Source organism: Coenobita brevimanus, chromosome 92 (assembly GCF_032717465.1).
Source record: "Coenobita brevimanus isolate Jiangsu-jjx chromosome 92, ASM3271746v2, whole genome shotgun sequence".
NCBI lineage: Eukaryota > Metazoa > Arthropoda > Malacostraca > Decapoda > Coenobitidae > Coenobita > Coenobita brevimanus.
In genome coordinates, this window is record NC_137045.1 from 8,992,791 (window position 1) to 9,114,686 (window position 121,896).

At 40.8% G+C, this 121,896-nt stretch overlaps 2 protein-coding genes across 4 annotated transcripts in view; one reads left to right on the top strand and one right to left on the bottom strand.

Annotated features, from left to right (window-relative positions):
- LOC145412254 (ATP-sensitive inward rectifier potassium channel 12-like) overlaps window positions 1-35,960 on the top strand; it is a 233,856-nt gene extending 197,896 nt beyond the window's left edge. Inside the window, exons 4-11 of the mRNA XM_080282203.1 lie at window positions 21,949-22,093; window positions 24,297-24,433; window positions 25,252-25,414; window positions 26,466-26,865; window positions 27,273-27,539; window positions 28,749-28,777; window positions 31,650-31,668; window positions 35,794-35,960. Of these exons, the coding sequence (XP_080138329.1) occupies window positions 21,949-22,093; window positions 24,297-24,433; window positions 25,252-25,414; window positions 26,466-26,865; window positions 27,273-27,539; window positions 28,749-28,777; window positions 31,650-31,668; window positions 35,794-35,960 (1,327 nt within the window). The remainder of the gene's footprint in view (window positions 1-21,948; window positions 22,094-24,296; window positions 24,434-25,251; window positions 25,415-26,465; window positions 26,866-27,272; window positions 27,540-28,748; window positions 28,778-31,649; window positions 31,669-35,793) is intronic.
- Window positions 35,961-60,552: 24,592 nt separating this feature from the next.
- On the bottom strand, window positions 60,553-119,213 carry LOC145412251 (death-associated protein kinase dapk-1-like). Of its 3 annotated transcripts, XM_080282194.1 has the most exons (22): window positions 118,679-119,213; window positions 115,147-115,260; window positions 114,509-114,706; window positions 113,913-114,011; window positions 112,922-113,020; window positions 111,284-111,481; window positions 110,624-110,778; window positions 107,252-107,372; window positions 105,969-106,185; window positions 105,004-105,324; window positions 102,067-102,188; window positions 98,748-98,885; window positions 85,687-85,773; window positions 78,546-78,704; window positions 74,081-74,228; window positions 72,398-72,492; window positions 71,145-71,321; window positions 69,919-70,131; window positions 66,641-66,850; window positions 65,975-66,087; window positions 63,352-63,479; window positions 60,553-60,793 (listed from the first exon to the last, which is right to left on the bottom strand). In XM_080282194.1, the coding sequence occupies exons 1-22, from the start codon at window positions 119,093-119,095 to the stop codon at window positions 60,624-60,626; spliced, it is 3,699 nt and encodes a 1,232-aa protein (XP_080138320.1). In that variant the 5' UTR covers window positions 119,096-119,213; the 3' UTR covers window positions 60,553-60,623. The 3 variants fall into 3 exon arrangements, with proteins under 3 accessions (XP_080138320.1, XP_080138322.1, XP_080138321.1); XM_080282196.1 differs by lacking the exon at window positions 112,922-113,020; XM_080282195.1 differs by lacking the exon at window positions 85,687-85,773.
- Between the last annotated feature and the right edge of the window lie 2,683 nt (window positions 119,214-121,896).

Genomic DNA, 121,896 nt, shown 5'->3' on the forward strand with positions numbered 1-121,896 from the left:
TCTCCCTTCAAGACCTCCGTTCCCTTTCCATGCTTCCCCTCCTTCCTTCTCCTTCCCTCCCTTCCAGCACACACACCCCTCCTAATTCCTCATAATTCTTTTCTTCTCTCTCTGTCTCCACTTCCCTCTCTCCCCCCTCCCCCTCCCTTCCTCCCTTCTACCAACCCTCATTCTCCCTCCCAGCACGCCCGCCCCCTCCCAATGCCTTCTTTCTCTCCCTGTCTTCCTCTTCCATCCCCCCCCTCTCTCCCACTCCCTCTCCTCCTTCCTTCTCTTCTTTCCTCCCCCTCCCCTTCCATCTCTCCCTCTCTCCCACTCCCTCTCCTCCTTCCTTCTCTTCTTTCCTCCCCCTCCCCCTCCCCTTCCATCTCTCCCTCTCTCCCACTCCCTCTCCTCCTTCCTTCTCTTCTTGCCTCCCCCTCCCCTTCCGTCCCTCCCTCTATCCCTCTCCCTCCTTCCTTCCCTCCTTGTCTCCCCCTCTCTTCCATCTCTCCCTCCCTCCCTCCCTTCCAGTACCCCCCCACCCAATTCCTCCCTGGTTCCTTCCCTCGTGCGTGGCTGCCTTCCCTCCCTCGCTCGTGTGAGTCATTGTCCCTCCCCTTCCTCCCCTGCACCACGCTGTTAGTAACCTAGCAGTAAGGCGTTGGTCGTGCTGGTATCGGAGTGGTAGTCGTCGTGGTCGTGATGGTGGGAAGAGAGCTGACCGGTAGTGGTGGTCGTGTGATGAGAAAGAGACGTGACTGAAGGATGAGAGTGACCAGGTGTGGTGAGAGTGGTGGTGTGGTGATGGTGAATGTGGTGAATTTGTGGTTATTGTGGTAGTACTAATAGCAGGTAACGTGGTGGTGGTGCTGGTGATGAGAAAAAGTGACTGCTGGTGATGGTGGTGAAGTGCTGAGAGAGGTGAATAGTTGTGGTGAATGGAGTGTCTTGGTGATATGATGTGTTAGTGGCAATGTGATGATCGTAGCAGTTGCAGTAATAGTGAGTGTGGTGATACTGACATGTGGTTGGTGATAGTTGTGGTGAACGTCGAGAAAGAGGTGACAATAGCTGTGGTGAGGGTGGCAGTGTGGTGATGGTTTATGTGGTGAATCTGTGGTTGTAATGGAAGCGGTGGAGGTGAAGAAAGTGACTGGTGGTGGTGACAGCAATGACGAGGTGTAGTGAGAGTGGCGGTGAGGTGTTGGTAGATGTGGTGAATTTGTAACTGTAGTTGTGGTAGTATGAGTAGGTAGTGTGGTGGTGGTTGTGGCTGCATGGGACTGACAGGTGAGTGTGGCGGTGGTGATGATAGTGGTGAGAAAGGTAACTCGTGGAGGTGTTTAGTTGTGGTGAAAGAAGTGAATCGGTGACAATGTATTGATGACAGAGTGGAATAGTGATGATCGTAGTAGTTATTGCGGCAGTAAATGTAGTGACAGTGAGAGGGGACTGTGGTGGTGACCGAGGCGAGACACGTAATTAGTTGTGGTGATAGTGGCAATGTGGTGAAATCGTGGTTGTAGTGATGGTGAGTGCATTATAAAAAGCGACTGTGGTGACTGTAGATACGGTGAATTCGCAGCTGTAGTGGTGGTAAAAGCAGTGAGAAGGGTGACTGTGGTGTTGCTAATGGCAAAAATGGCGAATTTAGTAGAAGTGGTGACAGTGGTGGTTGTAGTTGTGGTGAAGGAAAATACTGTGAAAGTGGTGATGATAAAAGTGGTGAATGTATCAAAAGTGGTGATAGTGGCGGTTGCAGTAATGGTGAAAGCGGTAAGGGTGACAGTGACAGTAGTGATGGTGAAAGCTGTGAATATATCCAAAGCAGTGAATGTAATAAGAAGTGGTGATAGTGTAATTAACAGACAGTGTCGTAGTATTAATTGGTAGTATTAAATCGTAGTCGCATGAAATTCAGCCTTAGTCATGAAGTAGGAATGAGTCTCTTTCGTTACTGTACCCTATTTAATTGACCTGTGCAGCTGAGATGTATGGGGCGAGTTGGGTGCGTTTGATTCGCCGCTGCTGATTGGCCGCCGACGATGTAAATCTACAGTTTTTCTTTTTTTAACATATATATTTATGTTTTTTAACTGCCTGCAGTATAAGCTGCCAGTTTAAATATGGAATAATTTCCGAGGATAAAGAAGTCAAAAGTAGCTTTAAAAGTGTACTGTTATCATAGAATATTACAGATGATTACAGAGTTTTATAAAACGATGAGAGAAGTTTCAAGTAAATTATCCACCCACGGTGTACACCCACGTCCGCAAGTTGCACTGCATCCACCCACGGTGTACACCTACGTCCGCATGTTGCACTATAATATCCACCTACGGTGCACACCTGCGTCTGCATCTTGCACTACAATACGTGCCTGCATTTACTTCAATGACACCATCGACGGCCAATCAACAGCCGCGAATCAAGCACACCCTACTTGCCCCATACATCTCAGGTGCACAGGTCAAGCAAATAGACTATAGTCAAATCAACCCACCAATATGGCGACGCCTGACGATCAACTGGGCTGAAAGGAGCTAGGGATATCTATCAGGTCAGAGCAAACCGGCTACATTCCTGGCGACAGTATTAACACTGAAATTTTAAGCCTATTGGTATAACAAAGCGTTTACTCTGATCTTACAAAAATCCCTCACTCCTTTCAGCGCAGATGATGTTCAAGTGTAGTCAGACTGGGGGGTTAATCTGACTAGTAACCAACATGACTCATTCCTACCTCATAACTAAGGCTCAGAATTTTATACAACTACGATTCAGTATCAAAGCTGTAAGAGTGGCAGAGTTCCGTCAGATGATAACAAACTTACTACAGTGCAAGGGAGCCGAAAGTAGTGTATGAATCTGAAAGTGGCAGTCGCGTTGATGCCAGAAAGATTGGCAATACCATCGACAGAAATGAAGATAACCGGTACGTAGTAGTGAATTAAATGTGGTGATAGCAGCAGCTGTTGGTGGTGACGGAAGCATTAAGATAACTATTATCGATAACGGTGAGGGGGCATTATCAGTAAATTGATCGATAGTAATGTCAATACAAAAAGGGTTGGGTCGATAATGTTGGTCTAATAGAAGTTGTGATAGAGTAGTGATAGCAGTATTATAAAAGTTTCGTAGCACCTCTTCCTTAGCGATTTATTTCACTTACTACACCTTTACGTTCTCTTCTATGATGTTTGTGTCTTTTTAATACTGACACAGTAAGCATCAATAGTAAGTAAGGAGATACTGAGGAGTAATATGCAGAATAAATTGCTAAGGAAAAGGTGTTACGAAATATCTAAAGCCACTAATAGGGCAACAGGGAGAAGTGAAGCTGGCAAGAAGAACCTGTGATAAGCTACAGTCTTTTCACATCAACTTGCTCCAAAATTTCCACCTCTCCATCTTGAATGCTGGGTTGTAACAGCAGATTAACACCAGGGTATGCTGCTAGTAACGAAGAAGTGCAATGGCTTAATCTTCCCTCATCCTGCCCTTAATCTACGTGAAATAAGCTGTAAAAGGACAAAAATCTGGGCCAAGTTAAGATGAAGAAACTATAGTAGTGGTAGTGGTGGGTGCCTGTGCGTTTGCGTGTGGATAAACCCTGAAATGATTGGTGAGGGATGATTTATAGTCTGACCAGCGATAGTCGTAGTTTTGGGGGTGGTAGATGTGGCAGTGGTAGTTGTGGTGGCGGACGTGGTTGTGGATGTGGAGGTGGTTGTGGAAGTGGAGGTGGTTGTGGAAGTGGAGGTGGTTGTGGAAGTGAAGGTGGCTGTGGAAGTGAAGGTGGTTGTGGATGTGAAGGTGGCTGTGGAAGTGAAGGTGGCTGTAGAAGTGGAGGTGGTTGTGGAAGTGGAGGTGGCTGTGGAAGTGGAGGTGGAGGTGGTTGTGGAAGTGAAGGTGGCTGTGGAAGTGGAGGTGGTTGTGGAAGTGAAGGTGGCTGTGGAAGTGAAGGTGGCTGTGGAAGTGGAGGTGGTTGTGGAAGTGAAGGTGGCTGTGGAAGTGGAGGTGGTTGTGGAAGTGAAGGTGGCTGTGGAAGTGAAGGTGGCTGTGGAAGTGGAGGTGGTTGTGGAAGTGGAGGTGGCTGTGGAAGTGGAGGTGGTTGTGGAAGAGGAGGTGGAAGTGGAGGTGGTTGTGGAAGTTGAGTTGGTCGTGAAAGTGGAAGTGGTGGTAGTGGTAGCTGTGGTGGTGGCAACCGTGGCAGTGGAAGTGGCTGTGGTTGTGGTAAAGGAGGCGGTTGTGGTAGTGGCAGCTGTGGTAGTAAGCCCTAAAATGATTGACCAGGGATGACTTACGCGCCGATCACCGCCACTCACTGGGTTAGAGGATTGGGAGGGAGGGACGGAGGGGAAGAGGCGGAGGAAAGGATGTGAGTTTGGGAGGGAGGGAGGGAAGAAGTGAAAGAAGGAGGCGAGTGAGGGAGGGTGGGAGGCGAGTGAGGGAGGGTGGGAGGGAGTAGAGGAAGAAGTGAAGGAGTGAGTGATGGAGTGAAAGACTGAAAGAAAGAGGAGGGATGGGAGTTAGGGAATGAAGGAGTAAGAATGTGAGTTAGGGCACGATTATCTGAGGGAGTGAAGGAAGGAAGGAAGGAGCGAACGAAAGAAGGAACGAACGAACGAACGAACGAACGAACGAAAGAAAGAAAGAAGGAAGTACAGTAGAGTGTGAGTGAGTAAGAGACAAACACTGCTTACCTCTTTGACTTTTATTGAATCAGAGTGAGAAAGGATGGAGTGGTTTGTGTGACGTGCCAGAACTGACAATGCGAGGTGGCAGTGATGTAATGTAAGGTGGCAAGACGTGGTTTGAGGAGTAAGTAATGTGTGGGGTGCTGAATGTGACAGTGTGAGATGACGGCAACAACGTGAAATCTCAATGGCAGTATAAAGAGCCAGTAACAGAGTGTGGAAATAAAGGAATATGTCAGTGGTAGTGTGAGGAGAAAATGGAGGATGCCAGTGACAGTGTGATGTACTAGTGGCAGTGTGTGTGTGTGAATTGCCAGTGATTTAGTGCCAATATCTTAGTACGAGAGAGGTGCTAGTATCCTCAGCATGATTTAGTGTGTAAAATTAAAATACTAGTCATGCATGGTAACGGTGAGAAAGCGAAGTCCCGAGGAAAAAATGAGAAAAAGTGTAAGATCCTAAGTATACCCGATAGACTGGAGTGTTAGGCAGGTGACCCCGTGTGGGCAAAGTGTTCACTGTGATAAGATAATGCAGCAGCGAGGCCAGACCCATAAAGAGGGATAAATATGGAAGCTAAATATATATAACTCTGGTGATTAGTTCGTCTGGTGCCAGTCACGCAATCGGGTTTTCTTGGTAATACGGAACTGGTGTTAAGAGAGATCCTTAGTCTGGTTTAGTTTAGATCTATGCTTGGTAGTTAGGTCGTTAGGTTACCCCGAGTTATGATACGAAACTTACCGACACGAAAATTACGTCTTAGACCTTTTCCTTTTAGTTTTGTCAATGTCATCATGTACATTATCATCAGCCAAACCTTTTTTTTTTTCTGCTAAGGATGGGGAGGCGTAGGGTCCAGAAAGCAAGATTAAAGATTTAGTAGACTGAGAACTAGCCAAAGTATGCCCACGTAAATTGGCCACACTCTCACGCCATATGATTATGTCAATGTACTTTTTAAGAGTAGAAGGAAACATCAAAATAACAGCAATGACAGCTATCTACAAGAACAGCAAATTTCACTGGCACAGACCATTGAAGGACGTGCATGATACCGCGACATGTTTCTGAATACTAAATAATCACTTCATGAATGAAGCAATTTCTCCTTTCACCGAAATCTTCCAAAATTCATAAATCTGATAAAGCTAACTTGCTCAGAACAGGAGCAGGGAAGTTAGATATGCAGTAGTGAAAGTATGACAGGAAAGGCACTAATAGTGTGTGTGTGTGTGTGTGTGTGTGTGTGTAATTCACCGGGTCGGTCAGGATCACTTGATGGTCGTGATCGACAGCTTTTACCCTCCCGGAAGGGAGCTGAGAGCTCATATAGTCCGATCTAAGGGCAAGGCTGTGACCTTCACACACCCACACACCCGTCCCCTTGCTCAAGGGGGACAGTAACCACCCACTTCGTCAGTGAAACTTTTCGCAACCTGAGCGAGGCGCGAACTCCCGTCCACCAGTTGGCAAGCGAGAGCGTTACCACTGCACCAGCGAGCGGTGTGTGTGTGTGTGTGTGTGTGTGTGTGTGTGAGAGAGAGAGAGGGGGGGGGAGGGAACAGACTGAACTTGGACATAATATTACTTATCGTGAAACGAAAGAAGAGGAAATGAGCAAAAGGGGTAGCATTCCCGTACCTCAATTGTTTTTACGGGTTTGGGTGAGGGGAGAGAGAGAGGCAACTACAAAAATCTCTGCCTGTTGAATCTAAGCAGGGAAGACGTGCGGTGGAATGGAAAGTACGTGATTGGGAGGTGTGAATGGGGCTGCAATGCCTGGAAGAAACGAACGCAGACCAAGACAGAGGTGTATAGATTTGGTGGCTAAGTATAAGATTAGGTGGATACGTATAAGATTTGGTGAATGAGTATGAGTATGATTTGGTGGATGAATATGATGTGGTGGATAAGTATGAGTAAGTTTTAGTGGATAAGTATAAGATATGGTGGATGAGTAAGATATGCTGATAAGTATGAGTAAGATGGTGGTTACGAGTAATATGGTGGATAGGTATAAGCAGCACTGTGGATGAGTAAGATATGGTAAAAAATATTAGTAAGATTTTGTGGTTAAGTATGACTAAGATTTGGTGGTTATGTATGAGTAAGATGTGATAAGTGTGAGTAATTTGTCGTTTTGAAAGATAGTAACTTGTTGTGGGATGAAGAGGTTCCCTAGCACCTCTTCCCTACCGACTTATTTCTGTACATGGCTTTTAATATTTTCTTCTGTGCTGTTTATCCTGTACATGCTGGTATTAAAAAGATGTAAACTGCATTTTAAAAAATGGTAATAGGCAAATTAAATCGCCAATGAAACGGTGCTAGGGGGTCTCCTTACCCGATGAGAATACGGGCTTGCGGGTATCCTTCTGATATGACTGCAGGTTGTTGGTCAAGGCCATGCAAACTCAGGCAAAAAACAAAGGAACAGAGGAACGAGGGAAAAAAAAGTGTTCTGGTAGTTGCACACACACACACACACACACACACACACACACACACACACAAACCAAACTAATCAGGCGTGGTCAGCAGTGCTAAAGTAGAGGAAACTATTCTAAATTATTTTCTACACCAGGAGCTACAAGCAATACAGCCACATCATCGTGAACGCAATATTCTTGCTGCTTCGGACAGAGTGGGTGGGGGGACGGCGGTGTCTGTGATAGCGAGGTAATGCAGTGCGGGGTTGGCAAGTCCTGCAGGGTGCCATAACCAACATTCCTTACATAGTTGCTCAGTGCTAAGGCGAAATTTCCTACATGAGGCCAGTTATATTAATTTTCACACACAGAACTAAATTATGTTTAGCATGGAAACCTCTCGCATTAAATTTTCATTAATATTTTGTGCTATTTGGTCATATGTGAATATTTTATTAACAACATAACGCACGAGGGTAATCAAATGGTATAGCTATGGTATACACTGTACATAAGTGACTCCTTGCGTATGAATATCTATACAGCTTATAGACTGTCGGCAAATTTTGCTCCACCATTGTACTTCACTGTAATGAACATGGATAGATAGATAGATAGATAGATAGATATTCTTCACTAGTAACCGTAGCCTTTTTAACAACAGAAGGGAACATTAAGGTTAGAGCACTTACAGCTATCTACAAGAGCAGGAAATTTCACGGGAACAGAGTACCAGGCTTGGAGTAATTACACATGCTTTCAGTCAGTTACAATTACAATTAGAATTACTTGCCCATTATTACATTAGTTACAAATACAATTACAGGGAAGGAAAAATATGACAAATACAATTACAATTACAATTACTCAGTTTTAATACTTCCAAATTACAATTGCAATTACAATTACAACCTAGTTTGTGTTCAATTATATTTCAATTACTTATACACAGGTAAACAAAAATAACAAATTGAAGATTACTCAAAACATTTATACACTTTTTCTTTTTTATATATATAATAGTACTGTCTCGTGTAACATGTTTACTTCAGAGCAAATCCACCCTTCTCTCTCTCTCTCTCTCTCTCTCTGCTAAGTATATCATACTATATACGTTTATCAAAGTATTTGCGTGATGTAATTATAATTGTTCTTCTCCTAAATGCTCAATTACAATTACAAATACAATTACTATATTACTTAAAAACACAATTACAATTACAATTATAATTACACATCATTAGAAATAATGAATTACAATTACAATTACAATTATTTTAAAAATGTGTAATTAATTATATTTCAATTAAATTACAATTACAATTACTCCAAGCCTGGAACAGACCACTGAAAGGCGCCACACTTATAAGTTAGGCATATGCCCACTATTCTACTACCCCTGTCTTCCCACATCTCCCAAAACAGTGCTGTATCTCTCTGAGAGCTATGTGACTGGCCAACACTGTGACCTCAAGTAAAGTTAGCTACCACCCTTTGATTTCACTTGTAACTCATTTATTGGGCAAATTGGTTGATACAAGACTAAGATTATCCTTACCAGTGAAACATTTTTAACTAAAAGAATATAACAAAAATACGGTATACAATATATCCATAATATGAAATGAAATGACACGAAGATGAAGTATTTGTTATCACTCTTCAATCTGAATTAAATTTTTGGAAAACTTAACCTTGTCCTGTGACTTTGATCATAAATCTATTTCATCCAAATTCCCACAAGATCATTCTCGTATTGTCATTAAGCTTCGTGCGTCATTATGGTTACTTCTGCAAGAAATTTCCACTGCTATCTTTTGGGGGGATTGCTCAAGGGGGACGGCGGACCTAGCGTGGAGAGGGGAGAAAGATATGCAAATTAGTTACAGCTGCGGTCAGTAATATGGCTTCACTTTTAAGACGAACAAGTATGAAACTCGTACGCATTGCCCTGAAAAATCTGCTGGGTTCCGAAGAGCGCATCACTACATTTCGAAAGTTACTCTTCACTCTCCCATTATTTATCGAACTGAAGTGGATCGATATTACAGTAGTGTCCTCAATAGTACCTTAACGAGCGGTATACTGTATATTATGATGCCACCTTCGATACTTAATACGCTTTCACTGTCTAATATCCAGCTACAACAAAGCATCAAGGTCACTTACACACACACACACAGAATCGGGTCCCCATTTAGATCTCATTGCCTCAAACTCGCTAACCTACATGTGTCTCTCACTCTTTGATCTGAACAGGAACACTTAATTCTTCTAAGCACTTTTCACTCGTCTGTATCTACTTTACGATACGAATGCTAGTCTTTACACGTCGTAGCTAATAAGTTATTCACCCTCCCTATCTCTTAAGACCAACAGTAGAACAATTAATGGCCAGGCGCTTTAAAGTGTTTTTTCACCAGGATCTCTTCTGTCACAGGCACATACACAGAACTCAAAGCCCCCCTCCACATGCACAACTCAAGGACCACACACACACACACACACACACACACACACACACACACACACACCTGTTGCCAATTCACACACACACACACACACACACACACACACACACACACACACACACACACACACACAGGGCCACCCAACTACTATAACCACCTAACACACACACACACACACACACACACACACACACACACACACACACACACACACACACAGGCCCACCCAACTAATGTCACCATTGAAAACACACACACACACACACACACACACAGGCCCACCCAACTAATGTCACCATTGAAAACATACACACACACACACACACACACACACACACACACACACACACACACACAGGGCCACCCAACTAATGTCACCATTGAAAACATACACACACACACACACACACATACACATACACATCGTCTGCCAAACAGTCATCATCAGCACTGGCAATCACTAAGTCACTAATATTATACCTGTCACAGTCCTCCCTCCACACACTGTTCCTCCCCACCATCGCCTCCCCACCCAGTTCTCTACCCCATCTATCCCCGACCTCCCCTCCATCACCCCTCCCCATCCTCCCATCTGTAAACTGCTTCCCCACTCTCTCATCCACATCCACCCATCCACACTTTATCTTCTTCCCCATCCTTCGCCACCAACTACTCATTCCCCCCCTCTTCCCCACCCACCCTCCCCACCTTCTGTTTTGTTCTTTTCTCCTCCCCTTCCCTTCCCTTCCCTTCCCTCCCTTCCCCACTTACTGCTCTTCCTCTTCCCTCCTCATACATTGCTCTCTTCCCCTCCCCTTCCCTACCTACCCAATGTTCTCCTCTCTTCCCTTCCTCTTCCCATGCTCTCTCTCTCTCTCTCTCTCTCTCTCTCTCTCTCTCTCTCTCTCACACACACACACACACACACACACACACACACACAACTAGTTTTTATCGTGGCAGGAACAGGTGGGGTAGGTATAGGTGAGTGGGGGTAGTAGGGACCGTACGACAAGTAGAGGGAGCAGGGGGCGGCTGTGATTCAGGTGGGGTGAGGGGGAGTAGGTGAGGAGGTGGGGGTATGGGAAGAGGGAGGAGACAGACAGTGGGATGAAGGGTAGGGAAGTGAGGGATTATGAAGACATGAGTGAGGGGAGGAGATGGAAGGGGTGAGGACAGATGGTGGCTGAGATGGAGCGAGGGGACAGGCAGGTGGTGAAAATCAGGTGGAGGGTACAGGTGGATATTACATCATGAATAATTAACATCTTGGCCAGGGAATGCACATTACTAAAACGGACTCTGTGTGTGTGTGTGTGTGTGTGTGTGTGTGTGTGTGTGTGTGTGTGTGTGTGTGTGTGTGTGTGTGTGTGTGTGTGTGTTTAAGGTGGAATTATGATCGTATGTGAGCTCGTGCATGTGCGACAGTTCGTGTAGGCATGTGAGAGCGTCTGTACGATGGAGTAAGTGTGAGGGAACATGTATGTAGTGCAATGGTGTTGGCTAAGCATGAGAGTGCGTGTAGATGGAATAATATACGTGTAAGAAAGTGTGTAGGATGGAACGATAAGCGCGAGGATGTGATAAATGTGTTTTAATCGGACTATAGGTAGACGAAGTGACGGAAAGTGCAGCAGCTGAACTTTAATGGCTGAACTGTGAACTGTGACAATGAACTGGTGACGCGCGTGACGTGGTGCGTGTCCCGTTTTGCCCAGAGTGGAGGTACCAACTACGCCCCGCCGCCGCAGCCGCTATGCAACGTGCGGACAGCGAGGCAGGCAGCGGCGGGAGCGTTGATACGGTGGTGCAGCTGCGGCGTGGCGGTACATGGCGTTGTGTCCCACCCCACGCCCATGTCCACACCAGAACCGCACAACGCAGACGGAGGAGCAGCAGCACCTCCGCCAGTGGTCTCCTGACACCCTCTACCAGGCGATCCATCGCCTCCCCACCTGCATCATGGAGGTTCTCAGTCCCCTTGGCAGCTTCGAACCTCCCCGGGGGGCGCAAACCCCTCCCATGGGCCGTCAAGGCCGGCCAAGGGGGAGATGAGGGGTCAGGGAATGAGGACTGGGAGGTGGGATGCCTCAGGAGGGTGGCACTGGCCGTGAAGGAGACCTGCATTAAGTAAGTCACACACACACACACACACACACACACACACACACACACACACACACACACCAATCATCATACATAAAGGAATAGGTGAAGGGGAATTTATTTCTTCTTTGTGTTGTTGTTTACATACTGGTATGAAGGAAGGGAAAAGCAGGCAGGCAGGCAGGGAGATGAAAATTAAGAAACAATACCAGTAAGAACCCTAAACTGGGGAGTTGACGGGAAAGGGAAGGAAAGGACAGTGCAAAAGAGGAGGCGGCAGGAAGGGCGTGTGAAGGGACGAGGGGGCGGCAGGATAGGACACAGCAACAGAGTGTAAAATTCTTAAAAGGAACACGGGGAGGCATTTGGTGTGTGTGTGTGTGTGTGTGTGTGTGTGTGTGTGTGTGTGTGTGTGTGTGTGTGTGTGTGTGTGTGTGTGTTTTAATTTATGAATGTGACTCAGAGAGAGAGAGAGACAGACAGACAGACACACACACACACACACACACACACACACACACACACACACAAACACACACACACACACACACACACACACACACACACACACACACACACACACTACCAACACTTGCTCAGATGGACCAGTTCACAACAGCACTGGCCAACGACGACAAAAACGACATAGGCAAAAAAAAAAAAAAAGAAAAAGAAAAAAAGAAAAACAGGCAAATGTAACGAGGGAAATATCGAATCAGGAACACGATCATCTTCATCCTCCAAAGCCTATTTTTTTTAATATTCTGTACACATAGGGTAGGTAGGATCCAAAAAGAGGAGAAAGAACAACACAAAAGTAGGAGAAGTATTAGAACTGTACGCAGAAAATACGGTCCCCACTTCCATCAGCGCACTACCGAAAAATATCATCATCACCGGCATCATACCTTTATACCAGACAAAAAAGTACGAGAACTAGCAGAACACACACACACACACACACACACACACACACACACACACACACACACACACACACACAGTACATTACTCATTACTGAAGAAAATCACCCTCATCAACAGCAGCATCCTAACCTTAGTCTAACTTCGACAAATGTGCAAGACAAGACTGAGAAAAAGGAAGAAGAAAAAACACAAAAGCAGAGGTAGCCAACTAGCAGAGTGCGCAGTGACTCTAAGATACACCTCAAGTAACTCATTAGTCTAAAATACACTATTATAGCGCGCTCTTTCTTTTTTTTTTTTTGCCTGACGATGATCCCTAATCTCGTTCAGCTCATATGATGGTTAAATGTGATCAGACTAGACGGTCGATTTGAGTTGTAATCAGGGATACTAATTTCTACTTCATGCTAAGGCTCATGATATTCATATAACAAAGACATAGTCCTCAAGTCGTAATACTTGTCTAGCTCCGTCATATGAAAAAGTCTAAACTACGAGTATATCATCATAAACGAATTAGGTCTACCACTATCATAAATGGGTAGATAAGATTCATAAACAATAAAGGGAATCATAATATTCGCCCTCTGAGATATACTGTAAAAAGTACAATGCCCAACGAAATTTTTCAAAATAGATCAAACCCCTATTCCCCCATAAATTTAGGAGCAAATTCTCAAGGAAATATAATAGTGTCATAGCTGCACGTGCGTCTTCAGGCCATCATCTTTTGCGCCACCTCAGGCCATATGATTCAAGAGGCTCCACATCAAAGTTCAGTGAGGCTGGGGGAGTGTGGAGGAACTCTGGAGAAACAGAGGGGAAGAGGAACTTCAGGCTGGCGTTGAGGATGGCTTACGAAATACTATGGCATAAGAGTAAACTTGGTATAAAAGCTAACTTTAGAAGCCGAGGGTCTGTTTTTCATTTTAATCTTCCTACATCCAGACGATTTTATTCTTCCGAATCCATTAGTATTAACATTCATCTATACACTGTCTCAAATTAAACGAGCTACTGTTAGCGTCCTGCAGATGGCGCCAACCCCCGAAGGATGTTTATCGAGTGAAGGGAGGGCAAATTCTGCCTGCAAGACATGTAAGGCCTTTGCTTCAGAAGTGGAGGGTTTGACGATAAAACCCTCCATATTTGGGCTCAAAGAATCTCTTGTCAGTGAAAATAATGAGAAATATAGGGACCTCACTCTAGGCACGGCATAGATACTAACTTTCGCCGAAACAAGATTTTTTTATACCATTAAATTAGTAATGACCTCCTTGGGCAGTAGCTCCAGTGGGCGTGTAAGGAAGATGAGGGTGAGTATGAGGTGGCAACTGGAGGGTGTGAGTCGAGGCGAGGCTGGCTGTGGCTGATGTGAATATTGCAGCGGGGTTAAAGGTGTTCTTATGTTGGCCTCACTCACACTGGCCGCGGCTCAGGTGGCGCCAGGCTGCTCGCTCATTTACCTCCACTGAAGAGGTTGTCATAAGTGCACCCGTCCACTCTTTGCATCGGTGACATATTTGACTGGCTTGTACTTGCTACCTCCGGATGACTGAATTCAGCCTAAAGGAGAATTATTTCTGTATCCAATCTCCCAAAGTTCGAACACTGTCTCCACAGTTGAAGGGAAACGGTCTGCCGTTAGTAAGATAAAAGCGTCATCGAACTGAAGTGGTTAATGCTGCTCCCAAAACCATCTTGCCCAGAAATCAGTCTTGCCCCGACACGTTCACACCTCCGTCTACATTCCTCCACCAGACGCCGGTTTGTTGGGGAGGAGGAGGTCAGTCCATTGTCTGCTTCTGAGGACTGCGTGTACCAGTATGTAATGTCATTACTGTGGTGGCGAGCGAAGGAGGGGGCGCTGCTATACCGCGTGGAATGGAACTATTTGGTCAGTCCGATGTGTGTGGGGACCGAAAAACTCAACGAACAATGCGACACTGAACATTAAAACAGAAGAAGCGCTTGGATGCATGTGTATAATTTTCCAGGAGTACCGTAGCTAATAAGTGTCCGTCTCATTTCGTCCCCTACATTGGTGAGACCCTCCAAATTTTCGTCCAAACATATGGCTATTAATAAAAAGGCCCCAACAAGTCGCACGTGGAATGAAGCTTAGTGTAAGATCAATAATAACCTGCAAGACCTGGTGCTGTGCTGCCAAGTGGCGTGAGAATAAGACCTGGAGGCGAAATAATGTGAGGTGAGTAGCGGTGAGAGGTGTGTCTTTTGTTACTTTGTGGTTTTGGGCAGTAAAGTGTGTTGAGAGAAACCGTATCAGAGCAGCATGAGTCTTGAGTCTACTGTACCCCTAAAAGAAAGGAAGGAAGTAGAGGAGAGGAAGGTGAGAGAGGAAGGAAGGATGGAAAAAAGAAAGAAAGAAATGATGGAAGGAAGGAAAGAACAAAGAAAGAAAAAGAAAAAAAATGAAAGTAGACGAAAATGAGCTAGAAGAAAGGAAAGGAGAGTAAGATTGTAAAGAGAAGAAATGATGGAAAGGAAGAAAGGAAATGAGGAAGGAAAGATGGAAGAAACGAGGAAGTAAGGAGAGGAGAGGAAAGGAAAGGAAAGGAAAAGAATGAGAGGGCAGGAAGGAAGGAAGAAGAGGAAAGGAAAGGAGAAAGAAAAAGAAGGAAGGAAGGAAGGAAGGAAAGGGAAGGGAAGGAACGGTACAGAAAGGGATGGAAGTAAGGAATGGAAAAGAATGAGACAGGGGGGGAAAGAAGGAAGGATGGAAGAAGTAGGGAGAGGAAACAGAAGGTAAAGAATGTGAGATGGAATGAAGGAAGGAAGGAGAGGAAACCAAGGAGACAGAAAGAGAAGGAAGCAAGGAAGGTGAAAAGGAAAGGATACAGAAAGGGAAGGAAAGAACTAGAGAGGAAGGGAGAGAAAGAGGGAAGGAAGAAAGAAAGGGAGAAGTAGGGAAAGGAAAAGGAAGGAAAAGAATGAGAGGGAAGGAAGAAAAGGAAAGGAAAGGAGACAGAAAGAGAAGGAAGGAAGGAGATGAAAGGAATGGATACAGAGAGGGAAGGAAGTAAGGAAAGGAAAAAAATGAACAGGGAAGGAGGGAAGCAAGGGAGGAGGGAAGAAAGGGGAGACAAAGAGTGAAAAGAGGAAGGCAGGAAGGAAGAAGGAAATCAAGAAGCCTGTTGCCACCACAGTGATCAGGGTCCACATTTACAAACCTTCTTAAGCTTAACCTGGCACATAAGACTGTGATCATCCCTTTGTCTTCACTCACACGGCTACCACACACCTCGAAAGTAAACCGGAGACAATATGAGTGAAATATATACAAAAACAAAACTATATCTGCTACTAGGAACCTGATAAGTCTTGATATCTTACTGACTGGCTAAGAATGATGATAAATAAGGCTTCTGGGTCCAGGGTCTGTGCTAAGTGACACTGATGGACTTGGGGGAGGGGGAAGGGGGATGGGAGAAGAGTGAAAAGGGAGAGGGGGAAAGGGGGAGAGGGGGAAAGTGGTGGGATGAGGTCGGAGTTGAGATCCACACATATATAAATTGTTTCAACCTTCTTCTCCTTATCTTTCCTGCAATAACCACTCTGATGTTACGACGGAGTAATGTAGGTGTGTTTGTGGTGGAACGGAAAGTTGGGGAGGGGGGAATGACTGAAGTGGGGGGGGGGAAGAATGGGAAATAGGAGTGACTGGGGTGGAGAAGTGACTGGTGTAGGGGAGAGGGAAGTGACTGTGGCAGGGGCAGAGGGGGAGTGACTGGGGTAGGTGGAGAGGAGGAAGTAACAGGGGTAGGGGGTTGGGGGAAGTGGCTGGGGTAGGGGAGAGGGTGGAGTGACTGGGGTAAGGGAGAGGGTGGAGTGACTGGGGTAGGGGAGAGGAGGATGTAACGAAGGGAAGGGGAGCGGGGAATGACTGGTGGGGGAATGAGGGGGAGTGACTAGGGGAAGCAGAGAGGGAAAGTGACTGGAGGGGTAGGGAAAAGAGAGAGAGAGAGAGAGAGAGAGAGACTGTGTGTGTGTGTGTGTGTGTGTGGTGACCTGGGGCTGCATCACGTTCAGGTAATCACTAAATTAATACTCCTTGAGCCCATTACACACGAGGTGGGTAGGTCAGGCTGCGTCCACACGATTTTAACCCTTCAGACCAAGGACACAGGCTACTCCCTCACCTTGTACAATGGCCCGTATTCTCGTCAGGTAAGGAGGTTCCCTAACACCTCTCCCTTAGCGATTTATTTCCGGATATGGCTGGATAATATCCTTTTGTACGTTATTTATACAGAGTACGGTGATACTGGAAGGATTCATATAACACAGAAGAGGACAATAAAGAGTAATAAGCAAAATACGAGTAAATCGCTTATGAAAAGGTACTAGGGGGCTTCCTTAACCGACGAGAATACCAGTTCCAGTAATTATTCCCGTTACATCTCGTCTCTTATTATCCTGCACCACATGATGAGAAATTTTGGTTCAGGTCAGGACGCCGTTGACAGTGCTGGCAACTTGCATCCTCTTATATAGTGGTAATTTTAAGACCAAGTAATCAGGTTTCCTTGACTGAAAGAACTAATGAAAAAACAAAAGGGGATGAAATAAGAGGGAGAAGAGCGATTGCCGAGGGCATGCGGCAGTTGTGGAAGCTTGCCACGGGTTAGTAAATAAGGATCACAGATTCTTCTTAAATGTATAACTAACACGGTTCGAGATATTTATAATTGCGAAAATAACTCTGAGGTCTGCCATGCATTTGTCGTGCCTACCCTGGATAAAACACATACATAAAGGTCTACAGATATAGACACAGACAGTTAAATATGTGCTTCCATACATGCATATAACCACACATAAGGGCAAACGAACATAAATATCTACAAGTAACAAACGCGAGGGAAAAAAAAAAAAATCATGCTTTCAGGAGACAACATAAAACACTCCTAACCTCACCATCGTCGCCGCACCAGCACGGACATAAGCCTACACTGCTTTTCAGCTTGGCATTGTTCTCCGGTCTCTCACTCTCTTCCGCGACGCACACACGGGCAAACCGACGCGGAGCAATTCCCGCGATGCCCACGCGACGATACAACACATGCATAGGCTACTGTACAGTACACACCAGCCACACAGACAGCAACACATGCATAACTTACCCCCTCCACACAACAGATCCTCACGGTTGTCTTTTTTTTTTTTTTTTTGCATCAGACACATGACATATCCATGGTAAGCGTTCTCTTTCACATGTAACTCTATATATTTGACTGCTACAAGTATTAATTTAGTGACTGAGTCACAAATTACTGACGATAAATTACGAGAAATTACCGGAACTGACTGGTTGGTGTCTCTGTCGACTGCCTGGCACAATCACAAAGACTTTTCAAAATTTGACGGCTACCAATTTTGGCGTTAGACATACAGTATACCTAAAATTTACGTTTGGTGCAAGGTCGGCTCATTCAATATTGACTGCCGGGGATGTGGCAAAATAGCTAAGGGTAAAATAAGTTAAGAGCTGCTAGAAATTAAGTGGCAAAGAGTCTATGAGAGGTAACCGGCTCTCACTTCACCGTATATCACGCTCCTACGGCTGATCGATCATAACTAGCTACAAACACCAGGCATCATTAACAATAAACGCTCGTAATTGCACAGTCGTCATAAATCCTTAATAATTATGAATATTTAACTGTACACTGAGCTAAATTACTAAGAATAAAATATAATGAGTTAGGAAAGCTACGAGATTGGCTTGTTGATGGTGTTTATTGGCTGGCAAGATCATTACTCTCCACTCCACAGTGTCATTACCTGACAAAAGGCCACTCTCGCAACATGAACCCAGATTCATAGTTGCATGAAATTCAGTGGGTCTGTTTTGAGGTAGGAGTAAGTCCCCCTGGCTTACTAGTTGAAGCGACTCTCCAGTCGAACCACTTATCAACTGAGCTGAAAGGGGTTTCGGATCTTGGTCAGGTTCAAACAAGCGCGCCATGAGCACACCCGACTCCCTGGGTTGACGACTCGTAATTCTAGCGTTAACACACTAAAGGTCCATGTTGAAATTCTCTCACACGTTCAGTCATTAGTGACCGACTGTTGGTGGTGTTTACTAATTCACTACATCGGATAAGTAAGGGTAAATGAAGTTTCGAAGTGGTAGGTGAATCAAACGGTTTCTATACCATGTGTCGGCAAATAAACTGGTTAAAACTAGTGTTGGTGCTTCAGATTCAAAGCTCTTACCGGAATTCGTACCCATCACTTGACCAAAAATCTTCACTATGGGGTGCGGCATATTAAGTGGCACGGGGATTATAAAAGGGAATCATACCTCTGTCCTTAGCTTTGTTCAAACCAATATTTCGGGCGTATGCTTAACCTCTTCAGCCCGATGAAGTATTTTTCATTTTATTCTTTGCTATCTCCAGACCTCCCTTTCCATGGGGGAAGCAGCCTAGGTATATAGATAGATAGATCTCCAGACAGTTTTATTCAGCTCTGGAGAAACTTCGAACTGGAAAGGCTTTTACCCCTTTACTGCATGAGGTATCTCTTAAGCTGGATAAAATCATCTGGAGGAAGCAAGATAAAAAAAAAAAAAAAGATCATCAGCCCGATGGAATTAATCAGCCAAGAAAGAACCTCCGATAATGAAAGGAATCTCTTCATCCCTTCAACCCGAGAACGTCCTTTATATTCTTTTCTTGCTCTCTCCAAACAATTTTATTCACCTTCGGATAGTTTTTTTTTTGTTTTTATTGGAGAGTTAAATACAGCCTTCACCCTTTAAGTTACGGGTGGCTCTCATAAGCTAAATAAAATCGAAAGCGGCAAAAAAGTATAAGAATAATAATATTACTAAAGCGCTATTATCATCTTCATATGTAACAAAATATCCCACTATTCCAGCGGGATGAGTAAAATCCATGATCATTCACACCTCTAGACCCTACCTAACTCCATCCTCAGGTAGGAAAAAGAGGTCTGGATGATGATGAGGGACTATACTCATTCTGTTGGAACAATGGCATATATATATACAGTATATATATATATATATATATATATATATATATATATATATATATATATATATATATATATATATAATTAAAGACAAAACGGTCATCTGTGTTTATGTATGCGTGTGTCTATGTTGGCATGTAAGTAGGCTGTGCATACATGTATAGGATGCATGTATATAAGTACGGTATGTATGCCTGTATGTACTGTATGTATGAGGGCCCTGTCTGAGTGCACCTAGAGCACTATATTTGCACGTCCAGTAGGTTACGTAAGGTATGTACCAGTACCGATAAGCATTTAGGCCCTGTGTAGGTATGTATGTTCCAGTACGTACATGTAAGACCTATATACTATAAGAGCGGACGTCGAGAGTTTGGAGTACACAAGGGGTGAGGGGGGTGCGAGAACACAAGAGGTGAACGTGAGTTAACCCGCCTGCCGCCCCTACTTATCTTTTACCGAGAAAGGGGGGGAACGGGGTTTTGAGAGAGAGAGAGAGAGAGAGAGAGAGAGAGAGAGAGGATGGGAGGGCTAAAAGGTTTTAAGACACAAACAGGACAAATTAGAGACAAAATCACACAGACAAGGAAGAGGAAAGAAACAAAATGCCAGCTGGGATAGGACGCAGAAAAAGAAATGAATAAAAGCAGGAAAAATCTAGGCAGCAAACGAAAAACTGCAGGGAAGAGAGGAATAAAAACGCTGGAAAAGACACAGAAAGCGAGAATAATGAAAAACTGGAGTGAAAAGAAAATAACAATGTTTGAAACGAGGAGAAAACTTGAAGGAGGGAAGCAAAAGGGACGAAGCGGGGTGAGGGAATGGCAAAATGAAGAGATGACAAGAGAAAGAAAAACTGGGGAAAAGAATAGACAAAGGAGGCAAGACTGAAAAGAGGAAAGCATGAAAACAAAAAGGTAAAGAGATGATAATGGAAAACAAGAAACTATTGGTAGAAGGAAGGATTATAAAAGGAAAAAAGGGAAAGGTTTCGGTAAGGATGGATGGGAGAGGACATGAGGTGCGGACGGTGTGATAGGTGGAAATTAAGAAAACTACTGCTAGATAAGTAACACCAACTTCTCTTTTAAACCACACTCTAGGACAGTCAGTTTTACCCGTGCTACCGTCGACATTGTCACATTCAACGTAAAAGGACACTTCTCGTAACGAAGAGATTAACGGAAAGGGTGAGTGTGCAGGTAATGGTATAAGGAAATTACTAAGAAACTTATCCCCCAAACCACCTAATTTCTTCTCCATTACGTTAAGGTAAGTTCGCACTCTATCATCGCATTACTCAACTTCTCCTATGCAGCCAAAAAGGTGAGTTCCCATTTAAAATAATCGCAGGGTTTATTTGAAAGGTAAGGTACTGTACAATGAGATAGGATCTAATCGCATATTTCAACATGTAAACAAGTCTATAGTATTACTGAATTATCTGGCAACAGTTTCACCTTAAAGATAAAACGTCTCTCCTGACCGATTTTCTGATTTTCTTATCCCTTTGCATAACAATGCCTTGTATATTTCATTCATCACCAGTGTACTTAATTCAACTTTGGAATGAGTGAAGGGGTGGGTTAGTTACAACTTTCATGAACTTCTATACATCCCTTCAATTTCCCTACGCTGCGTCAAGTCCCCTGTTTCGCCCTCAGGCTTCAGGAAGGATAAAACACTGCGTCATCGTACAAGAGGGCATTAACTACCTTGCCACAGTTTCACCTTTAAGAAAATAATAGGTCTCTTGAAAATCCTCATTAACCTAGTTCCTCAAGGCTAAAAATATAAAGTTGATCTCGTATTTATCCTCCACCCTCATTACCCCCGACTAGGCTAACTCTTAAAAGACACTTCTAATTACTTGACCCTCTCTCTCTCTCTCTCTCTCTCTCTCTCCTGCCACCGCACCAATTTTCGATCTTTTTTTTTCTTCTCAACCCTATCCTCTCCTACCCATTGTCCCTGAGGCTTGGTTTCTATCCATTTTCCTCTGGACTCCTCCTTTGATATGCAGCATTCTAAATTATAGTCGATGTTCTTGCCTTTAAGGTGAAGAGGGTTTTAAAATATTCTAGATTTGCAGAAAACCCCAAATAAATTATAACCACTTGTGGAATCATACTGTATACAGGAACTTCACCCTGTTTAGCTACTAACACCATTTGTTATTAATTCGGTTTATAAAATTATTAGAAAAAAGCAAGAGTAATTATTTAATCACACCATACCAATTCTGTATACCATATTAATTCCACATATTTTAAAAACCCGTGTTAATAATTCCATATTTTTGTGCAGGTACCGACACACACGCATCAGCAGCAAAAAGATGCGTAAGCGGGTGGTGCAGAAGAACGGAGAGTGTAACGTATCCCCGTCCAACGTTGCCAAGCGCAGGCGTCGCTACCTCCAGGATATCTTCACTACCCTCGTCGATATTCAGGTTAGCAACACTGACATGAATTAATTACGCCCATTGTACACTCACGCCACATTCATACAGGAAAAAAAAAATCTTCGCTAGCCTCGCCAAGGTATAATAAATAACATACTCGTACAACTGCCACATGTCCAGTAATATACGTCACCAAGCATAGCAGGTTTCGTAACAGCTACGTGATATTCTAACCATTTTTGATAATAATCTGACAGGTGACCTCAACCCTGATGACAGGGTACATACACGCCAGATCAGTGCATATATACACACTAAATATCACATGATGCAACGGTACACACTACACACGCCTCCCACTGTAGGACTACCGTACGTGCTCCTCTCACTGCAACTCATATACCACACCTCACGCGATGCAGGCTTTGAAGACGAAGCCAAACGGGAAGTTGGGGGTTTGTTTAAAATTATGGTAAAGTTTAAGGTAGACACAACAAACGTACTAAAACAAATGAAATGTGATAATATTTCCTGAATGATTATAAAAAATGACAGACAGACAGACAGGCAGACAGACACAGACAGTCAGACAAAGTAAAAATGAAAATGAAAGAGGGAAAGTTACGTACAGTGAAAAAGTACAATTCACTATAAACACCGCAAAATTATAAAAATATTGCTTGCTACCTGTATATATATATATATATATATATATATATATATATATATATATATATATATATATATATATACAGTATATATATATTTGGGTGGGGGAGACCTCTTGTAGTGATGATTTAGAATTTAGATGAAGGTTATACCTAACCTCACCAGTTTAGGGAGTCACTCCAAAGCAGCATGAAATATTAGCTGAAGGTAATAAGAATGAAGCGTGAAATACGTCATCGTGGTGAAGGGTTAATATGTGAAGAGGTGACCAGTGATTAATTTCTAAGTGGTAGTTACTCAAAAGAGTATTATGGGCTGAGGACAAGTAAACTACCTGCTATACATCATTATCTTTTAGGCAGTCCTGCTTTAACTGACAGCTAAGTGATAAGACAAAAACAGGACAGATATAGTAACTGCAGCCATCAGTGTCATCAACTTAACCTCAGCAGACAAACTTGGAATTATTAACAGGTCTAATTAAATACTCAGGCAACTACAATAATCACCTCATTCATAGGCTCGAGATGTTCCATTGTACTTTAATATACTTTTTGTTTCGGCGTTGAATTACTTCACAGATACAGAATATAGATAGGCAGATAGATATAGATATAGATGGATAGATAGATAGACAGATAATAGACAGACAGACAGATGAAAGGATAGATAGACAGATAGACTAAATGACTGCTTGATTGATACCAGTATTCATTTTTCATATTTCAATTTTCTTGGTAAGGGGTTGTTCAAAATATGAAATAATATTCAGTCCATAGTTCTTAGCTACGGTACAACATTAAATCATTCTATTATACAAAGTGTCATTTAGCCACAACAATATTCAAGTGCTACCGTTGGCAATGCAGAGCTAATAATTTATAATCCATTAACTTTAGCGTCTTCCCACCGTAAACAAACACTACCCGCACTCACAAACGCTACCGTAAGATGATATGGCAATACAATATACCGAATTATGACAAAATTCGTCCTTGCAATCAGAAAATCATCATCTTCCCGCTCATTGTCTGGCACAGCATTAATTTTCATAACTCAAAACAGTCATATACACGAAGAACATCCGATTTACGGGGAAAGCTTTGAAAACATGCAAATCGCGGCCGACAGGTTTTCTTACATGTGCATTTTAAACTGTCTATGAGCTATATGTTTATCATATACGAACAAAATGTTTATACTTACATCACTGGAAAGATGAACAGTGTCTGTGGCCCAGAATGATAGTCTTGTTTCTCACTTATTCAAACACTATTGGGACACCGCAGTCCGAACACAAATTATCCAACCTGACGCCAAGGGGATACGGGCTTATTTTTAAATGTATGACGAAACTAATTTGAAATTTTTCAGTAAATGAAAATGTACTACTATAATTTTAATACTTAAGTTAGGATTTTTTCAGCAGAAAATTACTTATATTTGTTACTTAGAATACGTTCCAGTTTGCAAGTTAAAGAAAGCTTCAGTATCCTCCCAGAGAACTCTTTTCCCATGCCCTTTACTCTTTCCCATACTACTGTAGACTGTACTTAAAGCTGAGTATATTACTTCTCCACAGTGGCGGTGGACCCTGCTGGTGTTTGCAATGTCCTTCATCTGTTCGTGGATGTTCTTCGCCATAGTGTGGTGGGTGATCGCCTATACCCACGACGATTTTGAGACAGCACATTTACCTAATGAACAAGAAGCTTCAAAGTAAGTGGTTATGACAGAAGCTGGAGACACAAGTCTGACTTTCAAGATTTTCTGCCATGGCAATGGATGTTTCATAAATTCTAAATAGTTTACTATAAATTAAGACGATTCCATGCTATTTCACTTTCTCGCCTGCTATGGACAGTTTTTTTTTTTTTTTTTTTTTTAATTTTCCATACGTTACCACAGAAAGGTTTTGCTAAGCTGAGAATTCTAGTGGCCAGAGGGCAGATAATATTCCTGATTATCCCTTCGACTGCTAGTTCCCTCAGATATTTCGAATGTTTCGGATTTTGGCATGAAGAAAATACCTAAATATCCATGGCTATTAAAGGAATAAAATAGCCAAAATAGCCTACTTGTGCCTAATGATAACTTGGTAAAAAAAAAAAAAAAAAAAAACTTACAATGGCGACGTCATTATTATTTCACTCTAATACTGAAGGCTTCAGTTTCATGACTGCAACCACTTTCAGGACTAGAAGTCACGCTTCTCTCTTTATCCTTAAGAAAATGAAAGAAGAAGAAAAAAGGAAAATACAAAAAGAAAGGGAGTTAATGTCAGCCTAATACTATTATAGCTTAAAAAAAAAAAAAAGTTTCTGATGATATAACAATGTGAAAAAGAAAACTTCAGAAAAATTTTCCATTCTTCCCACATTACTTGTTGCTTGTAAAAAAAAAAAAAAAAAAATCCTGGATATTCCTAAAACTCATGCCAGGGTAGGGACAGCTGCAGTATTCTGTTCCATTAAGATGAATTGAAGCCACGGGAACCTAACAGTGTTCATGATGTCATTTTGAGTATTTGTATTCAGGTGGACGCCGTGTGTGGTGAACATCTACAGCTTCACGTCGTGCTTCCTGTTCAGCGTGGAGACCCAGCACACCATAGGCTACGGGTCCCGCCACACCACCGAGGAGTGCCCCGAGGCCATCTTTGTTATGTGTTTGCAGAGCATCACTGGCGTCATGATTCAGGTACAACATGAGTAGGAGTTGTTGCTGCTTAGTCCAAAACAGTCTGTCTGGCCGAACAGCCCCATTGATCACAAGCAAGCAGCCGCATACCCCAACAAGAATTAGTTGACCACATTACCACATCAGCTGATTAACACGTAGTTTCCTCGGCTGTATTAAAAAAAAAATCCAAGTTTTTCCGTTAATGAGACCACAAAAATCTTAAACAAACCACAAATCTGCAGCAGACCTACTGTATTGCATGCTTGTACATTCATTACCCCTCTTACATCATTTTAAAAAATAAACCAGCATGACGCATCGGTTGAAAATTTTCGTTATTCAAAAACACCAGACACAGATATATAACGAAAACAGTCAAGATCTACGTTTATCTAATGCTTGGTTAAATTACTTACTGTAACCTGGTGGCTGTACTGAACTTTATGCATCCTCCCCCTTCTTCTTCCCAGAAAATTATTTTATAACCTAGGAACTATATTCTCGCAGACCTAGGAGACTCCCTATAACCTCTTTCCTAGCGATACGATATTGTATAATGTTTTGACATTTCATCACACGTTACTGAAATGTTTAATATATAGGTACAATTTAAACAATAATATAAAGGTGAAAATAAACGTGCGTAGTAATAACAAACACGGATGAGGTATTAGGGATCCGCCTAAGCCCACCAGAACACGGCCGTAATTGTGATGCAGCCTGGGAGCGATTATAATATTAAGGGATTAGGGTATTAAGCCTTTGTTACATATATCACATGCCCTCCTCACCACTCACACTGCCACTACCCACACTGCCACCTCTCACGCTGCCACCACTGCCCCTGCCACCATCTACAATGCCAACACTACCCTTGCCATCCTTAACCATTTTTCCACCACTCACTGCTCACCCCCGACCCTTACCACTACCCCTACCATCACCCTACTATCCCCCACTATTATCTCTGTTACCTCTTAGTACCCCTGCCACTCCTTAGTACGGTACCCAGCCATCATCCTGTACCCATGCCATTGCCCCTACCATCACCCTCCCTTGCCCCCACCAGGCCTTCATGGTGGGCATCGTATTCGCCAAGCTGTCCCGCCCTAAGAAGCGCACGCAGACCCTTATGTTCTCGCGCAACGCCTGCCTCTGCCTGCGCGACGGCGAGATGACACTCCTCTTCCGCGTCGGGGACATGCGCAAGTCACACATCATAGAGGCTCACGTGCGGGCGCAGCTCATCAGGAAAAGGGTGACGCGGGAAGGAGAGGTGCTGCCCTTTTTCCAGTACGAGTTGGACGTGGGTTATGACATCGGGGAGGATCGCATCTTCTTCATCTGGCCCATGACCATCGTGCACAAGATCAACGAAAACTCCCCGCTCTACGACCTCTCCGCCCACGACCTGCTCAGGGAGAAGTTCGAGATCGTGGTCATCCTGGAGGGCGTCATCGAGTCCACAGGTGGGTACGAGCCTAGACGTTTTGGCGCGAGTGGTGGCGAAGACGGGATATTCTGTTTACGGGTTTTAAAGGATACATGAGTTCTTTAATAATTACACAGTATATATTCTTTCTAAAAGTTCTTATTTCATTAGTCAAAAACTGTCCTTTCATTAATGGATATATCATTTTGTTATAATCATCATTATATTCATATCTGATCCTATCGTTGTTTCTCAAAAGGTGGCAGTAATTTACTTGTGTACCTCTTATTTCTTTTGGGACATGAATCACTGGAGAAAGAAAGTGGCAAAAATCCCCCCCCCCTCCTTCCTGTCATAAGAGTAATGAGGCTGCATACAACACAGGTGCTGGTCGGTGGGGTTGCCCTATCCTTCCTCACTCACCCATTCCCCAACTTCTCACAGGCATGACGACGCAGGCCAGATCCTCCTACCTGCCCAATGAGATCCTGTGGGGGTACAGGTTCGAGCCCCTGGTGACATTCAATAAGGAGTTAGGAGAGTATGCGGTAGACTACTCCCTATTCAACAACACCTACCAGGTCAACACTCCGCTGTACTCCGCCAGGGAACTAGACAGACTCAACAACAGCCATGAGTCCACGCCAGGTAAGAGCTGGGAGGCGTCTGGGAAGGAGAAGAAGGAAGAGGAAATCAGAAAGAAGAAGGGAGGTTAGAAAGTTGGAGATAGGCTAGACAGGAGGACATGAGAGTTAGAATGAAGGAGAAGAGATGTCAGAAAGAAGAAAAGAATGTAGAAAAGAGAAGAGTGGTGAAAATGGAGGAGCAAAGAAGTTAAAAACAGGCATGGAAAGAAGAAGAGAGGTTAGAAAGGGGTTTAAAAAGAAGAAAGGTTAGAAAGCGACTTAGAAAGAAGATAAATGATAACAAGGATTTAGAAGGAGATAATTATGGTAAAAATCCTTGAAGTTAAAGTTTAGGGCTTCAAGAGAGTTGTATGGGAAAGTTGTAGACTCGTGGAGTGGTTATGGGGGAGGGTGTGGGGTTGTGGAGGGGTTATGGGGGAGGGTGTGGGGTTGTGGAGGGGTTATGGGGGAGGGTGGGGGTTGTGGAGGGGTTATGGGGGAGGGTGGGGGTTGTGGAGGGGTTATGGGGGAGGATGCGGGTTCTGACGGGGCTATGGGGGGAGGGTGGGGGTTGTGGAGGGGTTATGGGGGAGGATAGGGATTATGGGGGGCCTTCTTGCTATGCTATTCTTACCTTCAACTTGTAGAATTAGATATCACAGTAACAGAATTTCTCTGTTACAAGCAGTCTCGAAAGGACCATTAGGTCTGTTGCTGTTTGCTTTCCTTTGTACTGCTTTGTACTCTCTCTCTCTCTCTCTCTCTCTCTCTCTCTGCCTCACCTCCCCGTCCATCCAGCTGTCTCTCTCCCTGCTACCCTGTCATATCCTTCCCTCTTATCTCTCTCTCCCTGTCTCCCTCCTTCCTTCCCTCTCACCTTACTTTCCTGCCTCCTCTCTCTTTAATATATTCCTTCTCTCGTTCCTTTCCTCTTTCTCTCCCTGTCTCTTTCCCTTCTTTTCCTTCTCTCTCTCTCTCTCTCTCTCTCTCTCTCTCGCTTCCCTTACATTTTACCTGTCTCTCCACCACACCTGCTTACCCTACCTCTGTGCCTATATACCTGATCTCTTTCCTGCCTACCTCCCTTCATATCTGCCTAACCAAACTTGCCTAATCTCCCCCATTTCTGCCTACCTATCCTTGCCTAATCTCTTCCATATCTACCTGATACTTGCCTCACTTGTTACCTGTCTGCCTCACCTGTCCTCTTGTCTGCCTCACCTGCCTCCATATCTGCCTACCTGCCTACCTGTGGGTGTGAGATGCTGTGACCCGGGAGGAGGGGGAAATGGAGGGGAGAAGGGGGAGGAGGAAGGGGAGAAAGTATGAGTGACATCTTGCTCTCATCTGTCTCACCCTCACCCTCACCCTCACTCTCACCCTCACCCTCATCCTCACTCTCACCTTTACTCTCACCCTCATCCTCATCCTCATTCCCACCTCACCCTCATCTTCATCCTCATCCTCACCCTCACACGCATCCTCACCCTCACCCTCATCTTCATCCTCATCCTCACCCTCACCTTCATCCTTAGCCTCACCCTCACGTCACCTCACCTCACCCACACCCTCACCTCACTCTTCCCGCTCTTTTCTAACTTCAGAATTCTGGTTTAAATTTCTGACCTAGATCTTTTCTTCACCCCTACAGCTCTCTCTCTCTCTCTCTCTCTCTCTCTCTCTCTCTCTCTCTCTCTCTCTCTCTCTCTCTCTCTCTCTCTCTCTCTCTCTCTCTCTCTCTCTCTCTCTCTCTCCAACAACGACAACAAACAAAAGCTTCATCCCGCCGCCAGGACGGTTCCGAGACGCACCCCTGATAATACGCGGTCTCACATTACGTTTAAAAATAGGGACAAGACATAATGATGATGAAGTTACGGGTCAGAGGAAGAAAAATGTAAAGGTATTGTGAATTTTAATAATAACTTGTTTGACCATCATTAGAATCACGTTTCGCGTCTGGTGAGTGAAAATTTTAATGAGAGTGTATGTTATAATCTGCAAGTTTTTATAAGAATCACGTTTCGCGTTAGGGATGTAAAAAATGTTCATAAAACTCTCCAGAGTTTCATTAGTTAAGATAAGGGAAATTATTTGATCACACCTCATGCAAGTTAGAATTCAGTTTCTAAGCCGTATCTAGTGTATGGGATGAGGGTTATGTTTGTACACAGGGCCAGGATTTTTACCATTGATGAAAGTTATGTGTTACCATCAATATCCTCCTCCTCCTCCTCCTTCTCATCGCCATCATCATCATCATCATCATCATCATCATCTCCATGCATCCAATATAATAAAATTTGTCTGGAGGCAGCAGGAACTAACAAAGTACCATACGTCCTCGAATTCATATGTTTGAAATGTGTAAGTTCTAAGAAAGTTAGATAGCTTAACCCTATCAGCTTACCTGTGGGTGCGTTGCTGATCTCAGGTGTTGTTGTGGGCTCATTAGGGGCAGGCGAAGGAGGGGACGTCCTGCCTGTCTTGTTACCATACCTGTTTAAATAAAAATAATATTTCACTTGGGTGTGCGGTTTAAAAGGTTCATCTGTCAGAATTTGTGGTCCCAACACATCTATATTTACAGCTATAGCTATCCACTCACCAATACCCAACTTCACTGTCTACATCTGTTTTCTTTGCTACAGTACACCATCTCCCTATCAACATCTGTTTTATTCATTGCCACACCTGTCCACCCACCAATACACCACTTTCCTCTCTACACCTATCTTCCCTGTCTACACCTTTCTCCCTCACTACCACATCCTCTTCTACCACATTTCCTCACCCATCAGCTTCCTCACCTCCTCACCACACAACCTCTCCACCAAACACAACCCCAACACAGAGCCTACCTACTTCTCCAACACATCTATCTATTTGTCTAGCCCCATATTTGCTCACAGCACCACCATACCACATCCCTACCAAAATGCCACCCCACTACACCCGTCTTCCCCCTCCCCCCTTCCACCTTCACAACCAGATCATTCCTCACTACAGCATATCCCTGCTTTATCACCTCACCACCACATCGGTTCATTTTTGTACCACATCATCTCCCAACAACATTACCCCTCCATTACCTCTGATCACCTGCCTAGCACCCCACTCCGAATAGATAGATAGATAGATAGATAGATAGGTAGATAGGCAGATACTGACCACAACAATCTCTCCTCGTTCCCACCACATCATTTCCCCACCACACGACCTTCCTTTCCACCTAATCTTTCTATCACTTTAACTGTCCATAACATCTGTTCACCTCACCACCACACCTGCTTATCTCGCAGCACACCTGTCTCACCTGGCCATACAAGTGTGCCTACAGCTTGAAGTGGAGGCCGTGTGGGCGTCACAAGTGTGTTCTGCCGTCCACACAGAACACCACCACCACCACCATCACCCCTCCCGCTCTGATAATGTAACACTTGTCGCAACTCTCACTTCCCCTTCCTCCTTCCATCATCACCTTTACCTCGCCTAAAAGGGTCTGCATCATGACACTGAACCTTATAAACAAGCACTGAAAACTACATAAAAGTAATGAAGTTCTTCAAACTGATCCTACATCAACGGGGCCATGAACTATGACACTCACCTGACCCACAGACCATACCTTTATTCATGAAGTCGCCGTATGACATCCGCATCTGTTACATTGCTTGTTATCTCACGAGGACTACTTTTACTGATTTTCTCTTCGCATTATCTGTAACTTTTTGTATATAATTTGTTTGTTTTTAGATTATGTCAACCTTTTCATTTCTGTGACCTATTATGATTTATTATGGTTCTCCCCAGACGAATTTACTCAGTCTAAGAGACCTCTTGTATTGACGGGGTTGACTTAACTTTTCTCCTTGTAACATCAACCCCTTTTCCTCTCGATGTCAATATTTGTCAAGTCTTTAATAAGTTTTTACATTTGTTTTGTAGCATTATTCAAGTTTCCATTATCATTTATATAATCCCTTAATAATTTCACCTTAATTTTCCACGCTAATTTATATATTTATTTATTTATCATTCCAACTTTCTGTTCTCTCTCCCTTTTTATTTTTTGGTTGCTCTCTTCCTCCCTACTTGGCCCCGTGCTATGTGATGCCCGGCAGACGGTGAGGGCGGGAGGGGGAGTGTGAGTGGGTCGACCTCTGGGGGTGGTGGTGCTCAGGGCAAGGCGGAGGAAGACAGGATAATACCAGGTACCTCGAGTGACCCTTTTTAGTTCACTCTAGTACCTCCCGACGCAACGCCCGTCACCCTGCTGTCTCACCCTTCCCAGCTGCTTCACACTCTTAACCTGTCTTTCCCACCATTCACTACTCTTACCTATCTCGTCCTACCTCACTATTCTCCATCCTAGCCCAGTCATCCTCTCCCTGTCTTACCTCACCCTGCCTCAGTCAACCCTGCCCAATCTCACCCTACTGTGTTCCACCCTACGCTGTTCCTGTTTGCGTTCTCTCTCTCTCTCTCTCTCTCTCTCTCTCTCTCCGCCTGTCTGCTTTAGCCTGCATGCCAGCTTATTCTTCTTTACAACAGCGGAACTTTGATGTGGTGAAAAATGGTATCAGAGGAAGAATATAGGAAAAAAATGTGTGTGTGTGTGTGTGTGTGTGTGTGTGTGTGTGTGTGTGTGTGTGTGTGTGTGTGTGTGTGTGTGTGTGTGAGAGAGAGAGAGAGAGAAGAAGAAGAAGAAGGAAGAAGAGAATTCAAGAGAAAAGTAGAGGAGGAGAAGTCAAGAGAAAAGTGAATGAAGAGGAATTTGAAGAACAGAAAATACGGAAGGAGTTAAAACGGAAGGAAGGAAAAGACAAGAGGAAGAAGGAAGAGGAGTCAACAGAAAAGAGGAAGAGGTCAAGAGGAAGAAAGAGAGAGAATCAAGAGAAAGGAAAATGAGTCAAGAGAAAGGAGGAGGAGGAATCAGAGCAAGGAAGAAAGAGTCAAGTGGGAGGAGGAAAAGGGAATCAAGAGGAAGAAAGCAGATGAGTAAGAGGGAGGAGGAATAAAAGTCAAAAGGAAGGAGGAAGAGGAGTGAAGAGGGAAGGAAGAGGAGTGAAGAAAGAGGAACAGGAATCAAGAAAAAAGATATAGAATCCAAAGAATGAAAGAAGAGGGGGTAGTGAGGATGAAGGACAAGGGGAGGAATCAGTAGGAGGAAAAAGAGTTTGATAAAAAAGGAAGAGGTAGGAGGAAGACGAGGAGTCAAAAGAAAGAAAAAACAGGAAGAAGTGGAATACGGAGAATCAAGAGGAAAGAAGTTGAGCAAAAGATAATTCGTCCCTCTATCCCTCCATCCACGCATCCATCCATCCACCCATCCATCGTCCGATCCTCATTTGCACCATCAGGAGCGTAGGAACCCGATGCTAGGGTATCCAGTCCTGACATTTGAGGCAAGGGTGACCAGCTTCCCTCGCCCTTGAGTAGCATAATGTGCTCAGTAACACCAACCAACCCTTGGATAAAACCCTTGACAGACTTAATCCAGATGGACTGCCTTAACCCACTAAACCATCTGGCGACATTTCGTTACATGGTTACCACCCAACGTAGTGAATAGTTTCCTGGTTTAGTGGAAACCATTTGGCTTGCCAGTCAGCGTAGAGTCGCCCGAAGGCAGCACCACATCGAGTGAGTGGATAATGGGCGCCCAAAATTAGGAAGAAAAATGAGGAGTTAAGAGGAATGGAGGAAAGGAAGAGTCAAGAGGAAGAAAAAAAAGTCAAGGCGAAGGAAGAGGAGTCCAGAGGAAAGTTGATGAGAAAGAGGAAAGATGGGAAGGAAGAAGAGACGTGAGGAGGAAGAAGAAAGAACAGAAGGAGTCAAGAGGAAGGAGGTACAGTAAGATGAGTCAACAGCAGGAAAAGAAAGAAGTTAAAGGAAGAAAGGAAGGAGAGAAAGAAAATTCCAAGGAAGAATGAAGAGGAAGAGGAAGAGTCAAGAGGAAGGAAGAGGGAGAGGTCAAGAGGAGGCAGGAGTAGGAAGAAAAGAGAACATCACAACATGAGTCCCCTAGGCGAAGAGTAGCCGGGAGATAGAGAGAGAGAGAGAGAGGGGGGGGGAGGAGGAGAAGGAGAAAAACAGTATGATGAAGATTGAAGGGAGGTAAAATATTTAAAACCTAGAGAGAGAGAGAGAGAGTGGGTATATGAGTGGAGGTAGTTACACACTTGGTGGTGCTTGTGGCTCACTCCTGAACACTTGCCTTTCCCTCCCCTCCATCCCCTCATCCAGTCCCTCCTTTCCCCTCCCCTCCACTTCCCCTTCCTTCCCTCCCAGTCCCCCTTCTCCCTCCGCCTTACCTCTCCTCACCCACTTGCCTTTCCTCCCTTCCCCCTCTTCTCCCTTGCCATCTCGCCTTTCCTCCCTTCCCCCTCTTCTCCCTTGCCATCTACAGCCTATGAAGTAATGAACAAAGCAAACACAAGACTCCTTCCCCTTCCTGCCCCCCTCAACCCCCGTCTCCTTCCCTGTGCCCTGCCCTCTGTGGGGTGCCCTCCCTTCAGGCCAGCGCTGGGAGGAGAGGAGGGGAGCAGGGTTAGGGGAGGGGAGGTGATGGAGGAGTTAAGTAAGAGGAGCATTGTCAATATTTAGGAACTCAGTAAGTAGGTAAGCTGGTGGGTGGGAAGGTAGATACTGTATGTAGATAAATAGGTAAGAAAGGAAGCAGATAGAGAGGCTGATAAGTAGGAAGGTAAGTCAGTAGGTAAATAAGAAGGCAGGTAGGTAGGTAGGTAAGTAGGTAGGTTGGTTGGTAGGTAGGCAGGTAAGTGAGCAGACCTGTAAATAGATTGGTATATAAGAAAATAGGCAAGAAAGTACAGTAGGTAGGTAAGTAGGTGGGTAGGAAAATGAGTAAGTTGGTATGCATGTAGAAAATAATGAAGGAAAGTGAGACAGAAGAGGAAACGAGGAAGGGAAAGGGAGAGCAGAATGACAATGATGGAGAGAGGGAGGGAAGGAATAAAGTTAGGAAGAAGTGAGGAAGGTGCTTAGGGAGGGAAGACGGAAAGAAGGAAGGAAGGGAGGGAAGGAAGGAGAAAGTATATAAGCAAAAGGAAATAATGGAAGGAGAAAAAGGGAAACATGAGGAAGGAAGAGAGTGAGTAGAAGGGGAAACAAGGAAATGAGGAAAAGAATAAACAGAGAGAGAAGAGAGGGAAAGATGGAAGAAGGGAGATAAGAGAAGAAGAGTGAGAGGAAAAAAGGAAAGACAAGGGAAAATAGGAAGAAAGAAAAAATAGCTAGAAGACAAGAGAGAGAGGGACAGAGGGAAGGAGAAAAGAGAACTCAGGGAAGGCATGAAGGTATAAGAGCTCCTTCACCTTGTCTCTTTCCCGAGTTGCTCCCTCATTCTTTACTCCCTCATCCTCACCCGCGGCATTTACACACACGCACACACACACACACACACACACACACACACACACACACACACACACACACACATGTGCGTGGGTTCAAATCTCAAGAGGTAGTTGGAGGTATCATGTCGTGCCACCAAAGGGAGTACATTATGCTGGTCATCTACATTTAAATGTACCGGTACAAGATTATGGTAGCCTGGCCTTCGACCGCAACACCTCAAAGGGTACAATATGGGATTGGTTGTCCATATAGATAGATAGATAATGTATATATATATATATATATATATATATATATATATATATATATATATATATATATATATATATATATATATATATATATATATATATATATATATATATATATATATATGTATGTATGTATGTATGTATGTATATATACATATGCTAATAAATTCATGGAACTATTAACTGTTTTCGCTGCAACAGAAAAGACATGAAGACTAAATGTGAACTAATTTCAACTCTAGATAAAAGTTACTGATAACACTGGGCTACAGATACAATAATAATAATAATAATAATAATAATAATAATAATAAATCACATGTTAACTTAAATCTGTAATGGAAATGGAGGTGATTTCTATTCTCAGTGGAAGTGCTGGTGATAAAAGATATTTTTTTCTTAACTCAGTCAACTACCAAAATCTTAAGTCATCAAAATCATGATCATTATGACTATCACCATCACCGTCTACCTCTCCCACTCCTCACCTCCAGTTTCTATACCCGATTCATCTACCTTGCCTACTTTCCTCACTCCTCACCTTCAATTTTTACTTGTCTCATCTACCTTCCTTACCTTCCTCACACCTCGCCTTCTATCTGCCTCACCTGTCTGAATCATCTACCCACTCCTCATCCATCCACACTTATCTTAGACTTTCCTTACCTTTCTTCCTGCTTAATTTAACACTGTCCTTCTCCGTAGTTACGCCATTGACGCCGCAGACGCCCATGTCGCCCCTGACGCCCATGACGCCCACCTCGGCCTCTGGGGGTGGGGGGTCGTGCGCCCTGGATCTGCCTCCCTGCAGCCACGACTCCCAGGACGCCCCCGCAACACAGCCCCTCCTCCACCACCACAACCACGTCTAGCAGGTCGATGGTGGTAGTGGTAGTAGTGGTGCTGATAGTGCTAATAGGAGGATGGTAGTTGTGGTGGTAGATGTGCTGCGTAGATGGTTGTAGTGTGTGTAATAGTAGTAGTAGTTATTGTGTTGTTGTTATTGTGGTAGTCAGTGTACTAGTAGCAGTGTTGGTTGCTGTAGTAGTATTGGTGATGGTAGTGCTGGTTGCGGTAGCTGTTGTGGTGCTAGGTGGTGCTAGGGAATGTTTTGTTGTTGTGGTAATGGTGCTAGCATTGGTGACTGAAGACGTTAGTTGTGGTAGATGTGGTAGTAGTGGCAGTGATGTTAGTTGTGGTAGTCATAGTTTGTTGCTGTTGTTGTTGCTCTATCCCGGTCTATCTGACCAAGCAGACCTATCGACAACAAGCATGCAACTACCTCTTTGTGGCAGACGGCGCCTCGCCAGGGTGGCAACATGTTCCTTCCACATGTTGAGGTGCAGGGAAAATGGAGGAAGCATAGTCCTCAGAAGGATGAACTGCGTACAGTTGTGATTATATGAGTAGTAGTCTGAGGCCAGACTTGACTGCCTGATAAATGTGGTTGAGTTCCCTGCCTGGGAGTGTTGTGCAAGGTCAGCTACCTAGCCATGTCCCCCAAGTCACTCCCGGGACGATGGTAACCATCTGTCTACTGCCTTTGGTAACGGGTGGTACACCTTGTCAAAGGGTGATCCAGGACTATGCAGGGCAGGGGCGTCCATCTTCCCTGAGCCAGCCACATGCTCCAGCCACATACCCAGAATTTGTGTGTGTGACAGTCAATGTGATACCGGCAGTGAAAGACGTGGTTATTACGGCAGTGATTGTCTTGGTAGTGGAAGTTGTGGCTGTCAGTGTTGTTCTGGCATCATCATTATTATTATTATTATTATTATTCCTAGTAGTAGTAGTAGTAGTGGTGGTGGTAGCAGTGGTGGTGGTGGTGGTGGTGGTAGTAGTAGTAGTAGTAGTAGTAGTAGTAGTAGTAGCACTAGTAATGGTAGTTGTTGTTGTTGTTGTTGTTGTAAGAGAAGACTGATTTTTGTACTGGCTGTTGTAGCATAGCACTTATTGTAGTGTCACTGGTGTTTACAAAGTACATCTGTATAGGTTTAAAGGTCAGTGCCACCGCAGTTTTCGCCAACATTACAACATTCATTCGTCAATCAGCCCTTTGCTCTTTCGAATGGCAGAAATCATCCATATGTGCATCTTTCTGTTTCATCAGTTTGCCTCATTACTAAAAAGAAATATTCCTAACAATCTGACCTAACCATGTCAATCACGGAACTGTGATCTAAGCTATTAAAAAAAAAAAAAAAAAAAAATCACAACCGAACAAAGCTTGTGAACTGATTTCTTTATATGAAAGTTAATGTCAAAGAGACCGAAATGTGATAAAATAAGTCGAAAAATAAAATTAAAAGGAAAACTTATAAGTGATGTGCTAGATAATGCACTCAGTAGGTCTATATTTTAACCTTAACTGAATGTGGGTTGAAACGAGATAGCGCTAGGGTCGTACCACACTGCTATTTATACTTGCGGTGATAATTTCTGTGCTGATTTTGTAATGGTGGCTGTTACTGTTATGACAGTAGTCAGATTTTATTCTAAGTCAGTTAACATTCCGTCAGTGCACTTTGATATTTCGGATAACTTTGGATAAATGTTATATACACATTACACTACATAATTCATAACCGTCAGAGTAATTGCAGATGTGGTAGCTGTTGCAGTACTCGTAATGTGTCCCTTGTTATAATAATGATAGTTTTTGTATTGCATCATTAGTCCACTGCACAATTCCTTGCTGAGTAGAGGAGTATGTCTACGAGCAATATAATTTTCCTCTTCTCTTAGCTGTAGTAACAGTAAAAAATAAATAATAATAATAATAATAATAAAAAGCTATTGTAGTGCCTGTAGTGGTGTTAGTAGCATATGTTGTAGCATTGATATTGCTGGTGATAATGGTATTAGCTGATGGATCGCTACTGCCTTCAACTTACGCGACCGAAAGCATAAATAAACAGATAAGTGAACGAAAATCCGATCATACCTTTCCTTTAAACTTCTCTCACCTCTTCTAGAAACTCCAGCTGATGTGTGTGTGTGTGTGTGTGTGTGTTACAAGGAAGGATACAGGTAATGGAGTTACAAATAATAGAGAAGTTAGGAGCACTGTGAGAGACTGGGCTAAGAGGGTAGCAGGCTGATGTGGAAGATGAACGAGGCGTTATATGATCCAGGGAGCGAGCTGAGAGAGACCCAAAGGATGGGTAGGTTATAGTGGACGAAAGAAATAAGGTTGTTATGCCGGTGTGTGTGGGGGGGGGGAGGCATATGGTATAGCATCACCGAAAAAATATATATATACAGCTGAAAAATTGCTATATCATCATCATCATCCTATCTACGAGACGACATGAAGTCTGAAACAAAGAAACAGGAAACCAAAAGCAGGAGATGTCGAAATACATTCGTTTCAATGCATCACACAACCATTCACTCATAATCCAGTCCTTCGAAATCTTAATTCCGTCAGTATATATATATATATATATATATATATATATATATATATATATATATATATATATATATGCAGACTGCAACCATGAAATCCTACTATGGTTAGCCTCTTCGAACTCACATTGTTATTTGTTCCTACAGTATCCAGACGACTTCACCTTAGGACAGCATTTTCAAACTTGAGATCCTAAGCTGAATAAAACTGTCTGAAAACAGCGGGAGAGAGAGAGAGAGAGAGAGAGAGAGAGAGAGAGAGAGGTCACTGAGTTTAAGGAGTTAGTGATAATTACTTCTTAGCAATAACACTTTCATCTGACACAAATTTTCGTACCTTTGATGCATATTTCGTGTAGTTCTGTGGCAGAAACGACAATGTTACAGCTGTGTATCCTTCCCATGGCATTTCATGACTCGCATCGTATTCGTGTTTATCTTTTGCTACAGTTCATCACTCAAGATGGAGATGGCAGTTGTATGCAAAGTTAGAGTAAAAAGAGTACAGTGATCCCAACTGACATGACAGGTAACGTTAAACCGATAATGTCCTCTGATTTGTTACTAAGATTCTTTGCACTGGACGGGATAGATATATTTTCATTCATCCTTTACTATTAGAGATCCTACCTTTAAGTAAATCATCTGGTGGTAGTAAGAATAAAGTAGAAATGATGCTGTCAATGTGAAGAGCTTGTTATTAAAACAACGTGAAGGTGTGGGCAAGCTTCCAACTGTTAACATAATTTGAAAATTTATAATACTAAAATTTTAATGATTATACAGTTTAGTGGTAGGTGGTGGCGACCATCATCCACTCACTTGATGTAGTGCTGCCTACTTCTTCCTTAGCCTTTATCATTCTTTTTCTGTGCCTGCCCTCCTGTCTTCCTATTTCTCCCATCTTTTCTGTCACTATATATTGCTTTTCTTTCCGTTACAGGTGGCTTTACATTGAGTGACAAGCCAAATAGTTTCCTGTAAGCCAAGAAACCATTTACAATGCTGGGTGGTAACCATATAACCAAACCATACGTGCTCCCTACGTGTTAAGTGGGTTGGTGGAGGGTTAGTGCCCCTCCCTGTAAAACAAATAACTCAGAGTCAAATGGCCACCCCGTACAGGATTATGGCGTCTGGCAATAGATAGATAGATAGACAACATGTTTACCTTTATCGTTGCTCACTATACTTTGTGGAGGTAGGCTGATCACTGCTAGCAATCGCAGGCATTCCATAAAGGACCGCCAAAATATGAGTCTTTACAGCTTGACCCACTTTCAGATGACACTGAGGGCTGCATGTCAGATATCTGACTATCGGCCGGAGGCACGGAGGCCACGCCAAAGACCATGGTAGCCTACTCTTCCAAGACTCTTGTTACTAAGCCTGGGACGACAACAATGACAGCGAATAAAATAATATACACTGCCAGACAGTTGGGAAATTGAAACAGAAAAAAGAAAATGAACATACAATATATATATATATATATATATATATATATATATATATATATATATATATATATATATATATATATATATATATATACAGTATTAGCAAGTGATAATAATAATTATTATTATAATACAGTAATAATTACTATCTCTCCATAGATGCCTTAATCCAGTAAGGGGTGGCCACAAACAAATCACCTCCATTATTATTAAGAAAAACTATAAAGATTTGATTGTAACTGACCCATATGGAAACCACAGGAGGGAGGGGAAGGAAATGCTGCTGATAGAGAGAGGAAAAGTCAGAGAAAAGGAAAGAATAATGTGAGAGGGATACAGTACAATGGATATACGAGTATCTACCCTATCATTACATTTTTTTTCTTTATCCCCAAACACCAACATTCAGCATAAAGAGGCCTCTAATGGTCTAGGAATAAAAGCATGAAGAAAAGTAAGAGTGGATGTGTTTCAAGAGAATCAGCAGACAGGTGTCCAATGAATGTCAGGTGATAATCTGTAGGCTACTTTAGAAAATGAAGAACATGAGACATTTGAGACAATATGGAAGGCGAGAGAGGAAGTGATACTGGTATAACTTTTGTGCACAAATCCTTAAAATAGTCATGCAAACTTGTCCCCTCCATCAATTATCCTGCCATTCCACCCTCCTATGTTTTAACGATTGTCTGTTGCAATGTCTGATTGGGTAGCGTTTAGTATGAATGTGACTGAGGGAAGAATAGCCAAGAGGGTAAGAGTGTAGTTGTGGGGCGAGGACATACATCTATAAATTTTAAAACGTTCTTTTCATTTCTCCATGCTTTTTATGTAAGGTATGTAAGAGACTATTAAGAGCTTTGGAGGGTAGTGCAAAAAAAGAGGGCGCAATGTGAGTGACCATAAATGTTTGTTGCAGATGGCCCCGGGCACCCGTGGGTGCCCGTGTCCGTGCCTTACTGGGGTGGAGATGACGCTGAGGGTACGAGGGTGCCGTAGTGGGCAGCCTTGCCCAAGTGAGCCAGCGCGTCTCCCTTCGGCTTCCCTTCAACCACCACAACCTGCCCCACCCTCTGAGTCCTTCCTCACTGTGGCAGCTGGATCCTACACAGGGATGACACATCTGCCTCTTCCCAGCCCCCAGCCCTGCCCACCACCCTGCCCACAACCAGCTCCACCACCTCGGTCATCCCCATGTAGCGCTGGCCCTGTCCTGCCCAGCTCACATTTACTGGACCAGGTGGCTAGCAAGACCCCTGCTGCCCGTGTAAGCATCACCTCCCCTCCCGGCACACCTGGGGAAGCATTTACTCTGTCCTCAAGGTCATTGCTGGAGGATGATCACCATGGGGGACATGATGGGCATAAGGATGCCAATATGCGTTCCTGGTTGCGTAAGGGTAGGCAATGGTCACTACCAAAGGTGCCTCGGCGGCCAGGTCGTTTCTCCAGTCGCCGCAACCGCTGCAACACTACCGCCTCAACTGTGTCAGCTCTGCGCCCCTCTCGTCCTGCCCGCCCTGCCTCCAGCCACCCAGACTTTAGGGAGTTCCACTTTTGACCCCCTTTCACTCAAATTCCACCCCACACCCAGCAGCCGCCCTCATGTGTCTTACCCACTCATAGTTGTGATGATCAGCCTCTTCAGTATGGGGCTCCTTGCTGCTCTCAGGGCTACCGGCGAGGCAGTGCTCAGGTGGGGCCTGGTGGGGATTGGAGTGGGACATAAGTAGGTGTCAAGAACACAGCCTGACACTCCAACTCACCAACAAACTGAGAGGCATGGCAGCTGCAGGAAGTAGATGGTGCTAAGCAACAACACTATTTTAAGTTATGACATCCTGTAGATATTACCTGTACAGTATTGCCCACTAGTCTTAAGTGACATTGCTGTGTTTTTGTGATGGTGAAGTGAACCGCCACACCTCGTAGTGAAACACACCAGCCCAAGGGGCAACTGCCCCTCTTCATCCTATCACCATTCATTGTCACCTTTTCAATACCTACCATTTCCTTTCATTATAGCAATAAGAGTGTCACCCATTAATACCACCTACCCATCCCTCATGATTCCTTGCCATTAATTTTTATTAACTCACCCACCTTACATCCACACATCACATCATGCTGTTATTCAAAACATGTCTTTAGTTACTCTACCTGTACTTCTTCATTCTTTCAAAAACTTGTCTGAGTTTATCATACACTACCTCATAGTTCACACCAAGCATATGCATTCATATCATGATTCAACAGTTCAGCTGTGTATATCAGTCGTGTTATTTTGACACTACCATATCCATGTCATGTCCATATTCTGACAACACACTGAACATTCACTCAACCCTCACATCACATTCCATTCAGTGCTCATCCTTGCACTTGTTTTGATCAGTCACTAACTTACCTCATACTAAAGTCACTCTTTAGACTTCATTCACTTGTTTTCACATCTCTTAATCCAAACCTTAGTCAGTCATCATTCACAAATGGTTCTTTCATTTCTGACACATTACGAAGTTGACTCTGCCATATCAATTATTCATCTCTCCTTCATCTATCTGAACCATTCAACCCTCATAGCTTTTCAATTTTTTTTATAACTCAGCACGTAAACCAGACAGTCAATTCCTGAGGACCGGGGATCTTCCTACATTTAACAGATGATACTGCACACCTTCACACATCACCACTTGGGTACTTGTAACATATACTTCATACTGAATACATGCTAGACCTTCTTACAACTATCTCCTTCAGGAATAGTGTGATGGTTTTAGCAAAGTTGTTTTAAACCATGTCAGTGAGTACTGTGGAAGATCAGTTAAATGTTTTAATGACATTGAAATCTGCTAAATTTTTCCCTGTCCCAGTCTGGTATCAGTCTTACATCCTTTTGAATGGCAATCTACTGCAGTACTGTACTCATATTACTAACCCATAACCAATGCCTCTGCTGTTGCTTATCCTCCATTCATTCATTCCTAACACCACACTCATTCAGTCATCTCTTTACCCCTTCACACACTCAGTGGATACTTTTGGTTATTGTACAGGTAATGCTGTCTCCAACCTGCCAGGGTCACATTTAGTACATCAGTTTGATGGCAGGACACCAGCTGCCAGTGTCAGCATCACCTCCCTTCTCATCCCACTTATATTATCTATGTCTGTTTGCTTAGTGGGACATGACAGTCCTAAGGATGCCAGCACATTTTCCTGGCAGTGGAATGGGATGCAAACTTTCTTTATGCAATACCCCTGTACCCTAAATCCTTTCATTCCCTAGACTACTCACTCATCCCCCACCCCTGAGCCTGTTCATCCCTCACTCCTCATAATTTCATCCCTCATTTACTCACCCTCACCAAATAGACACTCTCACCTTCCAGGTTCATCCTTCACCACCTCACCCTTCACCATATCATCCCTCATACTGGCCTCGATAACATTGTGCCTGACAGTCCCAGGGTTGAACCAATGTCCAGCCTTCAGACCAACATGACCCTCCAGCAATACAATCTGTCTGCAAACTCCTACTGAGAATTCCCTGCTTACTGTTGCCTATTGATACTGTGCACATACTTTCCAAAATTCTTGCCTGCTTGAAGCTCCCTTATGTATTATTGTACATAATTTTCCTTGAGTCTCTTTTATTCCTTGAATGTTCTTGAACCTTATGACTCAGTGCACTTATGTTACCTGTCATGGTCTGCTACATTTTTTTCCTTTGAGTCATGTGACCCAAATACATAATCTACATTATCCTTAAGTACAGCTGTTTAAGTGATGTGTGAGCTCTCAGAAGGCATTGGACAGTCTCTGACACAGAATTGAAAAGACTCAGTGTTGGGTCTAACAAATTATTACATCAATACATAAAGTCATCCAGAGTTTGACTTAGCAATAATGGTTCGGTGTCTGACATGATGAATGGAGTGAAATTCTATCTGTTTTGATGCTTGCAGCCTGTATATGAAGATCACTAACTATCCTTCACTCCAAACATGACAGTTCATTGTTAGAGTTGTAAATATTTCAACCATTATGTCATTTGCTTCATGTTATACCTTTGTGATTTCTAGTTCAAATTACCCCAGATATGATATTCAAGTACTGTACCCTAATTTTAATATCTCTATATTAATCAAAATATAATTTACTATAACATGATAAGGTTAACCCAAAACTCCATAAATTTTAAAATATATACATTTCAGTTGCTTTAGGAAGTACCCAATGTACCATACTGAAAAATATAAATAAATTCCAGTTATATTTTCAATAGTGTAGATATAGTATATATATATTAATATTATATTAACTGTACTGTTACACTCATACATTTACAGAAATATTTTATTTTGCCCATATAACTCATAGACTCACAAAATACATACCAGACATATTAGGCACAATCAACCTAAATAAGTACAGTATAGGGCTTAAACAAAAATGAGCAAAATGAAAAGATGCATTCACTACAAACACACCAGACTGGGTCACTACCTAACACACACAAATGGTCATATTCTCATCAGTGTAGGAGACTTTCCAGAACTTTTTCCTTCCTAGTTTATTTCTGCATATGGCACATAATTTTTTTCATGTGTTATCAATGCAAGCTATTTTGGTAATTAAAAGCTTCAAACAGCTTAAAAGAGACTACTGTAATTATCTGTTATATGATGATTTTTTTTTTTTTTTTTTTTTTTTTTACCTTTTTAATGTATGTACTAGAAATGTGCAGTAATTTAAAGAAAAATTGCCCATTGACATTCTGTTGCCATCCATAAAGCCATCTTGCCAGTTTCCTTCAGTTTACAGTATTGTACTGTACTAGGTGGATGGAAATGTTGATATTTTGGAATTCATCCTTCATACATAACGAGGCTGTACTGTACTGAGATGTAATATTGAAAGAAATTGTATGATGAAGGTTTACTGTACTGTGATGCATTATTCAAAGACATGTAATGAGTAATAACTATTCTGGAGTGTAATATTCAGATATATTGACTACCAGTATACTGAAGTGTAATGTTAATTAGACAATGAGGACTTTCTATAATGCGATGTAATATCTAATACCCAAAGACATACAACAAGGACTTACTGCAATGAGGTGTAATATACATGACTAGTAGCAATGGCATACTACACTGAGGTGTAATATTCATAGACATAATTACAGTATATGCTATTGTATGTACTGCATTGTACAGTATGTCACTGATGAAGATTGCTCTAATATTAAAATTATATAAAAACATATGAGAATTTTATGGTGCAATATGTAAAATAAATCACAATGGAAGAGGTGCTGTAAAGTCTCTTATACCACAGCATATCAGCCAAATACACAGAGAGCAGGTGTCACAGACAGCCTGCTTGTGCCGATCCGTCCTATGACCACACTCTCCAAGCAGCGCGAACCTCCCGCCCAGCCACTTGGGGTGTACCGTATAGAAAGGCGCATCTTGTCAATGTTTACACTTTGCTTTTGCCCTTCAAATCTGGGTGACATTCTGTTTCGTTCTTTCATGCTGCTACTGGATGAATTTTATTCAACTAAAGAAAGGCTTCGTGCACTGAATGGAATGATAAACGTTATATAGTATCTAACCCCTCCAGCCTGAAAAGTTTTTCCTAGGCTGCACAAAACTGCCAGGTGATGAAAAGGACATACCCAATCTCAGTGGATTAAACATTTACATTGGTCAGAAAGGCTGAGCTCTTTTCTATTTTATTCGTTTCTGATTCAAATGCTTAAGTGACATAAGCAGCAAACATGTTTGGTATTCCTCATGCTACATATTTCTATGGTACGGTAATATGCAGGTTATTGATCACATGCATATCTGCGATTCATTTTGCTGCGCTGGCCATGTTTATCCTAATAATTTAGGGCATCATTTGCCATACACATGCTTAATCACATGGCAATGTTTGTTGTGCAAATACTAAACACCTAAGATAAACAAAATAATTCACAGAATCCATTAAGAAATTCTGGTGGTTTTATTTCATTCACAGAATTAGAATTTTGTTTTGTCTTCTTAATAGTTGAGAAAAGTGATCATTAACTCAATACTCCATCAAATTTTTTCAAGTACAATTACTTAACTCTGGCTCAGAATTTTTTTTATACTGATTCTTTATGCATCATGACAACAGTAATGTATATTAATGAGAGACATTGTCCTACTGATACATCAATTGCCCGTTTTAAAATGATATGACACTAAAGAGATCAGCAGCACTAGAGACTTTCACCTATACAGTATAACCTGGTATTATTCATGCTTGGGATGACTGATACAGCACTATACTTGTTTTTGACCTCTGCTCGGGCCCAGTCTTGAGGAGGCTTGTGGGTTGCTCAATTCAGCCCCTCGTAATATTCCTGACACAGTGGCAACCTCACTGATTTACTGTTACATGTTATGGCTATTACACTTGTATTTTTATGCTAGATTTTTGTATATAACCTAGCAACTAGTGGTTCTATGAGGGTCATATCAAGGGTTCAGTTTGGATGTGAATGGTTGTTACTTTGTGTAGTTTTATTATATGGTAGGGTTGTAATTTATATGAAATTCAGCTTGTGAGGCAAGCTCACTGTACAATTACTTGTCAGTTTTGCTGAAATTTTATGAGCCTAAAGTGTTACGTATACACTTGTTGAGGCCACATGCAGGGATGATGCAGACGAAGCTAAGATTATCTTAGTGAAAGACTATTTTACAAGCAGTTTTTCCTTCAAATAATGTTAATAAAGTTATTTCTCATATTCCAGCTTCTTTTTATTCCCTGTATGCCCTGGCTAGTGCATCTTACCTAACATCCATAACAATATTCATTTCCTGACATCAGCCCCAAAGTTTAACCAAGATGTTTATAACACAGTACTTTAAAATACTTCTTGTCTCTGTAATGCCATTCATCATTACCACTTTCACCAATCAAAAATTCCTTCCTCCCAGAAGAACTCCTCTACTCCAGCTTTCTATCAGTGTCATGGTATTGTTCTTAAATACTTCCATAAACATTCCTTCTGTACACCACCTAAGGCAACCTCTCACTCTTCATATAGTATATGCATGTCCAAACCACCTCAGTATATTTCTTTCAATCCACATCTATCACATTCATATAAACTAAGTTTATCTACACTTCCATTCACTGTCCACAATTCTAAATATACTACAGCAGACTGCAATTTACCAGAATTCATTTTCACTGGATTCAAGGAGCCTGCTGGACTAAATTCTTATACTGTATATCGGAAAAACTCTGATAAAACCAGAAGCGGTCCAGACTGCCTGACCATTTCAGTTATGTTCACCACAATAAGGTAAATAAAAGACATGTTTATCAATGTACAGTACAGTATTATTATATATATTATGCCATTTGATTAATGTAGTGAATATGTAATACAGTACAGTACTGCAATGGTAGTGAAAAACCGTTGGTGCGATCTAATGTCTGATATATCAGAAAAAGTCCGGGTTAGCAGGGGGAAGTCCAGATGTCGCATTTATCAGACTTTGCTTTATTCAGAATGGCTTGGGCCCCAATTTGTCCTTTATAATAAGGTTTTACTGAACTGTAACTGAGTAACTCACACCTACTACCTCAGTAATGACTTGGTCCTCCAGTGTCATCCATGTGCCACTCACACAGTCAAGGCATCAACACACCGTTGTACATGATACCTAAGTTCCATACTTGCTTTTCTAACCCATTCCACTATTGTAAGCATACTATACCTGTCACTTTCCTTCCCTGTTTGACATTTCTCTCACTTTATTGTTCATTTTACCATACAGTACTTGCTAGATAAATGCTTGATGCATTTCCCAAATACTATACTGTTTTTAAGCTCCATTCCATACCCTACCACAGAAACATTCAGTCATACAAACATTAAATGCTGATGTCTCACTCAAATTCCATCACTTTGCACTTTTATATATTCAATTGAACTTCATTCATTGCAAACATCCCTATACTCTATGATAAGTCTTCAGCTATCAATCCTTTCTTTCAGTAGTACAACATGAGAATAGTTCAATATTACTCTCATTCCTCTATTTTCACATTAGTTTCCTTGACCATTACCCTCATCTTGACCTTCCTTATGTTACATCCAGATGCACAATAAATCACAAATGAAACAGCAAACATGCTCTCAGCCTAACTAGACCTACTACAGTACTAGGTTTACATTTAGCATGTCCATTGTAATGTTTTCAGTGGCAAGCTGCTCATTCTGTGTCTGAAGTATTGGGCACTGTGTTTCTGTCTATTTGCCAACTTGTATATCACAGTTCCATAAATTCTACATACAGTACAACTTCTTATTTCTTGTAAAACATTTCTTTTCTCTTTTTCTCGGGTAAATTTCTAACCCAATCATTTCCTCCCCGCCACTCTTCTATCTCTCAGTATCAACTTCGCCGTATTTTCCTTGATGTCATCCTCATCATATTCCTACGAAAGGTGTGAGGCTGAAGCCAGAAACGAGGAAAGAAAGCAGGGAGAATTAGAGGTAGTAACAGAAAAATCCTGGTCTGTCTGACATAGCAGATACATCAACAACAAGCAAGCAAGCACTCCTGCAGGACTGTCCTATGCGGTGAACTAATGTTCCCTTGTGACAGAGAATGCCTCACCCTGGTGTGGCACATGGAAGACCAGAGGTTTGGTCCCTGGATAGATGCTGCATTTGCATTTCCCCCCAGTTAACATGGGCACCATAGTAGTCTCCACATCACCCTGTTATTTGGCTATATGGTTACCCAGCATTATAATCCTAGGGTTTCCTGGGTTACATGAAACAATTAGGCCTGTCATTTGTGTAGAGCTACCTAAAGGCAGCACTACATAAACTGGGTGTATGATGGGCACCCCCACCTACCACCAGTGGGAGAACAGTTAACAGCATGAACAGTGAAATGGGCCAAACAATTATTCACAAACCATTCAACCCTCTGGAAACCTGGCTCTACCTCACAAGCAAAATAATACCTTGTGACTTTCTTTCGCTATTTCCATTGTTCACTGGCATCATTTTACTTCCTTTACTCTTCTGATGTTCCACACTGCCACCAATGAAACTGAAGAATTTCAGGTAAGCAACTAAGTCAAACCTCCTCAAAGTACTACTGCAAAGCAAAATCCAATTCTCTCTTTCTCATCAACTTCATGGACACTCTCACTCTCACTACTACAAATTCTACTTTCTTTTATTCTCATACCTTCACCCATGCCATATCATTAGCTAAATCAAATATTTCTAGCCAGTCTTAACTATTCACAACAGAAACATGGAGTAAGATGCCTGGTGGTTAAGTTGTACATTATGCATGTTCGAACAACAACCACTCTTTGCTCACATTAGTTTGAATCTCCCACAGATGACTAGAGGTTTTTCTATCATGTAAAATGCTCCATGGGAATAGGTCAGTGTCCTGTCCTTAAATATTATGGACAATGAAATCCTAGCAACAGAGCTGCCTAGTTATAATGGTGCCACCCCATGAAACTGTTCTCACCAGCACTAATCAAAGAGTATAGGTACAGTACAGTATGTGTATTTAATACCTTCGGTATGGTGATGTCTGATTTTATTCGTGCTATTTCTGACTACATTACTCAGCATGAGAGAGACAGGAGTTAGATACAGCCTTCATTGAGCCGTCCATTATGTCGCTTTTCTTTTGCTGAATGTAGGTACAGTATTACTATATTATCCAGAATTATCAATACAGTATAAATATAATTTATATATATATATACAGTATATACTGTACACTCAATCCTCGTAAATCACGTGTTTATAAATCATGGATTCGTAAGTCACGGATAAGTGGCTGTCAGACTGCCAGAATTCTTAAATCGCTGTTAAGTCATGAACATCGCGGACCTAGGCAACGAAGCGGGCCTTTTCTGAGGAGAATCGTAAACCACGGCATTCAAATTGAAAATCGCGACCCAACAACCAATCACCATGTGTCCTTGGTGGCATATGTGCATACTATTGCCACCATGTTGTTGCTGTTCTTGTCCCACCAGTCTGCACAATACAGACCGTCGCCATGGAGTACGAGAGCAAACTGCCTTTTTTGTGTAACTTCCCCCTGCCTCCTACCTGCCATGGCCCCTCCCGACCCCCCAATGAAGCGATCTAAGCAGTATGCCGTCAAGAAGTTGCCGCAGTTGTTGTACAGTCAACGTTTGGAGCTCATTCGTCTTGTTGAGAGGGGAGAGAAGTTTTCAAAGCTGGTGAGTTTGGGAAGAATAAGTGCAGAGAGGTTCTAAGTTCTTCCCAATACCACCCCACTCCATTCACTTAAGCAATTTCATCATAGGATTAAGGTGAGATCCCTTAACATTACTTATTTCTATTAAATACATGCACTGATTATTCCTAAATTTGTATGTTTGTGTTTGATGGTGCCTAGATAGGTGTAGGTAGGGTGCTGTGGGGGGTGGTTGGCCAAAGTCCAGACCCAAATTCATTTTTCACATGAGTTATTATTTATAAACCACGGAATTTGTAAATCGCGGCAGTGGTCCAGACCCAAATTGCCGCGATTTATGAGGATTGAGTGTATATATATATATCTATCTATCTATCTATCTATTGCCAGACGCCTCAATCCCGTTTGGGGTGGCCACAAACAAATCGCCTCCAAGTCGCCCTGTCCCCCGCCATTTCACTCCCCTGCTCCCAACTCACACCCCCCTCTCTCATATACCTCTCCACCCCATCTCTCCATCTCATCCTCGGCCTCCCCCTCCCTCTTTCCCCCTCCACCTCACTCACATACACTCTCTTCGTCAGTCTTTGACCCTCCATCCTCTCCACATGGCCAAACCACCTCAGTGTGTTCCTCATAACACTTCCTATCACATCCACATCAACACCACAACGCTCCTTTATATCTTCATTCGTCAGCCTGTCTCTCCATGTGACTCCACAGGCTCCTCTTAAATAACTCATTTATATATATATATGTATGTGTGTGTGTATATATCATATTAAATCTCTTTCGGAGAGCCTCGAAGGGCCCGATACCTCTCCTGGGCCCCAGCCAAATGGGCAGATTTGCATTGCCACGTGGAATGTGAGAGGTGCGAATGAGGAAAGCAAGAGTCTGGAAGTAGTAAATGTGTTCAAGAGTGTAAGATATGCCGTGATGGCACTGTATGAAACAAAGATGAAAGGGTGTGAAGTGGAGGAGCGGGAAGGTGTAAAATGTGTAAGGTCAAGCATGAATGGATGAGGAAGATGCAAGGAAGGAGTTGCTTTGTTGATGAGTGAAGTGTGGCAAATATGTCAGCTCAAGATGTATGTATGTCAAGTTCAAGACTGACAATGTGAAATAGGCAGTGATTGTAGCGTACGAGCCGTATGATGACAGGTGACAGAGAAAGACGGGTTTTGGAATGAGCTGGATGAAGTAGTAGAAATGCCCAGGAGTTGTAAAGTGTTTGTAATGGGCAACATGAATGAGAGAGTAGGCACTGGTCCTGTGAATGATATAATAGGTAATAATGGAATACCAGGTGAGAATGATAATGGGAAGCAACTGAAGGACATGTGTCAGGAAAGGAGGTTGTGCATTTGTAATTCTTATTTCAAACGCAAAGATGCACATAATTATACATGGTATGGAGGGAATGGAGACTGTGTTGAAAGGAGCCTGACTGATTATGTGTTCGTAGAGAAATCGATGTTGGGAAGTGTCTCTCATACGAGGGTAGTGAGAGGACGATGTGGAGGTTTGTCAGATCATATGATTGTGGTATGCAAGATCAAGCTGAGAGGAGTGAGATGGACCAAGAGAGACAGGAGCAGTTAGGGAGGGAGACTGAAAACTGAGATGCTTAAGATCAAAGAAATGGCAGATAAATACAGGGCAAAAGTAGGGGAGGAGTTAGAATCAGTGAACTGGAGTGAAATGGACCTGGACAGCTTGGGGAATACATATAGGGATTGCTGAATCAGGAATGCTAAAGCGATGAGTGGTGTGGCAACAATAACAACAAAGAAGAAAGGTACAGCATGGTGGGATGAAGTTAAGAGAGCAGTGGAGGAAAAGTGGAAGAGGTGGCTAGAGTGGATACAGGACAGGAGTTCAGTTGAAATAAGAAATGAATTTACTAAGAGCAAGAAGTACGAAAAGAGACTAGTAAAGAGGAAAAAGAAGGAGGTAAATGATGATCTTGGAAGAAAAATGAATGCAAATTACTCTGAAAATAGGAAGTTACTCTGGAAAGGTGTGTGGAAATGTAGAAGTGACAGTGAAAAAAAATGTCAAAGTGTGAAGGATGTTAGTGGTAGATTATTAACCCACGAGGATGAAGCAAGGAACAGAAGGAAAGAACATTTTGAAAATCTGATGAATGGGAATGGAAAGAGCAAAGCAACTGTTAACATGATTGGTTTTGGGGGTGTACAGAGAAGGCATGCAGTGCCAGGAAACATGACACTTGCAGAGGTGGAGAACGCTGTGAAGTGGCTGAAAAATGGGAAAGCAGCTGGGGTTGATGAGGTGTATGCAGAGATGATTAAGTGTTGTGGAGAGAGAGGAATGAAGTGCTTGTTGGATATGTAAGAAGGCATGGGCAAGTGAAACTGTGCCAGAAGAGTGGAAAAAGGCAGTGATTGTACCCCTGTGCAAAAATAAAGGTGAGTGCAGGAATCATCGTAGCATAAGTCTACAGTATTGAGTGTTGTAGGGAAGGTACACTGAAGAATTGTTATAGAGAAAGTACGTGAGATATCAGCAGTCTTAGTGAATGACAAACAGGGTGGCTTTAGGAGTAGCAGAGGATGCATGAATCAAATACTTGCAGTGAGACAGATAATGGAGAAGCCTTGTAAGAAGGATTATAAGGTGTTTGTGGCATTTATGGATTTGGAAAAAGCATACGACAAAGCAGACAGAGAAGGATTGTGGAAGGTTTTGCACATGTATGGTATATATGGTAAGCTGCTAGGTGCCATCAAGAGCTTTTATGATAGTAGTGAGGCATGTGTAAGGGTAAATGGGCACCTAAGTGAATGGTTCACGATTAATGTGGGCGTGCAGCAAGGTTGTGTGTTGTCCCAGTGGTTGTTCAATATATAAATACTGTATATAGTGCTGCTGTCGGGTGTCTGCCCTTTCCTCTCCTCCATCCTTCTTTCCTTCCATTCTCTTCTTTCTTCCTTTCCTTCATTCTTTCCGTGTCCTTCTGCCTACGGGTAACTTTACACTCCCTCTTCTGTCTTTCTTTCCTTCATTCTTTCCTCTTTCTTCTGCCTGTGGGTGACTCTACACTGAATGACAAGCCAAATGGTTTCCTGTACTTCAGGAACCCATTTATTACACTGGGTGGTAACCATATAACCAAATTTTGGTGCCTGGTGGTTCAGTGGGTAAGTGTTGCACTCCAATCGGATTGAGCCGGTGAATGTTTATATCCAAGGAGTGGTCGGGGTTGATTGCTCATGGAATGCCACTCAGGAATTAGTGAGGCTGGTCACTCTCATCTTAAATGTTGGGACCAACTGCCTAGCCCCGGGATCCTAAGCTCCTCATGGGGCAATGTAGGATTGGATGATGGAATGGATGGATGGATATATATATATATATACTATATACAGTACTCACTCCAAACACGTTTGTAATATAAAAGCAGTGATGACAGTGTTCACCAATCCAAATGATGTACTGAGCAAGTAGGTAATATTCTGTATCATTTTGGCCATCCAGGAACCTGTGACTTGTAGGCCTACTGTGTAATTACACTAGTAAAATCATCAAATATAAGTCTGGAAAAAATCAAGCTTAGTAAACTGCACCCTAAAATGACAATGTTCACCCCAACTATGGCTAAAACACATTAATCTAAGTCTAAAAACAGTTTATAAATCAATCCAAACACACAATTTTAGTCTTAAATATCACCAAATTGGTAAAAAAAAAATCAAAGCCCATCGTTAAACCAGGGTTTGGCCATCGTTAGGTGGGGTACGGTGATATTTCTACCCTCATTGTTAGGCCGGGGTATCGCATCTAGGGGTATCGTATATCGAGGTATTATATATACAATATATATATATATATATATATACTGTATATATACATATAATATATATACATATGGGGTGGTGAGAGAAGTAAAAACACGAGTAATAGGGAGAGAGATGGTGTTGGTCATGAATGGAATATCTCAAATTTGTTGAATGATGCAGTGCTACTTGTAAATACTGGACAAGAGCTTGGTAAACTAGCACAGAGTTTTGTAGATGTCTATGAGCATCGTGCCTTGAGAGTAAGTGCAGAAAAGAGTGGTGATGGTTATTGAGAAAGGTGACTCCCAATGTGGTTACAATGAATGGTGAGAGACTGGAATTGGTGAGAGAAGTCAAATAACTGGGTACAGCGATAGAAAAGAGAGGAAAATGTGCAAAAGAGGTGGAAAGCAGAGTGACACAGGGAAGAAAAGTAGCTGGTGCTATGAAGGCCTTGACAAGAAACAGAGGCTTGAGTGTTGCAGCCGCACGAGGCTTACATGATGGAGTGTTAGTGCAAATTTTAACATACAGAACTGACTATGATGTGGCATGAAAATGAAAAGTCAAGAGTAAGAAGAGTGAAGATGGGACTGCTGAGGAATGTATATGGAGTACAGACAGTGGATACAATACAGAATAATATGATTCATGAAAGATGCGGAGTGAGGAGGTCTGTGGCCACCAGAATCAAAGTGTGTACCAAGATGGTATGGTCATGTGGAGAGACTGAATGACAATAGAGTGGTGAAAAAGGTATATCTGAGTGAATCTGAAGGAGGGAGGAGGCAAGGTAAGCCAAGAAGAAGGTGGAGGGATATGGTGGATGAGTATGTGAGGAAGAGAGGTATGGAAGTTGGTGTGGCTAAGGGACTGACAAGAGATTGAGCTGGCTGGATGAATTCTGTGAGGAGAAACACACGACCATGGATTTGACACCCCTTTTTAGCGTGACAGCATCCGGACTGGCTCTGTCAGATAGGTATATGTGAAGCTACAGAACGTGGTGAATTTTTTTTTTGGCCCATCAGACGAACCCAGAATTTCAAGGGCTTGAATGATGAGTGAATAGAAGTGTGGCTCATTAAGCTGAGCAAATGTTGGCTGTCTGGACACTGCTACTCCTCACCCTGCCCTGGGGTGGGAATGGAGTTCTGGATGATGATGATGATGATGACGATATATAAAAGGAATTGAGGGGCAGAGTGAAAAACATCCTCTAAGCTCTAGCATTGTGTTGCTTGAAAGGAGTGTTAATAAAACAGGTTTTACATTGTAACTTTTCTTAGATGTGTATAAAAGCAATAAATATGTGAATATGGCACCCACGCACAAGATTATGAAGACTTTTCATACAGCTACATTGCCAGGGAAGGTGATGAAGCAATGTGATTCTTTGCTGAAGCTGCTGCAGATTACACACATACAAAGTGTACAGCAAATGCAAGCTGACTTGTTTATGGAATATTCCATAAGTGTAATTACACTTCTGCATCTGAGTATAACATTTCAGTTTTTATGTTTCTCTGCAATATGATATGCTAACTACTTTATGGCCCATGTATAAGACTAATACAACACCTACAGCTAAACCAACCATGAGGACTGCATATCACATGAGAATCGAAGCTGAGGAAAGGCATGACAGCACAGCATTGGTTGAAAGTATTATGAGGCCTTGTCCGAGCGTTGCACCACATTGGGCCATTGTACACTAATACTGTACACTCACACAGGCAGTCCTCACTATAAGTATGGGACGAGTTCTAAAATATCACAACTGTCTACAAACATGTGATGCCATAAAGTGGGAGATAAGAGCAAATCAACATCCTAAGTATCAATGGAATGTTCCCTGGCAATTTTTCCTTATTTCACTAAGGATTTAACATTTATACAGGATTTCAAAAAAATAACTACTTATGACAAGGACTACATGTACTTAAAATGTTTACCATTTTTGCAATATGGCATCAAAACTCATTATTTCATTGACAGGACCAGTTCAAACTGCTCAACCAAAACTCATTCTACTGATACTATCATCTTCCAATCTAATTTTTTTTTTTTTAAATAAAGTTTTCATACAATTCATATGAAGTTTTCTTTACCTTTTTTTTTCTCTAACTAAAACCTAGTGTATATATCTAACCTACTAAAACTTTTACCCTATCTGTTTTCTGATTCCTCTATCACTTGAATCAAGCCTCTCATTGTCCATAACTCTCACACATATTGTTAATAAATCCACGAACACTTTCAAACGTTACGGACATATAGGAAAGACCATTCATGTTAACACATATATACGGTTAGCTAAACTGATAGGTAATGTTAATGACTACATAGGATTCTCAAGACTTCATCTGACTGTTCGATAATTTAAGATATGGACCCCAAATCTATATACCTAAACTGGTAAAGACATGGCTTAGTTATACATCATTCAAGGGAAAGCAAAGGCACACCTTTATCCTACACACTACAGGAGATTAGGCATGTCACGACTTCACCATTACAGTAGTGAATGCAGTACCGTATATGCCGAGCTTCTGGGACTGAGACCAGTTATGGGACACCAAAACTAACATCACTGGGAGACGTCAAAATGAACATTGGTGAAATAATCAAGTAACTGTAATAAACTCTATTTCACTAACCATCAACAATGAAAAGTATCAAATTACTGCACTTCAAATACTAAACCTCTTACCAGCAGACTCATCAACTGGACAAATCTGATACACTTAACTGCATACAGGATGATATGTAACAAACCCATGATAATCAGCCTACAACCAGCACTTCCAGCATGAGGACAAGTTACATCACCAGTAAGGCTAACATTCACTTCTTAATAATATTCATGCTTTGACCTTTTCTGTAAGTGCACCTTTATGCAATAGTTTAGCCAATGCAGTTAATTTGCTTTGAGTTTTAATCCTGATTTAAGTTTTTCACTGCTGTTGGTACATCTGGATATTTCATTCAGACTCACATTGCATAATTCTGTTCTGCTAAGAGAAGTTCTAGCAGTCAAAGGAAAAAACATTCATTCATCATCTAATCCTGTGTTGCCCCATGAGGAGCGTAGGAGCCTGGGGCTAGGCAAGTTGGTCCTGACATTTAAGGTGAGAATTACCACCCTCACTCATCCCTGAGTGGCATTAGGTGAGCAATAACCCCTAACCACCCACTGGGAGAAAAAATAAAATAAAAATAAAAATAAACTCATGCAATCCTTTTGCTATTGTTGGTGCACCTAGGCATGTTATTCAGGCTAATGCCAGCTCTGAGAAATCCACCACAGCTAAAGGGTCAAACATTCAATACATGATATTCCATAGATAAAACTTGAATGTGAACACTTAAGTGATATATAATGTCACTGCTTCTACAATATATCTGATTATGGTACTGATACACGGATATCGAGCATACTTGTTTCTTCCTTAATCGTTCAAGGAAATCTAAACTTTGTAAAAACTAGGCTACAGCATACATCAGTGGAAGATTATTGTGCAATATCACTATACTTGACTAGAGCTCCCATTGCTATTCTGAAAAAATTGATTAGTCAACATTACCATAGCGATGAACTACTTCATCAAACACATCAGCTAGGCAAGTAGTATGCTTATTTTCCTTGTATTGAAATCATCAGATTCTAAAAACTGTTAGAAGAAGTTATTTACAAATATGAGACAAAAACAAGATTTACAGGAAGCCAGTTTTACATGGCTGAATGATGTTTGGGCTTTGTTGTAGAGAGCTACTGATTTCTGGTTAGTCAGTTTTTGCATGAGGGGTGGCAATGACAAACTAATGTGGGCCAACCACCAACATACATAAAAATGCTTCTACAAAGGGACTAAACAGCTTTGTGCAAGAGTTCTAAGGCAATTATGATGGGCAAATAAAGTTATGTCAAAGTTTATCACATTGCTCCTCGGAGGCTCAAAGTAGAGTCTCCCCAAAGAGAAGTTGGCACTTGTGCTGCACTACTATACTGATATAGCACCAAGGTAGCATATTATTCAATAATATGAACATAAAATGACCTGATCTACTCATTAAATTGTATAGTGTCCAAAGTACTTAACTGTTTTGGTCCAGCATTGTCTGAATTCATTCAGGTAAATCATAATGATTATAAAAATGTGCTACCACTGCCTATGTCAAAGTAACAAATCATTAAAAGGGTCTAGCTGCCTTATTCTAAGGAATATTTTGTTCCTTACAGGATCAACCTAAGTAATACTCAATTAAATGGAAAGGTAGAGGTGAGTGGCCTCAGTAGCATGGCAAAGTACCAAGAGACTGTGGGGAGACCCTGGCCAGTACAGTATGGACACGTAAGGGTATAGTAACAGGTTCACTGAGCTAACTTCATGTAACAACTGAAGCTTCAGATTGGTATCCCTGTATAACCCATCCCCAAACATATGATGTTGCAAACTACAGACGATTGTGATTCCTAATGCATAACGGTACAACATTACTATAAAGTGCAGTTACACATATCAGAAACTACTATCTGTTAATCTAAAATAAATTATATGGCTTTCTGAAAGCATGTCTAACATTTAACAATAAAGTACTTGCTTTAAGCATAAAACTGATGACTTTATAACATAAAATACATACTTTGACATACTGGAAACACTTTGTGCCACATTAAAGTGCTATAATCACTATGCAGTATGATAACCATCACTGAGAGCAACAAAAAGACCAAACCAACATCTTTACATTTGAGCATTCCCAAGTTGAATGAAACACTGGTGCTGTAATAAGGTCCACTACAAGACTGAACCTTCACCTCAGAGGGAGGGCTAAAGGAAGAATTAGCCTCCGCATGCTAACAAAGTATGAACACGGAAGGTGTGTCTGTTGTGGGAGCACTGCACGTGAAAGATGAAGTATTGTAATGGGTATGTCTGTGTGTGTTGGAGTACAGTATTAAAATGAACCAACAGGATGTAAACATATGCTAGCTTGTGAAAACTTATTATAATGTACCAGCTCCCACTCTAAATGTCTGTCATAGTTTGAGTTTCAAACCTAACTCATGGGGATCCACTGTAAGAAATACAAACCACTAATTATACAGTATTCTGAATTACTTAGTCCTATTAGGCCACAGATTAGCTCTTTTACACTATAGCACTTGATTGCTTGAGAATATAGATATTAATGATGGAATTCAATGGCAAGACTATGAGCCTTCATCTATACTGTATATGTCTACAGGTATATATACAGTATATATATATATATATATATATATATATATATATATATATATATATATATAAAAGGGCACATAGTTTTTTCATATACTTAAAAAGATCAACAACAGAATACTAAGACTTAACTGTAACATAACTTTTCATTACAAAAAAAAAAAAAAAAAAAAAAAAAAAAAAAAAAAAGAGGGGGGGGGGGGGGGCCAAGTTGGAATGTGCTAAGTACCCTGGGAAAACTAAAGAAAACGTATAGAATATAATAGGTCAACCAAAATCAGACGATGGTGATGTATGACCACAACCATCTTGTGCTATACCTACAACTAACATTTAGCACACACATGAGACACATCAGTGTGTCAGAGATGCTCAAGAGAGAGGAGACATATAAGGGTCCTTAAAACTTTCAGAAAACAGAAGGAAAAAAAAAAAAATCCTGGTACAGACTGAAATGAAAAAAAGAAAATATGAATACTGTAATAATTTAACTGAGGGTAAAGATGAAAAAAGGAAAATGTGAATACTGTAAAAATCTAACAAAGAATAAAGATGAAAGAGTAGTGTAGCATGCAGCCAAAGAAAGAATAAAAAATAATGGAGTAAACCAGAAAAATATATTCACAAACATCTTACATGCTAAATCCTGGATACCCCCTTAAATATTACTTAATCCTTCCCCACTTCCTTTAGGTCCTGCAGATGCTTCCTTCCTGGACTTAAGTGGTTCATTTGGAGACGCTAATGGTTGAGGTGGATAAGGTAAGAGGTGGATATGACTGAGATGGAAGTGGATATCACAGTGGATGTGTAAACTATGAATAATAAGTAACAAGGTGGTTATATGGTATGGTGATGGATGAGGAAAAATGGACACAGGAGATGGGATGAGTAGGGAAGTGGATATGGCTAAGATGCAAGGGGGTATTACAATGAATGATTTAAATAAGAATGACAAGTAACAACAACTGATGAGCTGGGAAGGGAGGTGGATGATAGTTGATCTGTTGTTGGATGAGGCCAAATGGGCACAGAGGATTGAATGAGTCAAGAGATGGCTATGAGTGAGGTCAATGAGTTGCAAGTGGGTGTCACAATGGATGATCTAAATAAAAGTAACACACGACAAAGACTAAACAGAGGCGTATGACACGATGTAAAGCTGGGTGAGGAAAACTGGACATAAAGAATTGGATGGGTAGGGAAAAGGCCTAGTCTAACCTAGCTAGTCTTGATAGGCTAGGAGTGGCTGTGGCAGGGTTGGACCTTCTCATCTAGAAAGGTTGGAGGCAGGAAATATGAATAAGGCTAGGGGGCAGGGTCCTAAATTCGCTTGGCTCATCTAGAGAGGTTGGAGGTTGAGGTGGCAGAGGTGGATGAAATGGGCGGGGAAGTGTCAGATGTGGTGTCATCATCGGGGGGAGCCAACTGGTAAAGGGGTGCACCACACATGACAGCTACAGCCGCATCCTCACGCTCCATCCCACGCAGCTCCCTCACAAGTGATCCTGGAGGTAATTAAGGGGTCTCATATATATATATATATATATATATATATATATATATATATATATATATATATATATATATATATATACAGTACATAGAGATATATATAGATAGATATTATTTATTTATTTATTTATTTATATAATGTATAGGCCTGTATTCTCATTACCTTGGAAAGCTTCTTGGCATCTCCTTCTTTGCAATTTACTTTCCATACTACACTTTTTAAGTTTCTTACATACCATTTACATCTTTTCAATAATGGCATAGTTTGCATCAACAGCATACATATAATTCTTTTTGTGCCATATCAAGCAATGGATTGGTCAGAAAGACATAATAGGGAGCCTCCTTAACCAACAAGATTATGACCTACAGTGACTCATTACAATCATTCATTCACCATCTAATCCTGTGTTGCCCCATGAGGAGCGTAGAGCCCGGGGCTAGGCAAGTTGGTCCTGACAATTTAGATCAGGGTGACCAGCCTCACTCATCCCTGAGTGGCAGGGTGACCAGCCTCACTCATCCCTGAGTGGCATTATATGAGCAATAAACCCCAACCATCCCTTGGATATAAACCTGCATGGGCTCAATCTGACTTCAGCACCTAAATTACTCACTAAACCACCAGATGCCATAATTTGGTTGTACAGTATGCTTACCACCCAGCATAGTAAATGGTTTCTTGGTGTACGGGAAACCATTTAGCTTGTTACTCACTGTAGAGTCATCCACAGGCAGAAGGAAGAGGAAAGATTTAAGGAAAGAAAGACAGAAGAAGGAGTAAAGAGTCATCTGGAGGCAGAAGGAAGAGGAAAGAATGAAGTAAAGAAAGACAGAAGAGGAAGGAAAGAAAGAAGAAAGGAAGAGAGAAAAGAGCAGTCACCCAAGAGCAGCACTGCATTGAGTGAGTGGATGATGAATGCCCCCATCTACCACTAGGACTTATTACTTGGAAAGAAAATGCAAAGTGTGAGAACTACCATCAGCATGCACAGCAAAGTGGGCCATTTATTCAGGCCCCTTGAAATTCTGCCTCCAAGAAGTCAACAAGTACAGTACAACCATTAACAATTTCCATTCAATTATATATGTCTTTTTTATCTCAGTCCTAATGTCACCAGATGATTTTATTCAATACAAGGGAGACTTCTTCATTTTTAGGGGTTAGATATTGCCTTCAATAACCTCTTCACTATGAGTAAAGCTTTTCTAAGCAGAATAAAACCGTTTCGTGGCAGGAAGAATAAACTACAGTACGGTATAAGAGATGTCCTCAGACTGAAGGGTTAATGGTATCCTTTTCATCAATATCTGTACTGTATTCTATCTTGCTATCTGTAACTTACCTACTTCACACAACAATTTACTTTTTCCCACAACATGCAGAGATAATTTACAGAGAGAATATACACAGAGAGAGAATGAATCTAGGTATGGTGCTGAAATAATGGAATTATGAACATCAATATTTTTTTTTTTTCTTCCTCTTCTTTTCTATGCAAGGAAGAAGGAACTAAAGGTGAAACCTCGCAATGATGTTCCCTCCAAGAAAAATAAAAAACAAGATAACAGAGAGCCAAGTTCAGGATCTATTTATATGCTGCTAAGAATGTTGGAAGTCGGTGAGGCTAAGGGACTGACCAGTGATCGAACTGGCTGGATGGATATTATGAGAAGTGCATGATCAGGGATTTGGCACCCCTTTTTAACTTGGCAGTGTCCAGACTGACTCTATCAGATACATTTATGTGAAGCTACAGAATATGGTGAATGTTCCTGGTGTATCAGATACAGCCAAGATTCCAGGGGCTTGAATGGTGAGCAAATGAAGGAGTGGCCCATGGATTGGGCAAATTTGGGCTGTCTGGACACTGCTACTCCTCACCCTGCCCTAGGGTGGGAAAGGAGGTCTGGATTATGATGATGATGATCAATAAATTTTAAAAATGCAATGGAATATGGGTGAGAAAACTAAAGCAAATTATGAGTAATGGTTAAGCAGACAAAACTGCCTGCTCTACTCATGGAATTCTGGGTTAGTATTTTCAAACGTATTTACAGTTGATTCTGTACTCTTCTTGCCTTGTCTTTCCTGCTAGGCAAATATATAAACCTAAGACAATCTTCTTCTTGAATCCAACATATGCTTTTGTAGGAGGACCAAAGAAGATGGAAACAAACAGTACAGTTCTTTCCTTGTCCTTCCTGGGAAAAAAAATCACCATTATGACAAGGAACTGATTGTATGTTTGTTCAGAATCTGGCCCAAGATCCAATATGCAGCTATAATTCATCCACCTTAACTTGGTAGAGATTCTGAACCCTTTGCAGCTTATTCCTTAGCTCAAAGGCAGAATGAGACAACAGTACAACTCTACATTCTAATCATGCCATTTCTCTGTGACCAGCATCATATTCTTGTGTTAATCTCTTGCTACAGCTCAGCATTCAAGATGGAGAGATGGCAATTTTAGTCCAAGCTGAAGTGGACAGACCTTAGTAGTGGGTAACATTAAATCTAAACTATACAATGGATGGTTTTCTTAATTACCCAGTGTGGCAGTAGGAGATTGGCCCCAGGAATGGAGAAGTGTGGCAGTTGGTGAGCGAGAGGTTCCAGCTTGGGTGTCAAGGGAAGGCAGCAGCTGCTGTAGGCCCAGCTTCACTGCCAGAACACACCTACAGTATACAAAAACATATATTAATGTTAAACACTATTTCAAACCTCACTAACAAGTATAGGCACCCTCTGTTATATGATATTTCACTCTGATGACCTTCAACTTTTAACACTCCTTTTCCAGTATGTGACTGGCAAGTTCTCAATTAAATGATTGCCATGGTGGAGAAACATCATGACTTACTGCAATAGCCCACCATCAAAACAAGCATCACCTTGAGTCAAAATGTGCCACAATTATCCCAAATATGGTCTGTGCTTTACAGTTCCGAATAAGAATACATAGTCCTTAAGTTTAAAGTGACAAAAATTTAGTGAAGTGTGTGAACAGTAAGGCAACAGCAGTGAACAAATAGCCACTGGATGGCAACTGAGCATGGAACAGCCAACAACAACAAACCACAACATAAACAGTATAAATATTGACTGTATCACCCTAGTTCAAGGTTTTTCCATAACACATTAGTCTGTGCATATAATTTTTAAGCTTTAAAGTGGCAAAATTTAAGTGACATGTGTGAACAGTAATAATACAGAGCCAAGAAGTTTATCACTGGGTGGGAAATAACCCAAAACAATAGACCAAATTGCGATCACTTCAGGGTTGGATTGTGTATGATGACAATATCATGATTTCACCGCATTTTATAGGTGGTAGGTGGTGGCGACCATCATCCACTTACTTAATGTAGTGCTGCCTACTTCTTCCTCACCTTTATAATTCTGTCCCTGTGTCTGGCCTACTCTCTTCCTACTTCTCCCTTACCATCCAGCCTCATTTTACTACACTTCATTCCAATTCAGGTGGCTCTACAATGGGTGGCACGCCTAATGGCTTCCTGTAACCAAGGGAATCATTTACAAAGCTGGGTGGCAGCTATATAACCTAATAATAAGGTGCTGTGAGGCCTGCTAAGGTGTCCCTGCTAACTGGGTGGAGAGGCAAATGCATCATTCATTCAGGAACCAAACCTCCACACTTTTCCCTGTGCCTCACTGGCAAGGTGCTGTCAATGGCACAGGATGACCCTACAGGGGTGGCTGCCTCCTGTGGTTGATGGGTCTGCTCAGTCAGAATGACTGGAGTTGATCAACAACAGCCATGTTTTATACTCAATTTCGTTTTCTGCTGTAGTTTTTAGCAGCAGTACAAGTGTACTGTGGTACTTTATGTAGCTATGAAATTTAGGCAGGTTGAGACTGAACTCAGGCAGGGTTAGGTCAAGTCACATTAAAGTAACCTTGGCTATATCCCAGACATAACTCTACTGAACCTGTAACTGTATTATGCTTCCAGTATATGATAGTTCAACTGGCAATTTTCCCAAATGAATTCTACCCATAAATCAAGTACTGTCTGTAAAAGAAATGTACTGTATTGGTAGTCTGTTTTTTTCTCTGTAATTACTATACATACTTGCTACCTGCAAAACCAAAAGCAAGTCTTTACTACTTGCTTTACTTACATTAATACAAGTGTGCTGTAACTAACTGTTCGAGGATGGCTGGGACACTTGAATTTAATCTGGGTTCTACTGCATTTTAATGATAATCATCACTACTCAAAACAATATCTCTTGTTCTCAGGAATAATATTACTTGTAGCTGCAACAATGGGTTCAACTGAAAACAAATCCCAAGATTTGCAGATTAAAGTAGCCCCTCTCCTGCAGTTCTGCATCCTGCTTTCAGAGTATAAGAGGGGAAATGAGGCACATTTGTACAAGCAAGTAGCACAGCTGGCTAGCCTCTCCAACATCGTTCAACTGAGCCACAAATCATAGCATAAGAAAGCTCTACCTACAATCTCCCTTCCATCCTAAGCTGTAAGATGCATGAGAATGTATGCAACACAAGAGCTGGCCAATGTGGTTAACATATACCATATCACTACACGAGGTGAGGAGGGGTTTCAGTCCCCCATTTACACCTGATTTAGTGTAATCGAGACTGGCAGTGAAAGAAGGAATATATCTAATCTGATGTATATATGCAGATTATACTATACATGCTTACAAGAATGGTTCAGAGACTTGTGGATGTTAGTAAAAGATGATGTTTGAAAGTGAATGTATATAAGAGTAAAGTGATGGCTCTGTAAATTGATAGTTATGAAGCTTGAGGGTAACTTGTGGGGTCCAGATAAATGGTGGAAGAGTTTAAGTATCATGATGCACTGATGATCTACAAAAGATATTGTGTAAAAGGTCATAGCTAGTAAAGTGTCTCATGAAATAACTGTGACTGGGATAGAAAACTGAGTAAAGTGGGTGCATGACAGCTGCATGAGTACGTTAGCACCCACAATATCATACGGTTGTGAGACACTCAGAAGAGGAAATGGGTGAGTTTAGCAAACTGGACAGGACAGTAGTTATTAAGATAATCTGGCTTATATAAGAGGCATGGTACAGGGTGAGGCATGTGTAAGGTATGTAATGTAGGGTAACAGGAAGACAGGAGTAGGATGAGGGATGCAGTAATATGACAGTACCAGTCAGAGCCTCTAGGATGTGGAGGATCCATTAGGGCTGCCAAGCGCTGGACAGTGACAGTGCAAAGGCTGCTAACATGAACATCCCCACCTACCACCACACTTGACACCACCTGCAGGTACAAAAAACAGTGATAAATGGCTACATATAATGACAAAAGAAACTACATGCATTCTTGAGGCTCTTTAGTCCCTTCCTGCACTCACATATTCACTGGAGACTGAAGACAATATATGGATGAGCAACAGTAGCTCTTACTAGATATTTTATATTATAATGGTAGACAATCTCACTTATTCAATTCATCTTAAAAGTCAGATCAAAATTTCACTCAAGACATAACAGAAAAAAACAAAGGCAAATAATGCAGGCTAATTATTATTTTTTTCTCACTACAGATTATTTCCTTAATCCTCCATTCATCATTAATATAACCTTTTCATAAAAGGCTGACTCATGCAAGCATGGAACATTGCTTTAAAATGTGTGTGTAGCTATGTACTGTAGAATGGCAGATCAAAAACACTCTTACAGAGAAGATGATAAAATCAAAATAAATTAATCAATATTAAGCTAGCTTACTGCTTTTCCAGTTATCATGAATTTACAGAAAAAAAAAAAAAAATCAAAAATTCTAAAACTACAGCATACTGTATATAACTTACATCCTGTGAGCCAAAGCAGACTAACTGTGTGAAAGACTCCTCCCTTTCTGTGAGTGGGTTGAGAAGGGCGGCACGCATGCCTTGTGACAGCAGTGCTGAGTAAGTATCTGCAGGGGGCCAGGCATACACAGTTGTGGCGTGGGATGCCAGCTGCTCAGTACTCAGCACATGTTTCTCTAATACCAACCCAGGACACATCTCCACCAGAACCTGTACACCAATATAACATAAACTATCACCAATTACCCCAAAATGGAGGTAACTTTTTGATTTTCAACTCTTAATAATAATAATAATACCCCTTAATGATGGTAATAATAATATTGTACCTGTAATAATAATAGTCGTTTTCATTCGTTTTCCTTTTTTGAAGGCTCCAACATGCTTGCATGTGTTGGTCTTGGTCACCTAATGGCAGCTCTCCATGCTGCTCAATCTCTGGCAGCCTCCCTATTCAGTCCCTTAACTCTGAGGTCACTATGACCTCATCCCAGGTCTTTTTCAGTCTAACTCTCGTTACCCGACCCCCAACATTAACACTTCTCACTTTCTGTACCCAATTATCATCTCCCATCCTCTCCACATCCCCAAACCAACTCAATCTACCTTTCCTCATCACACCAAGAATACACTTCAGTCCCATCCTACCTCTCAACTCTTCCATCATAAACTTAGCCCCCTCCCCCCTCCCCCAGGCCTTGCACTCAAGGATGCACTGCACATCCACCTAATCATTGCCATTTCTGTATGTTTGTGCCTGTGAATATCCTCTTCCTTTACTAACCAGGTCTCAATACCATACAGCATTACACTCCTAACACATGCTGCATACAGAGATCCCTTAGCACAGAGAGTGAGCCCTCTCAATGTCAGGCGAGGCAACAGCTCCCTGAATTTCTTCCAATCACTTCTCACTCTAGCCACAGAGATAGCTCCTACTCTACCTCCAGCACATAATAAGTCTCCCTGATAACAAAACTCTATCACACACTCAAGAGACTCACCAACAAGTGTAATCCGTTTATGCCTGGCAATATCCACATGCTCTCCCACTCCCTGACACACCGCACACATGAAATCAGCATTATCTCACAGTCTACCTCTAATACCACTACATCTCTTATGCTCCCACTTGTCACAAACACTGCATATGATGGAATTACTTCCCTCGCCCTTGTAACAAATCCCACATGGCCACTCTCCCTCTTCTTTGACAGTACCACCCTGCCCTGGGTACCATCACTTTTGTTTTATCTGCATTTACTTTGAAGCGCTTGTGCCCCATACCATCTCTCCACTTCTTAAATCTTTCCTCCACCTCCCTTTCATAATAATGATAATAATAATAATAATAATAATAATAATAATAACTATTATTATTATTATTATTATAATCCATCCATTCATCCATCATCCATCATCCAATCCTATGTTGCCCCAAGAAAAGTATACGAGCCTGGGACTAGGCAAGTTGGTCCTGACATTTAAGATGAGAGTGACCAGCCTTACTTATCCCTGGGTGGCATTATGTGAGCAATAAACTCCAACCACCCCTTGGATATAAACCTACACAGGCTCAATCCAATTAAAGTGACTTAATTACCCACTAAACCACCAGGCACCATAATTTGGTTATATGGTTACCACCTAGCATATTATAATAATATTAAAAATAATAATAATAATAATAGTAATAGTAATAAACATCTAGTAATAAACATCATCATCATCATCATCATCATCTGATCCAGTGTTGCCCCATAAAGTGCATACGAGCCCAGGGCTAGGCAAGTCGGTCCTGACATTTTAGATGAGAGTGACCAGCCTCACTCATCCCTGAATGCCATTATATGAACAGTTAACCCCAACCATCCCTTGGATATAACCTGCACCAGCTCTATCCGATTGGAGCGCCTTAATTGCCCACTAAACCACCAGGCACCATAATTTGGTTACATGGTTACCATCCAGAATAGCAAATGGTTACTTGGTGTACAGGAAATCATTTGGCATGTCACTCAGTGTAGAGTCACCCGTAGGCAGAAGGAAGAGGAATGAATGAAGGAAAGAAAGACAGAAGAGGAAGGATGGAATGATGGAAGGAAGAGGGGAAAGGGTAGGCATCCGAGAGCAGCAATACATCGAATGAGTGGAAAAAAAATAATAACACCATTTACTACACCGGATGGTAACCATATAACCGGACAATGATGTCTGATGGTTTAGTGGGTAATTAAGGTGCTCCAACTGGATGGAGCCCATGTAGGTTTATATCCAAGGGGCAGTTGGGGTTCATTGCTCATGTAATGCCCCTCAAGGATGTGCGAGGCTGGTCACTCTCATCATACACATCAGGACCAACCTTCCTAGCCCTGGGCTCCTACGCTTCTCATGAGGCAACACTGGATTAGATGATGTATGTATGTATGTATAATGATAATAATAATAATGTAATAAAACATCACTAATACTGTCTGAATCCATAATCAGTACAAATTTTGCTAAAACTGAAAAACTTTTAATAAAAATTTACTGTAATTACAAAATTACATCTAAGGTAAAAATATTATATATATATATATATATATATATATCATCACCAACATCATCATCAGCCATCTGAGTATCCATTGCAGGACCAGCCTATCCCAACTGAAGTCGGGACGATACAGCAAATGTATCTCTACCAAGTGGCTTAGGTTGTCTAGTAGAGATTTTATGTAGGGTGAGAAGTGCTTGTAAGTTAATTGCAGTGTTGGAGTGGCTTTGGATGTGTGTGTAGTCTGTGAACCAAATGTAATCAGCCCGCGCAAGCCGACTGGGTGCAAGCATACTTTATAGTAAGCAACACTGGTTCAACCACAGCACCCCTTGTGTCTGCCAATGCAGTACGTGGCCAGGTGAACACTCCCAAAGTTTATTACCCTGGCGGGGCACGAACCAACCCCGGTTCACCTGTGTACGAAACGCACGCTCTACCACTGTACCACAGAGGCTCCATTTAACATATATATATATGTGTGCTCTGCTTCCCATCAGTTATGTACAATATATAAATCATCTATGCACAACTTTATGATGACACTGAACAGTATAGCAAAGCTTAAAAAAATAATGCCTTACATATAAAACAAAGGCACCAATCAATTCTTAAATTGGTAATTAACGAGGCACAAAGTAAAAGCAATCGCAAACACTGTCCAGGATGTAAATAAGAATACCATATAGTGAAACATGCCACTCTAAATGTGCCTGTGTAAGGTATAGATTGAACAGACCTGATCAATCATAGCGAGCAAGTCCTCCATGAAGAAGAAGGCAACATGCCCTGACTCTGGTGGTCCCCGCACCTTCACCTCTACGGCCTCTCCACCTTCCTCTAGGGTAAGTAGTGCTTCCAGTGGCCCTGAGCAAAACTTCGAGCCCCCACACCACTGATACAAGTCAGTGTCACGCTCAGGGTATTCCTGCCATGACCTCCGCAGCTGAACCTACAGTACCCACAAAATTTTATTACAGTACTGTCTTTATTCTATTTTGGTTATTAGCTAACCAATAACCAGAGCACAACAACACAACTGAAGGAAAACATTAACATTCTGACCAAAATAGTAAGGCTATTTCTTTCTTTTGAACACAATCCAGTTCTACATTAGCTGCAGTACTAAACAGAACAAAATACAGTATTCTCGAATTCATGATCTACACTACTGTATAATACACTGCCATCATCATTAATTGTAGAAGACCAAACCTGAGAGAGAATAATTCCGAATCTCTTAGCCTTGAATGGTATTAAATTTTTTGTAAAGCAGTGGCTCTCAACCATTTTAGGGTCACACCTTTTGCAATGGCCCAAACCTCCACAACTCATCTTCTTTTTATTCCATCATATGACTAAAATTTCTTCCTGAAGTAAACATAAGAACTAAGAGTGTGTGCATACTGTTCAATCAGTAACTGAAACATAATGCAATTCCAATACAGCAGTGTACAACACATTTCCTGATATTCTTTACAGTGTGTATGGAAGTTGAGGGGGCTAGGGAACTGAAAGGGAACTGAGTTGGTTGGAGGAATAATGTACTGTATGGCAATAGTCTGGCAGCCTTTTGTTTTTTAACTTGGCCCTCCATGATATCAAGAGTGAAAATGGGAGACTTGTGAGTGGCACTGTGATGAGAAGAGTGCTCTTACTATGAATAAGAATGCATGTACCTGTACTGTTATTTCTTGGCTGGAGGGGGAAAATCTGAAGATCAGTTGTCAAGGGGAGAGCTTGGGCTATTGCTCACACTCCTTCATATACACAGCTGGAGCTGTCATTTACACTTTGTGGGTTAATAAAGCTTTCTAATTAAGATACCTTTCCTAAGTTAAGGAAAACTGCCCGGTTGCAGCAAGTATTTATTAAACTGGATGCTGCACAGATTCAAGGTTCTAAGTCTTGACAAGGCAAAATGAACTATGGATGCTAAATGTTTCAATGCAATATCACACTCACCTGGATTCTGACATAAACAGGGGGTAGGATGTGCTGTGTAGGGGCTGGTGAGCGAAGACGCACACCTCCATACACACCTCGGGTATATCGAGGATCTGATGCATCCCACAGCCCTTCCAGGGTCTCTACACGGTTGAAGCAAGGGAACTCATATTCCATCTCACCTTCATTATCACACTGGGGGAAAAATCCATACAGTCAGCTATCACTTAAAACTTTGCACTGGGATGGCTAGATGTTACACCGAATGAAACAACTTTAAGTGACACATGCTTCTAGTTCATGAGTGAGAAATTAAACTGACAAAAAAACACTCATTTCTGACTTAACGCAACTTCACAACAAAATTATATATATACAGGTATATATATATTTTTAAATGCCGCGTCCCCTTTTTCGATATGGGCTAAGGCGTTGCCCATGGGCAGAGTCCTTTGGTTCTGGAACGTGTAGCACTTTATGACCGAAAGTCCTTCCTGATATCTACCTAGGACATTTGGGTGGACTCGAACCTCCGAAACTTCGGTCAGAGCACTACAACCCACTGAGCCACGGCTGCTAAGGAAAATGCTACTTCATTACCAACTTCATAAAATACCTTTAAATATGGTTTAACGGCAGAATATAATCCTCTACACAATACCTCATCTACATTACATTCGACAGCGATGCAAAGTTGAAAGAGTGACTTACAATCAGTCCTCATTACAGTACAGGTCCTCCCCCACTTACAAATGGATTACGTTCCCTGAAACTACTCGTAATTTGATTTTTTCATAAGTCGAAAATGCATTTAATACACCTAACCAACCAAATATCAAAGCCTAGCCAAGCCTACCAAGCCTTTTAAACATGTTTAGAACACTTACATCAGCCTACAGTTGGACAAAATCATTAATACAAAGCCTATTTTATAATAGAATCTTGAACATATCATGTCATTCCATGTAGTTTATTTATTATTTTACTGAAAGTACAATTTCGTAAGTGTAAAAATTTGTTAGCTGACCATTCATAAGTTGGGGAGGACCTGTAAATGCCAGCGGTGTACTCAAAAATATCACAACTTATTTCCACACATCTGGTACTGGTACTGTAATTTAGGGAGAACTGGCAAGTCAGCTTGCCAGTTGGCGATGGAATTTAATAGGTAATATTTCTGTACGTACTGTAAAAAAATAAATAAATAAATAAAAATAAAATACAATATAAGTGAGGTGGAGGGTTGGGGCTTTAGCAAGTAAGTACACTACCTGTGTGCAGAGGTGCAGTGCCTCTAACACCTGAAGGAGGTCCAAGGCATCACATTCGGGGAAACTCATCTGGAAGTCATCCACCGTGTAGCAACCTGTATGGGTACCAGTTGTTCTTGTTTTATACAGATATTGATAGACAGACTGATAAATAAATATTTATTTATTTGTTTATTTACTTATATTTTCTCTGTAAAAACTTATCAAATTTACTTCTAGATAACATGGTACCTTAGTTTCACCCCTTAGCTTGTATTCTTGTTATCTCCATGCAGCTGAGATAAGCAACTTCAACCCAATGGGTTAACACTGAACTATTTTTAGTACATAATCAGTAAGAGGTCAACTTTGATATCTATGGTCATGCTGGATGGACAACTGTTACAGCTAACAATCAGGTGGATTTAATAACTGGTATTAATATGTTCTGCTCACTGACAACTTATACTGTACTTCAATATAAATTAACAAATAATACTGTAATCTTTCTCACACTTTGTTCTCATTAACCTTTGCCAAACTGTAGACCTCATATAAGGCACAATGAAGGTTTGCAAATGCCAAGCTGCAAGTCTCAAATTAGGCACAATTTACGTTGGTAATGAATTTGGGACAGTGTGTAGGAGGAGGAAGCTGAAAGTTAATGTAAACAAAAGTAAAGTTATGGTGTTTGAGAGGAATGAAGTCACAGAGTGTGCAGTGAGGTTGGATGGTGAGGATATGGAGAATGTGAGTGCATTCAAGTACTTGGGTAGTGTGATGAGTAAGGATGGAACTTTGGGGGATGAAGTAAATGAAAGGGTACAGCAGGGAAGGAAGGTTGTTGGTACACTGAAAGCAGTGATGAGAAATAGGGAGGTGAGTATGGAAGTTAAGAAGTCACTGCATGATGGTATTGTGATCCCTACCCTGACGTATGGAAGCGAGGCGTGGACCTTGCAAGAAGGGAACAAGTCAAGAGTGAGAGCAGTGGAAATGAGTTACTTGAGAGGAGCATGTGGAGTGACGTTGAGGGACAGGTTGACGAATGAAGAAGTGAAGGAACGTTGTGGGGTAGATGTGGATGTGGTTGAAAAGATTAGGAGAAATACACTGAGGTGGTTTGGACATGTGGAGAGGATGGAGAATGAAAGACTGACTAAGAGGGTGTATGTAGGTGAGGTGGAGGGAGGGAGAAGGAGGGGTAGACCGAGGATGAGGTGGAGGGATGGAGTTGAGAGGTATAAGAGGGAGGGGGGGGTGAGTTGGGGGGGGTAGTCAAATGGTGGGTGACAGAGTGACTTGGAGGCGTTTTGTCTGCGGCCACCCTTTGCGGGATTAGGGCGTCGGGCTATAGATAGATAGAATAAAAAAATAAATAAAGACATGAAGAGGAAAGCTATCTTACAAAAAATCAGTCCAGCATCAGTTAATGGCCAAAATACTAGGTGAATACAGACTTCTTCTGCTCATAATTCTTCAGATGATATACAGTAGTAATGAAGTGTAAAAACAAACAAATACAAAATGAACTCTGTCCAGGTTCATTCTGTAACAATATTATCATGCTATAATCATGGACATACAGGTTTATATGTCCATAAAAAATAAGCTACAGTGAGCAATGGTAGCTGATAACCATGCAGTTCATTTTAAGTTGACTTATGTGGCACCCTGCACATGAAGGTGCAGAACATATCATACCTGTGACTCTGGCATGTGCAGCATACTGAGTGGAGAGGAGATGGCCAATCTGGTGGTGGGTCAGCCAGGCTGGGTCAACTACCACCAGGTCTTGTGCCTCTGCCTTCAGGTACACTACTTCACCCATCAACTGAAGCTGCTGTACCACCTGAAAATATGGTACAGTTCAAACCCCTCTCATTCTGTATATCTCTTACGTCAAGCCTTTATACCCTTATATCAGTACTAATGTAACTCTTTCACCAGCTGACTGTCTGTATGTTCTTTACTATCTTCATCACTTCTCTACTGTCCTTTCTCCCTCTTCTCTCATTCCACTTCAAGCTCCCTTCTTCTATCACTTATTTCTCCATTCCAATAATTTATCCAACTGCCTTTCAAAACAAAACATTGGGGTGGGTAAAAACAGTCCAGAATAATAGATTATAACACCCTTAGTGTTATGGAGCTGATGGTAATGACGCAAAATACACCACATGAAACACACACACACACACACAGTCACGTAGCCAGTTACCTAGTACAAGAGGGATACCAAACTCTTGCCTTTTCGAGTTTAAAACACTGGCAAATTACACTTCCATTTGCCAAACTTTTCCACGTTAGGCAAATATTACTAAGTCTGGGAAACGCTCAGAATGTACCCCAGGGAACAATCAATCAATCAATAGAGAGATGCCTAAACCCCGCATAGGGTGGCCAGCATGTCTTTGAGTTAGTTGTTTGATGGGAAGGGGCACTAACCTTCAGTTAACCCATATTGGCTGTTTATGTGGTTATCACAATGCATATTAATCGATTCACTGGGTCTTAAACACTTGCATGACGAAACCTACTCTTATACAGTCATTATTAACAAAGCTCCAAGTTGCACTTCCCTGGCTAATGTTAGTTACCCCATACTGATTCTCCTTCCCTCAGCTGGAGGCACCCATTCCCAATAAAAGGAGGCAAGGAATCCAAGGGTGCCAGTCCAAAGGCTTCACTAAATCTTTCAATTGGTAGGAGCGACGGGCAGTGTGTACAAAGGGCAGAGACATAATCATGGCAAGATGTCGGCTTGTGCTTGCTGGGAATTCGTCCATGGGAACAACTGCAAGCCCTAATCCCTATCGTCAAAGGGTTTGAATGGGTTACTCGCTCCTCTCAGAGGGGGAAAACATGCTAATCCCTTCAGTGTGGCGCATGTGCGGCCCAGAACATAAAAGGGCAAATCATAATGTAAAAAGAATCTGACAGATAAATAAGAAAAAGGTGCACATTATATCTAACCATTATATCAAATCAATTTTAGCTAACTCACTAATTAACCTGGGAATACCTGTATTCCAAGAGAAGCTCAAACAATCACCTGTTAGGGAGATGTGTGATTACCAAGCAGAAATTTATAATAGAAAGACCAAATTAATCCAAAACTGGAAAAAGTCTGAAAAAGTCTGACGTATCACTGGTCAGATTAAGGGAAGAGGGGGGAGGGACACTTATAAATGCTGCATAAGATTGCAGCATGTGAGAGTGACAGAGTTCTGCACAACTCTTCCATTCTCTCCTCTTTCTTCAACCGCCCTATGCCCATGTGATTCTGGCCCTGTCATTAGCCTTCATTCCTTATCTGTGTCTCAGTTACATATGACCATGAAGCAATAATGACCAGTGACACAAGTGTAAGGCACAAGTCTTCAATATTGGTGACAGGAACAAAGTGACTAATACATACATAGATACAGGTGGTGGTGACCATCATTCACTCACTTGATGTTGTACTGCCTACTTTTTCTTTCACCTTTATCATTCTCTGTCTGTCTGCCTACCTTTCTTCTTGTTTTCACATCTTTCCTGTCACTTTTTATTTCTCTTCTTTCCTTTTCAGGTGGCTGTACATTAAGTGACATGCCTAATGGTTTCCTGTAAGCCAGGAAACCATGCACAATGCTGGGTGTAACCACATACAGGTAACCATCCCACACGTGTTTTTACATGTTAACAAGTGGGTTGATGAAGGGTTAGTGCCCCTCCCCATAAAACCACTAACTCAAAGACAAACAGCCACTCCTTACGGGATTATGGCATCTAACTATACTGTACATACAGTATGTGCGTGTGTATATGTATATATATATATATATATATATATATATATATAGTATAAGTCCTGTAATCTGAATAGCAGGGGACCGAGGGTCATTCGGACTATTGTTTTTTTCGGAGTATTGGGAGGGACCTTTGAAAATGTTAGAAATAAGTACATCATCATTAAGTGAACACTTAAAATGATATGGGTTATTGTTTTACTCAACGAAAATGCACAGAAGTATAGATGAATAGTGCAGGCAGGTACATCCAATTCCAAGGGCATATCCAACCTAGATGATCCTTAGATAAAGATAAGAAAAATTTGAAAAAAGCCCAGAAAAATTTAGAAAAATTTTGCTTTGTCAATGTCGGAGTACAGTTGTCCCTCATTTATCTGGACATTCAGTACCCAGACGTGTTCATTAGCCCAATGCTGGACCTTGGCTCTATTAAACCATTATCCAAATTTACTTGCCATTATCCGGACATAAAAGTCCTCAAGAACTTCGGCTGGCCAGCCAACATGTTCAAACATTCAGTCTCGTGGCCACTGGGCTCGAGTAGAGAGTGGGAAGTAGTCCATAACCCACAATCAAAACTAAAATGTCCATCTGCCCCTGTGCTGAATGGTCAAAGCCGAACGCTCGTCCAATTACTACCAACGAACCTCCAGCACCCAAGTAACATGACTGTAACCCGCAAGCGGTGTCAAAATGTCCTTACGCATCCCCAGCGAATGTCCAATGCTACATGGCCACTGGGCTAAGTCTTTTCCAACTGCCACCATCATCGAATACAGACCACAAGCCACAAGTACATGTTCGGTAACAGCAGCTGTCTGCCTCTCTACCGAATGTTGAAAGTTTCCTGGACATCGTGAGTTGTGTTTCCGCATGGCCACTCGGTGTCTAACAGACCGCACGCCACTAGTGAATGTAAGGTAAAAATGCCCAGCTGCCTGTTGACAGAAGGGGGAGAATCCTACCCACAGCCCACATATATACTATATACGATATATATATATATATATATATATATATTTATATACTGTATATACATACAGTACCCTCGCGTCCAGTACGCATTTGTCCAGTACTATTCTCGTCCAATACAGTCGGCAAAAAAATGGAATAATTCATTACTGTAGTATGGATTTGTTGGGCTAGTACGGATCGGCCGCACAAACTGGGCCAAGTCCGAAGAGTTCTTCTCTAGTACTGATGTTCTGTGTCCAGTACTACTGTATTACCCGCCCGGGCACGGGAAGATGACAAACACCGAGGAACATTTCCCTAGTACTGTACTGAGTTCAAACATTTGGGTACAATGATAGAAAAGCGAGGAAAATATGCAAAAGAAGTGGAAAGTAGAGTGACACAAGGAAGAAAAGTAACTGGTGCAATGAAAGCCTCTGATAAGAAACAGTGGCTTGAGTGTTGTAGCTGCACGAAACTTACAAGACTGAGTGTTTGTGCCATGTGGATGTGAGATTATGGTGTGGCTTGAAAATGAAAAGTCAAGAGTAAGAGCATTAGAGATGGGACTGCTGAGGAAAGTATGTATAGTACAAAGGGTAGATAGGATACGAAATAATGATTCATGAAAGATGTGGAGTGAGAAAGCTGGTGGACACCAGAATCGAAGAGAGTGTACTGAGATGGTATGGTCGTGTGGAGAGAATGGATAACAACAGTGGTGAAAAAGGTATATCTGAGCGAATTTGAAGGAGGGAGGAAGTGAGGTAGGCCAAGGAGAAAGTGAAGAGATATGGTGGATGAGCGTGTCAGGAAGAGAGGTTTGGAAGTCGGTAAGGCTAAGGAACTGACAACAGATCGAGCTGGCTGGATGAATGTTGTGAGGAGAAGTGCATGATCAGGGATTTGGAACCCCTTTGTAACATGGCAGTGTCTAGATTGACTCTATCGGAAACATTTACGTGAAGCTACAGAACGTGATGAATGTTTTTGGAGTATCCCATACAGCCAGGATTCTGGGGTCTTGAACGATGAGTGAATGGAACCGTGGCCCATTGGACTGGGCAAATTTGGGCTGTCTGGACATTGCTACTCCTCACCTTGCCCTAGAGTGGGAAATATGGTCTGGATGATGATGATGATGATGATGATGTATACTTTATGTAATTATTAGTTAACAAAAGCATATTTACTATTTTGTGTTTCTCTCATGTACCAAACAATTTTACTTCATTAAAACAACATATTGGCTTGGCATGAAACTGATTTATGGCAGCCTCTCGTGGAACCAATCTCGCATTAAACTGACATTCTACTGTACCTGGCAAAATGCATTTAACTAAAACACAAGTATTTATTAAACAACAAAATTCATGAAGACAATCCCAAATAAAACAAAGTGAATGATGAAGCCATACCTCCCTGAGATGCTCTTCACCAGCCAGTGGGTTGACCTGCTGGTGCATCACATCAACGAACTGTGGCCATGATACCACTGGGAATTCTCCCAGTGATGCCCGCCACTCTGCTAGCGTTGCCACCACAGCACCAAGGAATCCCGTCACTCGTGGTACACCCTGCCACAAGATAAAGTGACCACTTTAGTCATCTCAGAATAATGACAGTACTTGTGCCTGATGCAGTGTGATTTGGGGAACAGATACAAAGCCATGCTGGTTGCACTATAGTTCTTTCACTTTAACTTGGCCTATATTTCCATCCTTTTGTGACTTATTTCACATAACTGAATGACAGAATAAGACAATACTATGTCTCTACACTGTATCCATAGCACTTCTTTGCAACTAACACCCTATTCTAGTACAACTGAGCATTCAAGGTGGAAAGAGGGCAGTTTTAAGCCAAGTTAAAGTCAATAGGAATATACAGTAGTACTGACAATTATCTTTGGACATCGTCGAGAAAATCTGCAAGGTGGAAAAGTGCACTATATTTTACAGGACACTATTTCACTTACAGAAAGCATGTAATGATCACCTGAGGTTCTGCAGAATACATATGCCATAACATTAAGTTATAAAGAAGGGATTAACTATATATACAAGTGATACAGAAGCTGCACATCCATTATTTCCATTTCATTTAAAGCAGTGCACTAGCTGCAAACTGAACTTCAGACAACAGCTATTCATTTTTATTTTTTTCCTAACTGTTAAGAAATACTCAGGATTTTTCCCCTCAGAACTACTGCAACACTCAAGATTTGAGTAACAAAAGTTACATCTATCATCAAGCATAATATTTTGCACAAACATTTGCACACTTGAAATCATACACAAAAAGGATAGTTCACTCAAGAAGAAAAAACGGTACCAAAGCAACAACCAGGCTGTCACAGACTGAGCTGGAGAGTAAAAAAAAAAATTAAATAAATAAAAATACTGACTCTAACTGACAGTTTTCTGTAAATCGGTTTAATCTGATCCTGTCTCACAGACCATCATGAAAGTTAAGTGGAACGGATTCTCAGTTATGGAGATTTTGGCAATGCTGTTCTCCAATGTACTCTAACAGCAGTGCAGGATTCACATTACGAAGAATGTTTCTATTGTGAATATGAATGGGTGGGACTGTCTATCAGACTAAACACCCAAGACAACCAGTCTTTTTTCTAGGGGAACATACATTCTACAATTTAGTCAGAATGGAAAATGACAAAATGGGATTTTTTTTCAGATCATCTAATATAACAAGCTGTATATGGTAATAACTACTGTACTTTTCTTGTCACTGAATAAAGGCAAACAAATAATCGGACTGAGCAAGCAGTCAAGATGATAATTACGTAATCACATGGGATCCAAGAACAAAAACTCAGATAAGTGGCGCAAAAATAAAATATGTCCTACTGTACGGAAGACACAAGGCAATTTCATTATATCTGACATAAACTACTTATAATTCAGGGAGAACAAGACACTATGATGGTACAGGGAATGTAAATATAAAAAGAACAGACAAAAAAGCATACAGAACACTTGGATGCAAATATGCAGTCTTGGGAAATATTACTTAAGCTAAATTTCAGTAACAAGCAACCATTATGGCAGCATACTCTAGTCATTTCATATACAGGTGTATATATAATATATACAGTGTACCAATTACCTAAGAAAATAAACCAGTATAAAACTACAGTATGGGATACAACATAGTTACAATATATTCTTACAGTAGACACAGTAACATCAGAACTAATCCACTACACAGTAAAGGTCGTTGGTATATCTGGTCACATACTGAAAATTCTAGTCCATTCATTCCCTGAAAAATTAATATCCTTCAAGTGTATGATGGACTGAAAAAAAAAAAAAAAAATAGAAATAATAATAATAATAGTAATAATAATAACAAAAGGCTGCAGCGACATGAAGCCAGAGGGTAGCTGATGGAGTGGACAGCGTGCTTGAGGAAGGAAGACAGTTAACATAATCCTGTATGCTTAATTACTCTCAGCTGTGAAAACTAAAATAAACAACACTACCTTACTACAATTATGACACCTACTAACACCAAGCTCACTAACCATGAAGTTTCTAACAGTGAACATTGAAATATTCTGCTTCATTACACTGAGCCCTTCTTTACTTGCTTTGCTTGCTACATTAAAATAACACACTGATTCTGAATGAGTCTAATCATACTGAACCCACTAAACCAAAATATAATTATATATAACCTCAAAATAAGCCTCAGCCTGCTCTTTCAGTATACTGTACTGATAATAAAATACTGTACAATAAACTACACTCCTACATCCACACTTCTACCTATTATGTTTAAGTAATGTTTTGGATTGCTATGCAAAAATTTTATGGCCATGTGGAGGAAATGTGGAGATAAGTGTAACAAAAATTATGTGCGTACTGCATGCATTAACTTCTTACAATACAGTGTACAGTACAGCATAAAATGTGAGCATCAGTACAGTATGTGCTGCTAAAGTAAGAATGCAGTTGTTGAAATCTGAAGGAGATGAAAATACTCATGTATCAACTTGCATTTTTACTATCATTACTTTGGTCAGCTTTATACATGAATTTATCTTGTCAACATTAGCACAACTTAAATTACAGCCAAAAAAAAAAAAAAAAAAAAAAAAAAAAAAAAAGTAAAATCATTATCCGCTGCTGAAATCCAATTGTTTGGTGACCTTGTCACCACATTTATATCTTCAACTCTCCTTACATCCAACACTCTTTATGGATGAAATGTGTGTAAAAGACAGACAGGACAGAGGGGTGGGGGATGGTAGCACGCAAGGCATGAAAAATAAATCAGCTTAGCAAACACTGGCAGCAGCAACAGGAAACAAGAAACAGTGAGACAAACTATGTGCTGTGTGGGGACAAAGCTGGCCACACAGAATGGGTGAGACGGGAGAGTTACAGAAGGGAAAGAGAATTAGAGAGTAGAAGAAAGGACGGAATACACAAAATGAAAAACAATGAAAAACAGAACATAGTGGATGGCTTCAATGAAGATAAAGCTGTAGAAGACAATGAGGAAGAGTATGGGAGGACATAAAGGATGAAAAAAGTATGTATGATGGCACATTTATGCAATTTATATCAATTAACATCTATTAAAAAATAAAAAAAATGTCTATACCTTAAATTAATAGTGGTAGGTGGACAGCCATCATTCACTCATTCAATGTAGTGCTATCATTCAGATGACTCTTTATGTGACAAGCCAAATGGTTTCCTGTACTCCAGAAAGCCTTTCACTGCACTGGGTGGTAACTATACAAGCAATAAACTGAAACCTGGTAGTTTAGTCAGTAAAATAACTCAACGTGGACATGGCCCATCAACGTTAAGAGAGTTCAACGTGTGGTAGAAGTTTATAGCCAACATAATGCCACTGTAGGAATTGTGACTGGTTACCCATGCAGTTAATGTCTGGGCAACAAAGTCTAGCTCTGGACCGATACCCTTCTAACAGAGCACGACGATGTATAGATGCACAGATCTCATATTAATGTACTTTTAAAGCACATTAATACTGATCACCAACCTTGCTTACTATAAAGTTTTGCTGTAAAGACGCAAAACTTCCTACTCTGATATTCAGTTGCAGAGTGACAGAAAGGCTACCACCACAAATCACTAATTCTGTACCACTACCACAACCACCACCACCATCACCATTACCATCAGATGCAAATGGTTTGACTTTTCCACAGAAGGAATGATGGGCCATCATCATTATTACCACCATTACCACCACCACCAAAAGAAAATGACTGGCAACTGATGACCAGACAAGGTGCAAGTCACTGCCCTTCCACAGAAGGTGATCTGCACTGAAAGGTACGATACGCTGCACTGAAAGGTACGATATACGTATACTTGCAAGCTCATTTAAATAATGATGTGTGACTACACTTGTAAACATACTATTTGACACTTGAATTCACCAGTTTGCTTCCAGCTGCTCTAAGTCAGAAGCGTGAAAATTATGTGCTCTGAATGCTGTCTCATTAGTCAGGGCGGGAAATTATATTCTGGGGTACGTAAATGTTCATGTTTGTCTCAGCCCTGGCCTTAGTCTCACTCATGTGCTTACACAACAGTTGCTGTTAATTCAAAGTTTGTATGTCTTTTATGATAATACTTTTCAAGCACACGGCCTGCAAGAGTGGAGATGTACCAGTGGAAGACAGATGTGACTGTGCCTCCACACAAAGGTAAAGGTGACCAAAGTTAGTCCAAATAATAATGTAAATAAGACTGCTGAACATTACACGAAAGGTATATAGAAGAAAAATATCATAAGAGGTGAGGAGGATATCAGTCAGGAGACTGATGACCAGGATAGTTTCAGCAAGTCATAAGGGATATGAGGATCATATATTTGCAGTAAGGCAGATAGTGGAAAGGTAGATTGTGCAAAGAAGTGGACATTAGAGAGACACAGGGAAGAAAGGTGGCTGGTGCTATAGAGGTCTCAGTGTGAAGGTTGCAAGAGGATTGCATAAACAAGTGTTAATGCCAACATTAACACGTGTGTAAGAAAACTGATTTATCATGAGTGTGAAAGGGTTAGTGGAAATGGGGCTAGTAAGGAATCTGTGTGGAATGCACAAAGTCAACAGGATAAGAAACAGTGATCTGTAATAGATGTGGAGTATGAAAACCAATAGCACACAGTGTGTGCTTAGATGGTATGGTCACACGGAGAGAACAAATGTTGAAAGTGATGAAAAGGATGCATATGAGTTTGAAGGTGGGAAGAGGCATGGTTGGTTAACAAGAGGGTAGATGCGTATGGTAAATAACTCTGTGAGGATGTAAAGTGCAGTATAAGCTGATGAGGCAAGGGAATTGACAAAGTACTGAGATGGTTGGCTGAAATAAGTACTGTATTAAACAGCACAAAGAAAAGGTCTGACACCTATTTTCCAACATGAAAGTTGAAAAGGCTAAGGAATGGAGAGAGGAGTGAGTTGGTTGAAGTATGTACTGAGGTGAACATGGACAAAGATTAGTATCACCATTTTACTTTGAAAGTAAATAGGCAGACCCTATCAAAGCAAGTACATATAATGAAAAATGCACAGACAGTTTGGTTGGTGAGGTGGTGACAATATCCAGGGATTTGAATGGTGTGTAAACAACTGGGTGACCCATTTCACTGGCCATGCTGCTGATAGTTTACTACTTTCATCCTTTCTCCTTCCTTGTTTCTGGATCCAACCCTACTCTCACCCTCTGGTAGGAAAACACCTTAGAATGATAATGTTAAATAAAACAAACTATTTCAGATCTCATATCAAGATATTTTTTGAATTACTGGAGAGCTCATGTTCCACATCTGTTGGTGTATAAAGAAACCTTTCATAAATCTTTTACAACTCTAGCACTACATTATTGTTGTTGTTATTGTGGCCCTCAGCAATCATCTGAACACGAATCCAGCGAACAAAAAGTTAAAGATGTCCTTCTCCTGTAGTCCAACATCCTTCCTTCAGGGAAATGTGTATGTAAATATACACAACTAAGCAACTGAACTCCCAGCACTGCAGCAATCACTCATTATAAATGGCATAATATGCTAACAGACAAAAGACCAAATTGTATTAAAATTTCAAAACCATCATGCCAAAACAGAACCATCTAACACCTTTGAAGAACTGTAACACCCACCACTACACTCATTTCCAAAACAGCACCTCAACCCAAGACAGTCTAGAATAACAAGGCCATGGAAGAAGTAAGGAACAGTATGTCAGACTGAAAGAGGAAGAGTTGCCATAATGTAGGCCAGTGGATGGACCAGTGAGTCACCACAGACAGGAATGGCTTGAAAACATAGAAACATTTGACATTATCAATTTGTGAACACAGAACTGTACATTATGGCTACTATGTGGACCATCTCAATAAACTTCAAAGCACAACAGGCTCATGTACAAAAAGTTTTTGTTGAGGCTGATCCAACCAGAAATCACTTGGAAAGAAAAAAAAAAGAAAAAAAAAAGTCAAAGTTAATTTTATGGGCCTCAAACCCACAAATTAGGCAAAACGAAATAAACTGCTTTAAATTACCTGTATGTTATCTTAGCTTTCATGAATGTGTGATCATACAATACAGATACAATGAAAATGTATGGAGGGAGACACGATAGCAAAGAGAATGAAAAAAATCAACTGTCAAAACAAAAAGATTACAGAAAAGCACAGCAATAATCAAGAAAAGAGCAAGTACTGTACATAAGCATGATGACAAATGCCAAAATGGAAAAAAGAGGGGAAAGAAAGCAGAAGAAGCATGATTATGGAGGCCATTAGGGAAAAAGAGGGTCTGGAAGGTGGGTGGGGGGGCAGGTGGGAAAAAAAAGAAGGTCTGCAATGTGGGCGGGTGGGAAAAAAAAGGGTCTGCACAGTGGGTGGGCAGGTAGGTGGGAAAAAGAGTCTGCAAGATTAGTAGGTAGATAGGTAGGAATGTAGCAGCAAAGGAGAAGAGATGGGGATTCACCTTAAACACAAGAAGAAAAAATGGGAAGGGAACAGCAATGGAAATTATGGAAGTACACGGTCTTCAAGGAAGATAGCTACGAGAGATGAGTTACCTTGCAATATGGGGAGAGAAAATTGAAGAGGAACACCTACCAAGGAGATGGGTCTACAAGGTGGACAGGTATGAAGGCGAGATGGAAAGTCACTTTAAGAAAAGGATAAATCAAGTATGGGAAAATGATCAACAATGAAGGAGACTGGAGGAAAGGGAGTCTGCAAGGAGTGTGGATAAGCAGGAGCATGGTAGTGAGAAGAGAAAATAAGAGTTGAACAGTTATGAAGGAAAGGAAGAGAAAGAATAGAAAGAATGAGAAACACAACTATGGAGGAAGGAGAGAGAATGTAAGAGATACAGCTACAGAAAAGGGAGGGGGGGAGAAATTTGGAAAAACAGCTACAGAAAAACAGAAAACTGGAGAGACAAAGCTATGTAAGAGGATGGGGAAAAGAGGGTGTGCAAGGTGGGTGGGTAGATGGGAGAGTGGCAGCAAGGGAGGAGAGATGGAGGAGTCACCTCGCACGCGTCTGGCTGCAGGATTGTATAGCCATCACCGCTTACCGCTGCGCCCACAGCATACGCCACACTGGCCCCGCTCCATCCCTGCGACATACCACACACTCACTCACACCCTGCCACCAGGCTCTCTCCAGGGGGGTGCAGGGAGAGGGGCAAAACAACAAACTCAAGACCCCAAGTGAAATCCGTGCTCAGACTGTTAATGGAGTATGATATTAAATTCAACAGTATTAACAGTGCAGGTTGTTCTCTGAGGATAAATTCAAATTCAATGTCATTCCTTGATTCTGAGCTATATAAATTATTCTGTGAAAAATATCTTTTCAATCAGAGTGTACACTGTTTTAAACATTATCAAAATCACCTGTGTACATTACACAGCCAGTACTACAATTAAAAGAATAAAGGATTTGATAATGCACACTAAAATTCAATACTACATTACCAATTTGCCAACTAAACCAATGTGTTCCCTTAAAGTACAGGGAATATTATCATATATGAAAAACTGTTTGGCAATTTCAAAGAAGCTTAGTGTTTAGCTTTTATCTTTGACAGGTGTGTTTATAAGCACTGTTTCTGAGAATCACTCTTTCCAACCACCTGACACAGCTGATGAATAGACTGGTTTCCTATGATTTAAAGGTTCTAGACTACAGCAGTCTAGCCTTGGGCCTTCTAAGCTCTGAAGGGGGAGTTATATATATATATATATATATATATATAATTTTTTTTTTTTTTCCCCACTTAAAACTGCAAATATGAAAAACAAAAATTTGACATAAGCAACTTTCTTCATTCAATATTCTTACCCTTGTCTCATACTGATAGACAGGGCAACAAAGACATAGCCCCCTTTACAAACTCAAGAGTACAATACTGTACTTTCATCACAGAAGATTTTTACTTAACATTACAGGAAAAAAAACACTAGCTGGAAGTTACTCTTTGCAATTTGTACTGCAAAACTTATTACAACTACTTTAAGTTTGAAAGCATGAAAAGAAAAATATATATTTTATCTTAAAGCACAGTACAGCCAATCTGGCACAGATGGTTTACCATTTCACTGCCAAACATCCTGTAATCTTCCTTCCTCTTCACACTGTGATGTCATAAGTTTTCCAGTCTAAAATTGCTTGTTATAGCATGGCACACCTAGTTTTCATAGCAGAAATCCTATGATTCACCTACATAGGTTACCATAGCTTGTGGGTAGCCTTGTTGATGCAGGGGAAGCTTATATACAGTAAAACCTCGATAAGTTGACCCTGCAGAAGGCGGAATTTCCAGTAATTCGAACTCAGACAGAGCCTTGTCACTCTGTGGGAATTTCCCACAAATTTGTGGGAGAATTGGCCTTTTGTGGGAACTTTTGTGGGACACTTCAGCCATTAAATTAGTGGGAATTTTTTGTGGGAATTTCATCTCTAAGTGGGAACTTTTGTGAATATTTTATCTTTTGTGGCAATTTTGTTGGAAAATAAGCCTGGCAATGTTGTCCCGACACTCGGGGCTGGTAGCCAGCTGAAGGCAGACACACAGTCAGTCTGCATCTGACCGTCGTTGAGTGAGGTCACACCACTCTTGCACTGTCACCTAATTGTATTGTTTCACTTTTTCATTTTAGTTTATTACATTCCAAATGGTACATTTTAGTTTATTATATTCCAAGTGTTACATTTTAATTTAACTGATTGTGAAGTGAAGATAATAAGTGCAGAACTGTACGTATCCTAATTAGGTGATTGTTGTGCTCCTCCACCTCTGTCTCCAACACAAGCTGCCTAACCTATGAAAGTCTTCGCACAGACATCCATCAATCTAAGAAATGAAATGCACTGAATTGTTTTTCTATTGTTCATTTCTACTGCTTTTTACATGCCAATAGCCTGCACTGTTGGTGTGTGTTCAAAGATTCTCATACAGTACAGTACTTCCCCAACTTTATCTGTTTAGCCTACCCTAACCTAGCTTATGCAATGCAACCTCCTGGCCTAGCCTAGCCCATGACATGCACCAAATTGTATTTATTGTTTATTTTTATTGCTTTATAATGCTTCTTTAGTTTAGTATTAATAAACAAGTACAGTAATCCCATGTAATGTGTGACTATTGTGGGGATTAATATTTGTTTTTTTTTGCAATTATTTCTATTTAGTTTAGAAAATCTCGATGTAGCGCTGCTCTCGGGCGACTGTACTTTCCTCTCTTCCTTCCTTCCATCCTCTTCTGTCTTTCTTTCCTTCATTCTTTCCTCTTCCTTATGCCTACATGTGACTACACTCCCTCTTCTGTCTTGTTTTCCTTCATTCTTGTGTCTTCCTTCTGCCTATGGGTGACTCTACACTGAGTGATGAGCCAAATGGTTTCCTGTATACCAGGAAACCATTTCCAATGCTGGGTGGTAACCATATGACCAGAATATGGTGCCTGGTGGTTTAATGGGTAATTCAGGTGCTCCAGTTGGATTTAGCCTGTGCAAATTTATATCCAAGGGATGGTTGGGGTTTATTGTTCACATAATGCCTCTCAGGGATGAGTATGGCTGGTCACTCTCATCTTAAATGTCAGGACCAACTTGCCTAGCCCCAGGCTCCTATGCTCCTCATGGGGCAACACAGGACTAGATGATGATGATGGAAAATCAGGTAAGTCAAACTACCTTAGAGCCCAATATAGTTTGAATTATGAAGGGTTTACTGAAATTGGAAAAAAAAAATTCAGTATTTATCCTTGCTCGAGGATGCCAAAAGGTATATAGAACAGATGAAAAATATGAACAGATGTACACAATGGTGCATGTATTTCGGTGGTAATTTTCTTTACTACTGTACACATATTTTTTTCCCATTTCCAAACTTTACCGAAGTTATGATGATATTCAGTCATTATGATGCCAAAATTATTCATTTAGGAACCAAACTCTTTGCAAAGAAATGTACTGACAATTTGTGGAAGACAAGTTCAGATCTGTCTATCAAAAGACAGACTTTTTTGGGGGGGTGAACATGATTATGCACAGTCAAATGAAAAAGGCATAATGCCACTGCCAAAGGCAGTGGTGTCCTAGAGTGGTAAGTGTCTGGGCATATACTATTTGAGATGACAAATGGACAATTTTTGCTGGGATTCATTAAGTAATTTTTGCTGGTGATGCCTGATTGATGCCACTGGCAGTTTCAGCTTTTGCTATGATTCATGCCACTGGCAGCACAAGGGTAAAGTGCAAATCTTATTCACTTAACTAATTAACCAAATGCAGTTTACAAGTAAACAATATTATTGGAAAGTATTGTCTTCTACAGGGATACATTATATTAGTTGGCAAGTTATAAAGTAATGTGTATTTGTCTGCACATACCAGTACTGTATATTTACCTAAGAAACAGGTGCCAAAGCTGACATCTGAAGGGCATACAGTGTACATACTTGGCACAAATAAAGTAATAACAGTCTATCAGAGTAAAGGACTTCACTTGAGACTTGTTTTATTCTTCCCTTAAGCTGTCTGAGGTTAACACTAGCCTGGTTAACACAAGCCTGGTTTGTACTGCCTCTAAGTTACAGGGGTACCAAGAGGGACAAGCAGTTAGTGTATTAGTAAGTGGGGAGGGAAGAGTCAGGACAGAACTAAACTTACATCACAAAGACTTTGAAAACCAATTTGACAGGGAACTGCCTTTTACAAGCTTTATACAGTGCTTAATGTAGTGTAGTTATTAACAAAACCTAAAAGAAACTGTCTCCTCCTGATGTGAAATACATGTATACAAAAAACACTGTACACTGTAATATACTCTATATACTGCAATAATAGTCTCAAACCACAGCTTTCCAACTACTGGAAAAGAGGCCATGAGCATACTATACAGCAACTTAAAGTTGGTGAATATTCTCATGAAGCATGATTCCAGTGCAACTGGATACCATTAAATAAATGCCCTTATTCTTCATTACTTATTCATCTAAAATTTTTATCAATTTATAGTCTGTTCTCTTCATACTGATAAATTATCAGTAATAGAAATTCTACGACAATAAATTAACATATCTTTAAAATGAAATTTTCATTTCATACCAGCAAGTGGGTGGAGGAAAGCCTACATTAAGTGGAACAACACATTAATACAGCATAAAACACTTGACTACACATTTCTTTATGCATAACTATGAATGTAAACTTTGTTCCATTATCTGAATCAAAGTTGTACAACATTCACCTCCTCTCATATACAAGATAAGGCAGTCCCACTAGTAACTGATGTATAAGTATGTAATTATTAATTCTATTCATTCTTTAAAAACCCTACCATATAGTACCTCCCATTACTTACACATTTCAGACTTATGACTTACTGTCATAACAAATAAATTTGATAAGATCATTACAGTTCTCTCATCTTGTTGTATTGTACCATGTAAAACAATACTACATCGAGAAATTTCAGGACTCACTGCTGCTTCTACTGCTTTTGAAAGATATCTCTCATACAAAATGTAAATCCCACAGAAATGCTGACCAACCACAAAATGGCAACAATCTTCTTTTCCATTGGTTTTAAATTATTATGCTGATTGTCACCAGTCAAACAACTCCAATATTCCTTTTCTAAGTGAAAACACACAATTATTTATATGAATCTTAAGAAAAATACCTACATAATAAAAATTTATGGAGCTACCAGAAGCACTGCTTAACATTATACATCCCTATATGAACAGAGGGCAGAGCATCTTTCATCACACTATATTTTCCTCTAATTCACAACTTACTCTGACTTATTCTGACCTCCCAATATGATGGTATAAACAACCATCCTACCCCATTCAAGGCTATAATTCAGTGTCTTGACATACCTCAGTGAATATCTCGCTAATGTGCCCCTGGATGTCATTATTACAACTAACCAAAAGTGTATTATTTAGTGTGCTAGGTTCAAAAGAAGGCTGTCTGATGGCTACTTGTATACTTTGCTGGATTATAAGGAGGCAAAGGTTAGGGCAATGGGCCAGCTGGAAACCAGAGGAAGGACATGGGGTACAGCTGTAAACTTCCCTTCTATTTGTGGATGATGATATGCTACTTAGGAATGATGGGGAATATCTGTAAAGATTAGTTAGTGGATTAGAGAATTTATGTAAGGGATAAAATCAGGGAGATGGACAAATGCATGAAGGAGATGGTTCAGCAAGATAGAGAAGTGGCAAGTGCATGAAAGCAGTGATCAGGAGTGTGAATGTGAAAATGAAAGACATCTTTGCATGACATGTGTTAGAGTTAACTCTCGTTATAATAATACTCAGGATAATGTTGGGCCAAGTGAAGAGAGAATGTGGTAGAAATTACAGTATTTACATGATAAGTGACGATAGTTACTAGGAGTCATACAGCATATGGACAAGTGAGTGAGAATGCAGAGAAATAAAAGCAGAGGCAGATAAAAGAAGGTTAAGAAAAATGTAATAAAGTACTATAGTCAGATTATAATGGAACACATGGAATATGAAAAAGAATGAGAAAAAACAGCTTCCCAGTCATGTCTCTTAACCCTGAGGTGCCTTCCTAGGACCATAACCCACACTTTCTTTGGTTTGCCTAAAAGGGCTCTCCCTTCCATGTTTATGTCTGTACATTGCTTCACCCACTTCCTCTCACAAATTTTCTCCACACGTTCAAACCACCTCAGTCTATCTGTGTGGTATTACTCTGTAACATCAAATACATAAGCTGACTGAATAAGCTGGACTTTAAATAAGTATTGTATCAAAAGCACTTTAGCCCTGTACTTATGGGAAGTGCACTGATGTAACAATGTATCAAGTGTACTGAACTCAGGCAGTGGCTTGTAACAAAAATGTGATAAAATGACGTAACGATGTCCATGTACGACCATGGCTTGTTACTGACATCAACAAATACCGACAGGCCAACAACTATGAATGATATATAATGTAACTGAAGGCAGAGGAGATAAAAAACTGATGGTAGACAGAAATGTTCAAATACTCTATGTGTATAATACTGAATAAATTATATAGATTAAAAGAAGAAGGATACAACCAACAAATTTCCTGAATTTCCTAAAAGATGACCGAGTCAGGAAACAGAGTGGACACCCAATTACCCCCTCTTGTACTGGCACAACTGACATAATGTGCAAGCAGCCCCCTTAAGAAATTTACAGGGAGATAAACTGGGATTTCCCTCAATGTTCTGCAAGTGATCAAACAGCCAAGCTGCAGACCTGCACACTCAATATAAGCAAGAAAAATTGGGTTATGGGGTTATGACAATGATGATACCATTAAGTGAAGTGGATGGAATGAGGAAGAAGAAGAGGAGGAGGAGGAGGAGGAGGTGGTGGTGGTGGAGGTAAAGTGGTACTGCCACAAGTTATCATTACAGCAACTGCTACCTATTCGATATTTAAATCACCACCACCACCACCAACATTCTAGCTGTATCAACCATTATGAAAATGGGGGGTGGGTATTGTACAGAAACAGAGGAGAGAACTAAGAATAGGGTTCTCAGTAAACCAAACCATACAATGATCACATTATTCAAACCGTTCAAACCTCAGTTCAACTTCCACTGCAAATACTGTCAACACACAGACTACAATCAAACCTCCTTGATCTCTGTTTTTGTTAATGAGGTTTTTCTTGATCGTAATCTTATATTAAAAAAAAAAAATCAGGTAAAAATTCCACTGATCACAGTTAAGCTATGAGAAAACTGAGCAAATTCAAGAAGAGCAGTAAAAATACTGCACTCCTCCATGCAGTACACATGCTAAACAGGAGAAAAATAAATACATTATTATCTCTTCGATGGCTGTAAACAATATTTATCAGTGTATTTAACACCACAAAAAAACAACTACACTGCTTTATTGCTTTTGTTTTTAGCATAATAAAAATGACTTACAGCATTATATCCTCTCAAATAGCTGTTAAGACAGATGAGTGAAAATATACATGAAGATACAGGTTGCCAGAGCAGTAAGTCTCTGGGTATGTACAGTACTGGTTACTATGGTAACGGTGTGCCTTGCAGCAACTGGTTTCCACATACAAACCCAAAAATGTAATAATGCATTAAGCACTTCACAATCACTTATAAACTGCCTCAGTAGATACCAGTGATGGAAATTTTGCCTTGACCTGGGTAGTCATTAAGAATGAACTGAAGCAATGACAGAACTGTTTCAGGGTAAATGAACTATTTGAATGAGAACTAATGAGAATTGTTGAATTAATAAGGAAAAAAATTTAATGTTAGGTTTCGTTTAGTATGAAAATTTCTTGTTCAAAGGCAAAAAATCACTGTCAAAAATGCTGGCTCACAAGCTATGAAAAATATGTGAGACATGGGTCACCTGGTTCACGATCAAGAGCATCAAAAACATACTGATCCAGTTCCTCCAGTCTATTTAGTGGTTAATATTCAGGGATTAGGCAATTAGACAAACAGTGAGTGTAAGCTTGTGAGCACTGAATAAATTACATTTATTCCCATTTATTGTATGATTTGTTTACTACGGGTTTTCAATACTGTTGTTGTCTGGCAGACCAATTAACCATGATCAAGGAGGTTTCATTGTACTTACTTTCTTCCAAATACACTTGAAATATGCCTTTGGCATAAAGCCACTGTACAAACTCCCAGGTTAAGAAAGGGAATGCAACCCACGTTGTATGCACTTCCACACAAACTCATTTATCCACTGAATTTCTGTGTCAGTTTTTTGTGTCCTCAACATCTACACCTTGCTTTCTGACATACTAGCTAATCACAATGAATCATCATCTTGGCCTTCAGCACCTCCTCCCACCTTCAACTTCACTCACAGATGCCCTTTTCACCACCATTTCATGTTCATTCTTACTATATTACCATACCATTTAACTACGATCATTTCTATTATTTGGTCAATTGGCTCCATTACTCTACATCTTTCATCTAAGCAATGCAACCCATATACATTCTTTAACAGTCTGATTTCCACTGCTTTCTTGGCCTCAGTCCAACTCATGTCATACCACATCTATAAATTAATGCAATTTTCCTGCAGACTCTGTACTCAGTCTTGTTTCATATTAAGCCCTTCACAGAGGAAAGCTAACCTACACTTCCTTCAAACTTTTAACCTTTTATTTCTCTTAGAACTGACAAATTAAAAACACAACAGCAAAAAAATTACAGTAATCCCTCGATTATCCAACGTTCCAGAGCCACAGGCATGTCTGGGTAATGGCTCCATCCAGATAACAGACTTTTCCCCTGGTCCCCCGCTTGTACATAAAGTAACTCTGAAAGCCAGTGCAAAAGGCCACGACAGTACATCGTACAACACCTGCTCCTGTTGTTTAACACTACTCTATAAATTTTTTTTTTTTTTTTTTTTTTAATGCGAGGAAGAAGGAACCAAAGGCCATGAGCCCGCAGTAACAGTTCCCTCCAAAAGAAAAACAAAATACAATAGAGAGCCAAATTCAAGATCTGATCATTTTGAGATGCCTGGACACACTGCGTTTGAAAGACTGGAGATCATAGGCAGCAGGAAATACAGACAGAGGGAGACAGTTCCAGAGCTGACCTGTTCCATAAACGAAAGACTGGGAGTAACGGTTAACTCTTGCATTAGAGAGTTGGACAGAAAAGGGATGAGAGTTTGCTGCCAGAAGGGTGCTACGCACCCGTCGTAGAGGTGGAGGAATGCAAGCAGACAGTTCAGAGGAGCAGTGACCATTAAAGTAGCGACAGAAAACAGATGAAGATGCAACAGTGCGGCGAACAGACAGAGGTTGAAGGGAGTCAGTAAGAGGAGGAGAGCTAATGAGACGAAAAGCCTTTGACTCCACCCTATTGAGAAGAGCTGTATGTGGGGAGCCTCCCCACACATGAGAGTTGTACTCCACACAGGGGCGGATAAAACCCCTGTATAGAGTCAACAATTGTCCAGGGGTAAAGAAAGAGCGGAGTCGGCTTAGCACACCCAATCTCTTGGAAGCAGATTTCACAAGAGATGTAATATGATCTTTTCAAGATAAGTCCCGTGTAAATGAAACCCCAAGCATGGTCAAGGATGATGCAGGATTAAGCTGAATATTATTAAACATTAGTGGGTATACCTGTGGAAGATTTTGTTGGGTTGATAGGTGTAAGAACTGAGTCTTAGATGCATTAAAAACAACCATATTATTTTTACCCCAGTCAGAGATACGAGCCAAGTCAGACATTAGGTGTGCCATTGCCTCATCCCTTGTTTGTTGAAGTAACTGTTGAGATGGGCGTTGTGGGAACCGAATGGAAAGGTGAAGGGTGGAGTCATCAGCGTATGAGTGGATAGGGTTAGATGTACAGCTTAGAAGATCATTGATGAATAAAAGGAAGAGAGTTGGTGATAGGACAGAGCCCTGAGGAACACCACCGTTGATAGATCTAGGAGAAGCATGATGGTCGTCTACAACAGTGGCTATAGAATGACCAGAAAGGAAGCTAGCGATGAAGGCACAGATAGAAGGATAGAAACCGTAGGAGGGCAGTTTGGAAATTAAAGATTTATGCTAGACTCGATCAAAAGCCTTTGAGATGTCAAGTACAATGGCAAAGCTTTCGCCAAAGTCCCGAAAGGAGGATGACCAGGAGTCTGAAAGGTAGGTGAGAAGATCGCCAGTGGAGCGTCCCTGACGGAACCCGTACTGACGATCGGAAAGAAGGTTGTGATAAGAAAGATGCCTTAAAATTTTTCTATTGAGAATTGACTCGAAAACTCCAATTGCTTTTTTTGTTAAAGCAATTGGATGATAGTTGGAGGGTTGGGATTGGTCACCCTTCTTTGGGACTGGCTGAATGAGAGCAAACTTCCAGCAAGAAGGAAAGGTACAAGTTGACAGACAAAGGCGAAAGAGTTTGCCTAGGCAGGGTGTAAGCACAGAAGCACAGTTCTTGAGAACAACAGGAGGGACCCCATCAGGCCCATATGCCTTGTTAGTACTGAGGCTAGTGATGGCAGAAAATACATCAACTGAAGAAATTTTAATGTCAGCCATGAGGAAGTCAGAGGGGGGAAGTGATGGAGGAACAGCACCGGAATCATCTAAGGTGGAATTGGAGGAGAAAGTCTGTGCAAAGAGATCTGCTTTATCAGTAAAAGAAATAGCTACAGAACCATCAGAGTAGAAAAGAGGAGGGAAGGATGATGAGGTGAAGTTGTTAGAAAGATTTTTGGCAAGGTGCCAGAAGGAGCGGGAAGAATTCGAGTTGGAGAGTTGAGAGCATTTAGTATAGATGAAATTATTTTTAGCAGAGCGAAGAACAGACTTAGCACGATTCCGGGCAGAAATGTAAAGATGATGTGATTCAGGAGTGTGTTGGCTCCGGTACCTTTTGTAGGCCCTCTCCTTGTTGCGGACAGCATTAGAACAAGCGTGATTAAACCAAGGCTTTCTTGCGTTCGTCAAAGGATATGAGAAAGGAATGTATGCTTCCATGCCCGAGAGAATAACCTTCATAATGCGCAAGGCACACTCAGATGGCTCCCGGCCATGGAAGTAATAATCATTCCAGGGAAAATCAAAGAAGTACTGCCTGAGGGCCTCCCAGTCCACGGCTCCAAAATGCCACAGACGACGTTTCCCTGAAGGGTCCACAGGCCGTACCAGAGTGATAGGACAGGTTAAAGTAATAACGTTGTGATCGGAGGAGCCCAACGGAGAGAAAAGATTAACAGAGTAAGCAGAAGGATTAGTTGTGAGGAAGAGGTCAAGTATGTTGGAGCTCTCTCCAAGGCAGTCAGGGATACAGGTAGGGTGCTGTACAAGCTGCTCTAGGTCATTAAGGATAGAAAAGATGTAGGCTTGTTCACCAAGCCAAGCAGACCTATAAACCATGGCCAAGTAATTACCATGGTCAAGCAGACCTATCAAACACAGACAAGCAATCACCGCTGCATGGCCATACCCTACAGTGACCATAATTTCCACCCAGAGGCAAGCATTTTGTTCAGATAAAATAGAAAAATGTACGAATAATGGTTTTGAACAGCCAACTCACAGTGTCTGGATAATAGATTGCCTGGATAGTGGCCGTCTGGGTAACAGAGGGATTACTGTACATACTAAAAGACAACCAGCGCTATCACTATTCTATTCCTAATACTATTTCCCAATATGGGCACAATCTACAGATGGGAAACAGGAAAGCATAAGAGTAGGAGAGTATGAAATAGAAGATGTTGACAGTGAGGAATGTAAAGTGAAAAGAAAGGAAGGAGGAGATGAATGGTAATGGTACATATGATTTTGTCTGGTAGTATTAATAATGGCATCCTGAGGGTAACTAAATAGCATATAATACATCCTTTGTTATATTCACTAACTATTCTGCAATTATTAAATGGCTACTGTTAGTGAACTAGTGTCAGATGCTGATTTATCATATATGATCACTGATTACAGTCACCTCTAAACAAGAGCTTGGACATTTTAGTATTTATTTTCACTACTATCAGATAATTATATTTGGTTGTGAAAGATCCTGACCTTAAAGTATAAGTGACACAGCTCACCAGTTGGCTACAGTGCATAAGAAAGGAAACATGAAATATTCATGAGGAATTTGATTATCCAATTCTGTTAACAGGAACAACAATGGGAAAAATGATAACAGCTAATCCTGATGTTTTAGTCACTGTTGGTGTTTACTGTCTTTTCACACTTCTTTAGTTGTCAATATACCCACTTTATCACTGTATAGTTAGTACTGTACATATATCACTACATCACCTGAAACACAGATCAGTAGTGGCCTTGGCTCCGAGCTTCTATGAAACTGGACAGCCTATTTAATCTATCAGTAAATATCAGTTGGTATCAGATTCCTTGCAAGAACACTAAAGAAAGCTGTTACAGCATGACAATTTCTGATACCTCTAGCAATATAGTACAGTAAGGTGAAAATAAGAAAAACTTGAAGGGCATCCTTCTCAAGTCTGTAATGTGCAGCTGCATCATAAACACAACTTATACCTATATTTTCCCATTTCAGAATGTCCAGTGATAAATATGGTATCAGCTTCATGATCACATGCAGCACAGGTAAGTTTTAACACAATTATGCACAATCATAACCAGAATGAGTTTAAATTTCAGAGGAGGAAATTGAACCAAATCACAGTTAACATGAGAACAGCAATGAAACATGCAATTCAGGATTTTAATAAATTTAGGGGGTTAATTTGTCAGAAACTGGCAGATGTCATGCTATCATAGAGCATGTACATGAAGAAGAACAGAGAAGTTAAAAACAGGAGATCCAGATGTGTCACTCTGCATCACAGCATTGCTTAACTACAGATGCAAAATGAATAATTATTTACGTTCCTAGGACTGATTTTTTGTAAATAAACAAGCCTGCATGGAGAAACACCCTGAAAAAAATAATATCAGTTTATGGTAAGGCAGTAACATAAATGCAGAATTCATGAACAAATACACTAACACATTTTCCCACAAATTTAATCGCACTAGATTAAACACCCTGAGTAAACCTGTATAAAAAATATATATATATATATCAACTACGGTACCTACAATGTGTTATAATCTTAAGGAAGTTCAATGTCAGTTTTTATATGGTTTGAAGCTAAAATATCAAACAATAACCATACAGGTTACTACCATCTAACATTTACTGAATTAGCTTTGCCTGAACTACATAATGCAGCCCTAGGCCAATCCATTCCTCATTTCAAGAGATTTCCAAGACTGACTGAATGAATGGATAATAACAGTCAATACCTATTTACAGGTCATCCAATAATGTATAAGAGTACCAGTAGATTTAAATCCTGTTACTTAAAATATTCCCATCGTTCACACAGCCTTGTGGTGCAGGAAGCCAGATAAGATGTGGCATGTTTGTCAGTATTTTCCAACAGCTGGTCTACAGCTTCCTGATCCTGCTGTGACCTGTACTGGCACAAGAGGTCAGTAAAGTTGTCATAACTTTTACTAATTAATATTAACGAGAACTGCTAGTAACTTACCTGAGTGACCTTGGCCTTGCAATCAGCAAGATACTGTTTGAGGGCACGAGCAGCAGCTGAACCTGGGGCAGTGGCATCCATCACAAACACTGACTCATGGATGTCAAATACACCACCATACAAGTCCAGCAGCTTCTCCTGTGAAAGCATCCATCATATCGCATCTTGATATCATAGTGTAATGGACTGTTCAAATACAGTATAAGAGTTACAAGTAGACACAGATAATGATGTACTGTATCTTTCTAATAAACAACATTTCTACATATGGGTATAATGCTTTCATTCATCACATCACATTACATTATATCAGGTCTAAGATATACCAGCATTCAGTATGAGAGTACATCACAGTTTAGTAAAGCACCTATGCTAAGTAACACAATGACGAATGCAAACTCAAAAGCCACAGACTGACAGAAGGATACAAGGTCACAATATAAGAATGTTTCTCAGCATGCAATGGAAGGTTTCTGGTAAACATTATATCCTCATGAGAAATATACTGTCTCAACCTCCACACAGAAGAGGATATAACCAGCATGACCAGGTGATCTTAATACAGAACTGGTACCAACTCTGATATCTTAGGTTACAAGTCTTACCAGGGATTGTTACAATATTGAGATTTAATTTGTGTTATAAGTAATTTCAGTGCTCTTCCATAAGCCCACTGACATGCTATAAAAATTCTCTTGTTGTTAGCAATACACTAAATTGTTAATGTGCCCCAGTCTCCAGAAACATAATGAATGGAACAAGCTCGTGGTGGGATCCAACACAAGAACTCCATCTGATAGGACACTATGAAATCAGGGCTGCTGGGCCTCAGGCAATGGACTGATTCATCTATGTCAAGTCAGATAAAGATTAAATTCAGTATATATATATATATATATATATATATATATATATATATATATATATATATACAGTACATACCGGTATATATATACAGTGTATTGATGTTGTGATAAGGAGAGGTAGACTGAGATGGTTTGGACATGTGGAGAGGACAGGGGTGGATAATTGGGTGAGGAAGCTGAGAAGTGTTAATACTGGGGGTGGGGTGATGAGGAGTAGACCGAGAAAGACATGGGACGAGGTAATTAAGTGTGACCTCAGGGTTAAGCGACTGAACAGGGAGGCTCCAATGGATCGTGCAGCGTGGAAAGCTGCCATTAGGTGACCAAGGCTGATGCATGCAACCATGTTGGAGCCTTTAAAAATGAAACAAAACAAAATGAATGAAATGATATATATATCTAAATATATATATATATATATTGTATGTATATATATATATATATATATATATATATATATTGTATGTATATATATATATATATATATATATATATATTGTATGTATAGTATATATATATATATATATATATATATATATATATATATATATATATATATATATGTGTGTGTGTGTGTGTATGTACAGTATATAAATATATATATATATATATATATATATATATATATATATATATATATATGTGTGTGTGTGTGTGTGTTTGTGTGTGTGTGTGTATCTATCTATCTATCTATAGATAAATAGATTGACAGATAGACAGATAGATAGATAGATATTTTTTGAGTTTTACGCCGTGTCCCCATTTTTTGATAAGGGCTAAGGCATTGCCCCTGGTTAGAGGACTTTACTTTTGAAGCGTGTAGCACTTTATGATCGGATGCCCTTCCTGATGTCTACCAATGACCCTTGGGTGGATTCGAACCTCCGACCCTTTGGTCAGAGCGGCTCTAACCCACTGAGCCACGGCTGCTCTCTCTATATATATATATATACTCAAACCCAGATTTAATGGACTAAATGGGGAATCAACTTGTCCCTTACTTGAAAATGTCCACTGTTTTACCACACATAAAGACAATCTTATTATGAAATGAAATTACTGATTCACTTATCTTACTTATTTTTATGATTATGAATATTATTTTAAGGGTACTGTATAAAGAAACATATTAATGTGTATAACCTAGACATTACATATCATTTTTGAATGGTCCTGTCTGTTTGTCAGGTAGAATGTAGAGTCCCTATATCAAAAATCCCTTAAATGGAGGTCCCTTAAATCGTGGTTTGAGTGTATAATAATATACACTGTACACACACACACACACACACACACACACAGAAATGGACCATAAATCTTATTATTTACCATTCAGGCTTACACACACACACACACACACACACACACAGGATATTAAAGTACAAGGACCTAACTGGAATAAGTCTCTGATGGTCTTGTGAATTAAAGCACTCTAACCAGATGTGACCCATCAAGGTGTCTGGGGAAGGTGACCAGTCACTCTCATCCAAAATGTCTGGATGAATAACCTATTCTCCTGATGAAGCAATGAAAGGGTGGACGATTTATGGATAACAAAAAAACTGTTTCTTTCCAATAAAGTCAAACAATTTAAAGAAAGAAATTCAAAACAACAGGATGTTACTTCATATGATTATTAAGGAACATACTCATCCTACACATCAGTGTTCATTATAGCTAATGAATCAGTGCTTTTTAATTTATTTTTTATACCACCAAACAGTTACTTTTAGCTGCTTCCTGTTGAGGGGGATTAAACAAAATCTCCATAACCCCCATCAACAGAAGAGATTTTCCCCAAACTGAACAACTTATCTGGAAGTAACCACCCATCCTCTGTCCAATCCATTACTGTCCTATCAAGAGCATAGAGCAATCCTGGGATACAATACTCAGCTAAGAAATTTAAGTTGAGGGTGACCAGTCACCTACCTCATCTATCTATCTATCTTTAGCCAGAAGCCATAATCCCATAAGAGGTGGCCGTTTGTCTTTTGAGTTAAAAGTTTTACAGGGAGGGAGCACTAACCCTCTGTCAATCCACTTGCTGACATGTAGGGAACACATGTGGGTTGGTTATATGGTTACTACCCAATGCTGAAAATGGTTTCCTGGTTTAGCTAGAGGAAACCATTTGACATGTCACTCAGTGTAAAGCCACCTCAAAAGGAATGAAGTGATAAAAAGTGGCAGAAAAGATGAGGGAAACTGGAAGAGGAGAGCAGACAAAAAAAAAAAAGAATGATAAAGGTGAAGCAAGAAGTAGGCAGCACCACATCAAGTGTGGGGTTGATGGTCACCATCACCTACCACAAGAGTGGTATTACGTGAGCAATCAACTCCAATCACCCCTAAGACCAGAGACCTGTAAGGGCCATATCTGACTGAAGTGGTGGTAATACGCAGAAAATAAAAATGACATTTGGTTAAACGGGTTAAGAATGTGGACGTACCTGAAGTAAATGGACCTGTGGGGCAATATACTCTCCTTGCAGGTTACGGTGGCACTGTGCTGTATCAGCGTGAGTCCCTACCAATGCCACTTTTGCTGCTTTGCTTGGCTTCCCTCGCACATCTGGAGATACAAACACTTAACTACCTTCAGTTCAATGACAAAACTGCCACTTCATTCTTACTGTCTTCAGACAATTTTATTCAACTTAGGACAGACTTTCAGTAGAGAAATAGGGCTATATCTATGCTCTCCAGTTCTAAATTGTTCCAAAGCCAAATAAAACCATCTGGAGATGGCAAGAAAAAACAATCACTGGATTCAAAGGATTAATACTTCGCCTATTTAAAGGATTATGGTAATGCCCCATTCATCCACCATAATTCAGCAAAGGCACAGCCGGCTGTTTTTTTTTTTTTTTTCTCCCCCCCCCCCCAGATGATGCCGTACTGCTCCCCCAACCCACCTACATGAGACATAACCCCTCTAAATCCCTATACACACAACCTGTCTTGTTACTGATTTTCCAGTGGCCACCTTTATATACTCATTATATAATTCTTACACAACCACTCACATTATGTCAATGTTATTTCAATGATTAACAATGCATTTCCTTTAAACATATTCCACCACAGGCCTGTCTCATCCACAATCAATGCTTGTTCAGTTACAGGCACTCTGAATACTATTATTTATTAAAACTGAGGGTGAGATGTGTGGATGGAAATGAGCAAAGCCAAAAGCAGGCAACTAGCTACATACTGGGTAAGTTACATAACAAAAAAGAGACAGGGTAATGCCACCTGCACACATATGAGGTGCTGAGAATGATACAGCCGAACCTACCACCTAAGCAAAAGTGTGATTTTTAAATACAGTAAGCATTTTCAGTAGACTTCGCTCTACAATATGAGAATGAATGGATGTGAGTTCACCTCTGTCTTCCCAAGGTAAACCCAATGGAAAGCTTTGGTGTATTCTGCCAAGATCACAAGCGAGAGTTGGTAACTGGTTTGGACTAACAGAGGCAAACATGCCCATGGTGCTCCTGGCCAATCACATGCTACATCTCTTCCTTGAACCAATCAGCATACAGGAAGGATGACATGAGCCAATGAGAATCAAGCTACAGTCACTTCTGGACAGCACCCAGCTTCCCCCAGTGGGAAGAAGACTTTCCAAGGTGCAAATTTTAAGGATGGCAGGGTCTTCATTTTTGAAGAAAATCATAAACAAGGCTTTGTCATTGCACCTGACTACAATTTGTCTCACACCAATGAACTCAAGCTCCAAAACGGAAGAGCCCAGCTTATACCCCAACCTTAAACTTTGCTGTGGTACCCCTGCTTGTCAAGTACCACCAAGCCATACAGATCTCCAAGGAAAAAGCTGAAGACCTCAAGGTACTCAGGATACTTAGGACAGTACCAGCATGGATTTCTTGATGATGTCATTGACAACCAATCAACTTCACTTGCAGAGGAGGAGGTGGCATCAGATGATGACCAGGTTGACTACTAATTACCTACCATACCCTCCTCAGCACACCAGCATCTTTAGCGGAACAGACACGTCACCTAGAGTGAGTGTTACCTTTGTTTAACATTTATTTAATACTTAGAGTGATTATAAATGTTGTGTTTAGAACAAAAATTTAGTATCTCATTAATTTCATTAATGTTCATTTCAGACCATTATATTACTGAACATCAGTTTGCACCAGAACCAGAAATAAGTTTATTTACCACAACAGACATATTCTGCATTTAATGGGTTTTGAAATGAGAACTCATTCAGCAAAACTGATAAATGTACAGTTGAGATATGATGATTTGCATACGAGCAAACTTTATCCCTCATTTTCTCAAAACTATGTTTCAGTGAGTTTGCCCCTATCATTCTCAACCCCTCATACTTACATATCATCATCATCATCATCATCATCTGAACTCCTTATCCATCCTATGGCAGGGTGAGGAGTAGAAATGTCCAGACAGTCCAAACTTGCCCAATCCAATGGGCCACGTTTCCATTCACTCATCATTTACTCACATAAAGATTTTATTATTTTCCACACAAGGAGATACAGGCACTATGAATATTTTTTTATTTATTACAAGAGTGAGATGCGTGAATGAACATGAACAGAAGTGAAAGCAACCAACTAGCTATGTAATTTATGTAACACAAAGAAATAGGCTGGCATCAATTGTGTGCATATTTACATAAAACATTTTATTATTTTCCACAGAAGGAGCTACAGGCATGCAAACATCACAAAGGCATGCAACATAAACTCCTGCAAAAACTCTGGTATGGCAATAAAGGCCAACATTGGTTGGCTTACTCTGGACTGAGGTGGAGTGAGCATCTGCTTTCATTTTGGCGGCCATCATTGGTGGTACAGGGGTGCCGCTGGGGGTGACGAGTGGTTTGAAAATTTTGGTTTTCATGCATGATGTCAGCTAATGCAATAAAAAATGGATACTGCTTATTTTCAGTCAGATTTTCTGCTTTGTCAGATAATGACGTATGTTGAGTAATGCTATGTCGGATAAATGGGGGATTGCAGTACAGTATTTATTTGGTAAAGCTTTTATTCCAACTTTTTTTCCCACCTACGGATGCAGTGAGGTAGAGTCCAGGAAAGAAGGAAAGAAAAAGCATAAAAAAGGGAGAACTATTAATAGCATTCCTGATGAAATAAGCCACACACTCATTCACACACCAGTCAAGTATCAAGTATCTCTGGTATTGGTTCCTACTCACAGGCTGAACCATCTGCAAATGTGTGTGGGGTATTTTTCTTTCCATTGTGTTCCACTTCCACCATAAAATTATAAATGTTCCTCTTATCATGAAATTAGTCTCTAGAGATCTATAGGTCTCAATACATACCACACAAAAAAATCTATGAGCAAGAGGAAGAACTTACTGAGTGGTTCCATGGGAGGTATACGAGCTTGAAGGAAGGATAGCCAGAATGAACACTGCTGGAGCTGAACATCAAAAGGTCGGTTGAGAGGGAAAACCACCAGATGAACACATGATGTATTGCCAATGAAATGGTCGTAGACAGGAAAGTATGCCTCATGGCCAGAGAACTCCCAGAGAGACAGTTCCCCGACCCCAGAGATGGAGACCTGCTGCACATCCACTCCCTTCGTGTAGTTCTCGCATGGCTCAAACGTCAGCGAGTTCTGCCGTGAACTCATGGGCGACTCCATCTCAAAGTGGCCTTTTAAAGCTGATGAACCTGGAATGTGCAAAGATATAATATAATAAACTGTGCCAAAGGAAGTTCTAACTTTTGGACCCTTTTTGTTACAGTCCTAATGGGTACTTGGTACACTTACACTCCTGTAGAATTTCTCTCAAGATAGTGGTACATATGTAACAATGGATATATATATATATATATATATATATATATATATATATATATATATATATATATATATATATATATATATATATATATATATATATATATATATATATATATATATATATATATATATATATATATATATATATATATATATATATATATATATATATATATATATATATATATATATATATATATATATATATATATATATATATATATATATATATATATATATATATATATATATATATATATATATATATATATATATATATATAGCTTAAGGTACAACAAAGGTATGTGGTATCTCTACAGTTGTTCGATATGCAAGTGTGGATGGCTTTGGAGAGAAGTTTAAACTCAAGTTGCTGAAGCAAGACATAGTAAAGGATTACAGATGCAGCTCAAACAACCTGAGTTAATACACAATATACTATCCTGGCAAACAAAAGTAGATTGCCCTAGAAATAAGATAATAAGATATAAAGTGAGCAACAAATGCTCACTTTTGGCAATGGCAGCAGCAGTGGCAGAGACAGCAGGAGTAGTGGCTGAGGAAACACTCTTGCTGCGGCGAAAGAGTGAAGAGAAGTAGCCGGTCTTGAGTGTCTCCAGCAGTGTGGTCTTGCCAGCCCCAGAGTGGCCTAAGACCTTTACCTTGATGCGTGGCAGTGATGATGCTGTGGGGATCAGCTGCTGGATGTACTCCTCTCGTTGCTGTTCCTGAACAAAGTATGAAAACTGGAACTCAACGCACAGTATTGTACAAACATACATACATACATAAAAATCATGTAATGTTTCCACTTAACAATCCCGAAACTGAGGCTGGCCATGGCACAAATATTGTTTTCTATGGGGGAAGCAGCCTAGGTATATAGATAGATAGATAGATGGGGCTAGAGGCTAATCCAAGGGCTAAAACCAACTAATTAGTTGCTGGAAACTATTGGGAAAATGAAAATGTTAAGACGTGCAATAAGATTTGTAACAGTTTGGACTTTGCCTCTATGTATTTGTGGCTGAAAATTTCCTGGCTAGGAGTGATGAGTGTGAGCTAGATACCAAGCTTGCAGCCATATTTCACTCTGCCCAACAAACCAAGTGCTCACTTTCACATCCCCTCTCCCTTTAAACAAAAACCTTTTCTAATGTTTAGGTACTTGTCAAATCCCTCACTCCTTTATAATGACAACTGTTTACACCAAAACTCATTCATGCACACTCTAATGCACTGCTATCAAACACCAGAAAGAAAGGTTCATATTTCATAAGTTTATCTGCTACAGCACAGCATACACTATATACAAAGGTATTATGCTGTATTTAATCTTAAACACCCTCTACAATAACTGCAGTGACTGTTGAGTACTGTACTAGTGAAATACAATTTTTACTATAATTTTTACAGATTATTTGAAGCTAAAAGTGCCTTCTTTATGGGGGGGGAAAAAAAAAGCATGAATCCTGAAGGTTCTATTTCTCCAATAGAATACTGAAGATTCTCTCCTGAGTAGGTCACAGTACTGGTTATAATAATTATGTCTACTCTTTGGTTACCGTTATGCTGGTACACTGAAGTGTTTTATAGGATAGGAACTGGTAAAAGCAAGTCTCATATTATCCCCTTGAAGGTGTCGGAGCCCAATAACTTTCATATCTCATAACCGTGTACAGTGTTAAGAATATATTCCAATACCTACCCCTACATCTAGAAGGCAGAGAATTGTATTGCACAATAACATCATACAATGACTGAGCATGATAGTGACAGAGGAAGTGTACTAACTGCTCTGAGTTTGTTGAGAAGATCAGCTATATCATCATACCCCTGGGCCATGGCTGACACCTCTGCCAGGATGCCTTCACGGCTCTTTTGCTCGACTGTGCATCCCGCCAAGCAAAGGCACCTGGACAACATCAGAGGGGAAGAAAGTGACATGAGAGACTACATAATACCTGCAAAAAGAAGGTCAAGGGGACACAACTGGGAACCGATTTAGTAAAAGGTGATGATGATACAGGCAAAGGGAAGTATAGTTTTCCAGTGAGAACAAATGCCTCATGCAACCAGCTACCAGACGAAGCTGTGTGAACTAAAACCATCCGTAACCTTCATGTAGCCCATTATATGGCAGTAATAGAAGAAAGAATACTGTGATCCTAATTCAGAAATTGAAATCATGTGAGCAATTGGGTATGAACATTTGACAATGATAAAAGTTATGTGCGAGTTCTCAATATACAGTATACAATAACAACTACTTTGTTGTTAACTCAGAAGGTACAGTTATGACACCTACCACAGAGAAGTGACAGAAAAAATCTGTGACAATACTGATTAGTTAACAGTTAATGAGACAAAAGAGCAAGTTTATGAGGCAAAAGTACATAAAGAACAGATGTACTCTATATGTGCTGACACAAATTGAGAAAAAAAAAAAAAAAGTATGCTGTAGACAAATTCTTACAACAGACTTATGAACAAATGGAAAAACATGCACTATAACATATCTGGAATACAATATACAGAACTGAAATATGGTAGAGACCTGGATGTAAATAGACCTGGCAGATCATATTCTATTGGAAGAAGCTACAGGCTCCTATCTATACACAATCAAACACATGACACCAACTATGTCACATACACTCGACCTCTTCCCGATACATCCCTTCCTACCTCATTGTGGTAAGGACTTCCTGGATGCAACCCTCCATAATGAAGAGATCCAGTCTTGAAGAGGACTATTACACATTTATACTCTACTAAATGTAGGGTAAACAGATAAAAGTAATTCAGATAATACAAAAATGATCAAAGGTAGCATCGGAAATATTATATCAGGTGAAAAGAAAGTGAGAATAGTAGATTGGCAAACTGAAGAGTACTCTAATTTTCAATACTTAAAGCTGGTGATGCCATTTGCTACAGGTTATGGAGCTATCAAAAGCTATATGGCTGATTAAACAAACTGATCTTGGCAGTGTAACAGCAAATATCACAACAGAATTTTATCAAAGATATAACAGTCTAGAAAAGGATTTTGATGATACACTCTGAAGGAGTATATATCCTCATGGATGTAACAATGAGCAATATATCGATAGATAGACAGATAGATAGATATAGATATATATATAATTATACACAGTAGGCCTTCCACATTCGCGGAATCAACTTTCGCGGGCTTCAAAGATTTACGGATTGCCCTTCTGTGAAGCCAAGATGAATTTAATGGGTATGACTGCAAGAAGATAGGACATATAATTATGTAGCAGATGACTTGCCCACACGTGAGCTATTTGTGATATTTTATGCTGTTTTCAGGTCCCAGATATGGTTTATTAGGTATATGCACAATTGCTCCCAGGGGATGATTTGTAGCTGTTGAGGCATTGCCCCTGTGTGCGGCGAAGACTGAATTTAATGAATATGACTGCAAGAAGCTGGGGTACGTATGTGGCTGATGATTTGCCCACACGTGATCAGCTATTTGTGATATTTTATGCTGCTTTCAGGTCCCAGATATCATTTATTAGGCACAGTATGTGCACACTTGCTCACAGGGGGTGATTTGCTGCTGTAGAGGTATTTATGGAGGGGTGCACCAAACATCTGCAGAAATTTCACATTCTTAGGGGTCTGTGTCACCTAACCCCTGTGAATGTGGACAGCCTACTGCATATATATATATATATATATATATATATATATATATCAGCCATTGCTGAGTGGTTTAGAGCGCTCTGACCGATGGGTCGGAGGTTCGAGTCCACCCAAGGGTCATTGGTAGGCATCAGGAAGGGCATCCGGTCATAAAATGCTACACGCTCCGAAAACCTAAGTCCTCTACCTGGGGGCAAAGCCTTAGCCCTTATCGACAAAAGAAGGGACACGGCATAAAACTAATACTGTATATATACAGTATACATATATATTACATTGAAAAAAATGACTCACTGCATAAGCTAAACCAATGTTAATTACAACTGTAGATCATACCCACGCCACAACAACTGAAGAAATGTTTCATATTAGTTGTACATTCTCATGGCACTGTATGAGACAGGTTGATAAAGCCCAATACCACAACTCAGAAAGGGACTACTCTCAAATCCAAGGCATTTAAAACAGTACTTACAGTAATTTGTGTGAGTATTAACCCCTAAAACGCGGATCGTCGCGTTTGCGACACTCGGCCATAAGGGCAGGACAGTGGGTCGTCGCGTTTGCGATTTTAGTAAATTTTGAATAACCGCGGGCAAGCAGGCTCCAGCTGGTATTGTCTATCAGTACCACCACCCTCTAGCTACAAATAGCATACTTTACCTTTGTACTACTGACCTCAGTTGTTGCCAAATATCGCGTTTTCCCCCCATACCCCCCCCACCACGGCCCGGCCAGCCTGGCTGTGATACATGGCAGCGCTCTGAGCGCTCAGAACTGTAAATCTGCGATCTCCTCTCACAAGCAGTTTATGCTACTAGGAAACGCTTGTTTCCCCAGTTGTAACTAGCTTTTGCCTCTGTTTAGTGTCAGTTTACTGCAGGCTTTCAAAGTGAGATTATGGCGAGTTCTAGCTCTTCCCAGTCAGTGCAAGCGGCCGACAGGAACGAGAATAAAGTGGCGGACGTAAGGCAGAATAAAAAGCGCGCCGTGGTGATCTTTTGGGAAGTAATATGATTGAAAATAATGTAGTATACATGTTTTTAGCTGTGAAAATGGAAATGTTTGTTGAGTGACGGGAAGACCGCCGCCACAGTGCATGTCGGCCGTACGCTCCGTTGATTTTAGCCTTATTTTCAGTGCTTATTGTACAAATACGGATTCCTAACTACCTTTACGTTGTAGTATAAAGTTTACTGTGACAGAATGAGGCTGTGGTAGAGGGGAAACCGGGTTGCTGGAGGTGTGAAAGTGAAAATTTGGTTACCCAACTTTGCAAGTCTCCCCAAGTTCTTGGTAGTCCACGAAGGCTCAACACCTGTCTCTGGAGAAAGCTGAATGTAAGTACTATCTGCCATACCAAGTATAATGTTCTAGGATTAATCTCTGATTTTTGGTGAATATTTTCCTACAGGTACTCAGACCGCGATACAACCCCGCCACTCGGGGGGGATCGACTGTAAACACCCGCGTTTTAGGGGTTAAACATACCTAACAACCTCAGTATGGCCATGCTTGGCTGCCAAATGTAGAGGGTAAAGGCCAGCCTTATTGGAGACATCAACACTGCATCCATATGCACAAAGGGTCTGAGCCAAAGCTAATAGACCCTCCCTTGCCACAATGTGGATAGGTGCCTCGCCAACCTGCAAAACACCACAATAATTGTTGTGACTATATTTTCCTTGTTGTGTAAAAATTCTACCAAAACAATGCTGAATCTACATTTGCACCTTGGGATACATATTGAATTCCCTGAAATAATTATGAACAAATTCCTAAGTATGCTGACAAAACAAAGTGGAGGTACATGTATCAGGTGTGGTACTGTATAATAAATGAACTACAGTAGTTTGTTCATATGGACTACATGGACATGAAAAGTTATCATACAGACCAAACCTAATGAGAATATGAGAAAAGGACAACTCAGAACAAGATAGCAGAGAGTGGATAAGTATATGAGGGAGGGAGCTTGAACTGGTGGACGAAGGGAAGCGATGATCCAGCTTAAAATGATGGGAGGAAGTGATGACTGGTGAAAGGAAAGCTTTGAGTCATTGCTGAGTAGGTTGCAATGAGTGAAAAAGACTAGATGTCAATCATGAAACAGGCAGGAAAACAAACAATAATCTGCTGTATAATACCCACATCATCAGTAATGTCAGTGTTGGCACCAGCATGGAGGAGCAGGAGGGCAACTTGAGTGTGGTGGCGGGCTAAGGCACGGTGCAGTGGTGTTGCTCCTCGCCCATCCTGCGCATCCACACATGCACCTGCATTCACCAGCCCACGAACACACTCTACATGGCCTCTGCCACTGGCTACATGCAATGGTGTCTGGTTTTCCTGCAGAGATTAGGGAGGTTTGGCTAGTTTGGTTAAAAAAAAAAAGAGAGAGAAAGAGAGAGAGAGAGAGAGAGAGAGAGAGAGAGAGAGAGAAAAGAATGTAACAAGTATGCAGGAGCCAAAAATTGATGGGGGAGTGATACTATCTTCATACTGATGAAGAATACTTCTGTAGGCTATAAAGCAGTATTATACTATCATGATAAATTATATGAAACACATTTCATAAATTACACAAGCATAACTACAAACGGAAGGTCAAGTGATCGAAGATAAACCACAAAGTTATGACAACTATTAAACACCATGCCCAGCAAATCAGGCTATGTAATCATTCAAGCCTTCAAAATTACAGTTCCATCTCACAAGCAAAACCATTTGTACATAAACTAACATATATTCATTATGAATGCGCTCCACATAACACCTAAGTGACAGAGCCATTCCATCAATAATGTTACATACTTCATAAGCAATTTTGATCCCTTGTCAATTCTTTTGCTTTCTCAATTTCCATACCTCACTTTCTCACACATTTATTTGCCATAACTATCTTTTCGATCTATCTCACCTCTTCCTACCTTCAAACTTACCTATAGAGCCATGGTATCCCTTATTCACCAACCTATCCCAGTGATTACATTATTTAAGCCCACTCCTTAACCCTTTACCAATAGGTTGTCAAGTTCAACATGTTTTGCAAATCCATATGTTACTTAACCTATCCACTTCATAGAACTTACACATATTCCTTAACAGTCCCACTCCACTATTCTCATTCTTGACTTTTCCCATTCATGCCATATCAAAGTCTCAAACCCATAATAATAATGAGGGTTAACACACCTTCATTCAATTCCCTGGCAATTTCTAAAACAGTATTGTAAATCATTTGCTAAAAAAACATATTTGTTCCAAAGCTCAGGAAATTCCATCATACAGTATATGGACGTGTTTTTTTTAAAATGGAAGTGGGTGGTTTTCTGGCACAGGCTACAAATCCTAGAACACTGGCAAGATATCCTTCAATTCACTCTCACCAGATGAGCTGGAATGCTGCAACACTTCCCTGCTTTAATATCACTTATTAAAGATATTACAATACATATATTATGAAATGTATGAAATGTACATATTTTAAGATAAATTACATACTCCTTGCTGAAACATTAGGTTATAATATACAGAACACACATGCTTGCCGAACTGGCATATTCTCATATGCCAAAATGAGGTGGAAAATTTTATTAGGTCTGAGTCTGAATGAATGGGAGAAGTCCAGGAACAAATTAATATTATACATATTAGTAAACATGAGTTGGATTGGCAAAGCAAATTTTAATTTATTAAGGGCCTCTCATACCGAGAGACTTAAACTCCACATACATGATATACTGTACAATTTACAGTTGACTAGACAGATAAAAGATAATAACACACCTTGTCTGTGAGCTCCGTGTTTGCTGAGCCTGAGCAGAGATGGTGTACAATGCGAGGAAAGCCGTGCCACACAGCGATGTGGAGTGCCGTCTCTCCTTGCTGCCATCAGGACACAAGCCCAACATTGTGGCTTTAGCACTACTTGTGCATCACATGAACTAATGCTACAATAAGACCATTATGTGCTACTGTGACTAGCATTTATCTACAAGTGTCATAAGAGCAATGCATGTGTGGTAAACTGTAAGCCAAAATTTTGTACACTGTATGTTGTTGTTATTGTCCCTGGCTTGGATGTGAAGCTGGTGGACCGTAGGTAGCTGGCTACTTCAACTGAGCACTCTCAGTGATCCTTTGTTGAGGTTATGCTGAAGGACTGTCAGTGTTGTGACAGTGATGTGCATGAAATGTGTAAGTGTGCTATGTGTAAGGAGCAGCATTACAGAGATGGCATAATGGATTAGTAGGGAGATGTATTTTGTGTTGTACTGAACCAAAGAAGGGCATCTATATTACAGTAGTACTAGGCCATAATTTAATTGTGAACAGAATGTTGTCTTTGTGTGTGTAAATACTGTACTGTAATGTGCAGCAGAGTTCAAACAAAAAGTCTTTCAAAGGTAAACTATTGAAAAGAAAAGGTCTCTCTGTAATGAGGAATACCAAGTGAAATTTTCCTTAATGTTAAGGCACTGTGTACAGCATCTCAGAATATAACCAAAATATAACAATAACAAAGCTATCCTATAAGTTCAAAACAATAACTGATGCTTATTTAGTACCATAACTTAAACTGACAAAAACAGTAAGAACACTGGTCAATGATGTATTAGTATGGAAACAACACTGCATTCCCCCAAAATAATTCTCTGAGGCAACCACTCTTAGTGAAAGCTGAAACCATCTGTGCAACCAATGAAATTCTACTTTGGGTTCTGCACAACCTAGAAACCCTTACTGAGAAAAGTAATGATGGAAGAAAAATACTCACATCATCCTGAAGGTCAATGTTCATATTGCAGAGGCACAGGTTTTGGACAACCACTGTGTGTCCATAACGGCAGGCTACATGGAGGCATGACTCTCCATTCTGACAATAAGTAATCACATACACATCAATACTCATCATAATACCATACTGAGGTCTGTACAGTAGGGATATATTTTTGTTTATTACTTCCCCTTTCTACTTAGTAACTTTCTTCTGCTGGTTTTTCCTATGGTGAGAAGAACTTATGTTTCTCAGCCCATAAATGATTCTCTTTGATATGAAACATCAGGGTGGGAAGTGACACACATGTCTTAAGTGTGAAGCATATGCATGGGAACAGCAAATAAATTTTTGTTCCTGACTATATCTTCTATTGCAACACAATTTTATTTTTAGAAATGAAACAGATCACACTGCTTTCCTCAGTGTATTACAGTAATGAAAGCTAATTTATTAAAGAACTCCTTAACTTTTCTTGTGATAAGTGAACAGCAGCATCATTATAAAAAAAAAAAAAAACTATTATACAGTACTTGTCATTTTACATCATACCCTGAAGTTTATGTCTTATTGTAAAACAAGATTCACATGATGACCTTGTTTTGCGTGTTGATTTGTGCACCCTGCTCCACCAAGTACGCAATGACATGTGCATGTCCCTGTCGAGCGGCCCAATGAAGTGGAGTGTCACCTTGGCTGTCCGTGGCATCTAGACCACCACCCTTCTTGACCAGGAACTTAAGTGCATCCAACTGACCCAGTCCACAAGACAAATGGATGGCACTCTCCCCATGCTGAAGATGATGCATACAGCTTTGTCAAGTGCTGTACTAGGGTATTATTTTTGTTTCTGATAGTGTAAGAATAAGTGGATTACCTTACCAAAATTTAATCACTTACAAGACAAACAGTCTTTTACAAGTATCCTACATTAAAGGCAACAGACAATAAGGACTATGATATAAATAAGAAACATCTGAAATTTTTTTTATAAACATGAACTGAATCTTGCTAGAAATCCAGCCACAAAATGGTGAACATATAAAAACTGTTGCAAAACAATCAGCTTTACAGCAGTGTAGACAAAAGCAATGAAATCTAAAACAGAATGGAAGTGACAGATAACTTTTACACAGTAAGTTAAGCTGAAGTTTAAACATCAAACTCAGAATGACAGGCTGTGATTTTTAAGGAACTGCAAACTGAAGACCATGAAAACTCAGGCAAACTTTACCTTATTTGTCATGTTGACATCAATGTTGGTAGCAACAGTAAATAGATTTTCAAGGCCTGGGAGATTCCCTTCCTCCACTGCAGCCACCAGTGCTGACAACACAAAGCTGGCATCCTGTGAAACAATGCCACTACTGTTACACAAATGTCTTTTAATAGGTTATACCATATATTTGAATTAGGAAGGAGAGTCATGATATTTATAGATTCAAAGCATGTAAGACTTAGCTATCTCTGTCTCTAGCCAGACACAGTAATCCCATAAGGGGTGGTAATTTGCTTTTGAGTTAGTTGCTTTTACAAATAAATCTATCTATCTATCTATCTATAGCCCGACGCCCTAATCCCGCAAAGGGTGGCCGCAGACAAAACGCCTCCAAGTCACTGTGTCACCCACCATTCGACTACCCTCCCCCCAACTCACCCCCCCCTCCCTCATATACCTCTCAACTCCATCCCTCCACCTCATCCTCGGTCTACCCCTCCCTCTCCCTCCCTCCACCTCACCTACATACACCCTCTTAGTCAGTCTTTCACTCTCCATTCTCTCCACATGTCCAAACCACCTCAGTGTATTTCTCCTAATCTTCTCAACCACATCCACATCTACCCCACAACGTTCCTTCACTTCTTCATTCGTCAACCTGTCCCTCCACGTCACTCCACATGCTCCTCTCAGGTAACTCATTTCCACTGCTCTCACTCTTGACTTGTTCCCCTCTTGCAAGGTCCACGCCTCGCTTCCATACGTCAGGGTAGGGATCACAAATAAATGAATTAGTGAATTTTCTACAGCAAGCTCTCTTCTATCTATCTACCTATTGCCAGACGCCTTAATCCCATATGGGATGTCCACAAACAAATCGCCTCCATGTCGCCCTGTCTCCCGCCATTTCACTGCCCTGCTCCCAACTCATACCCCCCTCTCTCATTTACCTCTCCACTCCATCAAACTCACTTACACCACCAAAATGCTCAAAAGCAAGGTTGCTTTGTCAAGAAATTTAATGCAGTTTCACACTTTGCCCAGTGAAACTCTAGTTTCCTTTGTATGCCACCTCTTGTGACCAAGAAACTTTATGTTGTCATCCTTTTATCATAAGAAAAAAAAAAAAGAAGAGAAAAAAAGAAACTACTTCTATCTATCTATCTATTGCCAGACGCCTCAATCCCATTTGGGGTGGCCACAAACAAATCGCCTCCAAGTCGCCCTGTCCCCCGCCATTTCACTGCCCTGCTCCCAACTCACACCCCCTTCTCTCATATACCTCTCCACCCCATCCCTCCATCTCATCCTCGGCCTCCCCCTCCCTCTTCCCCCCTCCACCTCACTCACATATACTCTCTTCGTCAGTCTTTCACCCTCCATCCTCTCCACATGGCCAAACCACCTTAGTGTGTTGCTCATAACGCTCCCTATCACATCCACATCAACACCACAACGTTCCTTTATATCCTCATTCATCAGCCTATCTCTCCATGTGACTCCACAGGCTCCTCTTAAATAACTCATTTCCACTGCTCTCACTCTTGACTTGTGTCCTTCCAACAACGTCCAAGCTTCACTTCCGTACGTTAGAGTTGGTATCACAATACTGTCGTGTAGTAACTTTTTCACTTCCATGCTCACTTCCCTGTTTCTTATCACTGCTTTCAAAGAACCAGCAACCTTGCCCCCAGTAAATATTTATGAAACAAGCAACAGTGCTTATATTTCTAGCACAGATTAAGCAATGGGAAGCAAAAGGTTACCAATAACTTAATACATTTTGTTTTAAGCCAGGTAAATGTTCCTTTACTGATGTATCCAGAATGACAATCTGCATTATACCCAATGTGTTGGTTTCATACCTCCATGGCAAAGGCCTCAAAGTCCCCTCACTACTGTAGGATTAAAAGATGTGAAACTACCACATACTGTAGTTTCCATTCAGATTCTCATATTCCAACAATTGCAATACATCACTGGGTCAGTGAAATCAATGGTACCAAATACTGCAATGTGTTATTCTGAATAAACTGTATTGCTCAATTACTGTGGCTGCACTGACTTAACCCATTGCTGCATCCACTGCAATAGGTTGGGATATAAGAATCTAAATGGTTGTCTAACATCTTTCAGACTTGCAATGGCGAGATGGCTTCAAGGAGTTCACTATGGAAAAACTATATGATAAACTTACATTTTATTTACTTAAGGTAAAATTAGCAGGATATAATGTTAAGTGTAAAGTATAATGTTAAGTGTCCATTACTGAATGTGAGATGGCACTGCATATACAAACAGCTGAAACAAGGGCCTGTCCAAAAAACTCACAGGTCGGTCAACATTTCCTTTTCATATAATCGAAAGACTATGAATGTTCCAATTACTGATATTTATCAATGGGTAACAGTATTACTTCTATTAACATCCAAACTGGTAGGCTACTTAAAGGAAGAGTCAGTGGGATGGAAAGGGTCAGATATGGGAATTTCTCAGAGAATGTTCATGCTGTCTTATATTTCCTAAAAGCTATAGGGTAATTTCCCAGGTCTCAGACAACCCTCATGCAAGTCACTCTCACATAATTACTGACTTCCTGTATCAATATATTTACCAGTTAAATGCTGTATACAGTAATTAAAGAAAACATACATTTAATGACACTGAACTGCATGAGCCAGCCGTAAGTAGGTAATGGACTTTTCTGACTATGTGTCAGCATGCTATTATCAAAAACAATGCACAAACAAATTAACAATATAGTGTACTGTAGCTTACTCCAATAATGCATGGCTGTTCATATGCTGTTATACAAAAGTAAACAATGCCACCATGTATACTCAAATGATATAATTGTTACCTCTTTTCCTTCCCAACTATCCAACACTTTAATCCAGTTATCTCTGTCACTATCTCCCCCCCATCACCTTACTCTCCACTCAAACTTTTTCGTGCTGTTTTGCCTTATGGCAAAGTTACTGTTCCCTGGTTCTGAGCTGTAAGGAGGTGGGGAGGGGTTGGGAATATGTGCCATCCTGTAATGAAGTATGGATGTAGAAAAGTAAGTGCATTAAACATAAGTACGATGAGTGTGAAAGTCTTGTGGGGCATAGGGGAATGAGAGTGGGGCAACCTCATCCAACCTGGGCTGCCCTAACCTGTGCAGCCAGTCCATCCTAGCCACAGACTCATGCATTCACCGGGACACAGCCTCACCACTAATCCAAAAGTGACCTCTATTCTTCACCTCTATGCTCAACAATGAATCCACCTAGACACCTGGGGACACTTGCAGTGAAGAGACAAAGGTCAAGCGAGGATTTTGGGCATTTATTCAATGTTATTGGTGATGATGTTGCTGAGATAAATATGATGGTCTGAAAACAAGAAATATTTGCAATCATCCCACGAAAAGCAAGGGGCACGCCAGATTTAACACCAAGCTTTAGAAGTTAAGAAGTAACATACAAAATAAATCACTAACGAGGAAGTATAGTAAAGTCTCTTATGACGGCTAGAATATGGCCCTAAGAAAGCACAACACTACCTGCAGCAACTCTGGATTCAAATTATCAAGGCGAGGATGGAGACGTTGTTCCTGGAAGTGCAGCTGCGGTGGTGGTGGCCCAGTGCCAGAGGAAGTGGTGGCAGTAGTGATGGTAACACCTCTTTCACTTTTACTTCTCTCTCTACTCTCGGTTTCTTTCCCTCCACTTTCCTCTCCTTTCCCTCCATCGTTTTTTCCACCATCACCACTCATACTCTCCCCATCAGCATTACCCCGGCTACTACAGTCACTGCCATTGATAGTCTTTGCTGATGGGAGGCTATTAATGGGCTCTCCAGTGGGTGTATGAGCTTGTGTTCCTTCGCGTTCAAGCTTAGAACTGCCTCCACTGCCCTGGGAATCACTGCTGGTAGATGAGTACAGCAGTTGCGGTCGCTGCTCACTTCGAGTGGTCATTGTGCTACAGGTTCAGTCTTCAGGGAGATTTACGACTGCTAAGACGACCACACACTACATCACTGAGGTACAGACAATGATGACAGCATTGTCAGGGCTGTCATGTTTTTAAAGTATGTTTTGTTACTGAAAAAAAAAAAAAAAAAAACTTAACCTGAAGTTGATATAGTATATGTCTAAGCACTAAAACACAAATTCCTTGATGTTGATCCAGTATATGCCTTATCACTGAAACACAAACTGTTCTTGATGTTGGTCTATTACAGCATTATGACAAATCAACAAAACACAAACTCCATCTGATGTCAGTCCAGGACATGCCTTATCAATGAAACACAAACTTTTCTTGATGCTGGTAAAGAAAAGTTTATCAGCTTTGAAATAAGTAGGCACAAAGCTAGAACTTCAAATTATTTCATATACATTACTAAGACTTTAATTGTTCTTATATTCTTGAAGGTTGAATTTTCCAATTACCTTACCACAGTACTTGCTAAATTTACAGTATCAATGTTTCTCTGCAATATGGGGATTAGGATGGGAGTTGTTTTTCTCTTCCTCCACCTTTAACACCATATTCAATTGTATACCCCACCACCTCATCCCTGGTCTCCCCTTCTCTCTCCCTCCACCTCATTACATATAGTATACACTCTCTTAACCCTTAAGTGGTTTAGTATGTACATATACTCACTTTGAAGCACATCATTCAAGGTTTAGTACATATACACAGTAAGCTACATACTCTTGGGTATTTAAAAATCCCACTTGGTTCACCTGGTCATCAGTTCTCGGGAAACCATACAAAATGGTGGAAATCACTGTCCAGGTTGCAGGGAGGTTTTATATGCTATACTGACCATCTTCCCCACCACAGGTAACTATAAACTAAGTGCCAACCAGGAACAGGTTAACCAAGTTCTCATTTTCCACTTGTACCTCATAGTCAGATACAATATGATGTACTGCAATATTCTAACTATTGTACTCAGATTAATGCTTTGTCAAACTTTCCCTTTATAGTATTCACAGTTATCTCAGCCTCAATATCCTTTCTATTTAAATGTGATTTTCTTGTACACTCAATCAAAAAGGTATCATGAAGGAGGGATACAATTATATCCTAAATTATCAATGTAGCCTATGAGAACTCAAGATCAACCTAATATTCTCTAAATGTCCATATAATAACAGCATAAATTAGCTAGTGTGAGAACAAAATATAAATCATTCACATGAAAACAAGATTATCACTGGAGGGTAAAATCATTAGGGATTTTCCAGTAGCCATCAGCTGTGGTATTAGACTCCTCTGTGCAAAAGGTGCACTGATAGGTTCTTGACAAGCTGTACATACTGTAAATGGAGTTTGTTTTTCACTCCCATTCTTCCATTTAATTAATTTTTACTTCTATAATTTTCTGAGCACTACCTACTTTTCAAATTTAAGTTCTAACCAATTTTCATGATACATGGGTTTTGAGAAGAGTTAACTAGTATCACAATGATTTTTGTCACTTTGATATTCACCCTATTTTGAAAGCAGAGTGTTTGGTAGCTGTATGAGTGAAAACAACTGTATAACTGTAACTACAATACAAGCAATCTTATACAGTACAACACTTAAGTTTGGGAAAATTTTTAAATACAACCCCCTACCTCCTACTTTAATCCTCTGACCACGCATTCCACTTCATCCTCAGCTCCCATCTTTCACCAAAACATAACATTCCTCACATTCATCAACATTTTTCCCAATACTCCTGGAACTCCATGCACTCCCATGTGTCAAAAGTTTTATTCCTTATCACACTCAATATCCTCACCTCTATTCATCTTCAAATACTCAACCTCGCATTAGTGCCTTACCCACGTCACCCCAATGATGTTTCTCTTATTTTACTCTTACTGGTTTTAATCACATTTAATCGGCTTAAAGCAGTGGTTTCCAAACTTTTCTAATTCTCCCCCCTCCCCTCACTGAATGACATGTTCCCCGCGCCCCCTTCCTCAAATACTGTATTTTACTGGCACAGTTGGCACATGTCAATAAATATCATAGATTCTTAATCTTTGAAATTGTTTATACATTCAGATAACTAGATTTCTTATTCATATCTGAAATATTTTCTCCATATTTAGAAATTACTGAAATCCATCATAATTCATAGTTTTCAAATATAATTACCCTCTTTATCAAGCCTTCGCGTCCCCCAGGCAGTATGTACAGCTTCGTGCCCCCCTAGGGGGGCATGCCCTACAGGTTGGAAACCACTGGCTTAAAGGGAATTTTTTAAATAGAAGGAGATACATACATTAAACCACTCAATATAAGAAACACTTCCTAAGTTGAATAAAATAATCTTGATGTAACATGAAGAAACTATAACATGTCACCAGATTGAAGGGGTTAATTGTTATCCACATCAGGATCCCAATTATAATTGTAACTCAACTCTAACCCTCTCCCAGGCTAACATTCCCTTGCTCTGTTTTCCCCCTCACACTCGTTCTCATTTACCCCTTTTCCCTCCATCACCCCTTGCTTTGCCCTCCCCTCACACTCATTTGCATACACACTTTACCCCTCCATCATCCCTTGCTTTGCCTTCCCCTCACACTCATTCTCATATACAGTACCCCTTTCCCCTCCCCCCATCATCTCCTGCTCTGCCCTCCCCTCACACTCATTCTAAATTACTCCCTTCCCCTCCTTCACCCATTATCACCCACCCCATGACTCCAACTCTCCATCACCACACACAACCCTTTCCCCAGCATAATCCCATTACCTTGGCCAT

Excerpts from the sequence above, each read along its gene's own strand:
- LOC145412251 (XM_080282194.1), bottom strand. The coding sequence starts at position 119,095 with ATGACCACTCGAAGTGAGCAGCGACCGCAACTGCTGTACTCATCTACC. Across the intron at positions 110,779-111,283 it reads ACACTGACATTACTGATGAT|GTTGGCGAGGCACCTATCCA; the intron begins GTGGGTATTATA and ends GGTGTTTTGCAG. Across the intron at positions 70,132-71,144 it reads CTGTTTATGTCAGAATCCAG|GTTCAGCTGCGGAGGTCATG; the intron begins GTGAGTGTGATA and ends TGGGTACTGTAG.